Genomic DNA, 144,179 nt, shown 5'->3' with positions numbered 1-144,179 from the left:
AATGTTTCATTCCTAATCATATTTGTCCCAAATATTCCATAGGGCAAATTAGCACTAAAAATTACCTATTCTGTTATTTCCATTGAAATTATTCTTTTGTGCTATTATTTGCTGAATCTGGCAACTCCAGCCCATTTCACAATCAACTTTTCGGCAGAGAAGTTTTTTTTTTTCTTTTTTAATTTTTAAGATTTATTGTTAATTATGTGTCTGTGTATGTATCTTCATGTGGGTATGTATATGTAAGTGCAGATGCTCTTGGAGACAAGAAGAGAACATCGGATCCCTGGAGCTGGAGTTATGTATTTGCTTATGAACTGTTAAATGTGGGTGCTAAGAACTGAACCTGGGTCTTCTGGAAAAGCAGCAAGTGCTCTTAACCCGTTCTCCCATGAGCCATCTCTCCAGACCCTATGGTGTGTGTGTGTGTGTGTGTGTGTGTGTGTGTGTGTGTGTGTGTGTGTGTGTGACAGGATGCATGTGGAGGTTGGGAAACAACTCTTTGGAGTGTCTCACCTTTGATTGGTTTTCAAGGGTTGAACTCAGGTCACTAGCCTCGATTGGCAAGTGCCAATCTTGTCAGCCCCCCAAAAACTTTTTTAACATTTACTTTCATTTGCAAAGTTCAGAATTTAAAATCAAATGTGCTTTAGTGTTTTTTTTTAATAAACTGAATTGTATTATATGTTGGAATCTTAACCTTTATGGGTTCATAATGTGACTGCAGTTGAAGGCACCACCTTTGAGGAGGTGGTTGGGCTAAAATGAGGTCATAGGGCGGCCTCAAATCCAGTCCGGTTGGTATCCCTATAACATGAAATTTAGGATATGAAGAGACACATGCATACACAGGAAAAGATTACATGAAGACACTTCAGGAAAAGAAGGCAACGTTAAATAAGGAGACAGAGGGAAAGTGACATCTGTCTGCTAAGTTGGCCTCCGAAGACACAGGACATAACGACACTTTGACTCACAGACTCCAGAACCCTTAGAAACATGTTTCATTTTAAAGTTGCCTCATCTGTGGTATTTAAGCCTGGCTAAACAATGCAGCTTTCAAGACTGATAAGACACTATTGTTGTTTTCTGAATGGTACAAAGAACTCACTGAATTCTTTAATATTATATGCTATGGGAGCAAACTATAAACAAAATAGAATGGCAACACACCAGGCCTTCTTGTGTAAGATTGGCATTCCATAAGACTTGTGGGAGATTTGTGAGATGGTCTTGGAGTCTGATGAGTCTTTTGGTGGTAACAGTAGCAAATAAAATGTGAGAGACTGAGATGGTTCTTAGATCATGGCTCTACATTCCTCTTCTTCCACTCACATCTGGATTTAAAAAATTTAAGTGTTTAAGTGAGTTGAAGTTTAGAGTCTTCAAGAGTAACCAAAAATAAACATATTTTAAAAATCTGTTCTAACCTGGTTTCTTGTGACTCAGTCTTGAGTCTGTAGCTTCTCATCTCCCAACCTTCTGAGCAGGAAGTTCAGTCTCATAACTTAAGTGACTGAATGCATGATAGGAGAATGAGCCACAATAACGCATCAAGCTTTCATGTATAATGAAATGTTTGTTTTTACCAACATTTTCAAGCATTACCCCTGTCTTTGCCTACTCTGAGCACATGAATGGATCCCACCTACCATGTTAGCTAGAGTTGAGAAGTGAGTTCCTCTCAGAGCTGCCACATCTAAGAGGAAAACTGAATGACTGTCTTGAGGACGTGACTGAACACACCGGTTCTAAAATGCCATAAGCCATGTCGAATGCTTATGGCTCACAATCAGCATGCATGGTCTCCTGAAACAAAACAGAAATGCTGTGTGATGCTCTGTAACGTTCATTTCCAAGTCCCTCCTCCCTCAGAAACTGCTGGGGAGTTTAGTTATGTGAAGAGGAGGTTCTTAGGTACAATGTTCTCTTCTGCAAGATTTAGTGGATTTTAAGGGTTTTTGCCCCATCACTGTGAAATTCTCACTTCTCAAATAACTTCTGATTTATGAAGATTTGCATAAAATTCACATTGAACTAGGATTTGCATCATTTTTCACAGGTGGGCTTCCCTTACCAAGTGTTTTGAAAAAAGACATGGCTGTGGGTGGTATATTTGAAAGTGATCCCACAAATCAGCAAGAAATCAAGGGAGAGGGGAAAATGACAGTGAATACAATATAATCTAATTATATATTAATATAAGGTTAACATCAAGGCCACTGAAGCTAGCAATGGTTCAATACTTCTAGGATGCACCATGAAACACAGAAGGGCCTCAGAACCAGCACTAGGAAGAGGAAAGGCTGAATATTTATCTACTAGCTTCTTTTCTGTCTTGTCTGAGAGCTACCTACACACCAGCTTCTTAGGCTGTAAATGACCTTGGGTTCCTTTGGCTTCAGAGTTAGCTCCTGGGTACCAGGAATAAGGGACCTCTCAGAGATCTATTGAAGTAGGCTATTGCCAGTGTGCTGCGAATCTGAACTTACATGTCAGAACTATGCCTTAAATCAGAACTGGTCTGAAAAGTTGAGGATAGGGTACCAGCACCATCTGGTATAACAGCCATTTTTGTAAACCTTAATCACCTCAACATCGTTTGCAAAAATTTATTTCACTAAAAATTTATCTGGGATTGGTGTCTCCATCTGTTGGTCAGTCTGTTTGCAACCCACTTTTCAACCCATCTTCTCTTTCTGTCCATCTGTGATCTGCTGTGTGTTCTCTTTCCAAATAAAAAGTAATAAAACTTAATGGGAGATACCACAAATGCTTTAGCCCACTGCTTTCCAAATGTGTTTGCATTGTGGGTACATAGAAACTGGTAGTGTTTATTTAGTATGGTGGGGCAAATAGATAACCTGGCCCAGCTAGGTGGGGCAACCAAGGCTCATGAACTTCTGGTCATCCTGTTTAGACCCAGGAAAAGGTCGATAAGTATCTTATCATAAATATAATTGAGTATTGACAGGACACACTGTTTGAAAACTCGACAGAACCCATTGTTTATTTTTCTTTCCTTTTTAATTGCTATTGAATTCTTGAGTTCTAACTTCTGAGTTCAAATAAGCAAATGTTTACTGCATCTCTACTATGTCCAGGACATGTAAGAGTTACTAGAATATAATGGCAGACAACATGGCAGCTTCCCTAGAAGAGCCTGTAGTTCGAGGATGAAATGCTGCCTGATTTGACAAACCCAATAAAACCCTGCACGTGAAATACAGAGAAAAAGAGGCCGTGAAGCTGCCTCGGTGGATGAAATCCCAGCCAGTCAAGCATGAGGACCCATGTTCAGATCTCCAGCCCTCACATAAAAAGCCAAGCATGGTGCCTGTAACCCCAACACCAGGGAGACAGAGACAGATGGGTCCCTCACTAGCTAGCTAGTCTAGCCAGTCAGTGAACTCCCAAGTGCAGTGAAAGATGGAGAGAGGAAGATGTTGTGGGATATTTGTTTAACCAGGCAAAGCTGTGTTACATTTGTTCATGCTGCATTTGTTAACAGTGTAAAGATGTGTTGCATTTGCGTTAATTTTAAATAAAATTAACCTGGGCTCAGAGAGGCAGGGTTAGCATCTGGTTGACAGGAAATAGCAGGGAGGAGCTTCTTGTGGATTTTTTTTTTTTTAAGTTGGGGCAGTGTGGAAGAGAGTGGTTTCCAGACTCCAACAAAGAGAGAAAGTTAACCAGTTGCTACTGTAACTCCCTAAGCTTGTAGGTTTCCACCCTAGCACTTGAATCTCCAGTTTTATTAAAACTATAGAGATTTAGTTGGAACTACCTTCAGTGGCAGCAACAGAGGCATTGTCTGGGGGAACAGAATTCCCCCAGGCTATGGCCTTAGTCCTGGGCCACTAGTAGATTAAAGCACAACCACTGTAATGAAGTTAAAACAACAGGAAGACACTGGACACTAACCTCTGGCCTCTGCATTCATGTTCATGCATGTGCATGTACACACACACACATACACACACTCATATGAATAAACTAGAAGAAGCAACTAGGCTGGCCAATCTTCTATGCTTAATGGTATGTGGTCATTCCAACATATTCTGACCAGTTTTGATTCCTTTGTTTCTAGTCCTCATGTTCCTCTTAGAAAGAAAGGCAGGTCTTGCTGTGGGAAACCTGAAGATGTCTCTACATTTAAGTTGTTGCATTAGCATCTGTTTTTATGACAGCCTTCCCTACTGGCTGTAAGTTACTTGGGACTAGATACTTTGCCCCATTCATCTTTGTACTTCAGTGACTAGCCGTATAACCTGGCTCACAATGCCCATTGTGTGAAATAATGGCCATTTCTTCATTTCTGTTTTATCCACTGTGAGTCTAGAATGGCTGCAAAAAGCCATTACTTAGGGGAAGAGGTGCCATATTTTACAGAAGCTCACAACCTATGTTTCCAGCAATCAATTGGAGTTTACATGTCACAGGCAACAAGGATGTTAATTGCGTAGAGCCACAAAACAGACAGTGTTTTGACAACCATTAATTTTTCATTCCATTAAGTACTGGTATAAAGGCATCAGCTTCTAACTTTTCACTTAACTGTTAGTAGATTTCATTGCCCACACCAAGAACTCACATACAGGTAATATTAAGATGGCTGGAGCTAACCTAGTTGGAACACAATAATTCACTTACTTTTAAAGAATAATACTTGCCATAGGAACAATGAATATTTTATGAACTTAGGCTTATATATTTTATTATGTCTCATAGGGTTCCCTTGCTTTCTCTGAATGCATTTTGCCCCTGTGGGGGTGATATGGATGATACTGCCTGGTTAAACTATCTTCATTGCATATAGAGACTCTTTCTAACAGTCCTTTTGAAACTTCTGTAAAGAGAATGGTGGAAAAAAAAACTGCTTATAGCGGGTATTGATACATGCAGAATTTCTAGTCACATTCTGGAAAATTAGACAGGTAGTATAAACACAAATATGTTCATTTTCTCCCTTTTTCCACCAAATAGGAGAGCACGTGAAGGAAAACATTTAAGAGCTACAGAATCCCTGTGCTCAGTTTTCCTTCTCTGCTCATCTCTGTGACACACACATTCATTCAGACACACTGTGTTGTGTGGAGGTGGAGCTTGTCAATGAGTAGAGTAATAATAAAGATTATTTCACTCCTTCCATATAGAAGAAATCATATAAAGAATATTAGAAGGGCCTGGAGAGATGGCTCAGCAGTTAGGAGCACTGGCTGCTCTCCCAAAGAACCTAGGTTCTATTCCCAGCACACACATGGGGGCTCACAACCATTTCTAACTACAGTCCAGGGGGTCCAATGATCTCTCCTGGCTGCCTAGGCACTGCACATGCCTGGTGCAGAGGCATGCATGCAGGCAAAACACTCGTGCACATAAATGCAATTACTTACTTAATGAAGAACATTAGATAATGACTTCATTACTACACTATGTAACTATACAGGACACACAGATGATTGGAATTTTACTCTGTCAAAATGTCTGACACTTTCTTAAAAGCTTTTTCACTTTTTAACTTGAGCTTTCTTCTTAAAATGATTTATACATATATAAGCATTTCATGAGACACAAAAAGAGCAAAGAAAATGAATGTGTAAATCCCCTTTCACTATTTTACACATTTATTATTCTTGTTTTCAGTAGTAACTGTTACTGACAATTGGATGAATGCTCTATAGACCTTTGCCAATACATAAAATGCAGATATATGTTCAAGCATATATATGCATATTTTTAAAATTTGAACATGCAAATACTTCTTTTTCTTTTGGTGTGTGTGTGTGTGTGTGTGTGTGTGTGTGTGTGTGTTGCATATACCTCAACTTACCCCAGTCTTCCTCCAGTGTTCACATTTTCCATTCTCTGAAGATTTTAGCTTTTCATTATAATTTTTCCATCTGTTCTAACTTCATTTCTGTTATGGTGACAAAACACCCCAACCAAAAATAACAGACTGTAAAGTAGATTTGGCCAATAATTCCAGGTTTTGATCCACCATCCAGTGGAAGTCAAGGCACAGACTGATCACTTCAGATCCACATTCAGGAGCAGAGGGAGATGAAATGCACCCCTGCTGCCCGGTTGCCACTTGTTTCTAGCAATCATCTAGCTTTTCCCTGTCTTATACAAGCTCTCCTGCCTAGGGAGTGGCGCTTCCCACCATGGATCTTTCTACACCAACTTACACTGAAGACAATTTAACACAGACGTACCCCACTGACCCATGATCTAGACAAATCCTTAATTGAGGCATCTTTTCAGGTGATTATAAGTTGTATCAAGTAGACAATTAAGACTAACCGTCCCCCACTCCACATAGCTCTTGATTTTCAATGATTCCAATGTCTTTACTTCTCAGTTCCTTTAATCCTCCCTCTCTGATGATCTTGCTGTCCACACTACCTTAGTTGCCCATTGGAAACTATCCAGATAAACAATGTAAATTCCAATGTTCCTATTTCTACTTCTTCCATAGTATCAAAAGCAGTTTATCGGGGGCTGGAGAGATGGCTCAGAGGTTAAGAGCACCGACTGCTCTTCCAGAGGCCCTGAGTTCAATTCCCAGCAACCACATGGTGGCTCACAACCATCTGTAATGAGATCTGGCACCCTCTTCTATATACATAATAAATAAATAAATCTTAAAAAAAAGCAATTTATCTTAATACTGCTTTGTTTTTCCATATTTTCAGGTACTCAACAATTCTTTGAAGCCAGAGGTGTCTGTAATATTAATTCTTAACTTTTAAAAACCATCTTTTACTGCTTTTCAAATATTCGTGGCAATCATAATCACTTCACTGACACATCCTTTATATATATATATATTATATATATTCTCATCTCTTTATAGAAAACTACAGTCCTGGTAGTGGTCGATTTTTAAAAACTAGTCATTCTTTCTTCCTGTTTCCATGTACGCTATAGCTCTGCAGCCTTTCTCATTGAGAGATACCTTGTTTCTCCATTTTTTAAAAAAATATTGATCTAGCCCTGTGATTTACTGCAGCTGACAGTATGCTGCAAAAATTTGACATTTTACCAATTCTGAGAAAAAGTCACAAGACATCTGGGGTTCTACACTTTTCTGTGGGCACTCTCCACTATTATGTAAACGAGGCTGGGCTCTGTTTCTTCTAGAAGCAAGAGAATATACTATACGTATGGATAAAAGGATCAAGAAAGAGGTTAGAGGGTAATTCCATATAAATAAATCAAAAGAGTGCTTCCTAGCATCAGAGGTCATAATTTAGAGAAAAACCATCCCACATCAGCTTTAAGATGAGTGACTTGGGAGGCAAGCTTTGGTGCTGAACTGTCATGTTCCCTGTTGGGTGAAGTAAGGGGTAGTCTTCATACAGGGCACAAGAGAGCTCCATGAGAAACAGTTGCACCAACAGTAACATAGACTTAAAACCTTCCTGCTTTGGGTGCCTTGGGAATGTCCCTTCCCTAGGATCCTGGGGGAAGTTAGTCAAGGCTGTGTTTTATGATAAGGTGAGTCACAGTGCTTCACGTGAAAACACATAAAATGGAATGTTTAATTTGCTTCTACTTTTAAATGAATTGCCTTATTAATTTAAATGTGGAAATCACCTGAAACTTTTGTTTTCATCCCCTTTGTGTTAGAAAATATGAATATATAAATGATTCGGAATTATCCTTGAGTGACTGAAATGTATATTAATTGGGAGATAAATTTTTTAAAAGTGTGGATGTAACATACTAAAAATAATTCACATTACCATGATTCTCCTTTTCTTGATCTTCTCAATGTCTTTTTATGAGAAGTTCAGCTTAAAACTGCCAGGTAAATAGAAGGCATTAATGGTCCTTGTTTTATTATTATTATTATTATTATTATTATTATTATTGTTGTTATTTTATTTTAGAGACAACTCATAGGACAACAGAAGTACAAACACTGCCTTTTCTGCAGAGCCAGTTGTGCAGCCAGATCACAGTACCACAGCCGGCAGAGAAAAGCACATGAGAGTTGATTTAAAATCTGGAGAGATTTAGTTGTTAGAGCTTGCAGGGAAACCTTGAGGATCTGATGTTGGATTCTAGCACCCATGTAAGAAGCTGGGCATAGTCCCCTAGGCCTGTAACCCCGAAAGAAAAAGAAGTACTTGCATGTTCAAATAAAAAATGCATGTATATGCTTGTACATATGTCTATATGTATTGGAAAAGGTCAGTAAAGCGTTCATCCAATTGATTTGGGAAAGTAGAGACAAGAGAATCTCTGGGCCTCATTGGCCATCTAGTCTTGCTTGACTCAAGGAGCTCTGAGTTCAGTGAGAGACCCTGCTCCAAAGCAAACAAACAAACAAGATGAGTAGAGAGTGATAAAGACACTGTGGTGGTCTAAATGTCTCCCGTAGTCTTTGGAGATTCAAATGCTTAGTCCCCAGTTGGTGATGTTTGAGGAGGCTTAAGAGCAACAAGGTGTGGCCTTGTTGGAGGCATCACGTCACAGGCTTTGAAACTTTAGAGACTGCTGTGTTCTCTTTCTGCTCTGTGCTCGTGGTTGAAGAGGTGAGTTCCCCGCCTGCTGTTCCTGACACGATGCCTGTTTCCTGCTTCCGTGCTACCCATGGCATCATCACCGTGAACTGTCTGCAATGGCTAAGGTAACCGCATCTTGTTCTGACTCCATTTTATGTTGGCTCAGACAGTGCTCACCGCCCCCACCACCGTGGTCATGTTTGTCTTGGCAACACATTTGAAATTTCCATGGCCTTGACCCTGATCCAGATCTATTGACCAAAATAATTAAAGTCATCTAAAATAAATAGAAAAGCTGTAACTTAAAAATAATTGGCGTGTAATGTTATGTCTAAAATAATCACTATACTCTGCCAGGAATGAACATTTCAAGGTTACTTTGGCCTCGTCTAACTTGGATGTAAATTATGGTCTTTGTGATTTTTGCCTTTAAAAACTCTGTACCCCTGAGCTTTTGCCCTTACCAAGGGACTTTTCAGAAGCATAAGCCTATTCTTCATCTGGCCATCAATAAAAAGGACTTAAAACTTTTAATTGGCTCAATCATCATGGTTGTCAATAACTATTTTGTGTGGATCATTTCAGTCCCCCTCTTCCACTGTAAACCTATATAAACTCTTATTTCCAGAGGTTACCTTGGTCACAGTGTTTTGTCATAGCAATAGAAAAATAACTAATACATTGTATGTTACTCAACCTAAAATAATTGGTATTATTAGGATTGGAAAGATGATTAAGTGATTAAGTGCACTTGCTGTTCTTGTAGAAGACCTGGGCTCAGTTCCTAGTACCTGGGTCCAGTTCTTTTTTTTTTTTTCCCATCACAGGCAATTTATTTTGTTCTATTCATTCACAGTTAATACAGAAAATACTTGGAAACATTTCCATATAATGTTTGACACAGAAATCATCAAATAGAAGTATACAATGTTGACAGGAGGCAGTACATTTATAATTTATAACCCCAAATGTATTTATAAATTAGAAATGGAAAGATCTACAAATGAAATTATGAAGGTTCACCAAAGTCATTTAATCTGTCAGTTTCTCATTTATTTTTTTTGTCTTAATAATATTCTATTGTATGAATAAGCCACATTTTATTTCTTTCCAGTATTTGATAGCTATTTGAGTTGTTTTAACTTTTTTACTATTAGCAACACACTGCTGTAAACCTTCATGTACATGTTTCATAGGTGCACATTTTCAGTAGTTTGAGGATATATTCCTAAGGGTAGAATTGTTGAGTAACAGAGTAACAATGTTTTGCATTTTGACCAACCACCAAACTGTTTTGCCAAAGTGGCACACCATTTTACAATCTCACCAAATCCTTGTTTTTAAGGCTCTGATTTTTGTACAAAAGTATTCAATCATTCTGGGTCCAGTTCTTAGTACTCACATGACAGCTTGCTCCAGTTCCAGGGGCTCTGATACCCTCTTCTGGCCTCTGCAGTCACCAAGCACACCCATCACACATATATGCAGGCAAAACACTCACATGTACAAAGATAAATATTTTAAAATATTTGGGATTATTACTCCTATTTCATAAATGAGGATTCCCAAGGTTCAGAAGTGAAGCTACTTGCTAATGTTAGAGAACTAGCAAAGAATACTGTATCACTAATTTCCCTTTCTCTTTAGCTGAAGGTGGGGTCATCACTCTAATTGTTAAAGGGGGAGCAAAAGATTAGCATCTAAGTCCCCAGGAAAAGAAGGTACAAAAGAACCCCATGGCTGGGCGGTGGTGGCTCACGCCTTTAATCCCAGCACTCGGGAGGCAGAGGCAGGCGGATCTCTGTGAGTTCGAGGCCAGCCTGGGCTACCAAGTAAGTTCCAGGAAAGGTGCAAAGCTACACAGAGAAACCCTGTCTCGAAAAACCGAAAAAAAAAAAAAAAAAAAAAAAGAACCCCATGATGTTCAAAGTAGATCAAAGAAAAAAAAAAAACATTAACTAATTTTGTGCCATCCTTTCAAATCATTTTATAACTACTACCTCGTTTAATCATAACAATGATCTTTATGGTGGAGATTCTTTTGTTTTCCTTATTTTGGCAGAAGAGAAATTGAGCATAATAGGATCAAAAGAAAACACCTCAAACACTTCGCTGACAGGAAGTAGATATAGGAAAGGTAACATCTGGAGGACCCATCACAGACTTGACTTCTGGCTTCATGGTGGAGAAACACATGGCTGCGGGCGTGTAAGACTCAGTCTCTTGCTGTGAAGGAGAAAAGACTTCAATAAACAGGAAGAATAGAATCAGATGACCTTGGTACTTGGTTGGATTCACCTACGAAGAACTCATGGGTATGAAGGGATGACTGACTGAGCCATATCTCATGGAAGTTTTAATATCATAACAGGAAGTTTTTATATATGAAATCCACTAAAATATATTAAAAAAATAAACACTTCAAATGTTTAGCTCAAATTTAATTTTAATTTTTGTGTATCTGAATTCTTGAGCAAACACAATTGACTGAATTCATTTCTCATTTTTCAGAGGTAGGTACAGTAGCCCACCATTTGAATCTGCCTGGGACTTACCCAGTATTAACACTGAGAAAAGAAGAAGAAGAAAAAAAAAAATGGGCAGCCTGGGGAGAACAAGGGAATCCGTGGCTGATATGTAGAACTGAATGATATTGTAAAATAAAATAAAAGGAAAAAAAAAACACTGAAAGCCCCTTCTCTGGTAATGTTTACCATGTTTACCGTGTCACATACACATCATAAGCCTGCTAGCATAAAAAGCATGTAAATTAATTAATGTACCTGTCTTTAAGATGTACCGGTCTTCTGGACTTTGCTTTTACAGAATGTGACAATATTCTTTAACTCTGAGTTGGTTTGTCTTAGGTGAATCTAGAGAAGACCTTGTACATTAGATCTCTGAATTGTTGGTTTGAAATGTTGCTAATCTTTCTCCTAAGAAGAAGTCAGATGTCTCACTTGTACAAATCCTCTGCAGTATAGCCCGGCTGACCAGGCATGTCTAATGTCCAGCAAATGCTCTGCTCTTGGCTCCTTGTGTGTTGGTGTGGAGGACAGAGACAAGCAGACTCTCAGACATCTCCCTTCACCCCTGTGGCAGGCAGGAACGCAGACTTTGAACTCTACTGTTAGCCTTCTTGAGAATTTCCTCATGTCCTTGACATCTTAGCCAAATGTAATTTTAAGCTCTCAGTCTGTCAACTCTGGATAATTTTTAGCTATGTCATAGTGTTGTGGTGGGAATTGATTAATATTTATGAACACATTTAAGTGGAAAAGTGCAGTATAAATATTACTACATGCACTGAAAAATTGTTTCCTACATAGTATTATGCACAAAGAAAATAAGCCATGGACTATAGTATTCTTGGAACAATTTTTAAGTGGTGATCAGTTATCTGTGTTCCCCCTTTCATCTTTTATACATTTAGAGCTTTTGTGATTTAATGCGTTCAACAATGATTTCTGCTAAATTTATTTTTTATTGTTGTCATGCATTGATGTATTTTGTTTCCTGTTAAGTTCAATACATCTTTCTATTTCCAGTTACAATTTGTAAATCATTGACTGTGATTTTCCTGCTCTGAAATGTGTCCAGCATACTCAGGATATTTGTCATTACTTAAGAATGGGCATGGAAACAATTTACTGAGGAGAACAGATACTTCTCTACTTAGCTTTATTGTATATAAAAATCCTGTGATGTAAATTCTTGCTGCATTCTTGAATTTGTAAGCATAAAATTAGAAGTAGATTTGATTAAAAAACGGAATTTTGAGTATAATAAAATTACACTTAAGTATTTGGTTAAGTTTCCAATTCATATAAGACAGAAATAATACATTTCTTATAAAACATCAGTAATAAACCTCAATATGTTTACAGTAGCATTTTTTTAATGATGTTAAATGTTAAACTAGCACAGATCAAGACCATTTTTGTTTTGTTTTGAGGCACATTCTCATGAAGACCATATTAACTTGAACTTACTATGTCCTCAAAAGATGACCTTGAATTACTGCTTCATCTGTCTTCACCTATTCAGGATTGTGATTACAGGCATTCACTGCCATGCCTAGCTAGAAATATTTATTAAAAATTCCTTCTTCATGCTGTTAGAGTGGTGAGATAATTGTCATTTTTAATATTTTAATATTTAATAACTTCTATACTATCTAAAGATTTCTACAGGTATGAAGAGACACTATGACCACAGCAACTCTTATAAAGGAAAATATTTAATTGGGGGGCAGCTTACAGTTCAGGGGTTCAGTTCATTATCATCATGGTGGCACATGGTGACATGCAGGTAGACATGGTGCTGGAGAGGTAGTGGAGGGTCATACATCTTGCAGGCAACAGAAAGTGATCTGAGGGTCACACTGAGCAAAGAGACCTCTTTGCTTGAGCAAAAGAGACCTCAAAGCCTGCCCTCACAGTGACACACTTCCTCCAACAAGGCCATACCTGCTAATAGTGCCAATCTCTGGGGGCCATTTATATATCATGTTTATTGCACAAGTTTTCCCAAAACTGAACTGTTTCTGCACTTTGGCTACATTAGTAGAGACAGTTACATGGTCTTGTATGCTGTGTTTCCCCACAGAATGTTGTGCCACACAAGGTTAACAGCTATTTAAGACCTAGTGTCCTACAGATAGTTTAAGCACTTCAGTAGAATCAGCCCTAATGCAGGGCCTGATCCTCAGTCATGAACATTTAAAATCTTTGCCCAGAAATTACCATATTTATAAAATGTACTCTAGATAATGAAGTTCATAAGCTGATAATTAAACAGAATTTTAAAGTATTAATTGCTAATAACAAGTATATACTGGGAAGAGCTAGTAGATGTATTAAAAAAGCTAACCCAGAAAACAAAGATGGCTCAATGAAGAGAAACTCTGATAGGGAAAACAGATATTACCAAGTTGTGGTGGCATTGTGTTCCCCAAAATATTGTGCACTCTAATAAACTTATCTGGGGTCCGAGACAGAACAGCCACAATATTAAACATAGAGGTTAGGCAGTGGTAGCACACACCTTTAATCCTAGCATTCCAGAGGCAGAAATTCCTCTGGATGTCTGTGAGTTCAAGGCCACATTGGAAACAGCCAGGCATGGTGACTCACGCCTTTAATCCCAGGGAGTGATGGCAGAAAGCAGAAAGATATATAAGGCGTGAGGACCAGAAACTAGAAGCTTTTAGCTGGTTAAGCTTTCAGGCTTTGGAGCAGCAGTTCAGCTGAGATTCATTCTGGATGAGGACTCAGAGGTTTCCAGTCTGAGGAAACAGGATCAACTGAGAAACTGGTGAGATGAGGTAGCTGTGGCTTGTTCTGCTTCTCTGATCTTCCATGTTCTGCTTCTCTGATCTTCCAGCATTCACCACAATAACTGGCCTTAGGTTTTATTTTCATTAATAAGAACTTTTAACATTCATGCTACATCAAGTGGCTGATAATCTCATCCTAATACACACTTGAATATGACCCTTTCTCATTCTTACTGAAATTCCACAGAAATATCTGGTAATTAAAATCAGAATGCACTAGAGACACATTGGTATGCTATTTTGATGTACCTCTTCTTTTTTCATTATTTGTTCATCACTCACACAAAATCCTTCTTTAGTTCCCAATGAACTTCCTTATAACAAAAAGATTCCACTTTAGACCCAACTTCATAGGGGTATTTCTTTTTCAGGGATGCCCTATGCTTTTTGCAGAGATCTAGGAAACACTAGCCTTACCAGTGTTATCCGTTTATTTAAAATCCTAAAATATTTTTTTCCTCCTGTTTACCACAGGTATCTAGCCTTATCTATGTCATCAGCAGTGTTAGATTCAACTTTTTCAAAAAGAACTCATAAATCTATGAGGCTGAAAACATCGGGTTATTCCTTGATTAAGTCTTTGATCTACCAGCGGGGCCTCTCAGGGTCTGTTTAATCACGGATGCAGGTGAATGCATCACTCTTCCCGAGAATGCTGCCGTCATGGAAGGGAAAGGAAATGCATTCAAGCGCTCATTTCCTTCCTCTGGAAGGCTTTTACCTGGAACTGAGAGACATCTATTCTAATTACATTTCATTGGCCAAAGCAAATCACATGGGCATACTCCTTTTCACAAACAGAAAAGGATAATTTTGCCTTGAAAGGGGAAAACTGGAGATACTCTAAACAGCGATAATACATATTATACCTAGTAAGTTAGATGAATCTCTTTATTTATTTATCTATTTTGGGTTTTTTTTTTTTTTTGAGACAGGGTTTCTCTGTGTAGTTTTGGTGCCTGCTCAGGCTGGCCTCGAACTCACAGAGACCTGCCTGGCTCTGCCTCCCGAGTGCTGGGATTAAAGGTGTGCGCCACCACTGCCCAGCGAATCTCTTTATTTAAAAAAAAATAATTTTCACTTATACAATACTCACACATCTGAATGAGGCATAATGTGACAACCCAACACACACACACACACACACACACACACACACACACACACACACACACACGCAATCACACCAGAGTCAACACCTGAACCTCACTACCCATTCACCTCCTCTGTGTGGCAAGAACCTCTGAGTTCCTTCCTCCAGCTCTCTCAGAAAATGTCTAATGGTAAATTGCTGTGTATTGTGGTCACCCCTCTGTGCTGTGCATTAACATTTACTCTTCCTCCTTCTCCATAGCTACAGTGGGTATCCAGTTTTCAACCACCCTTTTCCCCTACTCTAATTTTCTCTGGCTATCAATCTTGCACTATTTGTATAAAATCTACTTTTTAAGCTTCTGCATATGAACAAAAAGATGTGGTATTTACCTTTCAGTGAACTACTTATTTTTATTTTATTTAGCATAAAGTTTTCTGGTTACACTGACATTCATCTCATTTTTTTTTTTTTTTTTGTCTGAAGAATAGTCCACTTTTGTGTACATGTGGTTTCTTGATCCTTGAACACTGTGGTGGTTCCAAACCATGGCTATCGTGAGTAGTGCTGGAAATAAGCTTGGAATGTGTGGATCTCCTTGATTTCCTTATTGTGTATCTTTAAGCAAGGAGAATAGACAGCTAGCTCTATATTTAGTCTTCTGAGGTGGTGCCATACTGCTGTCTACACTGACTCTTCCGATGTAGATCCCACCACATCACTTTTGACACAATATATACCCAGCATATCCTACTTAATACAGTGTATACCCCCCCACATCCTTTTGGCACATCTGCTACATTGTTTTTTGGGGGGGCCTGATTCATCTCTCTAACTGCAGTGAGATGATGTTGTATTGGGATTTCAATTTATGTTTTTCTGATGCTTACTGGTGTTAAACATTTTTCATACTTCTTGGCCTTGTTCCTCAAATGTCTTTTTTTGAGAACTATCTATTCATATTATTTACTTAATTTTTTTAGAAATGGTTTTTAAAAAATTCAGTATGCTCATTTTTAAAGTGGATTACTCAGTGTTCATTGTTGACTTATTCATGTTGTTGTTGCTGGTATATTCTGTTAATCCCCTATCAGATGAACAGCTTGCAATGTTTTCTTCCATTTTGTAGGCTTTCTCTCTAATCTGTTGGACATTTTCTTTGCTTTACAGATGTTTCTTGAACCATTATAAACTATAAAGCCACAAGAAATAAAAGCAGAGAGGACAGAGAGGAAAGCTTTCATGACATCACTACAGGCAATGACGTCTTTGAGCAAGATCCCTAAATCATAGACAATAAGATCAAAACTAGACATATGCAATTGTATTAAACATCCTCTCTGTTTTTATTTCTCATGGCTTTATAATGGTTTTCCTCTAGCAGTTTTAGGACTTTGATCTATTAGTACTTTTTTTTTTTAATAGTGAGAGGCAGAAATCTCACACATATAGCTCTCTAGTTTTCCCAGGATCATTTATTGAAATGGCTGTTTGTATGGGTTGTTTTATTTTTTCTTATGCTTTGACATTCTCAAAGATGAGTTGACTGCTAATGGATGCATTTATTCCTGGGCTCTGTCTTCTACTTCATTGTTTTATGCCAAGGCCATGCTGCTAGGCTTTTCTTTTTCCTTTTTTTAAAAATGTATTTTGAGTTTAGATAGGATATTTCTAGTTTTGCTCTTCATGATTAAGACTGTTTTGGCTATTTGCAGTATTTTATTTTTCCATGTAACTTTTCTGATTGTTTCCCTACTTCTGAGGAGAATTCCATTGTCAATTTATAATAACCAAATGACAATTTGTTAAATTGGCAAATTGACCATATTTCTCTTAGGTAATGTGAAAATTTAAATAATATTGATTATTTCAATCTGTGAATCTTGTATTGTTTCCAGTTATTTTCCCTCAACATTTTCATCAGTGGTTTATAATTCTTTTTTTTTTGATTTATTTATTTATTTATTTATTTATTTATTTATTTATTTATTTATTTATTTATTATGTATACAGTGTTCTGCCTGCATGTATGCCTGCAGGCCAGAAGAGGGCACCAGATCTCATTGTAGATGGTTGTGAGCCACCATGTGGTTGCTGGGAATTGAACTCAGGACCTCTGGAAGAGCAGCCAGTGCTCTTAACCTCTGAGCCATTTCTCCAGCCCCTATAATTCTTATTGTACAGATCCTTTACTATTTTGGTAAATGTATTCCTAGACACAGACTTATTTATTTATTTATTTATTTTGTAGCTCTTTTGAATTAGATTGCTCTCTTGCTTTCCTTTTCAGCAAGCTCACGACTGGTGTAAAATGGTATTAAATACTACTAATGTATTTTGATTTTGTTATCTTGCAGTATTACTGAATGCTGAATTTATTCATAATTTCTGCAGAGCATTTAGGGTTTTCAATTTACAAAAATAGTGTAGTATTATAATTTTACTTCCTTTACCATGTATATGCTTTTTATCTATTTTTTTCTCTTGGCTATGACTTCTAATACCTTCTTAAGTAAGAGTGGTGAGTGTGGTCACCATTTTCTTGTTTCTGTTACTTTTAGGAACTACTTCAGCTCTTCCTTGTTCACTATTCACTGTAACTATGGAGTTTGTCCTATATTATTTGTTCCTTGTATATTTTATTGAATGCTTTTTGTATCTCTTGAGATGATGAAGAGGACTTTGTCTTTTTATTTTGTTCATAGTTATTGGTCGGTGTGTTACATCCCTGAGGTAAATCCCACTGGGCCGTCTTGTGTATCCTCTTTGATGTACAACATGTTAGGTTTTGTATGCCAGTATTCTAGCTAAGAGTTTTGCATCAATGTAGGTCAGGGACTGATCTCAGTCTCCTCTTTTTCTGTGACTATGAACTGACCCCAGGGTCTTGTTTGTGCTAGGCAAGTGCTCTACCACCAAGCTATAAACCCAGACTTATATGTTCCTTGTTTTTCTCTGTTCTTGACTGGTTTTGGTAGTAGATTAATGCTAGCCTCATAATGAATTTGGGAGGGTTAACTTCCTTTAAAGGTTTTTTTTTTTTAAATGTATTTTGAGATAAATTGGTTTGCTCCTTAGGCTTTTCTTCAGTTTTCTCTTGCTAGTCATTGAACCCATGGCCTCTTACACAGCAGACAAGTGCTGTGTTAACTGGAGAATGCTTCTAACCTGGCGTTAAGTTCTTTAAGTGTATTCTAGATTTCAATAGGGAAGCCATCTGGACCTAGTACCTTCTTGTTGAAAGACTTTTTCTTATCAGTTTAATTCCATTTTTCCTTATTGCTCTATTCAGGTTTTCTGTGACTTCATGGTTCAGTTTTGGTAGATTGCATTTGTTCACAGATGTATTTCTTCTAAATTTTCCAATTTATTGGTGTGATATTTTAATTTTAAGTATTTACTCCTTGGTCTTATTCTCATGTTCAGAGTTCAATAACTCAACAAATATCCACTTGAGAGTCATTTTTTTAGTGCTCTATTCCAAGTTCTGGAGACAATAAAGGTTGAATCAGGTCCAAATTTGAAGATTTTTGTGTAAAACTGTGATTTATAGCTTTCTAATAGTAATTGATAATTTTTTTCATAGCTATTATAAAGATGGTATTGTTTCTGAAAAAAAATTGTTTAATCCCATCTCTTCCACTGGTCTATAACTTTTGTATAGAGTACAAATCCAATCCTTCTATGTCTCCATAATGAACAATAAGTACTATTGTTATTTTTATGTCTACATAATGAATAAGTACAAGCGTGTTGTATCTAGTAGGTGATATTTGATAACCATGCATTAAATAAATAGTAAAAAAAATGGAAGTCAAAATGGGAAAAATGGAAGCCAAAGAGGAAGATATTATTCCTAAACAGATTAATGCCTTATTTAAGTTGATATAACCCTTTATATTTATTCAGTTACACTTTTGGTTTGTGATGGTGCCCTTTGTATAGAAGATATTTTGGTTATTTTGTTTAATTTTGTGTTCCCAACACCAACCAGTGTCTAATACATTGCAGAACCCCAGTAAGTATTTGTTGAGCAAGTGAAGCAAAGGAAGTAAGCTTCAAGGATGACGGAAACAGATGCAGGTAAAAAGGCCAGCACTTTATAGTGGTCACTAGAGTGCATTTCCTTCCACTGGGCCATTTTATAACTTAACCTTCGACGGTAGATGTATTATACACAACTGCTTTTGATAGACCACAGGATAAGTGTTTCTATCATTGGGAAAATTCTAATTGCCTCTGACACTAATTAGGCAAAAAAGTTTCAGCAAATGACCTCCAGCAGCTGACCATGGACCCTCTGCTGGGGGAAAAGCGGAGAATGAAAAAAGAGGGAGACATTCATCCATTTAGGTCTAGAATAGTGGGATGAATTTATTGTATGACTCACACTCATTCCTAAGGCTTTATATTCTGAAATATCTCTTAACCACATAGATAGACATGCACAGCCAACCTGGTCATGTTCTTACAAAGAAGTGCATGTGACACAGGTTACAGGCTCTTTTTGCACTTACGTTGAACCAAACACACATGTCACTGTGTTCACAGAGACAAAGCAGGCTGTGGCTTAACCCTAACCCAGGAAAAGCAAACCACCTTTAGCAAGCTTTTGTTACATATGAACACATTTACTCTGGTTACTCTCCAAGGCACATAAAGCCTTGGAGACTTTGTTCCTTTTCCAAAAACGAGCGGCTCCAACTTCGAAGGCCCCAAACACCAACTGCCAATTTCCATATCTCTGCTCCATACGGAGCAACCCGAATAAAGCAGCTTAACAGATATTTTTCATTATAAACCTTGTAAAAAATATTATGAACTCAGCTAATAAAGTCCTAGACACTGTATAACAAACACCTACTCATTCTAGAGAGCCTTTCGTTAGGTTTGAAGTATTAGAAATATCTACTGTATCTAACTAAGCACAATATTTCTTTGACCTTGGCTTTCAATGATAGGAATGAATAAGAAAAGTAGAACTGTTTTAAAAATCAAGGAACAAATGAAAAGAAGTGCTTAAAGGCATGCAAACATGTAAACAATATTGCAAGCAGTAGAGATCTCAATGTGGCTACTTAGAGATAGTCCATTATCAAAAGAAAAAAAAATGCTCAGCATATTGCTATTTCATCAAGAGTCTAAGGGAAGGCCTTAGCCAGGGAGCTCTTGGAGCCCTGCCCAATGGCTTGGCATGGACACTGGAAAATTCTAAATCTGGGAAGTTAAGTAGAGGGATTTTTTTTCTTTGTTTCCATATAAAACCATGTATGTAAAAATAAAGAACCTGTGTTTGTTGCTGATGTTGCTAATGACCAGACACTTGGAAGTTTGTGTATTAGAGAAAACCCTATTATATATCTTTTAAAGTAAGAAATATTAACTAGGCTTATAGCAATAGTCTTTTATCCTTTAGGCGAAGATTATTTTCATTTTATAGGGATTTTGCCAAAGGCACACGACAGGAAAAGAAAGCCTGTGCTTCAGATTACGTGACTGATGGCAATCCTGATTAGAAGGAGGTTAAGTAAATTGCTATTACCACGATAAAAGCATAGACCAGGAAAGAGAAATGAGGGGTTCTAGTCGTGGCCTCTATATAACCATTTCTACCTCAACTCCCTCCTCCCCTTAACCGTATTATTTTTTTTCCTCTATCCCAAGTACTTGTGTGCTGAAATTACAGACCCCCAGACCTCACTCAAGATCTCTTGAATCAGAATTTGTTTTACAAGATGTTCAGGTGGTTCATACATTCATTAAAGTTTGAGAAAAACCTAGGCTAGAGCAAGTTTGTAGATGTTGATACGCACCTAGGATACATTCAAAGGGGAGGAAGCTCAGATTCCCAGTACAATTCCCATGACTGTCTGTAAGTCTCACCAGACTGAATCCTTTCTTATCCATCTACGAAACTGTGCAGAGTTGAGCTAGTTTTATATCTGATAAGACACCTTGGGAGTACCCAGTGATATTGACCCTTAATCATTGAATCAAACCAGTTGTTTGGTTGCTATTTGTCTTATTCTTGTTTCAGTTTTCTCCAGTACATGTTGTATCTTACATTGTTTGTTTGCTTTAACTTGGGTAGCTCAAGATTTTTCTTTAGACATTACTCATCCCACCTGCAGGCTACTTTCTTGTTGCCCCATGACTGTCTTGGGAAACTTTCCTTCTATATGTTCCAAAGTATATCAATAAGAGGGCTCCCTTTGCATTAATAGAGAAATTATGGATTGCATACGAACTTATCCATAATCTATTTGCTAAATTATGCCACCAACCCATGTGGCTCATACAGACATGTTTCCAGAGTTCCCAGAGTTCCTGATGTGTAGAAACCAGAGCAGAAAAGATGTCCCCCTACCCCTTGGGGCTAGTGCATATCTACTACTTCATTGCCAGAGAGTTCTGGGAAAAGGGAAACTTGCCAAGTATTTTCCTTATTGGAGTTTCTAAACATTCTTAAAAGGCAAGGACACTGTTTTAAAAGCACTTTCCTGCCATTAGAGCTTTTGGTTGCTTTGGCTTAGAATGGTAGAGTACTTGGCCCTCCAGGGAACAACAGGCAACCAACATCTGTTGTGGTTGGTATGCCGACTTGCTATTCATTAGGCACTGTCAGACATGAACAGATACATCTTAGTGCTAAAGAAAACCATTCTGGTCTTTACATTCTTGTAATGCATTTCAGAATCTTTACACTAAATTACATTACCAAATAAAATAGGATCTTTTTTTTTTTTACTTAGTTCACATGAGCATATGTATTGGTGTTTTGCTGAGAGGAATATACAAACGAAGAGGTGAGAAGAAATGGAGAGAGGAATATAGCTGGAGAGGTTGAGAATTAGCAAGTGATGGAAGAACTATTAGTAATGTATAAATAAATTCTAGGGAAAAGTAGAATGGTTTACAGATGTCTGTCAGGGATGTTTTCCTCTACAGACTACAGTGTGACAGTGTAACAATGTAACATGACCACAGAACTATAGGTTAGCAAACTTGACAATGTTTTAGGAACTGGATGCATGGTATAGATGTTCCTTTAATGTGCAGACGGGGAGATAATATGATATTATGTGACAGACATTTCTTGCGGAGAAACACACACACGCACATGTACACACACCTTTTCACCCCAGATAGGGAACATGCAACAGATCAAAGTAATGACTGCACCAAGTCTGTGGGGTCCAGCTGGGAGACCGGCTCCCACATTTTATTACAGGGTACTCTTGAGGAGAGAGGAATAAGAGATATTAGATAAAAGGATAGAGGGGAAGAGAAACAGATAGAAACACAGGATAAGCTTGGGAGGGCCTGGATCAATATCCATCAGCCCCTCCTATCTCTTCTAAAGGGCTATTTATAGGAATGCCAAGGGGTGGAGCAAAAGACCTCCCCCTAGCTCAGCCAAGTGCAAACCGTTTCCAATCACCTAGTAACCATGCACATGGTCAAGCAATCCTCTAATGCAGCCCTGCTGGGTAAAGCAAGCTCAGATCTCACTAGGAAACCTTCATGGGCCTCCACACAAGTCAAAGTTGGTGAACCATGAGTTGATATTCTGGGAACTAATGGAAATATGTGTGAAAGGTTACTACAGAGGCAGACAAAGATGACTCAAAAGCCACCAACTCCATAACTGAAAAGCCCACTCCAACAAAGGTGATGACTCATGATCATGCCAGCTCTGGAGCTCTCTGAAGGTGGCTCAGCAGCCAGAAAAATCTCTCCTCTGCACCCAGATGCTCAGTCTCGTCCCCCAACAACTATATATGCCTCGTAAAGGATGTGTGTGTGTGTGTGTGTGTGTGTGTGTATAAGGGGCACTGAGGAAGTTTCTACTCTCCTAGATAACTGACATTTTGTTTATTCCTAGGTCTCAGGAGCTTCTCTCCCCTCTTAGAGGAAATGTTTTGATTTGGAGGAAAATTCTATACAATGTATATTAATAAAATCATTTTATATAACTAGTTTTAGTGGTACATGGGGTACCCCATGCCTCCTACTTGCCTGTTTTAATTTTTTCTATAAATGTTTTGATGGGTAATATATATCTGGCACTAGCTATGTCCTTGAAAGGGATCTTTCTATCTATCTATCTATCTATCTATCTATCTATCTATCTATCTATCTATTTATCTTTCTATCTATCTCTGCACACACACACACACATATTCTTTAAGGGAATACATATCTTTTAAAAGTTTTGTCAAACTTTTTCATACAATATACCTTAATCATATTCTTTTTCTTCTCCCATCTCTTTCCATATCCTCCCCACTTCCCTACCCACACAACTCTATCCTCTGTCGTCGTCTTCTTCTTCTTCTTCTTCTTCTTCTTCTTCTTCTTCTTCTTCTTCTTCTTCTTCTTCTTCTTCTTCTTCTTCTCTCTCTCTCTCTCTCTCTCTCTCTCTCTCACACACACACACACACACACACACAGAGAGAGAGAGAGAGAGAGAGAGAGAGAGAGAGAGAGAGAGAGAGAGAGAGAACAAACAAAATCCCAGTAAGACAGAAATACCAAAACAGAACACAAGGAAACAAAAGTCCCCAAAGAGTCCATGCTCTGTATGCATCTAGTGCTATGGACTTGGCTACTAGAACTGCTTTCATTGTGTCTCATAGGTTTGGATATTTTGTATTTGCACATTAGTTCAACTCTAAAGAAGTTTTTCATTCCCTTCTTGATTTCTGTCTTGATCCAGTTTTCATTCAGTAGTGAGATGCTCAGCTTCTATGAGTTTGTAGACTTTCTGCTGTTTCTATTGTTGATATCTCACTTTAATCCATGATGGTCAGATAGGATGCAGGGTGTTATTTCAAGTTCTTTTTTTTTTTTTTTTTTTTTTTTAACTTATCAATGAGACATCCTTTGTGTGCAAATATGTGCCCAATTTTGGAGAAACTTCCATTGGCTGCCGAAAGTATGTATATTCTTTAGTCTTTGGGTGGAATGTTCTGCCAATATCTGGTAGGTCTGCTGGACTTAGGACATTATTTAACTCCAGTGTTTCCTCCTTTAGTTTTTGTCTGAATGGCCTGTCTATTGGTGAGAATGGGATAATGAAGTAACCTGTTATTAGAGTGTAAGGGTCAATATGCAATTTTAGCTGTACTAGTATTTCTTTTTTGACCTTGGATGCCTTTGTGTTTGGAGCATCAATGTTTAAAATTGTGGTAACTTCTTGGTGGATTTTTCCTTAAATGAGTAGGAGGTGTCCTTTTCCCATTTCTTCTGATTTTGGTTTGAAATCCGTTTTGTCAGATATTAAAACAATTGTACTTCCTTGTTTCTTGGTTTCATTTGCTTAGAATACCATTTTTTCTCCTTTACCCTCAGGTGATGTCTGTCTTTTATGGTGAGGCGTGTTTCTTGGATGCAGCAGAAAGATGAGTCTTATTTTCTAATCTAATACATTAGGCTTTTTATTATGAAGTCGAGACCATTAATATTCAGAGTTATTAATGAGCAGTTTTTATTAATTCCTGTTATTTTGCTATTGTACTGTGGAGTCTCCATCTCTGTTTAGACTAACAGTTCTGGAATTATTTATTCCTTGTGTCCTCTTGGGTGTAGCTAACCTTCAGACTGAAGTTTACTTCTAGTGACTCCTGGAGAGCTGGATTTATGAAAAGAAATTGCTTAAATTTGCTTTTTATCACAAAGTACTTTTCTTTCTCTGGGCAATTGAGATTGGTAGTTTTTCTGGGTGTAGTAGTTGAATAGAGATGGGCTAGAAGAAAAAGCTGGAAAAAGAACTAGAGGGATCATGGGGTCTGCACCAAGAGCTGAGTCCCAAAGGAATGATTTTTGTGCTGGGAGTGGAAATTTATATCTTAATGTAGTTTTCCCATTAATTCTCACAAGGTAATGAAGTATACGCTATTGCAAAGAAATTGACAACACTTTATAGATAACATAATTGAGGCCAAGGAGCCATCAACCTTACCCAAGACCACATAAGAAAATGGGAAGAGGGCCTTGTATTCACTAGTCATTCTGCCTCCTTATGGCAGTATACTGCCATCCCCCATTCCATTCAGGGACACCAAATAATAGGCAGGTCCTTTTCTCAGCTAGTTGTGATTCCATCTTATTTTACTAGCATCAATACCTGTTTTAAAATATTTTCTATAGTAGATGGTTAAAACTTTATCTTCTGCTGGGGAATATTATTTTAAGGTGTGTTGCTTTTGTTTATGTTGTATTTGTTTAACTCTGTGAAGCTGTGTTACTGTGCCTGTCTAGAACACCTGATGGTCTAATAAAGAGGGGAAAGGCCAATAGTGAGGCAGAAGAAAGGATGGGTGGGGCTAGTAGGTAGATAGAATAAATAGAAAGAGAAATCTGGGTGATGTAAGATCTCGGGGCCAGAGAAGGAGGAGGACATCAGGGGCCAGTCACTCAGCTAGTCAACCAGCAATGGAGTAAGAAAGAAAGGTATATAAAAAGAGAGAAAGGTAAAAGCCCAGAGACAAAAGACAGATGGGATAATTTAAACCTAAGAAAAGTTGACAAGAAACAAGCCAAACTAACGCCAGGTATTCATAATTAACAAGCTTCCATGTATGATTTATTTGGGAGCTGGGTGGCAGGCCCCCAAAGAGACAAAGAGTAAAAAAAACAACCAGCAACATCTTCTGTCAGGAGTTCAACTACAAAAGTCAAGGCTCTGTAGATCTTACTTTGCACAGAGTTTAGAATACCCAGGAAACTTAGTGCTTAATGGTAAGCGGCTTACTCTAGTTCTGTATATGCTCATGTGAAGTCTTCCCAGTCACCCATTTTCTATGTCAAAACATGAGAGAAAACCAGAGAGAGTAAGAACAATAGAGAGGAGGAGAGAGGGAGAGGAAGAGGGAGAGGGAGAAGGAGAGAGAGAGGGAGAGGGAGAGAGCAGTATTCTCCAGGTGATCTAGTCTTACATCATTTGGGGAAACTGTGGTGGTGCCTAACACAGTAGTTGGTTAGTATTATTAAGTAACTTTGCTGCTAGAGAAATGTGAACCTCGATAGAGGAAGAGTCTATATGATGGTCAAGAACAAATCACACTTGGTTGGACCATAGATACCCATCTCAATTCAGTTTATCATATACCACAGGCTGGTCTGCATCTGAGAATGACCTTGAAATTCTGATCATCCTGCCTCCATCTCCTAAATGCTGGCATGATAGACACATGCTACACTGGCTGGCTCTTCTTTTTAAAATTTTGGCATGCTAGGTATAGCGTCTAGTCAGGACCTCACATGTGTTCAGTATGTGTTCTACACCTAAGATAAATGGCAGGCCAGTCTCCATTTTAGAAAGACAATCCGCTGTCTCTGGAAGATTCTATATAGAAGATTTTTTTTAATTAATTCTATTGGAAATAAGTTATTCATTATCTTATATAAATAGCTATAGAATATTGTTTTCAAAATCTTATACAAGACGCAATACTCTATGACTATTCCATGACTTTTACAGTGTCAGAGAACATAACAAAGACTTCAATAAAGTATTGTTTTCCTTTTTTTTCTCTTTTTTTATTTTTATTTTTTTATTTATTTTTTAAATTACACTCATGATATTCATTATTTACACTCATGATATTAATCACATTTGTGGTATTCATAGATTACATTCGCAGTATTCATTCAAATATATATATATATGTTTTAATTTTAAATGTCGAATGTCATTTCTTGAAGGGGGTAGGAGGTTAAATACAGGCTTACAGCACAATGGGAGAACCCCGGAGGGCAGAAGTTCTCTACTGATGTTTTACAATCTTGCATCTAAGTTGTTAACGCCCATTATTCAGGATACACAGACAAGGAACTTCCCTTAAGCATTCAGGAGGGTGGAACCTGGCAGGGAATTAGCATTGGGAGGATATCAAGGTCAAGGTCTGCAAGCAAGGCAACAGTTACCCAAAACGGGGGCCAGGGCCCTGCAGGTCCCCCTTTTATTAAAAAATGTGCTTCTGACTTGGGTTGTATGGGATGTCAGCAGGTCACCTTACCTGTCATGGAGATGCCTGCCTTGTTTTTCTTTATTTATTCTTTTTTAATGAAAGCTAAATTTATTTACTGGCATCAAGGAAATTCCTATCAGTACAGAAATTCACTGATTAGTCAGTGTGGGAATAATTCATGAGCTTTCAAGTGTTAAAAATGAAGTTTCATTGTTAGTCTCTGTGTTGGTTTGAATAAAAAAAAGCGCCCCCCCATGTCCACAGGGAATGCCCTATTAGGAAATGTGGCCTTGTTGGAGTAGGTGTGGCCTTGTTAGGAGAAGTGGGTCACTGTCTCTTCCTGCTCCCTGTGGATCAAGATGTATAACTCTCAGCTCCTTCTCCAGCACCATGTCTGCCTGCTCTTTGCCACACTTCCCACCATGATGATAATGGACTAAACCTCTGAAACTGTAAGCCAGCTCCAATTAAGTGTTTTCCATTATAAGAGTTACTATGGTTCATGGTGTCTCTTCACAGCAATAGAAACTTTATCTAAGTATCAAAGCACAAGACTACATCCATACCAAGTGCTTCCTGAATATTGATTGTCCAGTGTCACCATGGCCAGGAAAGATACCGTTATTATGGATAGGAGAGCTTTGGCTTGCTAAGCTGCCTCAAAATTCATGTCCTTCACCATTTAGCTGGGTAGATAGAAGCAGTTATGGTAAAAACAGCATTTGATTTTCATATCTCCTGAGTGCTCTTGTCATTTAAACATTTCCTTTATAATAGAGCTTCTGCATGGAAAATAAATTAAGTTTAATTTGGCATCCTTCTTTACCTTTTCAGCCCATGTTGGTTCCTAGTAATTACTGCTTTTCCTTAATTCCAAATGTCACTCAGATATGTCTGATCTTTTTCTAGTCTGGGCATTATATCCTATGACCAAGAAAACCAGAACAAACTTAGAAATAAGTTCTCATGTGCTTCATATACTAAGGCTCTTCTTCTCATCACCACCACCATCCTTTTCCTTTGAATATAATTTGACCTTTCTGTTACGTATTTCACACTCTGCAGCTCATTCTAAGGATTCTAGTGTCAGGCTGATATCTAGACCCATAGAGGACAATTAAACAAGGAGCTGGCGAAAGATAAGAAGGAACAGATGGAGCACTCCCAGGTACCCTGTCAGGCTTCAGCCAAAGGCATTATCATGAGTATTGTCTAGAAGCAAATAGGAAGATTAAACTGCTGAGTGATGCCACTTCTCAAGACTTCTGCCTTCATCCAGGATGCTTCTTAAGGTTGAAGGTGAGGGTGCTTTTCCTCAAGGCAGAGTACATGACAACAGAGTACATGAAAGTTTTGAAAGAATGATAACCAGTGGTGCTTTGAATCTGCTGAACTTGCATATATCTAGAAGGTTATGTCCAATCACCAAGGCCATGGCTCAGTGGGTTGGAACCTCAGCAGGTCAGTGCATATGGAAATGTAGCTGTGGGAAGTATCAGAAGTGAAAGTGGAAATGCAAACCGCATGTTTGTCCGGTGTGTGCCAGAGGAAGAAAAGCCCCAGCAAAGCATTTCTGCATAGAGACTTGGGGAGGGAACACACACCTATGTGACAGGTAATACAGTAAACAAAGACAGCTTTAAGTCTTCCATGAGGCTTAGAGTATCTGCCTTTATCAACTAGTGAGGGTCGGCTACAGGAAGGAGGCTGGGAACAGATGTTGGCCATTGGCATGCTACTTGCGATATTATGTGGGTTTACCTCAATGCATGAGGTGAAACCAAATTTCATTCAAAGAGCTTCAAAGAAGTCTGGGAGGCAACACTCAGTATTTCCCAGAGATGAAAGGCAGAGAGCTGGGGTGATAACTTCAGTTGGAAAAAGGGATTTAAACATTTCCCCTCCACTCCTCATTTTGCTTTATTCTTCCTTTGTATATTCTATTCTTTTATTTTTATTGATCAATAGACTTGAACTTGACTACAGTGTTTTAAGATGATGAGCGCTAATTGATGGAATCAAGTTTTCAAGGGAATTAAGAACATAGGTACAGGATCTAGGCATCTTTTCTGTCATCAAAAACAGGTAAGATGAGTCTTACTGCATACAAAAAAATTAAAATAATTATTCTTTATGTAGACAGAAGATAATTTAGCTTTTATATTGCAAAAAAGTTTGAATATAGATGTTCCTAGACACTTTTAGTAGCACAGATTTATTTTATATTTTACTATTTCCTCTCTCTCTCTCTCTCTCTCTCTCTCTCTCTTTCTCTCTGTGTATGTGTGTATGTGTGTATGTGTTTTGAGATAAGGTTTCTTGTAGTCTTGAACTCACTGGGTAGACTTGAACTCCATACTCCCCTGCTTCTACCTCCTGAATGCTGCAATTACACGTGTACACCACCACCACTGCATTGCTGTTTCAATTTTTTTAAGGCCATTATATGCTTTGAGATGTCTGATTGTAGTTAGCACAATTGATCCAAGGAAAATTAGTGTCCATTTTTATGGTTCTTAGTTTTAGTAATGAGAGAATTTAAGAATAGAGTAAGTTTCATGTAAGTTCAATGAAAATTTTTATTAGCGCTTAAAAGAAAGAACTCAGGTCAGACAGGATGCTTGAATGAGGGAGTTGAAGAAAGGACAAACCGTGCTATTTAAGATGATATCAAGGTCGGTCACATGGTCGTGGTGGTGGTGGTGGTAGGGCTTTAGAGGAGTAAAAACACCCAAAATGTCAGGGAGTGGGGAGCCTAAAGTGTTAAGAAAAGTATCCTTGGAAAAGAGATAAAAGAAAAGGAAGTTATACAATTATGAGTTGGTTGGAAAAATGGGCAGATTTACAACCATGCAAGCCTATGGGCCATAAGCTTCTGCACTCATGCTACCACTTATGGGTCTTGATTGGGTTCCTTTTCTCAGCCAGTTAAAGAATTAAAAGGCAGGAAAAGGTTGGGAAAATTCTCTAACATAGCAGACAGGTGCAGACAGAACCAGCTGGTGAAGAAAGAATTTCATTAGGAATGAGGAAATGTGCCAACACACGACAAGCACACAGAGACCAAGAGAGACAGCTTTTCAGAGGGGTGTAGCATGAATCTTAAAAGGTCTTATTAATAAAATCAAACCTGAAGCCAGTATTGGGGTGAAGGCTGGAAGATCAGAGAAGCAGAACAAGCCACAGCTTCCTCACCTCACTACTTCCTCAGCTGATCCTGTTTCCTCAGACTGGAAGCCTCTGAGTCCTCATCCAAATGGATCTCAGCTGAACTGCTGCTCAAAAGTCTAAAAGCTTAACCAGGCTCTAGTTTCTGGTCCTCATCCCTTATATACCTTTCTGCTTCTTGCTATCACTTCCGGGGATTAAAGCGTGTGTCACCATGCCTGGCTGTTTCCAGTGTGGCTTTGAACTCACAGAGATCCGGATGGATCTCTACCTCCAGAATGCTAGGATTAAAGGTGTGTGTGCCACCATTTTCTGGCCTCTATGTTTTGTCCTCTGACCCCAGATAAGTTTATTAGGATGCACAATATATTGGGGAACACAATATCACCACAGAGGGGTTTTTCAGGAAGCCCCGAGTGATGGGTTTTTCTTCCTCAGGTAAGGGCTGGTTAATTTGAACAAAGACAGGATGGCTGACTGGCCCACCACTGTTGTGTAAACATGTCTTGACGGGCAGTGAATCAGTCAGGCAGGCCCATCAGTAGGAGAGCCATCCTAGTAGAAGAAAAAAAGTCGCCCATGCCTTTGTTTTTAGGCTGCAAGGCTTTTGCTTTAGGTCTGGAGGCTGACGAAGAAGCAGTCTTGGAAAAGAGGATGGCAGCCATTTTGGAAGTCGACCATCTTCATGACTAGTCATGGCATCTCTCCCTGTTTGTCTGCCTATCAGGGACTCTGTCTAACTCCCAGTCCCTCACTAGGGGCAGGGATTCTGTGGGGAAACACAGTGTCTCATTAAAGAACTAGTTATTCTTTAGTTATTTAACTATCACTTTAGCATTGCTTAAAGTGAGCCTGTCTTCTCAAGGGTGGTCCCTTAGTCAAAGCGATTGACTCAGCAGTCCACCTGCAATATCAAGTCTTCACCCAGGCCAGAGATCCTATTCCTTTGGCCAGGAGTTGTTGTTGTTGTTGTTTTTTCCTAACCCATCTCGACTGAGTTCTACACAAGAGGAAAGAGATTGGAGAGGAAGAAAAGAATAGGTTGTCCAGCTGAGTCCACTCCCTTAAGGGACTTTCTCACCTAAGGAGTTCTACTTAGTTTTCTTTTGGTCACTTATGACTGGGAAGTTTTAAAGACAATGCATTCATTAGCCTTTGTTTTTTTAAAGTTGTCATTGTCAGTAAAGAAAGGGAAGAAGGAAAATGGGCTTTGGGTAAGCAGTAGAAATACCTGTCCCCGGAGGAAAGACCGTGTGTTAGCCAGGTGATATTTCACCGTTGTTTTTAATGCGAGCAAAGGAAATGACATCAGCCAGTTTGGGAATTTCAGTGCCTTTCTGTGACAAGGTCAGCAGAGAAGGTGGAACCCACTGAGTCTAGCAGACCAGTGAGTGACTTAACAGTGCTGTGAGAGATGGAAGGAGCTGACATGCTGACCACCTAGCACAAAAAGGAGCGATGAGAACCAAGGCCAGCATAACCCGGAACAGCCGTGGGATTTGATGTCACAACACTCTGAAAACCAGATACAGGAGGGGGGTTGAATTCACTCAAGGCTGTGGGTATTGGGAGCAGCGAGTACAGAGCTAGAAAAATCTCAGAGGAAGGGAAATGGTTTTTTGGCAGGGATGCACAGAGGAAGGCCTAGAGGAGGTAATAGAAATTTTATTCAGACTTTGAAATGCAGGCCAGAATCTTCCGGGAGGAGAAGGAATGCTGAGCAATGGAATGTCAACGGAGACAGAACCAGATGTGGGAACAGATAAGGCGCCCCGGGAGCCTCCACAAACCACTTTGATTGAGCCAGAAGGCTAATACAGGGCCGTAATGGAATGGGATGTTGAAAGGCCCTGTCTGATAATGCCTGGATAATGCCTGCATTCCTCAGCTCTGATTCTAAGCCATAGTTTCAGGTGCTGGGGATCTGCTGGAGGTTATTGTGCAAGAGGGTGATCTAATTAAAGTATTCTGGATGTTTGGTGTAGGGATGGGAAGGGACAGTGACCAGAGGAAGGAATACTGGTGTCTTCTGGGCAGCTGGTTCAATAAAGCCTGAAATCAGGGCCCCGGAGAAGCATTTTCCAAAGCCTGTTGGTACATTGTGCTTGAGGCTGCTAAACCCTCCAGACTTTCACTCCGTGTGGGTATTTCCTAAGTGTTGTCTCACCTCCAGCCCATTAAACCCATTTCCCTTCCTCTCTCTCCCTCACTTCCTCCTCCTTTTTTTTTCTTTCCTCCCCCTCCCCTCCCTTCCTCCTCCTCCGTCCATCTCTGTTTCTCACTTTCTGTCTTTGTTAACTAGGTCGTTCACGGATACTTATTATCTACTACTTACATTCTGGATACTGTCCGAGGCACCAAACGTTCAGAGAACCCGGTTCTGTTCTCCTGAGAAAAGTAAACAATAAAGGAAGCAAGAGACTCAGAGAGCACCCAAGTAGAAGTTTTCGGCAGGCTTCAGGGGTGCGCAAAGCACTACTCTATTATACCAGAGAAGCTGATGCTGAGGCCAGCGTGGAGAAATGACAAGGAAGCCATCAGAGGAGGGAGGCTGTGCCATAGGGGGAAGATGGACTCTGTCCTCAGGAGCGGCTGCTGCCAGGTAGTTTTGGAGTGATAGGTCTTACATTCAGGAGTGAGAGACCAGGAAGTTGGAGGAGTTTCCAGGACTTCGGGTGCCCTGCTTAAGAGTTTAGGCGGCATTCCAAGCATGCTGGAGGCTGTTGGAGAATTTAGCCTTGAACGGTGGCGTCAGATTTATTTATTTATTTATTTATTTATTTATTTATTTATTTATTTATTTATTTATTTTTGAGTTTGCAAAGCTGAGTGAGGGTTTTCATTTTTGGAGTCTGCGACGATTGAGTCAGGGTGCTACTCATGGTTCAACCACTTGGTGGCTCTGCGCCCTTGGGCAAGCTACCTAACCTCTCTAAGCCTCAGTTTCTTCTCAAAACAAAACAAAACGACTTACCTTCTTCATAGACATTGTCCTTGAAATGCCAAATCCTTTGCAACGTTCCTCGTCTGGTTCTCAGTACACAGAAGCCCTTTACACTGATCTAGCTATCTGTGTTCCTCTTGTTACAGTCATCACCCCTATGAGGAACACCCACCTATTGTAAACACCATTCACCTCACGGTGGAAGGCAAGCTGGAGAGAAGACTAAACCGGAGGAAGAGAGGCCAGCTAAGACACCTCTGGAGTAATGGACGGGAAAGATTCTATTTTCTGGTCAGTGACCAGCTGTCATTGGATGGAGTTAAAAAAATAAAAAGTTTGTGGGATAAATGAAAAGGAAGAGTGAGTAGACGCGGGTGACCGAGCAGATGAAAGAAGCCAGGGAGTGAGTAAAAACCGCCTGCCAGGCTTCAAGCTTGGGTGCCTGGGAGAGCTCCAGTGTCGTGGACATGAGAAAAGCCTTTCACACTGGGCTCAGTGTCTCAGGCTACCGTTCTCCTGACATCCTTAGACGATGGGTGCCATTTCAGTTTCATTCAGAGGCTCAGTGGCTGCTCTGTGGTGCTTGTCATTTGTCTTTTCCCACCATGTTTTGACCTAGTCATGGCCAAGCCATGTTTAAATTCAGAACAGCAGAAGGTTTGGCGTCTTGCATCCACTTACGGCTGGGTTTCGCCACCTCTGCTTGGTGGACACCCCTAACCCTTCTCGGTTTCTAGATCACATAGATGTCCCAGGATAGACTTTAGATTCTGTGGCCTTGTTTAAAGGCCCTAAGAGAACACCACACCTTCACTGTTTGTGCTGTTTGGCACAGAATATTTGTTATGATTGATTGCTATCACATGATAATTATTTTTACTTCTGTATAAAATATGGAATCACATGTGCATTCTACTTTAGGTCTCATGCTATTAGAACAAAAAAATATGGCTCAGGATTGGGCTTTTTCTTTGTGTGTGTATGTGTATGACATGTATGGCGCATATGTGCCTACGTATGGGGGTACACGTATGTGGAGGGCGGAGGAGGACATTGGGTGTCTTGGTCTGTCATTCTTCACTTTATGGCCTTTGGACATGGTCTCTCATTGTCCTTGGAGCAAGGCTGGCAGCTGCCTCCTGCCTCTGTCTCCCTCTCCTGGGGCTACAGGGCTGTAATCATGCTTGCTTTTTTTTTTTTTTTTCCTTCACTTGGGCGCTAGGATCTAAATTCAGATTCTCATGCTCATGTAGCTAGGTCTCACTCATCAGGTCATCTCTACAACCCTACCTGTGGTTTTTCTGCTCCTGGAAAATGTTACCTCTACTCTGATTCTGGGGACAGCTGAAGAATCTCAAAGCATGACTCAAGATGTTCTGTCCACTAGAGCCTGGCTTTGGAACAAGTAACAGTATATGGGACTCATGACACATTTCTCTGTTTTTTTTTTTTTTTCTCTGTTGGTTTGTTTATTTTTTGTTTTCTCTTTTCTTCGTTCTATTTGAGTTGGATATTTTATTTACTTACTTATTTAGACAAGATCTCTCTACATAGCTCTGGCTGTCTTGGAACTCACTATGTAGATCAGGATAGCCTCAAAAACTCACAGAGATCTGCCTGCTTTTGCCACCTGAGTGCAAGTTGATGAGAAAGGAGCTTTGAAATTGTCTTAGGATGAGGTTAGCCAGGTTGAAGGCTCTGTCAATATATTGAATGATTGTTTCAGGAGAGACATTTTTAGGGTATATTGGTGGGTTGAAGCAAAGACTTATCAACTACTAAGTGCATCCCAAATCACAAAAAAGAATTAAAAACATTTTTTATTAAATTTTTCTTTCATTTATTTTACATACCAACCACAGTTTCCCCTCCCGCCTCTCTTCCGGTTCCCTCCCCCCACCTCCCTTCTACCCATCCTCCCCATCTATTCCTTCTCCATCTCCATTCAGAAAGGGGCAGACCTCCTCAACACAGCATGGCACATCAAGTTGAAACAGGACCAAGCTCTGCCCCACACTGCATCAAGGCTGGGTGAGGCATCCCAGCATGGGAAATAGGTCCCCAAAAGCCAGCTCAAGAGCCAGGGACAGGTCCTGATCCCACTGCCAGGGGCCTTACAAACAGACCAAGCTACACGACTGTCACACACATGCAGAGGGTCTAGGTCAGTCCCATGCAGGCTCCGTAGCTGTTAGTCCAGAGTTCATGAGTTCCCACAAGCTCAGGTCAGCTGTGTCTGTGGGTTCCCCTGTCAAGACTTTTAGCCCCCTGGCTTGTACAACCCTTCCTTTCTTTCTTCAACAGGTCTCCCAGAGCTCAGCCCAGTGCTTGGCTGTGGATCTTTGCATCTGCTTCCATCAGTTATTGGAGGGGAAACTCTCTGGTGACAATTAGGGTAGTCACGAATCTGATTACAGTAGATGGCCAGTTCAGGCACCCCTCTCCACTGTTGCGAGGAGTCTTAGCTGGGGTCATCCTTGTGGATTCCTGGGAGTTTCCCTGGCACCAGGTTTCTCCCTATCCCCAAATGATACCCACCCCGATCAAGCTATCTCTTTCATTATTCTCCCCGTCTGTCCTGCCCCCAACCAGATCCTTAATGTTCTCATACCTGCATATCTCCTCCCTCCCTCCCACCGCCCCCAGTTTGTCCAGAAGATCTCTTCTATTTCCCCCTCCCAGGGACATTCATTCATCTCTCTTTGGGCCCTCTTTATCACCTAGCTTTTCTAGGGCTGTAGATTGTAGCTTGGTAACCTTTTCTTTACAGCTAATATCCACTTATGAGTGAGTCCATACCATGTTTGTCTTTCTGGGTCTAGGTTGCCTCACTCAGGATGATTTTTTCTAGTTCCATCCGTTTGCCTGCAAATTTCATGATTTGTTTTTTCATCTGAGTAATACTCCATTGTGCGAATGTACTACATTTTCTTTATCCATTCTTCAGTTGATAGGCATCTAGGTTGTTTCCAGGTCCAAGAAAGAATTAAAAAAAAAATCTTATACAAAACAAAGAAAACCTTTTTATTTTCAACCAAATGGTACACCATGAGAAATTTTGCGATGCTCCCCATCAGCACAGGGCCTGTGTAGATAGTTTGCACAGTTGCTCTTGACCTCTAGGGAGCCAGTGGCCCTGAACCAGAGGACGCAGGGCAGAGCCTGCTGGTGGCCCCGCGATGGCTATCCCAATCCCAGCCTCAGTTGTTCTGAAGTCCTGTCACAGCTACCACCAACCGAGTCTAAATTAGTATGGACCTGAGGTCCAGCTTCAACAGACAGAAGCTTCACAAATGCCTGTAGCAGACAGTTTTCTAATCTGCGTGTGTGCTCGGGAGCGCACGCCACAGACATAGCGACGTAAGGGATGGGGCATGGGATGTTTCTGTGGGAAAAAGCAGCCTTGCGGGTTCTCAGCATTTTACCCGGCTGCTTTTCTACTTTTTCAGAAACGATTGAGGCTATTAAAAATCTATTCCCAGTGATTAAAAAAAATATGCTAGGGACTCAAGGGCTCTTTCCCACTTACTCCCTGTCTGGCAGCAAATACCTAAATGCCCAGTTTTCTCTCTTTTTAATTTTCTCTACCAGTATCAAAACAATCCCGCACATATTTGTGGGGAAATAAATCTCTGCCCTTCATTCCGTGTAGGGGATATAGTAAGACAGGGAGCTCTCTGGGCTAGCATGTTTTCTCTAGAGTTTGGCTTTCGGCTGCTTTAAGAGTCTGGCTCCCTCTTAAGGGGGCTGGTCTCTCCTAGGTGTGGGAGGAGGGAGGGGTAAAAGCTGGCCTGGGAGTTCCTTTTAGATCAGACAAAAAAGAAACCAGGAAGTAAGGAGGAATTATTACAGTCTGTCCAGCTCAGGATGTTAAAGGCGATAACCTCCACGGCCTGGTTATTCATTAGCAAAAAGGAAAGCTCGGGGGAGAGCAGGGCCAGCGCAGCTGTTGGCTTGAAGCAGGGTGAGAGCCGCTGGAGCAGGCCGGATCGGGAGCTTTTGCCCGGAGTTAGTATCAGTCTTTTACTAACTTTTTCTTGGGACAGAGGGACAGAGGGCTGTTCTTTGTTCTCAGAAGTCTGCTTAAATAGACCCCGCCATTTATTTTATTTACCTTTGGTGCCTAAGCAGTCAGGAAGAAGTACCTTCCCACTGGACCTCCTGTCCAGTCCCTGCTTGATTTTGCCCCAGGGCAGCAGCTACAAACAGAAAGCCAGCTGTGAGTCGGTCTTGGCCAAGCCCAGATTTGCCGGAGAGATTCGAAGCGGGACTCTATCCCCTCTGCACAGTATGGTGAGTTGGAGCTGATCTGGAAGCTGCTTGGTGGAGGAAGACAGTGGATCTGTACAGCCTTGTGGGGAGAGGGACATCCTCTCCCCTACTCCCAGCCAGGGCACCATGGGCAGCGTTTGTGTGAGACTCTGGGCATACATGCAGCCTCTTCTCCCTTGCTGGTCCCAAGAGCCAGACAAGTCAGTGGTGATTGAGAATCCGGGGGCCTGCTGTCCCCCAGAGGCTCCGAGCTCACAGGAGCTGGAGAGAAGCCCTGGCCACTACTTTGTGGCTCTGTTTGATTACCAAGCGCGTACTGCAGAGGACCTGAGCTTCCGTGCGGGCGACAAACTCCAAGTCTTGGATACTTCGCATGAGGGCTGGTGGTTGGCCAGACATTTGGAGAAGAAGGGAGCCGGCTTGGGTCAGCAGCTGCAGGGCTACATTCCTTCCAATTACGTGGCAGAGGACCGGAGTCTCCAGGCAGAGCCGTGAGTAGCACAGACCACATTTTGTTTCTCGAATCACTGGGGGCTGGATACTGAGCACACTACCTTCTACTTATCTACTGCCCTTCACCCGTAGATCGGCTCAATGTGTGGAAGTACTGGTCAGAAGCCACTAATTGAAACATGCTTTTTTTCTAGAAAAGTGAGAGAGAACCAGGCAGGTGATCACTGTTCAAATGACTTTGATTACAGTGTGCATACCTCTGGTCCACTTAATACTCTCCCTCTTCCTCACTTTACATAGAACTGTATTTTCATTTGTGGGGAACCATAGTCTCCCCTAAACCTGCTGTTAAATCTAAAATTTGAGGCTTTTTGTTTGGTGTTAACTTTCCAAGCATTCCTGACTCATGCTACAGACCTTCTAGCTAACCACAGCCATTTCCAATCTGGAACGCTCCTACGTGGGCTGATTTACACAGTCAAGGACACACCTACACAGTATTAGTTCTTCTGGTGAAATCATAACAGGGAGAACTCTCTTGGAATTCCTGGATCCTGAGGTGTACTATTGATATTATGATAGCTCTTGGTTGTTAGGATTAAAAACTGGCCAGGTATATATAAACAGCAAATTTTAAAGAGAAAAGCCATGGAAATATTTCTTCAGAACTATTTCATCCTGGAGAAACGACTCACTTAGGGGGCCTGATGATGAGCAGACCTAGTTCCAGTTACCTGTCTCTGATTGTGGTGGTTAAACAATTATCTACCCTTGTAAAGATGGATTGCAACAGGTTGCTGAATAAATCTGATTACCACCACTTGTGGCCAGAATCTGAAATGTCCCTCTCAGGCTCTGGTTTTGAATATTTTTGTCCAGCAGGGGTGCTGCTATTGAAGTCTGTGGGAGCTTTCAGAGGTTGTGCCTAGGCAATGGAAGTCCATACTTAGGGACATGCCTTTGAAGGGTGTACCCAGCTTTTACTGTCCATCTTACTCTCTGTTTACTGCTCCACCATAATATGACCCATCAGTCACATGTTCTTTCCACACTGAGCTTAGCCACTGTACCTGCTTTCCCATGATAGATGAAAACCTTCAGGAGCCATGAGCCAAAATAAATATTGAGAGAGAGAGAGAGAGAGAGAGAGAGAGAGAGAGAGAGAGAAGAGGAGAGGAGAGGAGAGGAGAGGAGAGGAGAGGAGAGGAGAGGAGAGGAGAGGAGAGGAGAGGAGAGGAGAGGAGGAGAGGAGAGGAGAGGAGAGGAGAGGAGAGGAGAGGAGAGGAGAGGAGAGGAGAGGAGAGGAGAGGAGAGAGAGAATTCATCCTAGTATTTGAATAATCCCTACAGTTTGTAATGTCATGAAAGAGGAAAAATTTATGAGTTTATTCATCCATTCAAACAGCAGACATAGTTGTGGGTGTGCTAGTGCCGTTCGATTAGGAAGTGGATGAAGTGTAATCTTGACAATGGATTTATAGGACCTGGGGGATTAGGAAGCAATTTGAGGAGATTCAATGTTGGCGATGAGTTCCAATGAAATCTAATTCAGGGAACAGGCTCATTGCAAAGAAGGGTTCCTTCCAGGGGAGATCACTAGGAATTCTCTCATATTCTTATCTAGGGATTTTTCTTTCTGATTGCTTGCTTTTATTATTATTTTAATGTGATATTTTTGTTAATTCTTTAGAATTACATATTGTTTAATTTGATCATTTTCGCTCCCTTTCCTCTGTAGTTTTTGCTTCTTTGTGAGCTGCACATCTATTACTGTCTCAGGAAACAGTATGACAAGGACAGCCATGGGCCACTGCCACTGATTTCCAAACAGTATTTCCAAAGGAAGGACAGTTTGGTGATTTTTGAGATTTTTCCCCCCCAATATCAAGAACCTTTAAAATTAAGAAGGCTCTAATTTATGCCTAAATAGATATTAACTAACTTAGACTTTTGGTGGGCAGAACTGATAAGTTATCAGTGAGAAGATTCCTTAGCTGGTGCAACTCAGGAGCCTGAGGCAGGAGGATTGCTACATGTTTGAGGCCAGTCTGAGCTACACAGTCAATACAAGGCCAGCCTCAGAACCTTGCTTCAAGAAAAAGAAAGAAAAGAAAGACCTGAATAAACCTTTATTTTCTGTGATCTAGATCTTCCTAGATTTTCTCTCACCTAATTTATCATGAAAGTGAGTAATATCTGAGGCACTCCTAAACAGAAAAAAAAAAAAAAATAGGATCTTTTTCTCATCCACCAAATGCTTGGTTACATGTGTTTCTTACTATTTGCTTTCTGCATCAAGCATTATTCATATTTTATATTCAGTGTAACATTACCAGAACAAACACTTCAATGTTAATATTTAGTGCCTTGAATTTGTGGTATACTAGTGTTTAAATATATCTGACTCATTGCAGTTTAGGGACTCTGATTTCTCCTTAAGATCTCTGGGGTTGCCTAGACTCTTTCATTTCATGACTATGTGTGAATGAAAACTCTTAACCTTTTTTTTCATGTGTTACATTAACTATATTTATCCTTATACAAATGCTGCCAGCTAGCATACTGAAAGAAGATGAGCTATCCCAAGGTGAAAATATCCTGGTTAAAAGGCTGGACAGGGTCTGGACTAATTTAGAGTGTCTGCCTATGAATACAAAACAAAGCAGCTAAAGTATTGTGGTCATATTTCAATTCACAGGGATGGGCTGTAGTCAAGAACACTCTTTTTTACTTTCCACCCAACTCTAGCCCATTCCTCTTGGAGTTGGTGGTCACCTGTGCTACCATCACTGCCAACTGTGGTCTCCATAGTGTGCTTCTCTACACCCTCTTCAGGAGAAACAGGATGTCTGCCTTGCCAGGGCAGGATACTTGTTTCTTTCTAGGCACTCATAAAAGAGTCACCTAGATCCCTGGTTTCTTGCCACCACTTGGCCAAATTCCACAGGATGCCAAAAGTACTTCCATTCCACCAACAGAAAGTGATTTTAACTTACCAGTTTTTAGAGTGAGGATGTTCTAGAGGCTCATACAGTGCTTTAGTATCAAATGAATCATAGAAAAAAATTTAAATATTTTCATTGAGATTTTCAGCCCATATTCCAGTTTTCCTTTTGAATGCTGTAAAAATTAACGTGGTTAATTGAGTTAAGTAAGTAGAACTGAAGAGAGACTGTTGCCTGCATTCACTGAAGGGATAGGAGTAGGCAATGGGAAGCCAATGAAAGAGGATTCATCTAATTTCTAATTATTTAGTTCTACATATAGTAATGCTTATCTGTTTCTGTCTTTATCTTGACTTTCATTAGTAGGAAAACAATGTAAGTACTTCTACAGTTATTACTACCAGGGCAAATCCATAGAAGGGTTTAGTTTGTTGAAATCTACCCTCAACTTCCTTGATACCTGGGAGTAGAGATCTTACAAGAACCACACTATTGTTAAAATGAACCACTGTCCTAATAGATTATTATTGCACTTTGACATACTTTAAGTTCCCTAAGTATCTTACATTGACAATGACCCAGTTCTTAAAGAATTCTGTTTCGGTGAAGAACCTTTATGTTCATATTATCTTCAATTTGAATTCATTCCTAGATCCTCTTATAGATGAGTGCTTTTCTTCAACACTTTCAATCCAGAATCCATCAAAAACTTTATGCTTAAGGTCTTGTGATACAAAGCTCCTTTAGAAAAAATATTATTTGGTGTTTTTTTTGTTCCTTTTTAAAAATTTTATTTTATTTTACAATACCACTCAGCTCTACATAACAGCCACAGACCCCCTTGTTCTCCCCTTCCTGCCCCCTCCCCTTCCCCCCAGCCCATCCCCCATTCCCACCTCCTCCAGAGCAAGGCCTCCCCCGAGGACTGAGATTGACCTGATAGACTCAGTCCAGGCAGGTCCAGTCCCCTCCTCCCAGACTGAGCCAAGCGTCCCTGCATAAGTCCCAGGTTTCAAACAGCTAACTCATGCAACGAGCCCAGGACCTGGTACCACTGCCTAGATGCCTCCCAAACAGATCAAGCCAATCAGCTGTCTCACCTATTTAGAGGGCCTGATCCAGGTGGGGGCCCCTCAGCTTTTGGTTCATAGTTCATGTGTTTCCATTTGTTTGGCTATTTGTCCCTGTGCTTTATCCAACCTTGGTTTCAACAATTGTCGCTCATATGAACCCTCCTCTTTCTCGCCAATCAGACTCCCAGGGCCTAGCCGTGGATCTCTGCATCCAGATTCCTCAGTCCTTGGATGGGGTTTCTGGCACAACTATTAGGGTGTTTGGCCATCCCATCATCAGAGTAGGTCAGTCCCAGCTGTCTCTCGGCCATTGCCAGCAGTCTTTTGTGGGGGTATCTTTGTGGATTTCTGTGGGCCTCTTTAGCACTTTGTTTCTTCCTTTTCTCGTGTGGTCTTCATTTACCATGGTCTCCTATTCCTTGTTCTCCCTCTCTGTTCTTGATCCAGCTGGGATCTCCTGCTCTCTTTCTCTCGACCCTCGCCCTTCATTGCTCCCACTCATGTCCAGGTTGTTTATGTAGATCTCAGCCATTTCTCCATCACTGGGCGATCCTCGCGTCTTTCTTGGGGTCCTGTCTTCCAGGTAGCCTCACTGGTGATGTGAGTAGCAGTCCAGTCATCCTTGTTCCACATCTAGTATCCTCCTATGAGTGAGTACATACCACATTTGTCTTTCTGAGTCTGGGTTACCCCACTCAGGATGATTTTTTCTAGATCCATCCATTTGCCTGTAAACCTCATGATGTCATTGTTTTTCTCTGCTGAGTAGTATTCCATTGTGTATTTATTTGGTGTTTTTAAAGACAGCTAATATACTGGTTACAATGTATTAAAGGCTTGGTCCCCAGGTGGGGACAACTGGAAGGTTGTTAGGTCACTGGGACTGTGTCCTCCAAGACTGTGGGACCTCAGTCTCTCCCCCCTCTCTTTGCTGTCACCAGGGGAGCGTTTTTTTTCTACGATGCCCCATTTGTACTCTTTTGTTATATCTGAGGTCCACAGTGCTGGGGTCAACTTGGTCTTGGTCTGGAGTCTACAAAACTATGACCTGAATGACATGTTTCCTTTTCTGGTCTGCATGTTGTATACATGTATACATTTGCATGTGGAGGCCAGAGGACAACTTCCCTGTTCCTCAACTACTATACACTTTGTAAGACAGATCCTTCACTGATCTGAATTTCAGCAAATAGTCTAGGCTACCTGTCCACTAAGTGCCAGGGAGCTGCCTGCCCTGCCTCCCAAGAGCTCAGGATACAGTGCATGCTACCATTTTTTCACAAAGGTTCTGGGGATGCAACTCAGATCTTCATGCTTACAAGGCTCCGGGTCCCATGGGCACTGCCAACAATAAAGTCAACAGTAACAACACAGAAACATCAAATCCTCACAGTAACTTCTGAGTGTCATTTATTTTTAAAATTAAAACCCATCCTTTTGTCTCATATTTGTGAGTGTGTTCTTACTTAAGAATCAACTGCTATGTTCTGTGATCATCCACTGCATTAGGAGAAGGACTCAGCAAAGTTAGGGGAATGGGTATTTGCTTTGTTAGGTATATAACTTGGCTTTATGTTCTTAAATGTCTCAGCACTTATGAGGCAAACTATAAAGGGCATGAAGTTTCTCTCTGCCCCCTAAGCTTGATGATGGCTTACTTTAGTGCATAGGACTGCTAGGGAAGCACCAGTACAGGAGAGTCCTGTATCTCTTGTGATCACGTGGACAAAAAACAAAACATTGTGTGGGAAGCTTTGCCCTCTCCTCTGCTTCCCTCTTTCTTAAAGGTAGAGTCCTCCCTCCCTCCCTCCCTCCCTCCCTCCCTCCCTCCCTCCCTCCCTCCATCTTCTTCCTCCTTGACTTTCTTTTGTTGTCTAAATACTATTTTAGAGTCTACCTTGAAAAAGACAGGAAGAATCAGTATCTGTAGCTTTCTAATATTTATTAATTCATTTTTAATGTGTATGAGTGTTTTGCCTGCATTGTGTGCAAGTGTACCATGAGCATGCCTGGTGTCTTTGTAGGTCAGAAGAGGGCATTGGATCCTCTGGAGCTGAAGTTGCAGGGGGTTGTGAGCTGCTATGTGGGTGCTGGGGATGGAACACTGGTCCTCTGGAAGAGCAGTGAGTGCTCTTAACTCAGAGTCATCTCCCAGCCCCAGGACTTGTAATTTGCGATTATTGGTAATCGATGCTTACAGGATAAAAATATCAGAATGTTTTGAAGTATGAAAACAATAGAACTTTTTTCTTCTCCTTTTAGAATATACATTTCTACTTATAATCTTTTTAATGTGGTAAATGAGAGTTCTTTTAAAATATATAATCTAAGGTCATTGCCACTATCTGGCTTGAAGATAGTAGCCTGGGGAAATAAAATGGATATTTTCAGAAATGTCTCATGCTGTCATTTTAGAACAGAGTGAAGCTTTATTGTTTGATGAATCAAATATTATTGAATTTAATAATTATCAATAGAAAATGCACTCAGTGATGTCAGTCATTTCCACCCTAGTGTCAGTCAGTTTTTCAGTTGGGATATGAAGCCAACTTTTGAAAATTACATTAGTTGAAGATAAGCAATGTAGTTTCAAAATAAAAAGTTCATTAATAAATGAATGAAGAAAGAGACTTCAAAATGTTTGTAAACCATGCTGGCATAATAGACTTCACCTCTATTGAGTAGTCAAGTCATTAGAAAATCCCCATGGGCAGCCAGCCAATCATACAATTGTTCTTCGTGTGGGCTATTTCTTTCCCTTTGTGCTTACTCCCAAGGATTATTGAACGTATGTGTGTTGAGATGAAAATAATTGATGTGTAGTTCTTTCCCAAGATAAAGCATATTTAAATATTATAATTCTAGAATTCAACTAAAAAGGGGTTTATAGCCACAAAATTTAAATACATCTTAAATATACATATAGTTGTTTATGAAATAAAGTGTATTTGATCAGTCAAAGATAAGAATGTGTGTAGGACTAACAGTTCAAATCAGACAAATGAGCAGTTAGACATCATGAAGTCAATTGGGAATAGTTATCACTAGATGACTGTGTTACCTGTAGATTCACACTCTCCCTCCTCTTTGAATGGTTTGTTATTATCTGTTTCTTGCTGTGGTTTGAATCAAGAGTATGGCAAATGTGTTGGTGAAGGAATGAACTCACCAAAATTTTATCTCAGTTTTAATGTCATTTTTCATGTTAACACTGTACTATGTTTGCATTCATGAAACAGTTTATATTCAGTATATTATTTCATAGGATATAAATGTATCTATATTATTTTATAGAATACGTGTTTATATAATTGCCAACACTTTACAGAAAATGATAATCAACTACTAGTTTCAACTGTATTGGAAGGATGGCTAAGTATCCAAAACTATGAGAAATACTCTTGTTTAGGAACCTTCAGATTAAAAAAAAAAAAAAGGAAAAACCACAAAGATATAATGAAATAAGTAGGAGTGGTACCAGTTAAACTACATTGAAATCACAGTTAAAAACTGAGTTAATAGGGTCTTAAATAATTAATAGGGGAAAGACTTGATCCCATACATCTCATTATACTTTTGAGGAGCATTGATGAATCATGGTTTGGAGTCACTAAGATGAGTTGAGAGTTATCTTTTCTACAAAAAATAATGAAGTTGATGATACTTTGGAAAAGTCACTTACAGTATTTCATTCAGGACGATTTTCTATATAAAGAAAGTATTGGTTTTTTTCAGATTTTTTTTTTCTTTTTTTTCTGGAGCTGAGGACTGAACCCAAGGCCTTGTGCTTGCTAGGCAAGCATTCTACCACTGAGCTAAATCCCCAACCCCAAGTTTTTTTTTTTCAGACTTTTAACAAATTACAGACAATGGAAGATTCTATGTGAATGAGATAAATCATAAACTACTAATACTAAAGATGACAGTTAAAGAGCAGAACCTAAATTTCAATTTGACTGAATTTGCTTTTTGATAGCAATAGTTTAGTGGACCCCCAGGTAGCTTGTTTTTGTCAAGATGAGTTCATTTCAGAGTTTAGATTGGTTTTGTTGATGTATCTTGGGATCTTGACCTTTCTTTCTTTCTTTCTTTCTTTCTTTCTTTCTTTCTTTCTTTCTTTCTTTCTTTCTTTCTTTCTTCCTTCCTTCTTCCTTTCTTTCTTTTTTGTTTTTTGTTTACAAATAAAAGGTAAACATGTCACTCATACACAACTTTGTGCACAGTAAGGTAAGAGCTAACTTTTCCCATGTTTTTTGATTTGTCATGTGACTGCCAAGAAAAAAAAAGAAAACAATAATTTGCCTTAACTGACGAAAAACATTTCTTTTGGGTCATCCAACTTCCAATATTACAGTAATAATCTCTATTATACATTAATTTTAGAGCCAGACTCGGTTCTTTTGGCAAATATCTGAGTGAGGCTCGAGCACCGATGGAATAGATTTTTCATGGAAATATGATACTGGTTGTTCTTTTTCACCTACACTCTTATATGCTTCATGACACAGCATCTGGGTTTCAATATGGCTGCCACCACTCACCTGTGTAATCTTGAGCAAACTATTATGACACCTGTTCTTCAAGATTCATTCTCTGAAAGATTCAGTGTAAAGAACCTCTCCAACTGCAAGGGTTTAATAAATGTTACGTATTATTTACTTGGCAACTTCTTTTCCGCTTCTATAGTATAGGATAGCACTATTTTAATCTAGGTTCATAGTATACTTTCTCTGTAGCTGGAGTCCTACACTGGAGACCTTTCTGTCTTAGACAGTTCAGTACTGTCCCTCACCTGTAGGTTTGCTCTTCAGACAGACTATTCCATTTTGCCTTTCCATAATGCCCCTTCCTCTTTGTTACCCGATGTGGTGGAACTTAGTTTGCCTCTTCCTCTTCAGTCCCACCCTAGCTTCTAGACTACATTAAGAATTTCTGCTTATTGGTTTTTAGCATCCTTTGTCATTGTGGAAACTTTGTTTTCTGCAGAACAGGGGACATGGGTGGTCAAAAGGAAAGCCATTATTATGCCTCTGCTCTGAGCTTAGTGTATGTGTAATAAGACTACCTGGGTAAATGAATAATTCAGTGCATCACTATTGCAATCCTCAGATGTTTTTAAAGAGCAGCTAACAGAACGAACTAAGTTACCTTCTTTTTAATCTATTAGGGGATCTATATTAAGGATATTAACCATTATGCATCATCTCTGTGAGCTGTTCATATCTTAATGTTTTGTTAGATTTACACTCATAGTACCGTAATCTCAAACCTCCAAAACGATAAACTGCTGTACTCTACCCACAGGACTGACAGAATATTTTTCATAACATAGAATGAATATGAAGCCAGAAAAAATGATAATTCTCATGGAGGTAGTATCTAAAAGTCACATACATATACTCTAAACTATACCCTCGTTATTTTATTCAAAGTAAAGTAATTACTGGGCAGACCTTAAAAATGGGAAGCAAACCCAAACCCAATTTACAAAATTAATGTTGTGGGCCAGACTTGTAATTTCAGTTTTTATGGTCAACATATATAATTTCAAATTAGTATGTTTATGAAATATTTTCAGCTTATACATGCTGAAAGTTGACTGGAGTGGATATTAATAGAGTTTCACTGTTACATTCTAAACATTACCAAACAAAATAATTCTATCTTCTTTTTGCTAATTTCCTTGCTAATTAACTGCTACATTCTCTACAGCATTCTCTCTGATTTCCATTTTTAATGGGGTCCTTAGCACTTCTTAGCACTGAAAACATTGAGCTGCTTTCTCAGGGGAAGGTAGTTATGCAGATTAATAGCAGCTTTAATGGCGTTTCAGGCCTCCTTAAAGCTATTTTCCCAAAGCCTGCAACTTTAGTATTAGTTTATGTGGCTGTTTCTTTGAAGATTAATGGAACATCAGAATTTTGCTAAAATGCATAGATGCAAATATAGATCATGTGATCTCTATTAGCCACCTTATTGCTTATTTAGCTCAATTCAGATACTACCCTTGCATATGATTTTCTGTTATGTCATGCTTTTTCTACTGATACTTTTCAGTTAGATGCTTTTCTATTTAAAAATTGAGTTAATTAGCATGTCAAAGTCTTTAATGTTTATATGTATTTTTATAATTCATAGAATAGTTTTTAAAGCCTTCAAGTTTTGGAAAAATTTAATGAGAATTTTTCATAAGTTCTCTGCCTTTTTGAGGGTAAAATGAAAAGAATAATTCAAGAAATGCAGTTACTAGGAACTTCTGAACATCACATGCATAGTAATTTGAAAGGAATTTAGAATCTTATTGAAAAATATTTCCACTAGCACAAATGTTGCATAGGTCATTGGCAGCTTGATTTGAATTGTTTATAGGAGTATCATATGGTTCTTCTGACAGAGGAGTGTTATTGACAGATACCAGATCATTATAATGATATTCTGATCTCACATATCTGAGTATTAATTATAATATACTGACATGCTATGCCATGAGACCAACACTACTTTTTTCCTCCACTGCTGCCCAGGAAGCATTTCAGTGGGTGGGTAGCTTTGGTAATTCTGAATGGTGTGATTAGAATTCTTTCTCCTCAGTCTCTCCACCACTTCTGATCATCGAAGGAAACAATTTCTAGGGAACTCAACAAACTTTTCGCTTGTGTGCTTACTGTGTTAAAAGTTTCAATCATGGGTACTGTCAATATTATTGAGACAGTGCTTCTTCTTCTTCAGAGAATTTTCCAGTCTTAGGAAGTCAGAAGAATATGTAGAGAATGTTATGCCAATGTTCTTTAGCAAAAGCCCTCCAGCAGCACAGTTATAGTAGTTTGTAGAGAATGAACATAGCACAGAGAACATAGGAACATCTCAGAAATAGAGCATTAGAAAAGTCTACTTTGTTTGAAAGCGTAGCTCTGGGTGTAAGGAAGAGAGACTTTGCTCTGGTTTGAATTCTACCAGAAAGTAGAGATGCACATGGATTTGAGTATCAGTAAATCTTGAGGAGGCAAGACTAGTTAGAGAGAGAAGACACAATTGGCAAAGAAGCAGGAGTCATCCAAGTGAGCCACGATAGATGGGTCTTTGGTTGTTTTGTCATTAAACAATGTATATGCTTTTGTGAATAGGGTAATATAGTAATTTAATCTTGGTTTTTTTTTTTTTTTTTTTTTTTTTTTTTTTTTTTTTTTTTTGTCATCTATCATGACCACAAAGTGCTCTTGTCTGATGCTGTTGGCCTATGAGACTGTCCTGCTGGGTTAGCTTCTGAATGTAGGAACTTCTTTTAAGTTTCTTGGGATAGATAGATGATGGCTTATGCCATAGGAAAAGCACAAACTGTCATGTTATGCACATTTGAAAAAATAATTGTTTAATATGTGAGTGAAGAGAGCAATACATGGGTGGATGGGTACAGTCTTGATTTGGAAGAAATCAGACTTTCTTTCAAGGCTCAACTTACACGATCTTCTTTCTAGAAGGAATTCTTTTTTGAAAGGATTGGTAATCTGTTTTCCCTATAATTTTGTATTTATTGTTAGTAGAGCAAGAAGTTATAGTAACTGTCATTTAAGAAGGGTTATCATTGTCCTTCCCCAAATACATATAGCTTAGCTTGTATTTTCATTTATCTTAGAACATCCTCATGAGGTGGGTGTTTCATTGTAACCATTTGTAAATGTGGAGGATAAAGCTAAGTAAACTGTTCAGCAGGATGTTATTAGGACTTAATTTTGATTTCTAGGTCTGATTAAAACAGAAGAGTAGAGAGGTGAGCAGGCTCGTGGCTTAATATAGGACTTGAGGGCAATATGATGTTTTCTTTTGTGTATCTTCAAAGTACTAAACACATATGAAACCAATTTAATTCTTACATGATAGCTCTGTCTGGCAAGTTTTCATATCACTGTTTTTAGGGCTGGAAAATTGAAACTAAAATTAAATACATTCTAGAGTTGTCTTATCTGGTGAGTAGTGGAGGTGGAACTAAATTAGATGATGAAAAAGAGAGAGGGACTGGAATAAAACTGTCATTTAAAAACAGGTGAAACATTAAATGAAATATTCATTTCATACATCAATTTTGGGTACAACATTTTTTTTCTTTTTAAAAAAACACATTTTTGATTGAGACATAACTTTATCATGCCCTCCTTCTCTGACACATCAACTTTTAAGGCAAAGTATGATAGCTCAATGGAAATATCTAGAAGAAATATAGGAACAGAAAGGTCCAGACAGAGGGACAAGTTAGTTCTGTGAAAATGGATCTTGAAGATGTTCACATGGAGAAGTTACAATGCAACAGAAATTTAAAAATCATGGAGTGCTGTAGCCTTTGTAAGTATTATAAGGACCATAGAGTAAAAGCCCAAGAAACAGAAGGGAGGAAAAGACCAAATCGTTAGAAACATCTGTAGTCAGCTGAGGAAGAGTGATGTATAAATTTTGGTAAAAATGCCCTTTTAGGTTGTGCATTATACGTCCACACTCTTAAGCAACCTCCTGCCTCTCTGGCAACTACCTCAAACAGGATGAGTTGACTTGTTTTGCTCAATGGGATAGTAGCAAATGTGGCAGGGTAGAGACTTAAGAGTTTGTAAGTTGGCATTTGCTTTCTCTTCTTAGAATTCTACAGGTATCAACTTAGAAACCAATCTGCAGGAGGGTGAGAAACTTTCAAGAGCTCCCTCTGGTCAACCTGTCTTGTTAGCTGACTGAAGACCCATGATTAAGCCCATTTAAGATGAGTAGAGCCCATCCTAAGTAACTAACCTTTAGTTTAGGAGCTAACTAAATAGTTGTTATGAACCAAATGTGATTAATACAGGAAGAAGAGCTACCAAAGTAAACAATGAACTCTCAGAAGTAGACAAAAACCAAAGACATCTTTCTCAAACAAGTTAATAGAATGCAAACAGAAGGTTTTGGCTAAAGAAAGGCCAAAGGAACAAGAGAGAAAGAGGCAATGGCCACTGGCTGGTGACAGCATGCAATAAAGATACAGACTTACAAAGGAGCACTGCTTTTTTCTGTCCGGGACTCTGTGCTGGTGGCTTAGGCCTGTTGACTCATAGTAAAGGTATTGGTATGAGACTTGGGTCAATCAGAGAGTCAGCATTAGGAAACACAAAAGGCTCTGTGGAGTCCAGCTGCATCCACTCTAAGCAGAGTCTGCAGTGTCTTACAGGACTGTTTGGTTAGGATTTATAGCCTGTGACCTGTCTCTAGGGTGTCAGTTTGGAGCTATTCATTATTGTCTAGTGGACTGAGTATTTGGCAGTTGAGAAAGAATGAGAACAGACTGAGAATGTATTTCACTTCAGTCATATTGGCTATCCTCAAACACTTCGAAAATGCAGTAGAATGTTCTGATGGTATAACCCCCATTTAGGGGCCATACTGTGTGAAGAGTGCATTTAGTACTGGATCTTGAAGAGAAGCAGGACACAGATGTTACTTTGAAAGAAGTTTGATTGGCACTAGATTAAGGTGATGTCAGGATTGGAGCTTGTTGGGAAACACTGAGTCAGGTTAATAACTTTGAAAACGCCCCAATGTGTAGTAATATACCTTGCCTGTACATTGGAAGAATTCCTTTTCTGTGGTATATTAGTTATCACTATGAAATAAAAAAGAATGTACTCAGAGCCACTTATTCTAGGAAACTTCTATAGATAAGAGCAATACATGAGCCTTTGTGCTTTCTGGAAATCCCTGGGGACTGAGACAGGCCCTCCCTGGTTTCTGCTCTGGCATGTAGTCATTGCCTCTACAGTTATGATACGGTGGATGCAGTGATGTTTCAGATAAAAACAATATAAAAGTGACTCAGTAGCTTCTATCCTTGCATTATACAATAGCTGATAACCAAACAGGCCAAACTGGTTTTGAGGTTGAATCACTGGGCTCTGGGCTCCATGCTCTGTCTTAGCAGAGGGCTGACTGCCTTAGGGAAGTTATAGTTTTTGAAAAGGAGAAGCCAGGTTCTAGAAAGTAATAGGAAGTAAAAGATGTAGGTTCTAGTTAGTGGAGGCTAAAGAGTCACACTAAGTGATTTTTCACTTTTGAAAGAAAATTTGGGGGCTTAAAGAAACTCCTGATCCTTTTTAAAGCCCCAAAGTCCATTTCAAAGTTAGGCAGTATTGTACAATATTCTGGTTTATCAATAACTTATTTTTTATCTTTTAAGATAAATCTGATAAATATAAAAGCATATGTGTAACTTTTAGGGAAGTTTTGACATTATGATTGATAAACATCATTCCCAGCTTGTCCAACAGGCAATTTATAACAGTGGCCGGTCCTTGAGGGTTCTCCTCCCAGACTCAGAACAAAACCTGTTTTCCCTTGAAAATGCTGACGGAAACTCAGTTTTTGAAAGGAAATGACCAGGTCAATCCAAATGCCTACTGAGGAAAAAAGGATGCGTTTTGGTTTATTTGTTCAGTGACACGTTACACGATGGTGAAAATAATGACTTGAATAACATGCAGCAACAAGGACAAAGTTTGAAAGCATAACACTGAGCTAAAACATGCTTCAGAAGATGGGGAAGTGAATCAAGGGCTTGCCGCACAAGCACACAAGTGTGGGGGCCCACTTGTAATTCTGGGGTGAGGAAGGCAGCGAAGGGGATCTCCAGGGCTATATGGCTAGCTCATGAGCTCTGGTTTTGACTGAGAGACCCTGCTTCAGTGAATTGCATGGACAGTAGGTGAGGAAGATTCTTAGTGTTAATACTGGACTCTCTATACACACTCATACATGTGCATATGCGCCCACACATGTGTGCCCACATATATGCAAACACACATATGTGAATATATACATATACTTATACGCACACACACACGTGCACTCATATCACACACATATACATGTGAGGACATTTTTTCAAGATACTGTATATATGTATTTAAAATGAAAAAAGGGTCTATTTTGAATGTCTCCAAGTAAGTTAAATAATATATTGTTTAGGTATGTGTATTTTGGAAAGCTACAAATAAAAATAAAGGGGCAATGAGTAGATTTCTGTTTGATTTATTCATTTGAGTATTGTAGATTTAGACAAATGATAAGACAGTGGAGTCAGGTGCACTCGTTTTGCAAGCCTGTGGTCCCGAGTTCAATCCATAGTACTGAAAAAAAAAAAAAGGTAACAACAACAACAACAAAACTAAAAGTTCCTTAAGCATAACATCAAAGGATGGCACGTTTGATGGCCATAAAACCAAACACAGACATTGTAACTGCACCGGTGGCACATGAAGCTTCCTTTGTCACGATATTGTTTTGCCAAATTATTCTTTAATGTCACATTCCTAACATGAGTAGGGAAGATCTAAAATGGATGACTTTGCAGTTTCTAATGTTGTTATCACACAGTTTGTGATGTCATTACACACTACGACTTCTAAGATTCCTCTGTTTGCATCCTGATACCAAGGGTCCTCGTGCTATAGACCGTGCCTGCTCTAGGTTCTGAAGGCATGTTAAACTCATATCTCAGTGATATACCTTGAGATAGTTCACGAGCCTCTGAAATTATGCATACAATTAGTGTGGTGTGTTTAGGACGAGAGACTCAAGAAACGGTGTTTTAAATGTACAAGATATGGCATTCTGAAATTAGTGTGGCTAAAGTTGAAAGCTTGTTTCCTTTGAAAACTTGATTTGCTTCTTTATGTCAGGCACTAGAATTTTATTACATCCCATGGTCTTCTAAGTTGCCAAGAAGCTCAGAGTCCAATTATATGCCTATTAGTCGTAACTTTATTTGACCTTAATATGGTTTATTCTCAGTCCCATTTATTTCCTTTTAAAATATGTTTACAATTCCTCATCAATATATGCTGAGGGTTTCTTTTCGGAATGGAGGTCTGTATCATAATCTACTTTAATGAATAAATAACAATTATCAGTACAGATATAATTTATACCTTAAAACAAAACATAAACCCAAACAAATTTTGTATGCTAATCTATACACTAATCAATGTGTACAATTAAAAAATAGGCATTCTCAGTTTATTTGAGAGACTACTACTGAAACAACCAGGGCAGGTTGTTTGACTGTGGGCTGGAACTCCAGCCTCCTCTCCCTATCACCCGGCTTTCCTGGACTGTGAGCTGCTTGGTTCTGCCTTTTCTGCCTCTTTCTTTGTTCCTTTCATCCCTTTTCAGCATCAGTTGGAAATGCCATTGTCTGTTGGAGAATTTGACACAAACGTCTCACCATTCTCTTTGTTTCCAAGTTTGTGCATGTGTGTATTGCACTCTCTTGGCTTGGCTCCTATCAGCAGAATCAGGTAGGGAAGTTTGACATGCTTGCTAAGGGATGTCAGGCCTCACTGAGGGCCAGGTCCATTACACGAGGAACACAAGGCATGAAGAGAACAGGAGGCTGAGACAAGAAGGGTGCACAATGGATTAAAATGCAAGTGAAGAGAAGGGCTGATGGAAAGAAGATGTAAGAGTAAAGAGAGGACTCTGCTCGATAGCCGTGTAAGCGAATTAAAGGAAGATAAGTTAACGTTTAAGCTAAACAAATAAAGCTGGAGTGTATGAGGAAGTGGAGAGATTAGAAGAAGGACTGATAAGAAGATAAAAGCATTAACTAGTTTGTGGTTGAGAATACCTGCCCAGGAATCTGTGCCAAGGATGGAACTGAGTCTGACAAATGGTGGCTTCAAAGAAGATGTGGACATCTATGGAGGCCGAGGATTTGATGATTATGTTATTTTAACTGCAATTAAAAATATCTCTGGAGCTTGTATTCATTTTATGTAGCATATACACCAAGGAGATGAGCAAATTTTAACCCATGCTTGGTTACTACAGGCGAAGTGAAGTAAAAATGACACTGGCTATAGTCACCTACACAGCTAAGCTCACTTCCCCTTTATTCTGCCTCCTTTGTACCATTCAATTTGTCTGTTAGTCTGGGTATTGGCGAGCTTTCACAAAGTAGAAAGAAAACCTCCAGCAATGTACAACCCTACTGTGTAGACAATGATAACAAATGACGTGACGCACTAAAGAGTGCATTGGCTGATACAGTGTGCATACTGGTTAAAGCAAGTTGGTATTGATGTGAGAACTCTTTTATATTGGCTAATGGAAAATTGACGGTAGAGCCACACTATTACAAACAAAAGACTTCTGTTGGGAATGAAAGTAAGTTAATAGTCTTACTTTGGTACCCAAAGATACAAAGAATCAAAAAAGGAAACTACCAATACATTAGGATGGATCTGATCATCTCCACCTGGGCAGACATGAAATATATGCCAGTCAATGACTGAATGCTCAAAGAAATGCCATGCAAACAGTAAGAAAAACACATTTATAAGTAGGATAGGAAATTGCTTTTTGAGAAGTTAAACACAGAGATGGTTTACACAAAATTCTGCACAATTGCACCATGCAACATGTCCACTCATTTGTATACAATTAAGTAGAGGGATATTTGTTTCATAAAGCTCTTGTACTTATTTAATGGACAAAATACAAATTTCTCCTTTCTCAAAGAAACGTTTTCAGCTGACTGGACTTACAAACCCACAGAAGCTGATCTTCCTCAGATACGAAGGGACAGTATCTCCAAGGAGATTCTGTGCTCAACAGCCCTGCGAAGATAAAATCCTCCTCAATGCATGTTGTTTTTTCCCATTTCTGACTGCATCACTGCATCCTAGCAGGCCACTGAGCAGGCACAGTGGGCATTATGAAAAGAACTAATTTTTTTTTTCAAACCTATGTTTTGTTAGCCATTTGATGTATTTTAGTAAATTTGGGTTGCCATGTTTGTGTGCCACCAGAAAGCAAGGGTAGCGTGCGTCAGTGACGGATGGTTTAATTTGATCCAGCAGATGGCCAGTGTGTTTATGAAGGCAGCAGGAGTGGGCAGCTCCTGCTTTGCAGACTCTAGAACTTTCTGTAGCCTGTCCTGAGAGAGAAGGGCCGAGTTCCTCATTACTGGTCATCTGTCCTGGAAAGGGGTTTTGTCTAGTCAGGGGAGCAAACAGATCCAATTTTCAGAAACAAAGCCTATGTTCAAACTTCCTCTAAAAAAAAATCAGACTGGCCCCCACTGTGCGGTTTCTTTCCTATCCGGATGCTTTTCCTGGGACTGAAAAACAAAATTAAATCACAGGTAATGGCAGTAGAGAAAGGCGATTGCTTGTGTAACTGCTCTCTCAAATAATCAGAGTCCTCTGAAAAAATTTTCTCCCTCCAGAGGGAGGGAGAAAGTAGATGGTATGAGACATGAATCTGGGAATTTTAAGAAACCAGGAAGGATTAAGGGAGAAAAAGACAGTGCTCAGATTTCTATTACAAAGTGGCAAATGTCCATAACCCATGAATGTGTTCTACTATAAATAGAAACCATAGAAACCGATGTTCACCTGCTCACTCCTTATTCACAGGTAGTTGTTACAACACAGAAATTCTGGATGGGTTAGCTCAGTCAACAATGTTGAAAAAAAAAATCAGTCCAGTAGGGATTAAAGAAAACATTTAACAGTTACTCTGTTAAGAGCTAAGTGGGTCGAGCATTCAATTCTATAGAGTAGCTCCTGAGTAGTAGGGCATTTCTCATGTCTCTTCCCCCCTGGATTCAGGTACCTGTGACATTTAGTCTAAGTACTCACTACCGGGCACCAAAAATTTGGTAGTCAAATATAATAGTGTATTATTCCTTTGGAAAAGAAGCTTCAATCAGTTATTAGAGGGTTCTGAAAATGTGTTGTAAGTAGATGGGTAGGTTGAATTGGAGAAGAATAAGGTTGTTAGTACATTTAGAATGTACATGATTCTGAAGCGTTCTTGGGCTCAATTGAAGTGTGATATGTGGGTATTGATTTCTTATAAAAAATTCTTGACTGCTCTCGAGTTCACCACTATAATTTAAATTCTGGTGGGAAGGCCACACAGAGGCAGACAAATAAAATCAATATTCTTACCTCTTACAAAACAATTCTTGACTCTATTTCCCCTCCGGCTATTGCTTGTGCTCCAAATAATTGGAGTTCTTTGAAGAAATTGTCTGAACAAGGAGTCCTATTTCTTTCTTTTTAGTTTTAACTTAAAAAATGAGAGAGAGAGAGAGAGAGAGAGAGAGAGAGAGAGAGAGAGAGAGAGAGAGACCACAGGGTGCCTCTGTGGAGGTCATAGGACAACTTATAGAGTCAGTTTTCTCTTTCCTTCACATGGGTTATAGGTTTTGAACTCAGACTGTCAGTCTTGGTTAACTACCTTTACCCACAAAGACATCTCCATGATGCCACCTTTATTTATTTTTTTTATAATGAAAATATAAAACACTTGCAAAATTATAGAAAACAGTGCCTCCAATCCATCATTTCACTTCAAAAACAAGCACACATGGAAATCTTTAAAAATATAGCACTTGTATTAATTCTTCAAAAATTGTCTCAGGGTTTTTGTTGCTGTGTGAAACACCACGACCAAAGCAACTTGGAGGAGGAAAGGGTTTGTTTAACTTATACAGCCTCAGTCACAGTCTGCTTAGGGAAGTCAGGGCAGGAACTCAGGCCCGCCAGGAACCTGGAGGCAGGAGCAGATGGAGAGGCCATGGAGGAGTGCTGCTTATTGGCTTGTTCCTCATGGCTTGCTCATCTTGCTTTCTTATACAACCCAGGACCACCAGCTTAGGGGTGGACCACCTACAGTGGGCTGTGCCCTCCCCCATCAATCACCAATTAAGAAAAAGCTGTATAGACTTGCCTACAGGCCAGTCTTACAGAGGCATTTTCTCAATTAAGGTTCTTTCTTCTCTGATGGCTATAGCTTGTGTCAAGTTGACACGAAACTAGCCAGCATATTCCATGAATGTATATTGTGTATTTTGATCATATTCACCCCCACTCTCCTCCATCTGCCTCTTCCCATCTGCTCCCTATCTCACCACCTTCATGGCTTCCTTTTGATTTTTTTTTTTTTTTGTGTGTGTAACCTACTCACTAGTCCAATTTGTGCTGTGTATAGATGCATGGTGTGTGGCCATCTACTGGGGCATAGTCCACCTACCAGGGACCAACCAACATTAACTCAAACTGACTCTTCCCATTCCTGCAGCCATCAATGGTAAATAGCTTCCTAGCTACGGGTAGGGACGTGTGACTCTTTTTTTTTCCCTCTGTGCTGAAATAGTGACTGGCTTGATCTTTGGCAGGTTTTGTGTGGGTAACTTCAACTGCTGGGGGTTCATGAGTGCAGCAGTCCTGTTGTATGTGGGAGACATTACTTTGCCCCAATCCTGCCTGGCTTCTGTTTCTTCTCTTTCCACACCTCTCCTGTACCCTAAACCTTGAGGAAGAGGGTGTGAAATAGATATCCCATTTATGACTAACCACCTGCTTCTTCATGCCGTGGACTATGGTTAGGACAGAAACTCACAATACCAGGGAAATCTTGTCTTATCTTTTTACTTCTTCTCACCTTTGTCCCTGAAGTATTTTGAACCAAATCCTAGATGTATGTAAATATAATTCTACCCATTAATTTCTTGTGCCTCTAAGAGATATGAAAGGCTAATAAGCAAATAAACATAACTACAATATAGCAAATACTTCTGAAACTTAAAATATTCTTCTACCTTTTATTAACCTCTAAAGAGACAGTTCCACAAGCCTGTTAAGGTCTGTGCATAGCATGTGGAGGGACACTTGCTAAGTAAGGGTGGGTATCACAGAATCATTCTGACTCCCATTTACTTTACCTATGTCACTTCCAATCAATCAGTACGTCATCTTGCTTTTTCCTTTATTTATGTACTTGTAACCTATCTTCTCTCACTATATATTTAAGAACCCCTTTGATCTTTCAGTCTGTTTTGGTACGCCAGTTTTTCACCAATTTCCTTGATTTAGCTCATCCTCTCCAAAAACCTAGAGCAAACTTGAGTTGAGCTGTCAGAAAATTAAAAATTCTTTCCCATTCCAAATTCTCCAGCAGCTCCCTATTCAGGTAAACCCTGAATTTCTCTGTGGTGACTTACCAGACCCTGAAGACCCTCTGTTTCCATTTACCTCTTTGAGTTCCATCTTACAGGTCAGGTTTGACTTCTAATTCTTCCACAGAACCAGTGGCCACAGAGACCTAAAAATTCATTTGTATATATTTGTTTGGAGCCTCATGTTTGATTCCTACTGTTCAGTAAATGATAAAGAAATAGAGATTAAGTGGCTCAAATGCAAGTTGGCAGTTGGAGACCTTTGTGAATGGTCTTAGAGACAAAGGGACCTTGCTTGTCTTAGGCTACTGACATACCATGGCAGGCCCCCAAATGATCCCAAATGTTTGATCATAAAAGGCAGTTTCTTTCTTTGTCTTTGTATGCATACAATCATCCTAAAATACTGGGAAACAGTTTCAAGTTTTATAGATATTGCGGGGAAACCTCTAACTAAAATTTTTAATTAGCTTGTGTTGAGGGTTCATCTATGTTTGACATTTCAAACAGATTGTTACTAAAAGCTGGCTGCCCGTGTTTCCCCGCTTAGTCTCATGAAAACAGTCTTTTTCACTCATTGATTTTTGAGTCAAAAAGGGGAAATTTTGAGTGTCTAACAATGGCCTTTACTGTTTCTAACAAGATAAAATTCTAGGTTATCAATAAACAGGCATGTATATTTTATACCAGGCATTTAACAATATTTATATGTTTAAAGAAGGATTTGATTTTCTAGTGAATTCAATGCTATATGCATATTCCTAAAATAGGTTTGAAAAATGACCCCAGTACTTCCACAGTGCCACCACAAAAATCATTGCTTGAAAGATGTGTCTTCCTCCCCTAGGAAACTAAAGACAGTCATGAAATAGAAATGGATATGAGTTTGATGTAATTCCACTTGACATTTTAGTTGTAATTAACAGGACCTCTGGTATTAACCAACATTAATTAACATTGTAAAGTGTTTAAACACAGAGTGTAATAGCAATGCTCAGTGGGTCATGGACATTTATCAGTTTACCTCATGTTTATTGAAGGTTTTTCTTTGAATGCTGAACCATTGAGTTTATTAAGCCCAACACATAGGATGTGACTGTTCTATTATGCTCATTTGTTCTGTAGTTATCATTGCTTCCTTAGGATGTTCTGGCACCAGAGACAGGCTCTGTCCTGTGAGTTCAGTCTACACGGTTCACAGAAAGCCCTTCTCAGGGTGAGGGGACGGCTGGAGGGGTGGCGTTTATCGACACAAAGCGCCTTTCCTGTGTTGATGTCACTTATGTTAATATTGTGTGTTTCAAAAATAGGTATAAATATTGTTAAAAACTAGAAAATGCCCACTAGAGAGAGTTTCAGGAAACACTGAGAAATGTGACCACTGCAGGAATTCAGAATAGCTGAATACCTGGTATAATTTCCTTTAAAAACTCATTTCATTTCCTAAAATGAATTTCCTCCTTGATCCATTACATCATATTTTAGAGCTAAAGTCACCTAAGATATGAACAAGTTCATAACAGTTTCATCCAAAAAAGAATAGGTTGTATCTGCTTATAGCTGACTTCAAGGTGTTTTGATATTGTGGGGGCAGGTTTCAGGACTGAAGGACCTTCCCTGGACCCTATTTGTAATTGGCTTAGATGTATTCAAAACCACTGGTGTGAGTTCTTATTACCCACACTGAAATGGCAGCTGGAAGGAGACAGTATAGTTAGATATAGATAGATAGTATGGATAGGTAGCTAGCTAGATAGTATAGTTCTGAGCATGCTTGCTCTGGTTTCTCTGATATTTAAATTTTTAAAAGTTCAAGTTTAAATTCAAGTTGTCTTCCTTCAGCCACTGCCTCTACACATGATTTTCCCCTTCTCAGAAATTGACTGAGGTAGTTGTAATTTTTTATTCCACATTGTCTTACAGTAATATTTAAAATGGTTATTAAGACATCTTCAAGTGTTTTGCATCAAGAATACTACACAGACAGGGACGCTTTCTTGATGTTTGTATGCAGGTGTCCTCCACATCAAAGTGGCTTGCAGACATAGTCTACGTTTTGACTCTTCTTATTCTAAGCTGCTACTTTGTCTTCCTTTAGCTTTTATAATTTTCATTATGATCCTGTCAAGTCAATGTACCACAGCTTATTGGAGCTTGTTTCAACAATCAGCATTTAAGCTCTGGGGCATTATTTATTATTTACAATGTTTTGAATAGTATAACAGTAACTATCTTCCTACATAAAGATTTCCCTCATATTTTGTAGGATTTTGTTAGCATGTATTCCCAGAATCAGAATGAATGAACAAATTGGATACACAGCTTGTTTTCAGTCTCTTCTGCTTTTGCCAAATTTGCTTGTTTTTTAAACAGTCCAATCAGGGTGGTTTTATGTTCATAAAAATCCTTATCCCTAAGCTGGGTGGTGGTGGTGGTGGTGGTGGTGGTGGTGGTGGTGGTGGTGGTGGAGCACACCTTTAATCCCAGCACTTGGGAGGCAGAGGCAGGTGGATCTTTGTGAGTTCAAGGCCAGCCTGGTCTACAGAGCAAGATCCAGGAAAGGAGCAAAGCTACACAGAGAAACCCTGTCTTGAAAAACCAAAAAAAAAAAAAAAAATAATAATAATAATAAAATAAAATAAAATAAAAAATCCTTATCTCTATTTGGATTTATTATAATATTTTTTTCTAACAGAAGTAAACATTTTTTATATTAATGAATTTGAATTCCCCCATGTGTTCTTGTGTATTTATGTATATCTGTGTATACATATGTGTGCATGCTCATGTATGTGATGGTGTATATGCCCATGTGTGTACTTGTGTGTGTGGAGGCCAGAGGCAAGCTTAGGTATTGTTTTTTTTTATTTGCAATTTATTTATTTAATTTGCCAACTGGTCACATTTTCTATGAACATTTTCATTAAGGAAAAACATAACTTTTCACAGCTGTCATGGAAAATTTAATTGATTATGGCACAAAGTAGTAAGGAATAGATTCCCACTGAGTATCCCTCCACAATTAGTGCCTTTGTGAAAATGTCCCATGTCTGAGTCCCAGATTCATACTGCCTGCTGATAAATGTCTGTTGATGTAGTTTGGAGAAGTTGAGATTTGATATCATTCCAGGGTTTAAATTTTTTTCCTCTTTTTTGTAAATACTATAGTTCCAGTTAAGAAGCTCCTGAACACAACCAATGATTGCTAAGGGAGGAAGAATTAGCCTCTTCCAAGGTAAAGCTCAGGTATGACTCTTCAGGGTCTGTCCACCATGGTTTTTGAGACTGTCTTCTGTACCTCACCCATAGGTGAGGCTGGCTGGGCAGTAAGCCCCCACCTCTGCCTCCTTACCTTTGGGATTACCAAGGGATGCTGCACATCAGGCCTTTTTATGTGATCACATGGGATAGAGCACACATCTTCATGCTTGCCTGGCAAGTACTTCGCTGACTTAGTCATATCTCGAGCTCTGTACGTGCTTCTTATAACTGCAGTTTTTCCTAATTACATTTAGACTTTGACTATTTATAAATGGGGAATTTCCCTCACTCCAGACTCTGCTAAAGAGAATAACAAGTACAGCAAATTGCTAGGATACTGTAACAAGGTAATCTACTATCTTGTATCAGGTCAGGGACCCATTATACTCTGAGATAACTTTATCTAATTAAATTTGTAATGACTTCATTGCAAATGGGGTCACATTCTGAGGTGGGAGGGGTGTGGGGGGCCATCCCACCCCCTTTTTCCCCCAGAGTACTCTTGAGTAGGAGCAGCAGGAAATATTAGATAGAAGGATAAAGGGGAGAGAAACAGATAGAAAATACAGGATAGCCTCAGGAGGGCCTGGATCCTAATCCATCGGTCCCTGACTGTCTCTGCCCTAGGGTTTTTAAAGGAATGCTAAGGGGTGGTGCAAAAAGACCCCCCCCCCCAGCACAGCCAATTGCAGACCATCTCAGACACCTGGTACTCAGGCCCATGATCCAATCATCCTTTCTATGCAGACCTGCTGGGTAAAGCCACTAGGAAACCTAAATGGCCTCCAGCAGAGGGGCTAGAAATTTAACCTATGAACTTTTCCGGGAGGGGCGAGCACACTTCCACTCAAAACACGCGTTGTTTGGACACTGCTCAACGATAGAACCGTGTTCTCTCATCTGTCTTTGAAATCACTGAGTGACATAGTTAGCAATTATTGCCTTCACTCCACATAAGTCTCCAACACATCTAACACATCTTTACTGATGTATTTGAGAGCTTAGAATGCTCCACACTCAACTCTTTAAGACTCGACTCTACTTGGACCTAAAGCAGATGTTACGGTCAGGATACATTATTTTGGGGATACACTGTGAGCTCCTCATCATCTCTTCCTTGCTTCATGCTCATGTTTTGTGTCCTCTTTCACTCATCTTTCTCTGCTGTTAAATCCTTACAGTTTTGAGAGTCAATTGAACATCATCATTCCCTTGTTAGACTGTATTTTTCCCTTCTGGAAAGTTACTTGTAGAATAGTTACTCTGTTCATTATTTTTCTCCTTAAAACTTCTCCTTTATGGATTATTCTGATGGACATAGAAACCAGCTCTCTCTAAAGAACTTGGCTATTTGGAATACAGCTTATTTATATTTCTGATACTTCACCAATAAGAACAAACCCAATGGTCTGGCTATGTAGTTAGGTAGGCATCTACTAATGTGCCTTAGCTACTTTTTGTGTCTCTGTGACTAAATATCTGAGAACCAGGTACAGGAGGAAGGGTTTGTTTGTCTTACAGTTTTAGGGGATACAGTCAGCCTCAAAGGGGAAGGCACTGTTGTGGTAGTGTAAGGTGACTGATTACATTGCATTTGCAGTCAGGAAACACATATCAGCCAGGAAGCAGGGCTGGGCTATAAATTCCCAAGATCTGCCCACAATGACACACTTCCTCCAGTGATGCTCAAAGCCCTGAACTTTTTGATCTATGTTGACTCTTTAATTGTCCTTATTGTATTTTTACCATGTGTGCAGACTCTTGAAGACACGTAGTTTCTGGGCACTATACGTCAAGTATCGCTCTTGACCTCAGCACTGAATTTCCTCTACTTAGCCTGCTGTTTACCATCTCCCCGGCTTTAAGCTGGGGCGTACGTGGTAGCGCTCTGGGACTTTGACCTTTGACATTTTCTTGAGAGCAAATTTGTGTCACTTCTCCCAAGCCTTACAAATGTAAGTTATTTTTTTTTCTTTACATTTTCTTCCTTGTGGATAGTGGTATCAATTTTGAATAACGATGTGAACACTTTTTCATGTCTTTATTAGCCTCTGGTCATTGGATAAAATAATGAGTTCCATTGTGACATTTTTATGCATGTATATAACAAACTTTGATCAAATTCACCCCTTAATTTGAATATTTTGCATACAAATCACATACATATTTTGGAATCTTGCATAACAGTAATTTGTAATACTATAAACATTTATACATATATGTGTATATATAGTACAAGGAGATTCAATTTTTTTATTTCTAGCACTTTTAGTTATACTGAATTTTTTAGTAGAGGAGTTATTTGTAAATATCCATGTCTTTTTTGTGGTACTGGCTGGTGATGGAGCCTAGGGCTTCGCACATGCTAGCAAGCTTCCACCACTGAGCCCAAGATCTTGTGAGTTTTAAAATTTTTAATCAGTTTATTTTTATTTTTAAAATTTAAAATTGCATTTCATATTTATTTATTTAATTTTTTCTCTCTCTCTGTCTCGTGTATGTGTGTATGTGTGTGTGTGTGTGTGTGTGTGTGTGTGTTTGTACACACGCGCATGTGTGCACACGTGCTGTGGTGCACATAAAGATATGAGAGGGCAGCTTTCAGCAGGAGTGACTTCTCTCCTACCCCCTGGGACCTAAGAATTAAAAAGTCAGGGCCTCAGGCTTAGAACAGGTGTCTTTACCTGGTGGGCCTTCTAGCTGACCCTTAATCTTTCTCAATGATGATTATAGATTTAGCTGCAGGTCATAGAAATTATCCCATTTTGCTAATGGCGAACAACTTTCAAAGTTACACTACATTCCATCCACACTACACAGGGCTGCCTTCTGCTCAGATACAGCAGCCCTTCCCCACTTCTGCTTCTTACCTCACCTCCCTGTCTTGCTTATAGCCTCCAACCTTGGGTACCAGCAAGGGCCAGTGTTTACTTTATTCAATTGCAAGAATATCATATAATATATTTGAGGCTGTTTTTTTTCCCCATCAAATAAAAGTTCCTTTTAATTGTTTCATAATATTCGATGGCTTGAATGTACATAGAATGAATAACCATTTATCTACTGAACAAGATCTGAGTTGTTGCCAGTCTCTGGTTTTTATGAATGAAAACACTGCATACATTTTTTTCCTACAGATTTTGGTGTGAACATAAATTTTAATTTCACTGGGATAAATGCCCAAGTGTGTAATTGCTAGGCCATATGGTACTGCGTGTTTCATTTTAATAAAAATCTGCCATACAATTATTACACATGACTCTGTCATTTTATTCCTACCAACAATGTGTAAATGACCCAGTTTCTCCACATCTATATAAGCATTTAATAGTTACTAGTTTTTATATTAGTCATTTATGTAGTAATGGTATTGTCTAATTTTAAGTTGTTTCCCAACTGCTAATTCTGTTGAACATCTTTTTATGTTTATGCTTCCATATTTTAACTTCTAAGAAATCTCTCTGAATGTTTTTGCCCAACCATTTAGGATGAATTTTTTATACTATTATCTTTGAAGAATTTCTTATAATTCTAGATAGCAATCGTCTCTCAGATATGTAATCTGTAAACACATTATCCAATTTTTACCAATCTGTACGCTGTCTCCTTTAACAGAAGTGTTTAGACAACAAAAGTTTTTCTCTGTTTAATTCCTCATTTTCTCTATGATAGTTTTCTGTTAGGGCGGCAATATCTTGAGATGAACAATCCACAATGAACTGTGTTATTTCAGCTTATGTAGCCAGAGATGAAAGAGATGGGTGTCTTTAGCCAGAGACTAGAGTCGATGGGTGCCTGGCTCTGCTGACTTGACTCTGTGACACAGAATACGAGGTGGGAGTATACAGTGAGTGAGACCTATTCACACAGTGTTCAGGACGTAAAGAGAGATGTGCCCGTTACTCTTGAAGGGCACCCCTCCAATGGCCCATTTCCTCCAGGAGTGCCAACTTTTTAAAGGTTCCATCATTCCCCACAGACTGGAGTCTAAATCTTTAAAACAGAAGCCCTTGGGTAATACCCCAGATGTAAATTAGAGAAAATTATTTGCCTAGTCCTGGATTCTGAAGATTTTATTCTAGCTCTTTGACTTGGAATTTTAATAAATGAATTATTTCCTCTATAGTTTTACCCTCCTCCCGTTTCTATATGTAGGCCAGAGGTCAATGCTGGGTGCCTTCCTCAAGCTCTTCTTCACATTATTTTTTGATAGGATCTCTAACTGAACCCGGAGCTCATCAAATTGGTGAGGCCAGCTGGCCAATGATCTCTAGGAATCTACCACTCTCAGCTTCCCCAATGCAGGAATTACACACATAACTTGACATGCTTAGCTTCTTCCGTGAGTGCTGGGTGTCAAACAGGTCCTTCCTGCTCTGTGACAAGCACTTGACAGACTGAGTCATCTCCCCAGCCCACTAAATACTTGTCAATAGGAACCAATATTCTTGGTCCTAGAGTTGAAACCTGTGCCAACGAGTTGATGGAGGAAAGACTATGAAAAACATAGTCTACACAGTTAGAGTCTTTCCTTTCAAAATATTTTGGATGGTCCTAAGCATTGTAAAGAATGACAAAGTGCCTCTTCTGTAGGTGTGGTCAGTAAAGAAAGGAAGGGCCAGTAAAGAAGGCAGGACCACTGTTCTCTGAGCATTGTATGGTCATTGGTGGGTTACTGGAATGAAGGGCCTTCAATAGAAATGTCAAGATGAGATTAAGATGCTGTATAATTCCCTATTGAGTTCAACTTTGGTCTTTTCCATAGTCAGTGTAAGAAGCATACACTGGGAATATAGTGATTGTCTCACCTGGACAAGGCTCTGCATTCAATAGGCAGCACAGTACGAAATGAAAAATAAACATAGAATTATTACCCGTATTTTTACAGGTGAGGAAACTAGGGTCAGAGGTCATGTAACATCACAAACATTCTAGTCAACAGTGAGTCAAGTAGCTAAGTTTGGTTAAAGCATGAACAGAACAGCAGCTCATTCCTTCTTACTTTGTTTAGGAACTAACTTGGTCGGGTTGGCCTTCTTGCCAGATCATTACAGTGTACACAGATTAGTGGTAGAAAAAACATTATTGAGAGATAGAGTAGCATAAAGAAGGAAATAACCATGCCCAGTGAACACCGGGGTCTTGGACTAGGATGGGTCATTTGAAAGGTCAAATGGACAAGCATGAATTTACAAGCTTGATCATTTCCAGAGAGAACCTGGTTATGTGGAAAGTATGCCTATGGATCAGACATAGGCCTATGATGACTTCAGCATCCTGCAGGAGTTTTAGTGAAATACTGCAGCTGATTAGAGGTAGCCACACAGATTTTAAAGATGAGGTTTCATTCAATTTTCTAATAACAATGAGAAAATGCATTTTTGTTTAGTTCCTGGTCTTAGTATGTACGTTCCCACTCCCCAGCCGGTTAGAAACATATTTTACTGCAGCTGTCATAGGTGAGCTGCTGACCTGACCCCAGGCCTGAGCTCCAGCTAGACTTCTAGCACTGTGAAAGTTCCAGAAGGAAGCAGCAGCAGCAGCAGCAGCAGCAGCAGCAGCAGCAGCAGCAGCAGCTGTGATGAGATCATTGACACAGGTTTTCAGGCCTCGCTGGTTCCAATTCCTTCCTTTCCTCGAGTCTAGAATTCTTGCAATTCTTTGATTTAATGTCCTCCTTCCAGAAGCCTTTTTGTTTTATTTTAAAGGTAACTGTTCTAATGGGAAGTAGATATTATCCCCAAGCAACTCACGTTTCCATATCTAGTCCTTTGATGAGAATAAGATCTTAATTCAGGCAACCTGAGAAATGTAGTTCAAAAGGCAGTCTGGGAAACATAGTACCAAATGGAACAGCATGGTGATATAGAGAAAGGCACTATGGGAAATGTAGTTTTATCAGATCAAAATGGTGATTCTGCTCAGAAACTGTTTTTTCAGCTCCGAATGCAGGTTTTTTTTTTTTTTTTTTTTTTTTTTTTTTTTTTTTTTTTTTTTTTTTTTTTTTTTCCCCAAAGCAATGTTAGAAAGCTTAATCTTACCTCATGAGAATGAAGAACAGGTGAACAGCTTGTCTCTAAGGAGATTATTAAAGTGCTAATACTGTTTATCAACAAGCCACTTTGAAACCCTTTAGAAAAGATCTTAATTCAGCAGAAGACAGAACAGTTAAGGGTCTGATGGTGTGTGTGGTGGTGTGGGTGAGACTGTGATTCTCAGTATGTGATGGTGTGTGTGTGTGTGTGTGTGTACTAGCTTTTTTTTTTTTTTTTTTTTTTTTTTTTGCCAACTTGACACAAGCTATAGCTAGAGTTATTTAGGAAGAAGGAACCTCAGTTGAGAAAAATGTTCCCACAAGATTGGCTTGTGGGGCATTTTCTTGATGAGCAAGGCTGGCCAAGCCATGATGAGCAAGCCAGTAAAAAGTGCTCCCCCATAGCTTCTCCTTCAGTTCCTGCTTCCAGGTTCCTGCCCCAAATCCTCTGACGGACTGTGATGTGGAAGTGAAAGCAAGATAACCCTTTTCTTACCCAAGTTGCCTTTGGCCACAATGTTTCACCACAACAATAGAAACCTAAAGTAAGACAACGTATGTGTGGTGTTTTTCTGGTGGTATGAGTATATAGGTTTCAGATGCTTATGGGTGCAGGGACACAACTACAGGAAGAAGCTTCCTGAGGTCATACTCTGATTGGATACACTTCAAACAAAGTCAGTGTTGTTATTTTTAAGTCTAAATTAAGGAAGCATAAGGGTAACAAGAAATCTACCATAGCAGAGTATTGTTGCTTTAAAATTTTTGTTAGTATATATTGAATGTACAAAAATAATGGGTTTCAATATGACATCTTATCTATGATTAAAACATATATAGCATGGCATACTTGAAACATGTTCCCCCATGACCTTCTGTTCAAATGAACAAAGGACAGAAGAGATATACTTGTCATTACGGACTTTGACGGAGGCAAAAATTTATATTTCAAGTCCAGGCTATTTCATTGTCCAATTTTTAAAAAGCACAATACTTTTCAAGAGAATGTGACTAAACCTACAGTTATTACAACATTCTATGTTCAACCAGAGAGCAGCTGCATATAAAAAAAAATGACCCCTCACAAATTAGTTTTTCAAAAGAAAATTTAAAAAAGATTGAATTTTTGGGTCTGGAGAGATGGCTCAGCAGTTAAGAGCACTGACTGCTCTTCCAAGGGACCTGGGTTCAATTTCCAACACCCGCATGGTAGCTCACAACTGTCTGTAACTCCAGATCCAGGGGATCCAACATTCTAACATAGACGTAAATGCAGGTAAAACACCAATTCACATAAAATAAAAATAAATAAATCATTAAGAAAATTAACTTGCACTTTATGTGTTTGTGTGAGGGTTTCCATGTATGTATGCACAACACATGTATTCCTGGTACCCATGAAGGTTAGATGAGGTCACCATATCCCCTTAAAGTTAAAAAGCAGTTGTGAGCCACCGGATGTTGGTGCTGGGAGCAGAACCCAAGTTGAGCACTCTTAACTACTGAGACATCTGTCCATCCTCCTAACTTTTATAAAGCACAGTTTACTACAGTGAAGGACACAGGTCTTAGCTTGCTGTTCAGTGAAGTTTGGTAGATGTGTGTACTGTGCACACAGTTACATGTAGAACTTTCCCATGACCTTAGGATCTCTCTATGCTTCCCCTTCTAGCCCTCTGCTTGCTTCTATGACAGCATCACTCTCTAACTCTGGCTGTTCATCTCTCCAACTTCCAGCCTCGATTTTCCCCTATGACCATTCTTCATTATTATCTTAGTTTTCCTTTATCTTTAACTTTGTTTTTTTTTTCTTCTTTAATTCATTCAAAGGGATATATCTGTTACGGCTTTTAAAAAGCAACAGAGATGTTTGTGTTAGGATAGTCTTAGGCCATTTATGCTGCACAAATTTCGCAGCCTTCTTATCATTGCTTTCACAACTTTAAGCAATGTGACCATGGATATAAACTGAATTTTGACTGATTTTGTACAATGCAGTGGAGATGGCAAGGGACACAGAGAGACCACAAGGCAGAAAACCCTTATTCTTTTCTTGCCAAACTAGATCACTAAAACCAGTGCTTTGAGTAGGAGCTGGAGGCACAGTTATACTTCTTGGCCTGTTGCCCTGCACAGGGCTTTTCTCACAGCTCCTGCCTTTCCAGTTGCTGTGTGAGGTTTTGGCCACACCATTGGCATATTGATCACGCACGTCAATTATGAAGCATTTCCTCGTGACACATTCCTCTGGAAGTGTGCTTCTCCAATGATCTGACCAAATGATGAGTGGCCCAGTTCAGTAGCTTCTTTTGTCCTTTTTTTTTTTTTAAGGAGTGTTTTCCCAATACTAGAGTGGATATGTGAGCACAGTGCTATCATTATTGCTCAAGCTTACAGTAAACCTCAGTGAATATTTATGTATGAAATATGTGTTCTGTGGAGTCTGTGCATGGCTTGCAGGGGTTTGTGGCTGTCTTAGGGTGGTGAGGGGTAGTTGGAGTTTTCTCCAGTCCCTCCTGGGCCCGCAGCTGCTCAGACCCAAATAAACACAGACAGACCTATATTACTTACAAACTGTATGGCTGTGGCAGGCTTCTTGTTATCTAGTTCCTACATCCCAAACCAACCCATTTCTATAAATCTATACCTTGCCATGTGGCTCGTGGCTTACCGGTATCCTTATATCTTACTTCTTATGGCAGTGCTGGCTGGCAGCGTCTCCTGACTCAGCCTTCCACTTCCCAGAATTCTCCTCTCCCTTTGTCCTGCCTATACTTCCTGCCTGGCCACTGGCCAACTAGAATTTTATTTATTAACCAACCAGAGCAACACATTTACAGCATACAGATATCCACAGCAGTGAGGAGAAAGATTGGCATATAGATAGAAGCTGGGACTGAGTGGTCTGGCTTCTCTGAGGAGGAAGTCACAGCACTCTGGAAGCTCAGTGTGTGTGTGTGTGTTTTTTTTTATAGAGTTGAAAAAGGAGGTATGGCTATTGGATACAGTTAATCAAGGAGGCGGGTTATTACAGATAGATAAACAAGGAGACGGGTTTATGGTGTGCAGCTGGATCAAGGAGACAATTTAGCTAATCTGGGTAGATGCAGTATTTGTGGGGGAGCACTCTTCTTCAGGCTGTCAATGAGAAGGGACAGTAAAGAAAGCTACCATGGATATTTCCTGCCCACACTGTCAATATCCACACTTGGACCAGAGCAAGGCTTGCCATGCCTTGAAGCCTCACCCTGGGACAAAGCTTTGCCATTCTTCCATAGGTCTGAGGCTCTAAGGATCCTTGCCACGGACCAGCTCATTTCAACAATACACATTCACTCAGGGCTTTCTCCATACTCTACAATTTTTTGGGGGGGAGAAAACTTATAAGACATTTATGAGAAAAAAGATTAGAAAGATATCATTGTTGAATCTGGGTGCTGGGGAAAAGCCTATTTAAAACAGAATTATTTATTCTCATTTATGTGTCTATGTGAGTGTCTGTCTGAGTGAATGTCTCATTTATGTGCAAGTGCCCCCATGTTAGTGTCTGTGTGAATGAATGCCATGTGTGTGCAAGCACCCCAATTTGAGTGTCTGTGTGAGTGGATGCCACATGTGTCCAGGTGCCCCTAGAGACCAAATGGGGATATTGGATCTCTCGGAACTGGAGTTACAGGCAGTTGTGAGCTATCTGATGTGGGCACTGGGAAATGAATCCTGGTCCAACTGCTGAGCCATGTTTCCAGCCCCAAACATGTATATATTACTTTTAACTTTAAAATATATTCAAAGATTCTTGTAATACAAATCTTATAAATGTTTGTGGTAAGCACATACATGGAAACTCAGGAAGCTGGGGAAACCATGTCTTATCACTGATTTTTTTTTTTTTTGTCTATCAAAGTATTTCTCCACAGCAGAAGATCTTTTGGGTCTCCAGCATTGACAAAATGGCAGGGACAGTCTCTTTATGAAAAACAATAGAAATTTATATATTGAAAATTTGATAAGAAAGCTATATTATTTTTGTATTACTAAGATGGAAATACCCCACCAAAGTAAATGGGAAAGGTTCATTCAGGCTCCTAGTTTCAGAGAGATTTCAGGTCATCGGGTGACTGTGAATTGCCGTGGTGTGAGCACCTCTGTGGCAGTGGGAGAATGTAGGGGTGGATTGGTGACATGGCGGTGTCTAGAGTTAGGAGTTGGTATTGCTGTGAAAGCCCAGTACTTAGTGAGTGGCCCCTGGCAGTGGACAACACTTCTGAAGACTCCATGGCCTCCAACACAGAAGCACAAGAGGGGTATCCAACATTCAAAACGTGAATGTGGGGGCATTTCATACTCAAACCATATCAGAAGAGAATAATTCAAGTAGACTCATGGAAGAAATCATTCCATATCATCTAGAGAAGATGACTAGTAATATCTATTACAATAATTAGAAAGTTTTGGTTAACTTCACTTTATACAGTTTTCCGTAGTCATGACAATGGTTTTGCAATACTCTTTTTTAAAAATTTAACATTTATTTATTTTGTGTGTGTGCTTGTGTATGCATGTGAGTGTGCCATGCCATGGTACATATGTCGAGGTCAGAGGACAACTTGTAGGAATGAGACTTTTTTTTCTTCCACCATGGAGGTCCTGGGGAATTGAACTCAGGTCAATCAGCTTGGTGGCAAGTCCACTGAGACATCTCACTGGCCCAACGATATCATTTTTTTGTAATCAAAAGAATTGAAGAACGGTTTGGTTTTACCTTAGAAATGTTTGATTAATATTTTTATTGTTGTTAGGACTTTAGAAAAGCTTCTTGAGTTGTTGGCACTGATTCTATGCAGCATAATTTATAACTATCAGATTGCTTAAATGTTTATTCAATGTCATTTTGCTTTCTACTTTCACATTTAGATTCTTATGCACCCAAACCAACATCTAAACAACAGATAGAAGTTAGTGTTTAGCATCATAAAATCCTGCTGTGCTGTTTTCCAGAAACATGTTCAGAACCTAAAGGATTGCACTTCACAGCTCAAAACTGTTTATTATTTCAGACCTACCCTGGGAAACTTGAGGACAAACCCCCGTTTCTCAGTCCCCAGTCTGCACAGTTTCAATAGGTCACATGGAACGCTTTGTGCATGTGCCAGCATGGGCTCTGTTTACTATTTGCATGACAAACAATTCGGATCCTTTTCACTCACTCCCCCTTTCCATAACATCTGAGATTGAGGCCCCTGCTCCGACTGCCCTGTTTGCACCATGAGAATGAGGCCGCCGTGTCTGTAGATGATGGTGTTGTGAAGTCTAAAGTAGAATTGAAGTGGAACTCTACTTGTGCCTGTTTTAGTCACCGTGCTTGTGTGACTGTCATCACATGACTGACGAGGGATAACTCATGACTGGCAGGTCTGATTTGTTTTGTTCTGTATGAATACTTCGAAGCTTCTCTCTGTGTTCAGCTTCTCCTATCTTAAGTTATTTAGTCAACTTTACGTTTTGATTGCAAGATCCATACCCCCAAACACTCATTTGCTCATCATTCATATATTCATTTTAGAGTATTGAGAATGTATTTAATAGCTGGTGTTGTCCTGGGCCTGGGGATTTGTAGTGGGTAGCCATTCCAGCTTTGATCTGGAAATTCCAACCCCCATTGAGGCTTCAGCAACTGTCACGCCTACAAGGCGGGGCCAAGGGAGGCTCGGGGAGACCAGAGATCTGGATGGGCCAGCGTGCTCTCTCTGTTCCTTGACCCTAGACGGTGGAGGTTGACCAAGCAGAGCTCCAGAGAACACTGCTGGACTGCGATACACCTTTGCCAGACCCCGCGACCTGCCTTTCCCTTTTTTGTAAGTTGCCCACTAAATAAATCTTCCTTTTAACTATGTGGAGTGGCCTTAATAATTTCACCAATATCTGGGTTGGAATTTCCAGATCAAAGCTGGAATGGCTACCCACTACAGGGATTAGAGTGATAGGCTAAAGCCATAGTTGATTAGAGCTTGCAAATGCAGTAGGAGAGAGTAGGACTTAATTAAACATATCCAAACTGAAGTAAACCAAGGAAAAGCATAAGAAAGGAAGAGAAGGCTCACAGTGCTCAGGTGTGCTTGATCTGAAGGGCATGGCTTCCTTTCTACACATTGTAGCCCTGTAGTCAGTGGATGTCAGTGGAAAGAAAATGCTCTTTTATAATTAATCTGCCATCACCAACCTTGCAGAAATCTCTTCCTCTGGCCTGTTTGATTCCCATGTCCAAAACTCTCCGATCTTTGGTTTCTGCATGCCCATGTTCCAACAGCAGGTGACTCGAAACTGCAAGATGTAGACCCATCTGTTTCATGGGTCATGAAGAACAGTTGGTCAAAGTCTACTATGTAGGCTGCTGAGGGCCCCACCTCTTGCCCTTCAGTCTTAGATAAAGAGGTTAGCATGGCTTTTTAGTACCCAGGGAAGTTATTCTACCAATGACCAAAATTGTGGAATTAAATCTCACTTTATTGTGGTTTGCTGACTAATAGCAGATGAAAAGAGACACTTTCCATTTCCTGAAATTATTCCCGTGGCCCTCCTTTCCATAAACAGGGCTGTGCTTTTCAGAATACAGTCCCTGGGTGACCTGGTTTAGAATTCCCCACTGCTCTTGGGACCTGGAGCATACCCTGAGCGCCACCTCAGGCCAGTTGGCCATGTTTGCCTTGTCCACACTCTTCCTGAGATGAAGTTCAGAAACTGGAGTCTGAGGACTGAGACCTAGGGAAGTTAGTCCCCCTGACAGCTAGCCCTGACTGAGGGGCACTGGGGACCGGAGTGGGTTACGTTTCAGAGTGCTTTTCCCATGGCAGCTCTCAGGAGTGGGGCGTATTATTTTTGTGAAGCCGTCTTTTCAATCAATTCTATGTAAAAATTAATCAGGAAACTAATTTCAGAAAAAAACAAAACAAAAGAAAACACCAACCCAGCAGCGTTTGGGAGCTGTCCTTTGTGTCCTGACAAACAGCGTGTGGACACCGAAAACAGAGGGTGCACTTTCTGGCCCTGGCGCTCTCTGTGGTCTGACAGGGACAAGTGAGTTTGTGGACCTGCTCAGTGTTTGGATTTTTACTGTCCCAGGAGCTGCACTTTCATGGGAAATCAACAACCTTGAGTTACTGATGGGAGGGTTAGAATGGGTAGTTACTAATTAAGAGGTGTTTAGTGAGTATCTGGCTGCACAGAACCAAATTATTTTTTAAAAAGAGAGAACGGGTAAACCTCTTCTGCCCTCTAATAAACTCTGTGTCTGCCTTCTTGGCTGCCTGGGAAACATAATTTAATGTACTCTTAAAGAGCAGTGAAAAAATACATATCTGTGCATTTATGCTGGGACCTACACACACACACACACACACACACCATGCACCACATAAACACATACACATATACATACACCATACATGCAAACATAAAAACATACACACACATACACACACCACACATACATGCACACACACATATATAGGCCACACATATATACACACAACATATACATGTACATGTATACACACATCACATCACACATACACACCTGCATATACATAAACACATACATGCTTATACATACACACACACCACACATAAACATGTATATATCCAGTGCACATATACACATAAACACATACATGCACAATCATACACACACTACACATAAAGAAATACACACATATATACAGACACCACACATACAGAGATACACATACACACATATAAACACATACAAGCACACTCGTACACACACACACACCACACATATACATGCATATATATGCCATACATATACATACATAAACACATACATGAACACACATATAGACACTACACATACACACATACACATATGCCACACACATAGAAACATATAAACACACCACATATATGTATACACACCCCACACACATACACTCACATACATAATTTAATTATTTTGACTTTCATATCTTTAAGGCAAATGTATGAAAAAAAAATCTTACTTCAAATATTCCACTATAATTCCAGATGCTTTTTACATCCTGTGTACAGTTAGTTTTCATAAAATGTTCCTCTCCCTTTTAAACACCTCTTCCTTCCCCTGGTTAAAGAATCACAGAGCCCAAGGAACTCCTCCGAGAAGTCCACGGCTTCTGTTGTCTTGTGATTCTACACACACATCAGTGGTAGAAACATGTGAGGGGCGTGGCCATGGTTTATTTCTCAATCAGAGACAAACACTGACAAAGGTCCACACTGAGGCTGAGGCATCTGGATCTGGCTTCAGCCCTAGAGTCTGCATTCATCTGAGATTCTCCGACATCAGGAGCGCGTGAGAAGACCCTCCAAATGCCCCATCTTAAAACCTCATCTCCTTTCTTGGTTGTTCTCTCTCTGTCTCTCTCTGTCTCTGTCTCTCTGTCTCTGTCTCTGTCTCTCTCTGTCTCTGTCTCTCTGTCTCTCTGTCTCTGTCTCTCTGTCTCTCTGTCTCTGTCTCTGTCTCTCTCTGTCTCTCTGTCTCTGTCTCTGTCTCTCTCTCTCTCTCTCTCTCTCCTACCCACCGCCTTCACACATGCTGTGCGGTTCATCAGGGCTTTTGTTAGATCTCTCTGGCTTCTCTTAGTCACCTACATCACCTCAATCTTCCCCTTCATTTATCCCACAAACTTTTTTTTTTTTTAAACTCCAATTGAATGGCAGGTAGTTACTGAATAGAAAATAGAATATTCTACCCTATATTATTCCAGAGGGTCTTAACAGGTCTCTTTTTCCAGCGTATTCTATCTCGCCCTGCACACTAACTGTGAATTTCTCGGACTATGCACCCTTATAATTACATGCCCCACCTTTGACTTACTACTTAAGTCAAAACTTAAATTGTTATCGCTTCCTTGATGCTGTCAGAGTCTCAAAGACATGGTTAACAGGCCCTTTGCGTTTTCATCTTTTCCCAATATAGTTAGTATGAAATTGATGTTAATGAATCCCCGCGTATTCAATACACAGACAATGATCAAATTACTAGTTATGTAGTTCACAAGGTATATCAGGTTAAAAAAAAACGGTTACAGCGCCTTCAAGTTGTTTACAGTGTTTTGCTTGGGATCAGAAATTTCATGTCGTCCTTTAGCTTTGACACGGTAGGCACCACTGCAGACTTCAAGGCCTCGGGTTTGTCTGCACTCATGGTGCTTGCCAACTGGCTCGTCCAGCTCAACCCGTAGACCAGTGCAATGAATGCTAATTCCCAAAGAAGAGACTATTTTGTGTATCGTGTCAGCATATTCAATGCTTTAACTAAAGTTGAATGATAACATTTATACCACTGGGAATTCTTTGAAATTAAATAAATTAAAACCTTCTCTTGAGAGCCAGGGGAAGTGGCCCAGTGGTTGAAGTGGCACTTGTGTAAGAGCGAGGATCAGAGTTTGGATTTCCACCACCCACATAAAAAGTCAGGTGGCTTGCCTGTAATTACAGAATTCTGAAGAGTCAAGTGCACATCTATAACGATACCACCAATCATCAATCCCAAAATAAAAATGTAAATTTTAATGTATCTGCTTAGTTTTTGTATATGTGTGGTCCCATTTATCCCAGAAACTAGAAGAATAGATAAAAGCCTTAGTCATTAGTTTCTTCCTCATGCTTCATGAAGGGCAAAGGCAACTGACCTTACGATGTTCCAACAGTGTATGATTTCACAAAGTATCTCAAATGTTTATTCTCACTGTCTCTGTTAGACTTTTCAGAGCAGTGTATTTCTTTGTGGATGTGTGGAATATTACTTTCTGAAAGTGTCGTACCACTTAGTTTCCAAGTTCCCCTCCAAAATGTGTATCTGAGTGTTGTTGTATTCCCTGTACTTTCTCCCCAGATGAATTGTGTGAGGAGTCATGCGCTCTTGTAACCACTGAGGAAGTGGGTTCAGGTTATAACCAGGTTCTTTAACGAGCACTCACCTCCTCCGATGAGGAAACAGTTCAGTTCCTCCAAAATTCCCCTGTGGTGGGGACTGTCAGGGTGTGCAACAGCAACAAAAAATGCTTTATTAAGTGACCCAAGAATGAACTTCCTAGTTTCTAATGTGATTACAAGGGCTACCTCAGATACTGACCCTGAATGATGTCATCTGATCGACATTCTTACGTGTGGGCAGCCAATAGGCTCCTTTCAAAGGATGGAGAAGTCAGCCTTATTTTTCTATCTTCGTGTTCCTGTACAAAAGCCCTATTTTTTTTTCTGTTTAAGAAAAACGAGTTCAAATAGGAATCCATGGTCTAAGGCTAATTAACATCAGACCTGCACTGCCGATTGGATGCTAGCACGTAGGCATTTTATACTGCAGGCTATTTGACAAGCACAGAAGATTACATGAAAACACATTATCTAAAGTTCAGTGTTCAGAATCAACATGACTATAAATCCCATGTCAAAGTTCAATGCATCGATAGTTTTATCAAGTATTTAGTTAACAGCTTCAAAGGACATATGGCCAGTATTTGCCACCAGAGGTCTTTGAGGGTATTATATGTGGTCATTGGCCTAGGTAGGTCTTCAGTGACAAGTGACTTACCTAAAATAGACACGTAAATTAAAAATTGGCACACTAATGCGACTGACCTGGACCCTCTGCTTATATCTGACAGTTGTATAGCTTGGTCTTCTTTTGAGCGTCCTTACATTGGAAGCGGGGGCTGTCTCTGACTCTTTTGCTGGCTTTTGGGACCCCATTCCTCATACTGGGTCACCTTGCTCGGCTTTAATCCAAGGGGAGGTGCTTAGTCTGACTGCCACTTGATATGCCATGTTTTGTTGACATCCACGGGAGACCTGCTCTTTTCTGAACAGAAACAGAGAAGAAGTGGATTGGAGGGGGCAGAAGGGAGGTGGGGGGAACTGGGAGGCTGGGAGGGAGGGGAAACTGTGGTTGGGATGTAAAACAAATAAATAAAAACTTAAAAATCGGTGCCCAAATTTGTCATGCTTTGTGTCCAACCCGAGGCCCAGTTGCTGAATACTGTAGGGAAGTAAGTTGACGTGTAAATTTAGGTACAGCAGATGTAGGTGAGACAAGTTGGATGATGGCTGATAGCCATGTGCTGGAAGGCCTGAAATTCCATGTCAGTAGGCTGCTTTATTTCATAAACATCCTGAACAAGACAGCCAGCCGAATCAAAACAAAACCACCAACTTACCAACCAACAACTACAATAAACAACCTGGTCCATGTGGTGAGATGTCCCTGGTCCCATTTTCCGAGGCTGAATCCAGCGGTGTGAGCATGAGGAAGGGGCAGACAGGGGTTACCTATGATATTTTTGACAGTTGTGCTTGGCTCCTGCCTATGAGGAAGAAACAGAAATGATTAAGATTAAAGAGAAGAGATGGTGACCTACTGCCATGATCTGTGTGGGTCCAATTAGAGAAAGGTGTTGGTGGGGGCGGGGGCGGAGGGAGGAAAGGAAGGAATGAGCAACATAATCCCTTTGGGAATTACTTTCTTCCCTTGGCCGTGATCGTAACATGCGAGGGGGAGGAGAAGCAGGGGGAGCCGCCGCGCCCCCCCCGCCCCCCCGCGCCCCCTCCCCCCCCCGCGCCCCCCCCCCAGCCAAGGGGACATCGTATCCAGGAAGAGTTCATAGAAGGGGCAGGCCTAATTACCTGGAACAGGAACTTGACAGAGGCCTTCCCGGCAGTGTTGTTGAAACACAGATGCAGGTGAGTGATACAGAGATATAGAACCACAATAGCTCCAGGGTGCTCTAGGTCGAAGGCTTCTGTTTAGATATGATAAGTGACTAGATGTGGATGAGTGTGCCCTGCAAACTGTAGGTGTTCTCTAACAGTGCCATGAAGCCTCCTGAGCCACATGGGTACGGGACAGTAGTTGACTTTATTCATTATGTTATGTGTAATGATAGATGATGACAGCCGAGACATTCTAACCCCAACCAACTCCATTGGCATGTTGCTCTAACCTACTTTCCACGTAGGCAGTTTGCCAAGTCGACCTGGACTTTCCTTTTCTTGTTTGCGCATGACACATAGTTCCTCCTTCACCTCCAGGATCTGTCTGTGGTGTTTGGAGACCAGCTGCCTTAGCTTTTAGGGAGACAGAATAAGACAGTAGAGGTCAATGCTTTTCCACTTCACTCAGCATTTACCGAGTGGTGCTGCTCTTTAAACTGTAGGAGGAAATTATATGCATCTGTTTAGAATTATGAGTGACCTAGGTGCCTACTTTTTTTTTTACCAGTTTGGTTGCAGTGAAGACTCATAGAGGTCCACCTGCCTCTGCCTCTCGAGTGGTGGGATTAAAGGTTTAGGCCACCACCACCTGGTTATGTCTATCAGTTTTGATTGTCAACATTTTGAATCTTGTAGTGTACTCTTAAGTGACTTCTTTCAATTGTCTATATTTAAGTAGATGCTACATAGTTCTATAATTACATCTTATTAGAGACCTCCCCATTGTAGAGAGTACAGAGTGAAAACGGAGGGTCCTCTCTCATCATCTCTCATTAATCTCAGAGATGTCTACATATCTCCCTGGTTTTTACAATACAAACAAATATAACATTCCTATTGCTCTGAAGTTTCCCCTTTTCATCCAACAGTGGTCTCCAGATGTTCCGATGTCAGTGTGATAGACACCTGACAATTATTTGCAAAACACAGTTCAGGCTTTGGTCATATATGTCTTACTTCTACAACAGGGATTTATTTTCTCTGTTTTTCAAGGAAGCACTTATTTCTCCCAGTATCCAAATTATTATTGTTCTGTTCTTTTGGTTACTGTCAGTCAGTATCTCCTCTATGCCATGGTAATAAAAACAGTATTTTCATTAAGTGTCAATAAAGCATATGTGTTTGGATGCATGTGGTGTCATTTGCGCGATAACCCTTTCCACAGCTAATTGCCAGACTCTTGACTTATTTTCAGGTATCATGTACAGTTTTCTAATTTCTCCACTATTTCTACATATTCACAGTTATCAGATTTTGGGGTACATCAAATTCACCCAGAAGGTTTCTTATGTTCCTGATGGTTGGACCACATCCCTAGCATCTCTATTTGAGCAGGTCTGGAGTGAGGCCTGAGAGTTCCCATGCAAAGCTGATATACCTGCACTAGAGACCATGTTTTGGGGTCTGTAGACCTGCATGACTCTCTCTAGCACTTCACATGTCCTGTGATGTCTGGATCCTTTCTTGGTCCCCACTGTTCACTACCCAGAAGAACAGCAGCCTTGGAGAGGGTGCAAAAGGCTTTGATGTTTGTGTCCTTCCAGAAATGATGCCAGCAAGGTCTCTAAAAATCAGAGCCGATGACAGGAACAGTCCTGCCAGGAGCTTCAACCTCAAATGAAGGAAGAGTTTCTGCAGGTGCAAAGGGTGGGATGAGCTGTTGTCCCTGTGTTAGGCTGCTCGACAGCATCACATGCTCTGCAGGTCACAATCCACAGCAGGTGCGTCATCTTTGAGGATGAAGGATGCCATTGTAATGCCACTGCAAGCAGCAAATGGCTTTTTATTTATATTCTTCCCTTCCTGATGGGAGTGAAGCCAAGCAAAATTCTAAGTGTGACACAAACAGATAGATTCAGTCAAACAGTTAAATTGTATCTATGTAGGAAACAGAAGTCCAGAAATGCTGAGACGGAAGTTCTGAAAATTAGTGAATACGTTTCTCTACAAATGAAGATTGCCTTATCTTTAATCATTGGATTTACACAAGCTTCTTGCTTGTATGTATCTTGGGCAGAAGAAACACATCATTCATAGACAGACAAGTATCCCAAATACAAATGTAATGTATGCACATAAAACTTATATAATGGAGTATTTATGCATGAAAATAAAATATAGGAGATACCATAATTTTAAAAAATGTAACTTGTTACACAAATTGATGCATGATCAATGCTCTTTGAATCAGGAAAATGCACCAAGCTGATCAGTATATTTCATTTGTGTTGTTTCTTTGCTGGGAATGTATGGAAAATTTTCACCATTTCTGGAAATGCTTGGCTATTTAGCTATTCATTCTCAATAATCTCGTCCATATTTATAGATATGTGTACAGTTTTTGAAAATGTGCTTGCTTAAGTTTTATACAAATGATATCACAATGGTATAAATTGTTCTTCAGCTTCCTTTTGTGCCCTTATGATTTACTTAGTTTAACCTCTGTGTAAAATTCCACTTAATTCCTATAACCTGTAACTGTTCATTTTCTGTGATGGATATTCAGGTTCTTCCTCCCTCCCTCCCTCCTCCCTCCCTCCCTCCCTCCCTCCCTCCCTCCTCCCTCCCTCCCTCCCTCTCTTCCTCCCTTCCTTTCTTTCTTTCTTTCTTGTTTGGTGCTAGTGATCCATCCCAGGCTCTAGAGCATGCTAACCACGTGTTCTATCACTGAGCAACACTCCCTATACTTGTTTTCTGTGCCAATGCTAAAATTCTTCAGTGGATTTTCTTGTTGCATATTTTTTTGAACACATTAAACACAGAGTCAGGAAGTGAATCTGAGCTGCCTACAAATACCCAGCACCACCAGCTGGTGCCAGAATGGTCTCTGAATAGGTTCTATCAAATTATATTGCCACTATAATTGCGTAAACATTGTCTGACATTTTCCCCAACACTCAACAACATGAGGACCGTAAGTTTCCAGTTCTAAAATATGAATTTATACCTCATTGTGATTTTATATACAACACCTAGTTGTGGCACAGGCCCTGGCCATGATGCTTATTTTGATTAGTTTCTTGGGCTTCCTGTTTCTGTAAATTGTCCACATATAGCCTTTGCCAATTTTCTCCTGTTTTGTCTTTTATTGGTTAATGACCATCCCCCAGTACAATATGAATCCCACTCACATTTTGGTTATATATTTTGTAAATACTTTGTCAAAGGTTTGTGGGGTGTGTTTTTACTTTTACTTTATAGAAATTTTTGGAACTGAAGTTTAAGGTGTGTTGTAATAAATATTCAAAATATTATCAGGTTTCTCAATTAGTATTGCTTATTCATTCTTATAGATTTTTTTTGGGAGAGTGGTGGTGTTGTTCTGGCCCAGTATCCTCAAAAGGTTTTAAAATTCACCTTTTGTATTAGATATTTTTGCGTGAAATTATTGTATATTCTGGAGGCATATATACAATATTATACAATTCATATATATATATATATATAATATATATATATATATATATATGAATTCTTAATGGTTTCAATATCATTCACTGAATCATTCATCCTTAGCACTAACTTGTGTGTTTCAGTTTGAATTTTTACAATTGTATTTAGAATTACACTGACTGAGACACTGAAGATCTGTAATCTTGATTTGATCACACTCACAAGTTTGTGTGTTCAGTATCTGTCTCACAGTATCTATCTGTGAGTGTGTGTGTGTGTGTGTGTGTGTGTGTGTGTGTGTGCAAAGGCAGAGATGGGTGTAGTATAGAGAACATATTACCAAGCAATATGCTTACTGGTTAAAGTTTTCCTTATGATAATAAGTTTCTCAGAAGCATATGGAATAATTCCATATTGCCATGGGCTTTCGTAGTGATGGAGGTGGGGAAAAAGAATTAATGAATGGAGAAAGCATTTTTAATTGTTCTGACCTTAATGGTGGTAGAAATTTGATGGTGGTGGTGAGTGTAACACACAGCTCTTTGGCACCATGCTTATACAAGCATAAGATCTCAAAAAGACTTAAGGGTGAGGAAGAGTATGGAGCAGACATCAATCAGATTTCTGCATTGTACTTTCATTTTAGGAGTCCTGGAGTGGGTTATTGATGCCTGAAAAGTCATCTCAAGTATCAAAAGTTACCCTCTACATGTATGACGATTTTACTGTAGCAATATCAAATTTTTCTGGTGTTGCAATGTTCTCTTCTTGTTCTTTTTAACATGACTCTGATTGGTTAATTGGGGCTAACGTCTCTTTCCTTTTCAGGTGGTTCTTTGGAGCAATCAAAAGAGCAGATGCAGAAAAGCAGCTACTGTATGCGGAAAACCAGACGGGCGCCTTTCTAATCAGAGAGAGTGAAAGCCAGAAGGGGGACTTTTCCCTCTCAGGTAAGGCATTGCTCTGTGGGGGTGGAGAGGGAGTTTGAAAGTTTGCAGTCAGGAGCTTGCTGTGTGTACCTGAGTATGCTAATGATAAAGTTTCCCCAATTTCTTTTATTCACAATTTCACCAAAATTAAACCTTCTGAACTGCTCAGGAGTAACAAAAAATACATAAAACCCCTACAGCTGGAAATTTCTACAAACAATTCCCCGTATATGAACTATAGATAAGAAATGAAAAGCCCAGATATCACGTGGTTGGGGTTTGCATTACCTAGTATCTTTTTGGAGAAATGTTTAAAAAGAAGCAAAATTCGTACTATTATCAAAACCAGTCTTGTGAAAATTCAATTTCTCTTTCCCTTTCCTCCTCTTTCTATGTTTTCACTTTCTTTATCTAAGAAGGGAAAATAAAAATAAAAAACATTGAATGAAAATTCATTTAGTCAACCTACTAGATGCATAGTTTTGTCAAACACAGGTTTTTCAGTTCAATACAAAATGCATTGCTGGGCTGTCCTAAGAGAACGGAAGCCTGGGGGACTTGAGAGGCATCTACAGAGCTGTAGACTTGAATGTCTGCTTTCACAAGGCTATGGTCCAGGCCAGATGCAACAATGCAGAATATCTCTGCTTAGAGTTCCCATACCAACCTACCTCTAAGTGTGAAACTTTCTCTCTCTTGTCTTGTCTAGATCTCTATATGTTAAACACACACACACACACACACACACACACACACACACACACACACACAGTTATTATCCTTTTAAGCATGTATTCTGTTTTTTTTTTTTTTTACTAGATAAAACATGTTTTTTTTGGGGGGTTAGATTTTGCTTCTCTTCATTTCTTTTTCTTGGTTTATGTTAATCAAGATCTTGGGTATTTCATGATGTCTTCTTGGCTCATTAGAAGTTGTGTTGACCTTCACCACACCACCTTTTAAGAATTCAGGCAGGAACTCTGGCCAGGTTGCGCAAATGTGACACCCTTGATCCTTCCACAAACTCATGGGAAGTTTGGGAAGATGGGTTGGTACTAGGAGGAATCAAGGGCAATGATGCAAGTGATGCAGACACAGGTTTATGGTGGGTCTGTACTCCTGACTATTGTGGTACCGAGTTTACATGGTATTTGAGAATTAAATGAACACGACCTCATCCCTGCTCAGCTCCATGGATAAGAGGATGAAAATGCTGTTCTGATTTTCATTCTTGAGTTGTGTCTAAGTATAATGATCCTAGATTTTTAAGATGTTGCTGACACTCATGGTGGTAATAAGATTATTGGATATTGGGGTTGATCATTTGGAAGAGATCCCCTGCTTCTAAATGATTGAAGTAAACACCAATATTTTATACAAGAGCTTTACTCCTGGTTATGAAACAAATATATATAAACAGAAATATTTCTAAAAGAATGATCTTGAACATTACTTACTAGAGATATATTTTCAATGCTGAAATTTCTTCCTACTAGCTTCTTTCTATAATGGCCTACATTTATTTATGTATATATATTTATACACATACACTTCCATACACAGGAAATAAAACAGAGATGATCTGGTAATCATGAAATATATACCTATATGTATCTATATTTGTAACACTAACATGTATGTGTATAATAAACATATGGACATGCATAATCACATATGTATGATTGTGAAGCCAGTCTCCATTTCTCTTATCTATTATTTGCAGTATCCTGTGAATGTTCCTACATGCCCTTAGTGTTTATTCTGCACTACCATTTCAGAAGGTACATAACTTTACATTTGTATGAGGGAATCATCACTTTATTTGACTTGTTTCATATTCCATACATTGTTGTTTTCAATTATTTTTCTATTATAAAAATGATGCACTGGGAGTCTCTGTAGATAAATATTTGAATATTTCCATGAGAATACTATTTTCACAAGAGGAAAATCAAATCCTTTTGAAATCTAGATACTTAATAAAAAGAGCTATAAAAGCATTCCTTGTTTAATGTATCTATATTTGTTTATTTGCCTTTATCATTATTTATATATCCAGTTTGGCTGCAGTGGTTTATTAAAAGCTAGATGAAATGTTTCAGATTAGCATACAATCTAGAAGAATATTACCACGGGGAAAGCAAAGTGTAAGTAGAGTCACCTGACTCACACATATTTTGGAGGCTACAGTGACTATTCAGAACATTCTATATGAGTATTATGGAACAAAAAACAGCTTGACAGGCTTAGGAGACAATTACAAGGATATTGGCTGCCGTGAGCTGTGAATACTCCTGAGCTTGCTTATGGACTTGGGAAGCACTGTAGAACTGTTTTGGAGACCAGCAAATCATTATAGCTTCTTTTTTTTCAATGAAGTCAAACAATTTAGAGTCTTTCAAACAAATTATCTGATTGCTGGGTATTCACAGGGGATAAAGTAAATGCATCTGATTATGTTTTGCTGAAAGGGAAATTCTCTTATTAGTCAGAGGGAAGACTATGCAATGGGAAATGGCAAGGAAAAAGGCTCCAGTCGATCCACATAAGACAAACAAACAATCCGATTGCTGACAGTTGATTATCACTAAGGAGTGTCAGATGTACCACTCATAGATTTATTTCCTAGTGCACTTGTCTTCTTAATCAGTCAGAATTGATGGTCTTCAGTTTTGCTGACTGCTGTGCCATTAAAGGAAGGCAAACGATATCCCTTTTCTATCTTTGTCTCTCCCATATGACTTTTCTTTACAAGCATTGTCTTTATTCCTCGGGCAGCAATGGCTTGCAGCTGTCAGAGAAGAGCTTCATGACAGAGCATGATTTATGGAGGCTGGGGCAGCTCTGGGAAGCAGTGGTCCAAGGTTGGGATGGGTGCTAATTGGGTTGTTGTGATCTACGCGTGGTTGTCGGATCTTGTGAGGTCTGAGGAGATCAGAAAAGAGACTTAGGGCATGACACCTCTCATAAAGTTGAGACACTAATTAGCTATGAATTACAGCAGCGCTTTTGGATATTACATATTATATGTGGTAGCCAGAGAATCTGTCTTCATTAGACACATGACAGGTAGTTTTAGTGGCTCTATTGTTATTTGTCATTGGTGGTGAATTGTTTTTCTGAAGAAAAATATAGAATTTGGACTGCATGTCAACTGGTTTGGCTATTTCTCCACATCAATCAATTACTTAAAAGGAAATTGTTATTGCTATTACCATTAATATTAATTTGATGTTTGGTGTCTTATAAAGCATTTGTAGTCTTGTTTGATGTGCTCTTTAAAGGATGTGTGCTTCGAGGGCTAACACTCACTGCAGATAGGTTTTTTTAGAAGAGATTCTGCACTGCACATTGTAGTTTTGCTTTTGGAATCTGTGTATAATAACCTACAGGGTAGCAGCAGACTATCAGACTCATGGTTTTTAAAATTCTTTCAAGAGTAAATAGTAATAGATTGAAGGCATAAGGCAAACAAGGTAATCGGAGGCTGTTATTTATTTTTTCCTTCTTTATTATTTATGATGTTACCAATTATGCTTTTGCTTCTTTCTTTGAAGGGCACATTGATAGTGCACACTAAGTTCCAGATTCTCTGCTAGGTAGATGACAGCAGAGCTCAGCAAGGAGTCATCCTTGAATTCAATCTAGAGGAGGACTGTAATATAGTTGTCCCATGAGAAAAGAGGGTGCAGAGGCTGAGTCACCCAGAGAAAGTCAGGGAAAACAGAGGCTGCCCTGGTGCTCTGTATCAGTTTGTGTTACAAGATGATGGTGTCCAAAAGACTATTCCTACCAGACGCCAGAGCTGTATTTTTAGATTGTAGGAAGGGTGAATAGTACAGGTGTGTGTGTGTGTGTGTGTGTGTGTGTGTGTGTGTGTGTGTGTGTGTGTGTTGTAGAGATGGCCTTATGTTGTTCAGGGTCATGTATCCATGCTGAGAGCTTTTGGACTTTATAGAGAGATGTTTTAGGTAGAATTTGGTGAGATGCGTGAGTGATGTTTATAATAGACAGCAGTCTGGGGAGAGGAAAGAGAGATGAACACAGGGGCACCATTTGCTGCTATCCGAAGTCACAGGTGGAAGGCCAGCCATGCCCATTAGCAATCTACAGATGTGGGTCACATGCCCTAGACTCAGTGGACTGCACGGACCTAACAACAAACTCCCCATTTTCTTCTTCTTTTTTGTAGGGTGAGTAGAGGAGTAGACATAGAAGTAGGGATTAAAAAAATCCTTTGGTATTAAGTAGTCTGATTTAGTGTCAATTATTTCCAGGGTTGTTTAAAAAAAAATTCCAGAACTTATGAGCTTCACACGCTATTGAATATCAGTTCTTCTTGGCTTAGAGGAGGTAACCATGGGACCATAGGAAGCTGAGTTAAAGGGTATCCCATTTTGATCTTGAGTCTTGCCCAGTGGGATCTTTATGATGTAATCTAGAAAGGACTCTTAAGTAGTCCTTTCTCTCCACAAATACCAACCTGAACCAGGACAGCTTGGAAAACTAGAAAGAAGGTTATGGGTTTATCTGAAGATGAGCTGGTGGTTGATCAGACATGGAATGAAAGAGGATAAAGAGTGCCTGTCTGATTTCTGGTATGCTAAGTGAACTCTGTAGTCGTATTGGTGGTCTCCATCTGCGCTTAGTGTTTGTAGGTTCTTGGTATTCTGTTCGAAGGATTGAAGAAGCACACACAGAAAGCAGAATAGCCAAGGATTTCATTCAGAAGCAAAGAGAATTTACAGAGTTGATGTTCTGCAAGGGAGCTGCAGGTCCCGAGCAAAAAGTCTGGTCACTGCCTGGAGCTTCCTTTTGTAGGTCTGGGAAGAGGAGTTGGTTGCTAGGGGCAGAGTGTAGGTATTTGTATTTTGATTGGTAGGTTTGGTTTATGTAAGCCTTTGTTTATCAAGTATCTTTTTTCCCCACCATGCATCTGACCATAAGGATATGTGTGTTCATGTATGCCCAGTCATGCTTAGGGTTTAAGCAAATCATGGATTTTCACTGAGTTCACTCCGAGGACACAGCTTGCCTTCCTGCTCATATATCTCAAACACAGGCTATGCTTCAGGATTGGCCATGAAAGGAGAATTACTAAAGATTTATAGGCGGCTATAGATTGGAGTGATCAGTTGCTCTGTTTGAAAAGCAGTGTGCTTGAAGCTTGGTGCAGGTGTCAGCCCCAAGTTTCTAAGTAATGTGTTGGGAAAAGGGCTGTGTGAGCAGCAGAGTTCTGGTTTGCCAAACTAACCCTATGCTTCCTGATCTAGGAAGGCTGATTTGTAGGAAGAAAGTGGAGAGAAGGAGGATTACCTCAGAGGTGTTAGGGACAATTTTGGGTGAACTTAGTAAAAACCATTGTCTTTTTAAAATTTTGCATTTTTATTTTATGTGTAGGTGTGTTTTTTTTTTCTGAATGTTTGCTTGTGAACCACTTGTGTGTCTGATGACTGAGGTCAGAAGAGGGCATTGGATCCTTTGGGACTGGAGTTGCAAACAGCTGAGAGCTGTCTTGTGTATGCTGGGTCTTCTGGAAGAGCAGACAGTGCTCTTACCCAGTGAGCCATCTCTCCAGCTCACAGGATCTCTTTTTTTGAGTTGCTTATTTAAAACACTAAGCCATTTTAATTGAGTAAAGAATAACTGAGAAGTTTTCAAAACCAGAAGTATTTCAGACCTTTTTTAAAAACCAACTTTGAGTAGCACATTTTTCTTTCTTTTTTTTCTTTTTCTTTTTTTTTTTTTTTTTCAACAGGTTTTTTGTGTAGCTTTATTTTGAACTCATTGTAAGCTGCTCGACTCAGAGATCCCTGCCTTGCTCTGTCTGATTAAAGCGTTGCAAGCCAGCAAGTAGCACATTTTTCTATGATAAAATGTCATTCTTCTGCCCATGTAGATTCCATGGAGTATGCAGGCATTACTTATGGTTATTTATGGTTGCTGTGAAGCCTTTTCATGAGACTATAAGATATAGTTCTCTAGTAAAAATACATACCTATTTAAATACATACATACACATATCTACACACACAGACATCTACACACACACACACACACACACACACACACACACACACACACACACACACGAATTCTTAGAACCAAATAGTTTTATCCTTCAAAATATTTGTTACCATTACTAGAAGTATCTCATAAATGCAAAACTGCCTTTGCAAGAAGAATATCACCTCATGTATGTTTGTTGAGAGCAATGTCCACATGTGGAAGAGGCCAGCATGATGTGAAGTGACTTCCTGAATACTATAAGGGAGGATTAATCTGAGTGATGCTATAGAAATCTAATATACTAAGTATTTACACATGCCTTATAAATTAATGTTAAAGACAATCGAAAGAGAATTAGGACAATAGCAGTCCCCTTGAAAATGATGTGTATCCTTTCATGTTGACCTTGTATGTGTCATTCATGTTGACCTTGTGTGTATCATTCACATTGACCTTGTGTGTATCCTTCATGTTGACCTTGTGTGTATCATTCACATTGATCTTGTGTGCATCCTTCATGTTGACCTTGTGTGTATCATTCACATTGGCCTTGTGTGTGCATCCTTCATGTTGACCTTGTGTGTATCATTCACATTATTGTGTATCTTCATTGTGTGTATCCTTCATGTTGACCTTGTGTGTATTATTCACATTGACTGCATGTGTATCATTTACATTTACCTTGTCTTTATCTTTCCTGATGACCTTGTGTGTGTCCTTCATGTTGACCCTGTGTGTGTCCTTCATGGTGAATTTATGTAGGTAAAGGCATACTTATTTATGAGCAGCCTTCTTATTAGGTGTAAAAATGTGCTTTTCCCAGTGCATTGCAAAGGGCAGAGGAACTTTGTTGTTGCTTCTGTTTCATGATTCTTCTGTCCCTCCACGTTTTCCCAATAGTTTGTGTCAGTAGACACTCGAGCACTCTCTTTTTCATGCCGTAGTCTCTTGAACAAAGAGAAACAAGGCCAGCAACACTTCCTTAAACCAGCAAGCCTGGGCCTTGTAAGATTACAGATAATCTTCTTGTCTTTTATGTTTTAGATTACTTTTGAAGCATGGTTTCATACCTGAACAGGTCAGATTTTTCAAGTAATACAGCTATGGTAGAAGAGAAAAATGGAAGACGTCATTCCTTCGTGTGACCCCTGCCTTGCATCCCACCCTGCCAGGTCCAGAGTCTAGACTCAAACACACTTCACACATCCTGCTCAGCCACTGTTATTACTCCCAAACTCTTCAGATATGCTGAGTCATTCGAGGCTGACTCTTGCCCCATGGCAAAGGGCTCTGTGTTTCATTAGCAGTTTCCTGAGTCATCTATTCATTCTTTATTTAAAATTAATGTGGACCTTGTGGCCACTAGAGTTTGTCATTAATTCTGTTACTGTTAACCATGAATGTAAATACAATTGTATATCCCAAGCATGAACAAGTATTAAACGACTTGGAAAAAAAATTGTTCCTTGAATTTATTAAGCAATGAAACTTCTATGGATTCTGGTAGCATTTGATACTGGTTAAAGATGTTTTGCTTTTTAAAAAGTGCACACACTGCAGAAAGAGAATCTTCTGTTAATAACTCCACTATCTCATATAGAATGTATTAAATTTTAAACATGTTGGTGCCATCTCAGAAAATGCCTTTTAATTAAAGTCGTAATTTAGTTGTGTTCAGCTTAATTGCAAATATCATTGACTGTAATAGCTAGTGACTTTTCTGTGAGTTATGGTTTATGCTGCCTTTTCCTAATGTTACTACTGATAAGTTGTGTTTCCAATGTTTTAAATACTCTATAAAGTTAAGTTAACATTTTATTATGCAGCTCATGGATCTGTGCTTGTGTGGGTGTGCACACACATGCAGATGCACAGGCAAAGCACCCTCCTTCTCTCTCGAGTGCTGACCCCTGGAGGAAGCTCTTACGGAAACTCATTCTAGTGTTTCAGGATGCTACAGTATTCATTACAGGACTTTTTATTTTTTTCTTTTTCTGCTTTTCCGTGAAGCCATGAGGTGGATTCCTTGAAGTCTTCTTGTTTTGAATAACCTGACATGTTTATTTAAAAGACTCTCCATGTTGTCATTTTGAGCTACTTGAAGGAAAGCATAAGAAGTGATCCACATTATTGCTCTTTGAGTGGAACACTACAAGAATCAACTTCCATTATTAAATAAGTAGAAACTGATGTTTTATGGAGGCCAGTGAATTTGATGTTTTTGTAGTTCATGATACAATGAACTCCTTTGCTTTAAAATTTTTATTTCTGGAAAGTTATATTGTTCCTTTATTATATTTTGTCTCATGTTGCCTTCACAAGTTGGTAGTGGCTAGCTAATAGTTTCTGTAGGAAGCACCGTCCTACTTTCTATTCATCTACTCTGGAACACATTAAGAGTGACAGAATCTTAGCAGCCCTGTAAACGCTGTCCATTCATAGTGACTTGTTAGAGTCACTATGTTAGAGACATCCCACCCACCGCTTCTTATGGGAGTGTAGATGAGTTGATATGTAAGTGGCTGTCGATGAGGGCAAGGCAGAGGGAAGATGGAAGGATTCCTTGACCTGTGCTCAGCGTGTACCCTTGCCTTAGAGAGGAAAGACATTGGATTGCAAAGACCAGGCAGCTGCTGCTCTCCCGTGTGGCAGCAGCTCCATGACCCTGGAGTTGCCATTTCCTCATTTCCCATGTCTGAGTAGGACAGCACCTTCCTTCCCAGAAAACATGACTCCAGTTCAAGACAGGTAAATGACAATAGCGTAGTGCACGTCTGGTTCAATGTTAACCACTGGTCATCACCATCATAGTCGGTTTAAGTGGTTTTAAACCATAAAACATTTATTTCTCACTGTTCTTGTGGCTGGGGAATGTGATATAAAGGTGCTGGGATATTTAGTGTCTAGGAAAGGCGATTTTCCTGCTTTACAGATGGCTGCCTTATGTGACAGAGATAAGGCCCTTAGTTCTTACCACAGCACTTAAAGGACTCCATATTCACGAGTTCCTGTAATTATCTCCCAAAGGCCTCACCTTCAAATCCATCATTTGGGGAATTAGAGCCTCAAGGTATAATTTTTTTTTTTTTTTTGATTTGGAACAGGCAAACCTTCTGGTCATATCTGTAGCAATGTATTGAATTACATTTCTTTTTAATTTAACTTTTCATTAGTTTTTGAGAGTTTCATACATGTTTTGATCCTATTCACCCATCCCCCAGCTCCTCTTATTGCTAGTGTTCATGCCAGTGAGGTAGAGACTCACCTACCTAGTCAAGTGAGGGTTGAAGTCTTCTCCTTTGGCATGCATTTAGAGGCTGGGTGCTCTGCTGCATATGGAGGAATTGTGCACTCATCTAATGGAAAGAGGAGGGCAGATGGTGTCTCTGTTGTTTTTGCCTGGATTTCAGATTGTTTTATTCACTCAGTACCAACAGTTGCTTAAGATTCTGGCTACTTAGGAAAGAATTTCCCAACTTATGTTCTAAAATGTGATTAGCCAACATTCTTATATTGAGCACAGTCAGCATTTAGGTGTATTTAAATCGCCCCGTATTATTTCCCTCTGTACTGGATAGACAAATTGTATTTAAAAACTTCATAGAACACCAAACCAGGATAATGCCAAACTGTACTCTAAATATTTGTTCCTAGGCCCACAGATAAGTAGTGGCCCTTGTCAAGGAAACTTCTCTTTGCAACAGATGGAGACCATTACAGAAAACCATAACCAATCAAAATGTGGAGTTGTATAGCCCGGTCCCAATGGAGACATCTATAAAACAACGCCAGCACCCAAGGCATCAGGAGCATTCACTGCATAAGATGGGGTGGAGTGCCTGGAAGAGCCAGAGGCTCAGGGAGTTTGATGTGAGATGGTGTCTCCTAGGAATGTCAGGAGCTGCACCCATAAAGCTTCACCAAGATGACTGCCTAGACAGGGGCTGAGGAAGGACAGTAGCAATAGACATGCCCAAGTGGAGGGGGGAAGACCACGAGGTCTCAACCCTATACAAAGTACTATTGACAGGTAAGGAATTGGACAACATAGTCTTCCTCAGGGAAGAGCACACTAACTGGTTGTCCAGTTCCAAAAGGTACTGAAATTGTACATACAATAGCTTTATACAGACCAAGCAGGTTGTATTTAGGAACACATATGGATATATGTAAGCATATATGTGTATAACAACTATTAATGAAAAAAGAGGCCATGAATTCAAAATTGAGCAGGAAAGAATATATGGGAGGGTTTGGATAGAGGAAAGGGAAGGGAAAAATGATATAATAATACTGTAATCTCAAAATAAAAGAAAAAATTCAAAAAAAGAGAAAGATAATAAGTATGCAGTAAAATGATTTCAAATAAAAATGAGTGCCCTTGGGGAAGGGGATCTCTGGCAACAAAAATTAAACTTTTTCAGTGTAAAGATTTTCAAATTTCTTAGTCACAGAATAATTTCTTTTTATGTAAAACAGAGTTCAAGAAGAAAAGTAGTAGCTTGTGAGATGGTGAGCAAGGGTATAAAGATATCGAGGCAATACTTACTAAAAGGAATGGATGAAAAATCTGAACACATTGGATTTGAACTACTAGGATACAAGAAAGCAAAAGTTCTGTGCAACCAGGCACAGGAAGCACCAGGAAAGGATGACAGACGATGCTAGGCAGAAAATTGTCCCCCGTGGATAGCATTTGGTGGCTTAAATCGTCTCCTTGAAGGGCTCAGTGGACAGAGAAGGAAGCAGATGGAGGGTGTGAGGACGCACATCCCATGAAAGCAGGCGCATCCCCGAAAGTCGTTAGATTAAATGGAAGTGTTAGGTTAAATGAAACAACAGTAAGTGGGTAACAGAAGAAAAAGTTCCCTAGCATTTAACACCCCACCTCACCCCCAACCCCCAAAAAATAACAGCCTTGCCCTTCAGGAAGAAATGACTCAGCATTACATGTAAAATAAGTGAAAACATCTCTCTCTCTCTCTCTATGAATATCTTTTCCAAAGTACTTTGATATTAAAAATAAACGGTAAGAAATTTTCACATGAACCCAGGAAAAAAGTCATTTCAAAAGATTAAAAAAATCAGAATTCCCTTTTATACCATTAAATATGGAAAAGATCACTATAAAGGTAAAAATTCTGATTTTTTCAAAGCATGCCCTTTTTAGCCCAATTTTATCAATAAAGTTGATAAATTGCATAGTTTTGCCTCTTGTTCTCCAGCTGTTGACATTGAAGCAGTCACCTCCTCTTCCCCGATGTCTGTCCATCTGTCTGTGTGCATCTGTTCCTTCTTCCTTTAGCTATAGGACTCCTTCACATATTACCATATTACCCTTTTCTGCAGGCTTAAGGTTAAACTCTGGGGTTTTCAGTGATGGAAGGACATCGGTGATGGAGTGCACACTCAAGTATCTTCAAATGTTTCCTTAAGTTTTTTGTTTCCTGTTCATACAACAGAGCATTAAGCATTTTACTGCATTATTGAATCTTTTCTAGAACCCGGAAGAGACATTCAATAGCGCCCCCCAGAATCACACACAATCTAGTTTTATCTTGCCATTTTAGTCTTTCATGGCTTCACCTGAAAAATAATCTCCCACTTGATTTTTTTCAATATTACTATTTTTTATTTTTACTTTTAAATGGGCATACACAATATCAGCTTTCATCCTATCATTTTCATTTTTATTTATGTACATTGGTGTTTCGCCAGCATGTGTGTCTCTGTGAGGGAGTTGGCTCCCTGGGAACTGGAGTTGCAGACAGTTGTGAGTGGCCATGTGGGTGCTGGGAATTAAACCCAGGTCCTCTGGGACAACAGCCAGTGCTCTTAAATATTGAGCCATCTCTCCAGCCCTATTCTAGCATTTTAAAACCAAGTTTGGTTTTGTCGAGTCTCACCCCCTGTTCCTCATCTCACCAATTCATAGTGCTTTTCCAGCTCTTCCTCTTCATCTCTCTGTCTTCACGTGTGTCTCGGCTTTGCCATCTCCTCCTTTTCCTTCCACCTCTCCCCGCCTCTGTAGCGTCCCCTCCCATGTCACAGCCTGTGTTCACACCCCACTATGCACAATGAATGTGGGCACTCCATGTCAGAGTCTGCCTGTGAGCAAGAACGTGTGATTTTTGTGCTTCTGAGGTGACTCACCTTGCCAAATAGAATGCTTTACAGATCCGTCCACGTTTCTCCAAATTTCATTTTTTCTTTACAGCTGAACAAAATTCCATTGCTATACACTGCGGTTTCATTCTCCACTCGTCGGTTTAGGGATGTCTGGGCTGGTTCTGTTTCCTTGCTAGTGTGAATAATGCTGCAATAAGCATGGAGGTACAGAGTATCTCTGTGGCAGAACTGAGTCCTTTGAGTGGCCTGGAGTGGTATAGCTGTGTCATAGAGGAGTTCTACTTTTCATTTTTCGACAGACCTCCACGCCGATTCCCATCATAGCTGTACTAGGTCAGACTCCCAGCAGCAGTGAATAAGGGTTTAAGTCCTCACCAGCGTAGGCTGCTGTCTCTTTTCTGGATCATACCCATTCTGACAAGGCTGGGGTGGAATCTCACGGTAGTTTGGGTTTGCACTTCTCTGATGGATAAGGATGCCGTGAACTTTTGAAAGTCCTTATAGTTCTAGGGCAACCTGTCATATGACCTTAAAATTATCCTGTGCTTCCTGTTAGAGTTACACCATCTGCTGCAATTAAACTTTCTAGTCTGGTCTTCACAATGTTTGTTTTTACTTTCTTTGAACAAAGCACATAGGACTAGGTAGATAGATCTCTGTGAGTTTGAGCCACAGTGAGTCCTAGGACAGCCAGGGTTATGTAGAGAGTCTCTGTCTTAAAAGAAAAAAACAAACAAAACAAAATAAAAAACAAACAAAAACAACAAAAAACCTAAAACAAAAGTTATTTTTCTGTTCAGGTACTATCCATTCCTAAGGACTTACTTACTTTTAAAATACATATCATTCTCCTTAAACCAAGAATGGAAAAACGATTTCTTCAATCTACTTTTGAACCCTCAAAAAAGAAAATACAGTTCTGTATATTTTTTATCCATTACCACTTGAATAACTAACAAAGATATTTCATCGTGCGTATTATAAATGTGGCCGTGCTGAGTTCAGTATGGCCTGTACTTGTGAATAGCAAGAGCAAATTAAAACTAACAGTCTCCTTAGTTTGGAGGCCCACATCTCATTGTAAACTTAAAGATCTCATGTTGGTGAAAAGTTGGAGGGTTAAAGTTTTGAGCAGTGAAGGGAAGGATGAGGTGAGGGAAGAGAGGTGAAGGGAAGGATGAGGTGAGGGAAGAGAGGTGAGGGAAGAGAGGTGAGGGAAGGATGAGCAGCCAGAGCTGAGATGACAGCCACAGGCTGGACAGTTACTCCTTCATCCTGTATGCAGCCTGTGAATGAGAACCCCTCGTTAGAAAGAAAAAAGAAAGAAAAGAAAAAGGGAAAGAAAGAAATGAAACTCCCAAACTCTGAAAGCTTCCTCAGCTCCCCTCTGAAACGCTGCCATTGGCCGACTTTTGACCACATACTCCCTCTTGTGGTATATCAGGAAATAACATGCTATGAAGCTAGAAAATGAATATTTTTATTTTTCTCTCTGCTTCCCCCCACCCCGTAATGCTATCTTTATTCTTAGAATGAGAAAGCATACCCACATAGATGGTTGACAAATAATATAAACCATAATGGAGAATTGTCAAAATTACAAAGTTGCTAATACTTCTATTGTAATAAAACTCCCAGATGACATTGAAATTAATTTTTCATTTAGTTTTCACAAATATGTATACCATTTCCAGCTCCACCACTCAATCCCATCTTCCCCTCTTCCTTTGGATCTCTTCCTTTCTCTCACAAATCCATTATCATTTTTATCTTTTTGTGTGTGCATGACCCACCAAATTTAGTGTTTTCTTCCACAGTATAGCAACTGAAAAGCTACTCTGCCACCATGCTAGTACATGCGTTTTTTATTACGTGTTTTATTTATATTTTCAGTCTTCATGACCCAGTAGGTTTAGGAAGGTTAAAATTATGTGGCTTTTTTTTGAAAAAACATTTCTACAAACTAATGCTGTAAATGAAAACACACCCAGTTGTGCTATTTTTATTCATCTCAAAAGACTGACCAAAGTTTAAATTTTCTTATGCATCTAGTATCTAGATCATGATTGTTATGCAAAATATGTTCATTATATAAAAAGGGAACAAAATAAACACAATCCAATTTAATAATATAGTAGTTCTAATTTTAAACTGCACCTTTAAAGTGATACATGCATATCAGATAATTTATAGCTCTTTATTAATGTCCCATCAATCAGGAAGTAATTTCTAATGCATTTTAAGAACATGCTTTGCATTCATCTATCAGAAACTTTGGCACAGGAACTAGACTCTTAGAAATCCTTTTGCTGCCTTAAAAGCCTATTCCTGACAGAGACTGTTTACTCTCCTAGTTGTTTAGCAGAGTAGGGACTTCCTTTCTATCCTTTCTCCTCGCAGACCTATCTTCTTCCCACCTGCAGGTGTTCATAAAAAATAGTTTTATGAAAACTAAGACACGGAGAAGGCAAAAGCAGTACAGAAGAATAAATAGGCAAAAATTATGCTTCCATTCTTATGTAATTATGGTGAGAAGCATTTTCTGTATCTGTACTCTAAGTCCATCCTGAGTGAAGAGATGATTTAGGCCTTAAAGAACTCATGGTTCATTCATCAAATAGTGGTTTAATATCTTTCATGTCCGGTAAGTATTAAGGGGGGGGGGAGCGACAATGGGAAATAAGACAGTCCCTGACTCATGAACCTATATCCTAGTTGGCAATAGAGGTGAGATGCAAAATAAATAAAAGATGTATGCTCATGTAGGAGAGACACCTACTTAATTTGTTGAGCTCCTCTGACTTCTAGCTCAGTAAGCAAATCATCACAGTCAAAGATATTTTTCTCTGCATAACAATACTGAGCTAGAGTAGAAATGGAGATTGCTTCTTTACACTGGGAATTTGGAAGAAATTGGAAGTCAGAACTGTCTGATAAAAATCCTCTTGGTTTGGAAGGGTAAGGCCATTAGAGCCTCAGCTGGATCCCACCCCCACTAGCTGGGTTGCCATTCATGATAGTGAGCTATATGGTGGTCACCATGCGGCAGACACATCTTGAATATTTTATGTGCTAACACAGTTAGCCTTCACCGCTCTGTGAAGTGCACTCCGTTACCAATTCACAGATGGAGAAACCGGGGGATAGAGAGATGGAAGTAGCCTGTCCAGAGTCATATAGACCAAAAGGAAAGAATCTGAGAGCCAGGCAATTGGATTCAGAGCTTTCTATGGCATATAGTTCATGTTAAAAAAAAAAAAAAGGATGCAAAAATGCATTGTTAGAGTTAATGTAAGGTAGAAATTCCATCTGTTATTCTTTAAATACAAACAAGGCACCATTACCTATTTTTATCATTGTTTGACTTCTATCCCTCCCCCTTTCCTGGAGGAGTCTTGAAGAGAAATGACTTGAGTGCCCACTTAAGGGGCAGCCTGAGAGGTGTCGGCTGCCTGGGGTTTTGGAAGTAGTACAGTGGCTATTATGCACAGAAATATGGTCAAATTTAAGTGTCTTTATTATAATGGTCACAATGGTCCTGCAGAGAATCTTCTCTGCTTTACAGAGGAGGAAACGGAAGTTAGAGGACATGAGTAAAATCCTTCACAAGCTTATAGAGAAGGTGGTTTCCACCCCAACTCTCTTGAGACCAAGCCCAAGATTGGCCTTACCCCAAATTGCCTTATAAGGAAGAGGCTTGTAAGGCTCAGGTGAGTTCCTTACCATCACCAAGTAGTCTCCATCCACAAGTCCCAATAAATGAGTTTACCAAATATCAAAATGTTCTCTGTGAGGATCTCTAAATTACTATTGAGTCAGAGTCAACACATTAAAACAATTTTTTCTTCAAAAAGTAGACTAAAGCATTTATTGGCCTTCAGCATGCTCACAAGTAGGACTGGGCATTGGCCATGTGATTTGAACTCTGACTTGGCAGCTCTTGGAGATGTTAGCCACTTAGGTTTTGTCTGAGTTGGAGCAAGGTAATAGATGTAGGGTTTTCCATCGGCACTACAGGAAATAAAGAATAATAAATATAAGAACACACTTGGGTCTTCTATAGACTCATCATTTCTGTACCTACTTCTTCCTCAACTGTGCTGAGAACGTGTTTGTTTACCCACACTGTCAAATGTATAAAGTTACTTAAATCACATCCATTTTCAGTTTAATTTGATTGATTTATAAATGCTATTTAGATATCTTGGAAGGTTTGTTGTATTAGACAATTGCAGTGATTTTGAAAAAAAATTGAAAAAGTGTAACTGAAGTTCACGGCTTGACTTAAGTTCCCAGGTGTGGTGTGCTGCCCTATAATTCTGATCTTTATTGAGTCTGGGCCAGAAAAATCCTTCCAAGAGCTCCGATTGGTCTAAGAAGATGAAAGGCTTAAGACATCAACCAATCTGAACCTATCTGGAGTCCAGTTTCACCTCTGGCACATAATTGCTGAGTGACCTTGAATACATCATTAAAGCCAATTTAGCTTTGTTTATCTGCATCAGGGCTGATTCATTGCGATCATGTATATAAAGTCCTTAGCACTAAGTTTGATATATAATAAAAGCTCAATAAACAATGATTGTTATGATGATGAGACAGACAGTTTTGTGCTTGTTACTAGGCTAATAAAGCAATGAAGACATGATCTTTGCAATCAAATGGCTCAAAGCCTTTTAAGACAGGTGCAGTGAAAATACATAATAGCAACACCATGGAATGCCTAGGCCCTAGAGGCTGATATGCAGTGGGAGACTCAGAGTCAAGGGAGCCACTTGGTTTACTTAGGCTAGCTAGGAATCTTAAGGAAGGAAGCGATACCTGGGCCTTGCCTTGAAAAATTAGTTAATATATAATATATAAATAGAAGGCATTCTAATTGTAGTGAATAGTTTATGCAAATGAATGGAGATAGGAAACAGAATATTGTCATCTTGGAATTGTAAGTAAGCATTTAAACCTTGAAGAGAATATAGGAGAGGATACTGTTAGGCGGTCTGCACTTCAGGCAATGGGAAGCACTTGAGCATTATGGAGGAGAGTAATAAGTTAATATTTGCATTTTGGTGTTGATGATGGTGTTGAAAGACATGTACAATGAGGCTGAACACAACTTGAATTTGACCTTACTGGTAAAGCTAGGAACAAAGCACCGATGAGCCCTCAGCAAGAGAGTGATAGTGGGAAGGACAGACTGAGGGAACATAGTGCCCGCAGAGTTAGAAGATCAGGAAAAGACAGGAGTCAGAGATGATCCCATGCCTCTAGCTTGAGCATTCATCCTGATGTCTGTAGCTTGAATGTCTTCTTTTTAGAAGGATTGTGGGGAATTCCAGCTAAGAGGAAACTTGAGGAATAAGAAAATATGACTTGCCAGGTGGTGGTGGCGCACATCTTTGATTCCAGCACTCAGGAGGCAGAAGCACGAAGATCTCTGAGTTCAAGGCCAGCTTAATCTGCAAAGTGAGTTGCAGGACAGCCAGGGATACACAGAGAAACCCTGTCTCAAAAAGTCAAAAAAAAAAAAAAAAGAAAGAAAAGAAAAGATGAATATGAATTAATTTTTCTACAGGGTCACTGTCCACAGAGTGGATTTCAAAGGATGTTTTCATACAAATCTCTAAAGTACTTTGACCCTGATACTGTCCTGCTCTGATCTCCCCTTACTCTTACTGGTTGCCTCCATTCCTTTAGACACTTTGATTTCTGCTTTCATGCCATGTTCTATATCTAAATAAAATCTGGAGCCACCAATGAGAAAGACATGTGACATTGGTCTTCCTAAGTTTGACTTCATTCGCTCACCATGACAAGCTATAGATGCTTCTATTTTTCCTGAATCCAACACAGCCTTGTTCTTCCTTTAGGCTCAGTATAATTCTGTTGTGGCACATCCCACATTTTCTTGACCCTTTTCTCTATTGATATAGGTTGATTGTGTAACCTAAATAGCATTGTAGTAAACATCTATGTGCAAGTATTTCTGTGATATGTTGACTCACGGTTGTGAGGTAAATTACCCAGGAGTGTTAGTTTTGGTTATGTATTGGTCCCGTCTTCATACCCTCTCCCCACAGTGACTGGTCTAGTTTACATTATTACCAGCATTGCATGTGTCCTTTTATCTCTGTGTTTACTAGCATGTGTTCTTACTTATTTTCTTAATGATAGCCACTCTGAGTGGGTGAAATGGAATCTCAGTGAATTTTCATTTCTATTTTCCTGATGGCTGCTGAGGTTGACTATTTTTTTTCATGCTTATTTTCATGAAAATACTGTGTCTCATCTTTTGAGAACTATTTTGACGTTTCACTAGTCCGTGTATCGGCTGGGTTATGTGCTTACTTTGTGTTTAGTTTTTTATAGACTCTCAATATTAATTCCCCGTCAGATGTGCAGCTGGCAGGGATTTCTCCCATTATGTAGACTGTTTGTAGTTGATGGTTTCCTTTGAATTAAATATTTACCTGTTTTATTTGAGGTCTCTAAGGGATATAGAAGATAAATGAAGACAGCTATTCATCAGCCCAAGATGTTAAGCGAAGAGTAGAATCCTGGTACTAAATGGCTACAATGTTTCAAAGAGTGCTCTGGTTGACACCCCTTCATTTCCTCAAGGGGGTATCAGCGGTAGAAATGGACCTTATGACCATCTCATTCTTGTGCTTCTTCTTGTGCTTCTTGTGCTTCTTCTTGTGCTTCTTGTGCTTCTTCTTCTTCTTCTTCTTCTTCTTCTTCTTCTTCTTCTTCTTCTTCTTCTTCTTCTTCTTCTTCTTCTTCTTCTTCTTCTTCTCCTTCTTCTTCTTCACTGAGTAGCCCCAGCTGTCCTGGAATTTTATTGTGTAGACCAGACTGGCCTCGAACTCACAGAGATCTCCCTGCCTCTGCCTCCTGAGTGCTGGGATTAAAGGTGTGCACCATCACGCCTGTCCACCATCTCATTCTTAAGCAGCACTCATAGCTGTAAAGTTACTTGTTTTGGGATTGGAGTAGTGCTGGGTGATGCAACCTAAAATCCTTACCCATTCCCAAGAGGGCTAGATGGTGTGGATTAAGGTTGTGGGTGTCAGCATCTTACTGTCTGGTTTTAAACAAAACCATTAAAATCAAAATTTACCTGCCCTGGATACAGAAGCAAGTTATTTACTGTCTGCATGAATTACTTTTCTGTCTTTGCAGTAAAACACTAGAGAAATATAACTTAAAAGAGGCAAGGTTATTTTGGTTCATGGTTTCATGCCTTTCAATGCATGGATGTTTGGTCCCCATTGTTTTGGGGACCTTTCCAAGCTAGGACATCGCTATGGGGAACATGGGGTGGAGGAAAGCTGCCCCCCTTATAGCATCTGGGAAGCAAAGAAAGCCCAGAAGAGGTCACGACCCAGTACTTCTTCCAAGAGCCCCAGAGCCTTAGCTTCCTTTGGTTTGCCTCTATGTCCCAAAGGCTCCACTATAAGTAAAATTTTACATATATGATTTTATAAATAAGAATGTATAACTAGGAAATTACCTGGCAAGACACTTAGTCATTTTGAGGGCCTTACATGCGCGGAGTGGTCATGTAATTTGCCCTCAGTGTGATCACGTAATCTCTGCACATGCTTGGTTTAGCTACATAAGCCCCTATGCGCATGCATGGGGGAATTCATATAAAGCAGGTCACAGACACCTCTCCTCTCTCATTGCATGACCATTTCCATAGGCCTAAGCATTCCCTTCTGTTCCCCTTCCCCTAATAAGCTCTTGTAGTGGCTTTTCTTGCATGGTAAACAGCGTCACTTAATGAATAACACTGCACCGCATAATAACTAACAACTATAGAGAAATCAAGGTTGAAAACAGAATGGGACAGCATTCTAGTGCAAAAGCAAATGAGCTAATATGCAAAAATGAATCTTTTGAAAGGAGATTTCATTAGCTCTTCTGCTATGATAAAACACACGAGAGAAACAACATAATGGGGGATGGGCTTGACTTGGCTCCTGGTCTCAGAGTTTTCAGTTCAGAGGTGGTCAGGCAGCACTGGACGTACAAGGGCGAAAGGGAAGAACGCTGCCCACCCCATGGCACTCAGGAATCCGGGAGAAAGGAGAGCGAGGGGCCTGGGACAGAACACAGCCTTCAAAGGCTTACCTTCGGTGACTTCCATCCAACTAGTCATCCCCTCAGAATAGCTCATCAAGGATGAATCCACTGATGATATCTGGATCCTCATGATCAGCTGCTACTCAGTGTCTCCACCTCTGTACACTGCGCTCCTTGGAACCGATCATTTAATTCATGAGCCTCCGGGGGACATTTCCATATCTAAACCCCAACGGATAGAAACATTGACTAATAAGATCAAAACTGATTTCAAGTAGTTTTCTTGCTATTCATTGATTGCATTTTCTTCACCATTTTTATGTTCATCCTGTTTAACTGAAATACAGTGGGGAAAGAGGGAATAAGTAACAGTAAAATATGAGTTCTAAGGGTGAGTAAGAATTAGCCTGAGTTTCTCACCGTGGGGAAGGTTTTCTGAGAGTTGTGGGGGAGATCTGAAATCCCACAGAGAGCTTTGGAAGATGTGACATGCTGCCTGGAAGTTACTAAATTATCACATTTTCTTCTACTACTATTACATTCTACTACTCAGGAAATGGGTAGTAGATGATTGGTGGGTTTTGTTGCCTGTGCTGGCCTTTGCAGACCATGCTGCAGGGTAGACTTGGATCCCAGCACTGCAAGCAACTAACACATTACACGACATGTAGGCATTACTTTAGACACATCCAGGCATTTTCACCATTATTAAAGATTTAAAAATCCACTAACTCGACAGAATTTTATTTCACATATTATGTTTGGTTTCTCCATTGTCTCATCTCTAATAGAATATTTGAATTCCAAAGCATGTCTAGTTAAAGTCATCCTTTTAAGGGTCTCTCATACCTTGGAGTGTCAAAACTTTCATGAGTAGAAATTCTAAAAAACAAACAAACAAACAAACAAAAAAAACCAAGTTATTAATTCACCAGGCAGTTCTTCATTAAAAAACTATTTGTTGAGCATGTCGAAACACGCTGTGGCACAGAAGAAATTCTTCCTGACATGAGTAAGTGGACTGCGCCATTTCATTGTTTATCATTTAACTTGTGCAAGGACTTACAAAGGAGTGTACATTTAAGTTACAGTGCTGAAACAGTTTAAAATACAGATAAATATAAAGAAATAAATGGAGAAGAAACAAGAACAGGCCCTTGTTGAGTCTGCAATGGGAGATAATTATAAGAATTTAGAAATCGTTTCAGCCGAGGTTTTTCTTGAGAGATGAGGCAAAACCGGTATGCTGTTTTTTAAAGAGAAAATGGGTTATGACTTTAAGTGTCAAAGAGAAATGGATTTCATTGTTTCTTTGTGTAAAGAACATTATGTGTCACACCAGACAATGTTTGGAGCCAAAGGTATAGATAATTAGCTTTAGGTGGCTAATTTTTACATTGTTTCTCTAAAAAAAGAAAAAAAAAACCCTGCCCGGAAGCATGATGTGTATGCTCTTATTTTAAAGGCTGTGTACTGTTATTATAGCTGACATGGAAAACAGATGGATTAAAACACCCACAAATTTGCCAATCCAAGGGTAATCTTCATGTTGGCAAATTTAATCATCTTTGTCCATATGCAATTATGATTTCCGCGAGGAACCCCAGCTGGATTCCTTCAGCGGTAAAGAGGTTCTGGAACATGTGAGCTGCCAGCTGTACCCTTAGGCTTGTGATTATGATCTTCTCTTAATTGTATATGGCATTTATTTCACTTATTACAGTGAATACATATCTTTCCCCCTGCTATATACCTTTTACAATTATTCAGTTTCTACAATGAAGTCTCAATTCCCAGATTCACTACAATTTAACAATCATTTAGTCCTATAAAATGATGCAGTGAACATTCTTGCTCATATTGCTTTTCCTCTTTGGGGTGATTAACTGTTGTTTAAGTTTCCCATTCACATGCTTTTATTGGATTTCAGGTTTCAAATTAGTCCGCAGTAATAGACTTTGTAAGAACTTCCTCTTTGCAGTGTGTTGCTGTGCTTACCATTGAGGATGTCCTTGATGCTATCGACTGTCATGTTTTTCATGTTTGCTGTATGTGATCTGTGCTAGCAATTTATTTCTCATTTTAATATCATAAATATTTAGCTCATTCTCTCTCTCCCTCCCTCTTTCTGTCTTTTGGACAAATAGTTTGTTAAACGCTTCATGGAATCACATAGCTGAATGCATTTCTGTCTTTACTACAAGTTTTTGAAAGGAGCAAAGTCAGATCCCAGACCCAGCTTTTACCAATGTGGATGGGCCACTGAAGGTACCACTATTGCCAGAGTCATCTTGGCATTTCCTTTCTGCTTGTCCCATTTCCTTCACCTCCATATTCTTTTTACAACTGGAACATTATGTTCTTTATTTCTTTATCCTGGGTGCAGTAATGGAGCTTGAACCCAGGGCTTATGCTTGCTGGGCAAGCATGCCACCAACTTTAGATATTATGCCAGCCCCTATGCATTTATTTTAAATTTTACTTTATTTTGAGATGTAAAATGTTGACCCGTTCTGAAGCAAGGCAGAGACATAACTAGATAAAAGCATATCAATATTTGAATCATTTCCTTAGGGTAAGTTTTGGAAAGGAGAAGCATTGGCTATTCGGACCTGTCATATCTTAACCTAGTGAAAGAGTTTCTGCAGGAAACTGAGCTGATTGAATGCCAGAATGCTAATATCTGGTGATTTATTGCAGATATAATACCAAGTGAAGAGTCAGAGTCCCAAGAGGAATAAAGAGTCACGTTGCTTTGTGGAGGGTTTCATCACAATACCAAACGCGGCAAGGGCGATTGTCATGTGAAATTTTATGCAATAGACAATTTTCATTAAAATTAGCTTAAATAGTGAATATAAAAATTATACATTGGTAATGAAAAACATACTCATTTATTTTAGATATTGGATTACAAACAATAAAACTAGCATTCTCTTCTTAAAATAGAGTTGGTTAAATCAAGGAGCCAGAAAATCTAGGGGGAGAATTGGGCTATTTCTGTTATATGGGTTTTGTCTACAGGGGTCTTCAGAATAAGTCTCAACATGTGATAAGCATTTGAGCAGCTGCATGCCTCAGGATCATGATTTCTGTGCTACACAGCATGGGGAAGGTAGCTGAGTTTGATTGCACTGGCTATTGGCTATGCTGCCTCTGAAGATCAGTCGCACGCAACCTAGGCACAGCCGTAGACCAGAATAATCAGAATAATCCTGGAGTTTCCGGAGGCGTCTGAGTGTCCACCTGTTTCCTTAAAGCGTTCTCAGCAAACTTTTTTCTCTTTTCTTTTCTTTTCTTTTTTCTTTTTTTTTTTTTTTTTTTTCTGGTTCTCTGTACGCTCTCCTCACAGAGATCACCTGCTCTTCTCCGTCTAAAGTGCCCACGCCACTCAGCAAACTTTTCTGAGTCAACTAACACAGAATCTTCACCTAATTCAAGCTACCAGTTTAAGAATAAAACTGAGTGATCAATGTCCACAGCATACTGAAAATTCCTAGCACAGGGTGTTTTGGGGACCTAGTAAGTAAGTTATATGTATAATATAAGCTAGCTGTCACTATTCTTTTCTGTTTTGGTCAATATTTTTTTTTTTCCAAAAGAGAGGACAGTAATTTTACGTGATCCCTCTTAATATTTTAAGACAGATACAATTTCCCATTCCCAAGTCCTAGTCCTTTTCTGTAAAGTAAGATTTCACTATATAATGAGTGTGATTTTTATTTTTAGATTTTATTTTGATCTATGTGTCTATATGTGTGTGTCTGCTGGGTATTGGTGGAGGCCAGAAGTGGGTGTCAGATCGCCTGGAGCTGGAGTTCCAGGCAGCTGTGAGCCACCAAATGCAGGTGCTGGGAACTAAACTCAGGTCCTCTAGAAAAGCAATGACTGTGTATTTTGAATTCTGTTTTGATGGGACATACCTCATCATATTCAGTTATATGCTCTTTACTTATTGGTGTAGTGCTAATTTAGCCTAAGCTCTGAGGCATTGTTACAGGAAGAGTCATCAAGATTGCCTTTGGCATAGGTTTGAAAATTTATAAACAGTTCTTCTGTAGTCAAACCAAATAAGCAGTTTCTAAGTGCGGGGTTCTCTCACCTTGAATCAATAGCATTTTTCTTTATACCAAATCTGTTTGGTGTTTTGCAGCTATCATTGTGCAAAGAGTAGAAAATGTTACTCCAGAAGCGTCTCTTAGCTGTTGACAAGGCTATCTGATATTACTGATACTGTAATACAGTACCCATACATTGCACATGGCAAATATCTATCATTCCTTGTGAACAATGACGCTAGAACTCGCCCTGTGGGGCTATATAGATAAGATCATCATTCTCATTTTGTAGATAAGGAAGCTGAAATGAAATTCTTTGCCTAAGGTCAGAGAACAAATCATTGGCAGAGTAAGATTAGGGCAGAGAGTTCTTGATTTTCCAATCCTTTGCTCAATCAAGGAGGTCATATTGTTTTACTCAGTGTGGGAACTGATTACTATCATCAGAAGGGATAAGGCTGCACCCACATGATGCCAGAAGACATGCTGAAAAATAAGAATTGGCTCAATCATCCATTGGTTTATCCATAAAACAACAAACTGCTTTCTATGCTGGTATTTTTCATTGAAATGACTAGACGTCTTTGTGCCTCTAGTTCTATTTAAGTTCTGTTCCAAAGCTAGTTTCTGGAGCCTCTGTCTTTCAAAAATCTAATTTTGGAATATCTTGGCTTTCATGCATATCTGATATGTTTGAATGCCATGTTACCTGTGTGATGGAGTTGGGGCAGATTTTTCTTTGTAGGTTTTAAATTATACAGTCTTACAACATTTCTTTCGAACCAGACCACCCTTTTCTGTTTGTGACTGGGTAAAACTAGACCTCACTGCTAGGACAGAGCTGAGCTGGGTCTGTCAGCAACTACACATAAATGCACCAGGCTGTGGCAAACAATTTAAATCACATTGATATCCTGCACTCCCTAGTCAGTTATTCTGCTGGTAAAGGGGGCAGTCGGCTGGTCTGTGGTGTGGCCCCTACAGCAGTTAGGCGCAGAAATGTAACTTTTTGAACAGTCACCAACCTTTACTGTACTTCTCATACATGCTGACTTACATCTTTCAGGAGATCCAGATTCCTAGACATGTTCTGGTAGATTAATCAGTTGGCAGGTGAACATTTCCCCAGGTCTAATAGCACAAATGAGAGCAAAGAGGCAAACACAGGATCTGTAATCACTTAATTCCGTCATGCTGCTGCTGACTTTTTGATGGATGGTTCCATTATGCTTTATCGTTGACCTTCATAATATATATATATATATATATATATATATATATATATATGCAGTCCAACTACTAAAGTGTTTAATTTTCTGAATCCATGGCAACTCACACTGAGAATGGCCCAGTCATGAGTCTCCATTTATTGGCAGCAGAATTTAGAGTGCAGTTGATTCTGTAAGACAAATCATAGGAAACAAAAGGAATATAAAACTCATTTCCCCCTATTTCTAAGACCCCTGATTCATTGTCGTTTGGAATGACAATTAGTAAGTTTTAGAACTCTAGTAAATTGAAATTACTTTTAGAAATCAGTTACATATTTTTAATTTAATCTTACTACTCAAGAATACATATAATATCAAAAGTGCCCTCATTCTGACTACAATGTATTGAATTTCCCTACTGTAACTTCAGTGGCCCATTTTTAAATAATATATATCTTTCAGTTTTGTTCAGATTGAAGGTGAATGGTTCACATTTGAGTTGTCATGTGGCCTATGCTACCAGAAAATATGGGATAATGATATATCTTCACTGCTTTTCAAAAGTCAAGAAATTAGATGCTGTCTTGAATATAGCTTTCTTTTAATAGTATTTTATTAGTCTGTTTTCTTTCCTTCTAAAAAATAAGATTTCAGGGCCAGAAAGATGGTTCAGTGTAGTGTATAAAGTGGTCCTTGCACTTTGGGTTTTCGATTCTTAGCACCCATGTAAAAGTCAGGATGGCAGTGCACATCTCTACCCCTCCAAGTGTGTGTGTGTGTGTGTGTGTGTGTGTGTGTGTGTGTGTGTGTGTCTGGGTGGAGGAGGAAAGATTCAGGGAGATCCCTGGTACTCTTTGGTCAGTGTAACAAAAACAGTGAACTCCAGGCTCAGTGACATGAGAGACATCGTCTCAAAAATAAGACAGAGAGGGAAAGAGGAAGAGACGCCATTGACTTTGCCCCTCCACCTGTACACACACTGGCAAAGCATCTGCACACACACACACACACACACACACACACACACACACACACACAGACACACAGACAACACACACTCACAGACACAGAGGAAGACTCTGGGGAAGTTTTCTTATGTTCTGAAAGTATTTGTTACTTTCCCATTTAAAGTTTGAATCAGACCCCTCAGTTACTTACATTTTGCTTTAAATTCACAGGTTGATGACATTGTTCATTTCAGAAACGTTTATGGGAGTTGCCACCCCATCCCAAGCTCTGCTAGGTGCTGGATGTGCACAGCACAGGCTCTGCCCTGCAGGGGACACCTTTACTGGGATACACACCACTGCGTTTAAGCAGGTGATCTGATCTAAGCCAGGAGCTTGAGTGGGCAGGACAGGCTTGCTGATAGGTTTAAATGGAGATCTCAGTTAGGCCACTCATAGGAAGGCTCATTCAAGTGACATTCAAAAAGTTTAAGATATGAATTACGTTTCATGAAAAGACTGTTGAAAACCAGAAAAGGTACTGGATCCAGGGAGAGAAAGCAACAGGCATCAGGAAGATTTCAACATGAATGCAGAAACATTTGAGAACCTGGAGGTTTCTAAAGTCTCCATTTAATTCAGTGTTGATGACATCAAGGCCCAGTGGACTGACACACACTTTGTTGTGTGCTAATTTTAGTCTGGATCTCCCATCTTCTGCAGTGATGCTTTATACCATGAGATACAATTATTCTTACTGAGCTTGAAAACTTCTCCTGTATTACCAAACATTAGCATTTGGTTAAGTAAGTTAAGAGTTCAAACCTCTATTAACAAAAATCTGGCAAACATTTACTCAGGCGTTCTTTATAATCAATAGAAATTGCCACTGCTGTATTAATCATGCTGATTTTCATCCCTGATTGAGAAAATAACATAGAGTATTTTAACTCTTTATTCATCAATTGATTTAAATCGCTTGCTTAGCATCTTTTCGATCTTTTGTGGCCCATTAAAGAGAAATCCATAAATTTGCGTTTAGTGTACACATAGTCCACTTCCATTTGGAGCCATGAGATGGTCCATCTTGTTTAAAAGTGGGAATTAGAAGAATTGCTTTTCATCATTTCCAATTACAGATCTGTTGTCTTGCTAGACATCACAGCTATAATTGATGCACTTTTCTTTTTTGATAAATGGCAAAGCTTAAATTTTCAGGCCAATAAGTTATATAAATTGCAGCCATACTTTATATTTTGCTTCCACGGCTGATATTTTTTATTACATTGTGGAGAAATGAATTGGGACTGACGTGGTATTGTTTACAGCTCTCTTCGATTTTTTTTTTGTTAGCCTTTTAATCCAGATACAGGAATCTATTATGAGCTAAGTTCTCCGTGGTATTAAAAGCCTTCTACTTGGAGATGATGATACAGGGCAATTAACCTTGACCCAAGATTCAGTGAGCAGCTTTGGTAATTTGACAGATCAGGGCATAAGGATGTATGCTATACACTTTATAATTTAAGATACTGATATTCTTTTTAAGAGAGCTAATTGTACATTTGCCTTTTGCATTTTAATAAAAAGAAATGAAAGCAAGTTTCCCCAAATTCAGATGATGCCCTTTCATTATCATGAACTTAGATAATTGAATCTTCTATTTGAAACATATTAGAATAGAGCAGTGGTTCTCAACACAGGGGTCGTGACCCCTCTGGGGGTCACATAGCAAATATGCTGCAATCAGATATTTACATTATAATTCGTAACAGTAGCAAAGTTACAGTTATGAAGTAGCAATGAAATAATTTCATGGCTGGGGCTCATCACAAAATGAGGAACCGTATTAAAGAGCCACAGCATTAGGAAGGTTGAGAAACACTGGTATAGAGAATCTTTGAAGCAAGACCCCAAATCTGATCTTGGCTGTGCCTCTCTTTATGACTAATAAGTTATTCATACCTGATAGGCCTGTGAGGAAGATACCCCATCATGTAAAATGGAGCTTATTCTAATGGTTGACTCAATAAATGTGCTTATAGCAGAATGTTTAAATGGAATTTTTGACAGGATGTCAGATAAAATAGAAGTAAAATTCAAAAGTCAGATACTCATAGTCAGACAGGCATTGCTGCTCTGGGGCCCTTTGGCTTGTTAAAGACTTTAAAAGGGTACACAGCGTGGAAGAGGGGAAATTTGTCATGTTGGTTGTGGGGATAGCCATGGGCACATTATACATTTTCCCTTTTTTTCCAAGGCACATGGTGGGTCCCAAACCTAGTTGTGCATCTTCAGGAAGGTGACTCTGGAACTTCTCCATGCTCTGCACAGTTGACAGTTCCTAACACAGGTTCCTAACATAGGCTGAGAAATGAACACAGGCTGTGCCCAGGGGTTAGAGGTGCCTTGTGGCATTACTGCCAACTCCCAATAATCAGTTGTGAAGAAAAGCACCACTTCATCCATTGAGAATACTCTCTTAGAAACACAAACTATCCTCTTCCTTGAACAAATGTACCAGGGATCCATAGGTCTGGAGGAAATTTGGAATTTGGGGTTCCATCTCAATAGGATTCTACTGGAAGATGAGTGGTCACATTCAGAAGAGAACATCGTCTAAGAAAGAAGCTGACAAAGGAAGAAGCCGAGAGCCTATGGATTCTAGCAAGCCTAGGGAATGCCTACCCTTCCATTGCAGTGAGATAGTGTGCAGGGATGTGACGTTCAGAGGACACAGGAGAGTGTCCAAGGAATGAGCCAGTGGGATCAACTGTGAAACCACTTAGCCTTGATGAGGTTTCCATCAACCTTTCCTACCTCATTCTCTCCTTTCTCTGCTTCATAAAACCTGACAGTTCAGAGCTCATTAGGAAGAAGGTAGAGGAAAGAGAAACTCTGGGTAGAAAAAGAGAGATGGAATCACTTACACCATACTTGCCTTTCAGCCTGAAGCAGACCCTTGAGCTGGGAAGGTGGGGGGAGACAGACAGACATCAAGGAATGGGTCTTGCGGTACTCTCTTGGAAAGGGCATTTTAAGTTGGTATGAAAAGGGTACTTTAGTTGAAAGTAGGACTTTGTGATGGATAAAAGTGAGCAGAGGAACTGTACAGGGTTTTCTATAGGGACTCAGCTGTGCCGTCCTTGCTGAGTACAAATTCAAGTGTGCCAGGAAGAAAATTAAAGCTATACAAGCAATTATCAGTTGTGCTGGTCTGCTGCGTTGGGTACAAGACTGCGGGTGATGCTGTTGTAGAAGGCTATCTTCAGTTTCAGCTTCAGCATTGCATTCAGATGGTTCTCAGCTTTGTGTGATCTTTCCTCTGCTGCTTTTGGCTCGTAACAAGTGCCCTATCTCCCAAGCCAGTTCCTTTAGTGACGAAGGAGGATGTCTTGTAACCAGGTTTCTCACAGTCATCACCAGAGCGTTCATTTGCATAGCATTAATGTTCTCTGAGCATCTTACTGAGAAGTTGTACATCCAAGGTTAAAGTTAGGTCACTGTATATGTGAATTTTCCAGACTTTGATATTTCAGCAAGCCCAGAACACAGCAGTTTTGAGCATTTGAATATGAACAGGAGCAGATAATCATTCCTTGGCTTCATTTAAATTGTTGTGTGATACATATAATAAAAGTGTATCATTAACGGTTAAGTCAGTTGGGCAGAGAGAATGAATCCATGTTTCCAACACCAAGTCATAGGATGGAACTTTGCTGACACTCATTTCCCACTCTGACTCTCAGATCAGGGGTTTTCCTTGCTTTGAGACTTTTTCAGGATGGAACCCTACTTTTTATGTTTGTGAGATTTGCTTATATTGAATATATAGTTGTTTATTTAATTATAAATTTGTATGCATTCCATTGGGAAAATAAGCAATAATTTATTAGTTAATTCTATTATTGGTTGATAGCTGCTTGGGTTATTTTGAGATATAGGCTGTTTTAAAAAATGTTTGTTTTTATTCTTTTTAATTCTGTGTATGTATGTGCATATGGGTGTAGGTTGAGGCATTGAATCCCTTTGGAGCTGTTGTTAGAAGCATTTGTGAGCTGCCCAAGTTGGGTTGCTGGGATCTGAAGACTGGTCCTCTGCAAAAGCAGTCCATGCTCTTCACTGTTGACTCATTTCTCCAGCTCTGAAGTACAGGCTCTTTCTTGATGCGCCAGGAACATTCTTACACATGTGCTTGGGTGAGAACATTCCACATTTTTATCAACATGATGCTTAGAAGTAATTATAACTATGGTTGCTTTTACTAGATAGCAGCAGTTTCCAAAATGGCTGTAAAAGTGATCCTTTCATCAATGTTTCTGAGAAACTGTATCACCTCATTTTCAACATTTGATATTTGTTTGAAATGAAAGGGTTTTTCTTTAATTTAGGTGACCTGGTGTGTACCAGTTGTTCTCTGAACAAATCTTTTAGCCGCTGCATGCCTTCAGCTCCCCTCCATACTGCTTCGGCTCTGTCCTCTCATGAGAACGTTGCTGCTGCTTGATTACTTATTCCAAGCCTAGCTTCTGTATTTAGAAAAAGCTCCAAAAAGCGACGCACTTCTTTCTCAAGGGCTGCCAATGCCTTTGCTAAGTGAAAGGAAGATAGCAGTTATATTGGTATATGTTTTGAACACAATTGCAGAAAACCTGAGTCAAATTAATTTCAGACCTACTTTTGAGGTTGAAAAGCCACGTGTGGCTGACTCCAAGGACAAAGATTTACTTTCTCAATCAGCACTGTTTTCCACTGGGTTGGGTCTTTTCTCAGGTCAGTTTCCTCCCTGCTGGACACACAAATTATATCAATAGTTCAAAATCTCCATAGCAAAAATCAAACCAAAACAAGTCCAGAAAAAAATGGTAACTGCAAAACTCTTCTTGCCTTTCTGGGCTCCTTTATATGCCTCAGAATCAGAGCTTCTTGATAGCTCTTGCTTCCCAAGCTCAGGGTGGGCTTGGGGTCCTTCTGCATCTCATGATAGTAGAGCAGCAAGGACTTTCTGGGGAACACAGGAATGCTGTTAGCAAGAGATAATGGTTGGTGGCAGACGAGAGAATGTCGTCGTTTTTCCTTGCAACTCAGATTATTGGAAAGTAAGGCAGTTCATTGTTCTGCAAATGCCATAGGATTTGCCTGTGGATTCAACAATACTGCTGCAGAGTTGCTCACATAACCCACGTCTTAGCCACTCTTGTTGCATTGTTCTGGGACTTTCTCTTATCAGTCCTCACAGAAGGGACACGATACAGCGAGCGGCTCTGTGGAATTCCTTATCGTATTGTAAGATATGCCATAGGCCCATTTTACTCTCGTTCAGTCTTCCCGTTATGAGATTTCCTGGGGCAAAAGACCAGCATGAGTTGAGCTTTTCTCAACAGCTTGTGCTGTTATCTTCTGGCTGCTGTGATTTCCAAGCCGCATCAGGATTTTCTTCCTTCTGTTGCTGGAACGACAGACTCAATGTTACAGCTTTCCTCCATGATGTGTGTAGGCCTTACAAGCTTGGAATGTTTGAGTTTTAACCTCACTCCTTAGTGTTCATTCTCTCTCTCCTTCAGTGTGATCGCTGAGTGTCCCTGTGTCCCCACCACAAACTTTTGGGTGCGTATGCTTTGTAAATTTCATATTTTCTGGAACAAAGTTGAAAGATACTGTTTTGTGAAAATTTCATTCCATACGGTGACAAACGGCCACAAAAAGGTTTGGGTTTGGTGATGCCATTTATTGACAGGGTTCCCTTTGTGTTCTAGTTTTAGATGAAGGTGTCGTCAAGCACTACAGGATCCGAAGGCTGGATGGGGGCGGTTTTTTCCTTACCAGGAGGAAAGCCTTTTCAACCTTGAATGAGTTTGTGAGTTACTACACCACAACAAGCGACGGCCTGTGTGTCAAGTTGGAAAAGCCATGCTTAAAGGTGAAATGATTTCGGCTAAGTTCATTCATTTTTAAAGTTAACATCTTCCTCTCAGACATTCCAGCATTTGCCATTTGCTGTCAGTTCATAGAAAAAATAGTCACTTGGTTGCTTAGAGCAGGAATAGGGAAATTATGGCCTGCAAGTCAGTATTAACCCATCCTCATTTTTAAAGAAAGCTTGTTTGTTTGTTATTTTACAGGAGATATGCCAATTCATTTACTATCTTTAATTTTTTTGTTCCCTTATATTAGGTAGAGTTTGGTAGTTGTAACAGAGACATACTTAATGCACGCAGTAAGGCTGACCGTGAGTTTTACTATCCACAGTGTTCCTATAACCAAATGGACAAAGACAACCAAGGATGCAGATTTTAGAGGATTCAGGCCGTGGGCTCTTGGCTCTGCACACCTGGGCAGAGCATCATGGTGGCAGGAGCTTGTGGTTGAGGAAATTCTTCCCTTCATGGTGATCAGAAAGTATATAAAAGGGGAGAACACAGGAGAGGACCAGGATGAGATACACAGATCCGAGGAGATGCCTCCACTGAACACCCAATAGACTCTAGTCCTTGTGTTATGCCCTGCTAGGAATGCCATCATTTTATAGGAACACCAAGGATCAAGCCTTTGATTAGACTCAAGCTCTTGTAACTTCATCGACCTTGGAAATGCCACCACAGATGTACCTAGAGGTTTGGTTAACTAATCTCTCAGGTGTTTCTTAATCCAATCAAGTTGACCACCCAGATAACCCTAACAGTGCTCTGAGGCCTTGTCAGTTTTATTTACTGAATGGTGCGCAGTTTGCACCTAAAAGTTAGTTATTGAATGAAGTAAGTGAGTGAATGGGAAAAAAAATGAAATTGAAAAAATGGATTTGAAAAGTGACGGTTTCGTTTTGCAAAACGATATGATGCATATGATAAAGACTGCAGGCCAAGAGTTCAGGAAAGGCAAGCGAGGGAGGCAGAATTTCTAGTTCAGCTTCACACTGAGAGGACCCATCGAGACAGGAGGCAGAGAGAAGCTACTGCAGACTCCTGTGAGGATGACAGTGGGTGCTGTGGGCAGGGGTGGATGGACATAGGACTGAAGGATATGGGAGATGGTTGGTTTAAAGAGTCAATAGTACAGATTTTAATTTACCATGTTTGATTTTTAGAATCGGTATTTTCCTATTAAAGTCCAAAACTATCATGTTCAATTAAAATGTTATATATATTTTTCAGTGTGTGTGTGTGTGTGTGTGTGTGTGTGTGTGTGTGTGCACACTTAAGTGCCACAGTGTGCCTATAGCAGTCAGAGGACAGTTGTGTGTAGCCATTTCTCTCCTTCCGCCTCTATATGGATTCCAGGAATCGAACACATGTCATCACACTTGCATGAGAAGTATCTTTATCCTCTAAGCCAGTCCTGTATCTTTAGTTTTGAGTGTTCTCATTATTCTCTGACACAGATACAGGTCCCAACTCCTTTCGATTTGTCTTATAAAACTGTGGACCAGTGGGAGATAGACCGCAACTCCATACAGCTTCTGAAGCGACTGGGATCTGGCCAGTTTGGAGAAGTTTGGGAAGGCCTGTGGAATAATACCACTCCTGTGGCTGTAAAAACATTAAAACCAGGTAGGAAACCATCAAAGATTAAATGGCATACACTGATGTGTGTGTGTGTGTGTGTGTGTGTGTGTGACAGATTCCTATGGGTAAATGGCATAGACTTCATAGGACAGCCAGCGCTCAAGTGAGCAGATGTTCCATCATTCTGTCCTAGGTGAGTATAAAGTACATAAAGGTGACTTTAAAATAGGAAGGCAAGGGCATGCTCTCATGTCACTGAAGCTTAAAACACTCCCAGCGTAAGACCCTGCAGTACGTGTCTTTTCAAAAGTTAGGATTCCATCTTCCTTTTTTTTTTTTTTTTTTTAAGTCGCCGACTAAACACACAAATCAGATGTGGCGGCTGGAGCTATTGCTCAGGTGATGAAGTACATGCCACACAAGCTTGAGGACCTGAGTTTGACCCTTAGCACCCATGTGAAAAGCCAGGTATGGCAGCACACTGGGTAGGGGCCCTATTAGGACCCTTGGGGGTTGCTGGCCAGCTAATTCTAGCTGAATCTGTGAACTCAAGGTTCAGTGAGAGATCTTGTTTCAAAAAATGAGATGGAGTGACAGAAGAAGCTCCTTGATGTTGGCCTCTGACTTCCACACACATCTGTGCATATGTGCAAACACACCCACATGCATTCAGGAACACACACACACACACACACACACACACACACACACACACAGTCAGATGTAAAACTACCGTTATTCAAAGAATAACATTTTTTTTTTATTAAAGAGGAACTGTACATGATTAAGGATAAAATAAAAATAGTTCATCTAAAAGACCTCTTTTTTATTTTTTTGAGACAGGAATTCTCTGTGTAGCTCTGGCCTCCTGGAACTCGCTCTGTAGAGCAGGCTGGCCTCAAACTCAGAAATATGCCTGCCTCTGCCTCCTGAGTGCTGGATTAAAGGCATTTGCTACTACTATGCATGGCTTAGAAGGCTTCATATTTGAAAAGAAAATAATTTTCTCTTCAATCTCCATTTTCCCTGTAGTGGAATGAGAGTATCCTAAGATGTGGGAGTCCGTTTTCAGGTTCCTTGTGGCTTTAGATCTTCTCATCAGCATAGAGAGGATGATTGGACCATAGGCCTAAGTGCAGGTGTCTGAGATGGTCTGCACTTGGCTGTACTGGGAGGAGGTCTTTTGCTCCACCCCTTGGCGTCTTTATAAATACCCTGGGGCAGCAACAGTCATGGCCCGTTGGAATACGTTCCAGGCCCTCTCAAGTCTACCCTGTATTTTCTGTCTGTTTATCTTCACAATCTAAATCCTTCTATCTAATATTTCCTGCTGCTCACATTCAAGAAAACTCTGGGAGAACTGTGGAGTTGGTAGGTAAACTGCCCCACACTGAGATCAATATTTAGTCATGCAGGTGTTATTTTCTCTATTTTAAAGTGAGGTTAGGTACTTTAGAGAGACTAAGTAACTTTCCTAGCGTGACTATTCTTATATAACCCAAGCAATTGTCAAAAACACTGCATTCCTCAGTTACATTGCTTGAGAATGGAGATAATGCTGAGGCCACTCTAGCAGAGTTATTACAAAGATTAAATTAGGTTATTAACAGAGACATAGTGTATAGTGTCTGGTTCAAAATCAATAATGAAAACAATATATTGTTATTGTTATTATATCGTGAGTAAGCAGCAAAGCTTCTGACCCACATTTGTCACGGTTGTATCATACTCCATAGAAATGACATTCTGTGAAAGAACAATCTGAAGCTCTGGCCATTTTGTATCTACCTCTAAATACACTGTGAAGATCATAGACTACCGTGCTCTGCAGACCTTCGTTGTTAGTCCATGATGCTTAAAAGTTTCAGAAGCCTCCTAGTGAGTGGCCTTGAGCATTTGGCATTTCTCAGATGCTGGTTTCTGTAGTACCATGCTTCCCAAACTGTGTGCCAAGACCTTTGCAGAACCCCAAGGAATTGACCAGCTGAGGGACATCAGAAGTAAGATCTTGAATATAACCCTAGGTTGTTGCGTTTAAGAAATTCAGTTTCAGCTTTTGATAATGTTATGTTCTTTTTGTTGACACCACATTTTTGTGAAACGACATATTTTGATGTATTCTTTGATATATAATTTCATACATGTATATAATGTATTTTTTTATCATCTTTACATAGCCCATTAAGCTCTCAATTCCCCCTTTTCTCCCATTGAATTGTTTCTTCTTCCCACAACTACCTCTCCTATTTTCATGTCTTGTTTTTTTTTTTTGTGTGTGTATGATGATCAACTAAGTTTAATCAGGATTGCTTGAAAAAATATGGGTGGGAGTGATATTCCCACTAGAGCATGGGAAACTCACCAGTGGCCATACCACTGCAGAAAAAGATTCTCTCTCCCCCAGAAGCCAGTATCTGTCAGTAGCTCCCCAGGAAGGAGTAAAGATGAGCCCCTGCCCTATCCATAATAGAATATAGACAGGCCCAATTGTGAGCAGGTCCTGTACAGGCAACCATAGTTTCTGTGAGTCCGTGAGGGCAGCAACAGCCATGCCATGTTCAGAAGAGAGTGTTTCCCAGGATTCCTGCCTACCCTGCACTCTTTCTCTCTTCTAGAAGGTTCCCCAAGCCTTGGTGTGGAGGGTGATATGAATGTCCTGTTCAGGTGTGAGCTCTTCGCAGTCACTTACCTTGGTACTTTGACATTCTATGAGTCTCTGCATTAACCATAACCCACCATAGAAAAAAGCTTCCCTACAGCTGAGAGCAGCACAAATCTAGGGGTACAGACATAAATGTTTGGGAGGCAACTTGACAACATGTCCTTTTGGTAAAACAAGAGTAGTAAGTTTCTTCCTAGGGCCTATGAACCTACTAGCTATAGTTTTTTTTTTGTTGTTGTTGTTTCTTTCTTTCTTTCTTTCTTTCTTTCTTTCTTTCTTTCTTTCTTTCTTTCTTTCTTTCTTCCTTCCTTCCTTCCTTCCTTCCTTCCTTCCTTCCTTCTTTCTTTCTTTCTTTCTTTTTTTAATACCATTCCTAGTACATGCATGGATTTTTTTTTATCATGGAGAGGACCTCAAATCTAATAAAAAAAATCTGGCTATCCCCATAACAGTCCTGCCACTATTGCATGAGTGGGCACATCTTACCGGGCAGGTCAGCATTGTAGCACTGAGTCTATAGCCGAGCAAGACCGATGATGACTTTTCTCCCCCAGCATCCTGCACCGTGTCTTCTCCCATCCCCCACACTGTGATAGCCAGCAAGTGGAGGAAGAGCTTCCAACTTAGTTCCAGTTTGATTTCTCTCTGCTGGGTTTTGATGACTGCCATCCTCAAATGCAAAATCCACACAAAAATCAACATGGACTAGGCACAAAGGGTAACAGCACTCAATCTGATTGCAAGATTTGAGAAGTTATGCAATGTCCTATGCTGATTGTATCACTTTAGAAGTAATTGTAGTTAAGAATGGAATATAGATTGCCCTTTTTCCTTTCAACTCCCCTGCATCACCTTCTCTGATAGCTTCCTAAGAAGACAACTTGCAGTTGTTTGGATCTAACTTGACAATCAAATTAAGTGTTAAATATTGTTCGTGACTTGGAGCATTGTGACTAAAGCCAACTGAGACATTAAGGGTGTTATGAACTGACAATGTTGGGGTATGGTGGTGTAATATGTAAGAGCTAGATGTTTGGGGTCAGATAACCCTGAGTTCAAACTTGGCTCTGTCCTTCTCTGCCTCTGGACAGTTCACTAAGCTTCCTATATTTCCTCATTGGGATGTGGGAATCAACACAGGTCCAACTTGGTAGAGTTTTATGAGGACAGATTAGGTCAGTGGGCACAAAGGTTGTGCTACAAGTTCTTAATGAAGTGTTGTCTTCCAGCTGCAGGCAGATGCAGCTTCCAAGCTCAGGCTTGATCATACAGGGATTCAGTTCCATCGATCACTTCTGCCAGGTGAAACATCAGAGAGACACTTGTTTATGGCTAGAAGCCACCTAATGGCTGTCAGTGAGGACAATCTATTCCAGCATTGATATTTTCAGAGTTACCACACACATGCACTTCTAAATGCTAATCTTGTTTTCAATAGAGATGAAACTTTATTGTCCAATCAAATTATTCTTTTCCAAAGATAAACAGTAAGCAATCCTTTCTAACATTACTCTCTATGGAAGGCTCTCTGGAGGTCAAAAGAGAACAACAAAACAACAACAAAAAGTCATATTTCTTATGCCAAAAAAAAGCCATGATAGTTTGCTCCCCAACAGGAATAATTATTATTGATTTACAGTGTAATAGCAGCAAACAGCTTTGGTGATTGGTTAAATGTCTTCACTTTACTGGGGCCATTAATCAATCTTAGCAGGTATTTATTGCCTAGCAGACTACCACGCAATAAAGATGAGCCTGAAATCAACTCCCACACTGGCTTTGACAGGCAAAAATTAATATTTAATGCTGCATTCCTAGCTGACTGGAGATTGAGACTGTCTGACTCCATTTCTGGTCAGCTGTAGCGGGCCTGGTCATGAAGGAGTGATCTGAGGAGCCCTCAGCTGCAGGGCCTCCCAGAGTGCTGCAACGTCAGCACAGTACGTAGTTTGACTTGGGGATGGGTTAAGTGTCCTGCAGAAATTGTCTGAATGATGATTGTAACTGTTGCTGCCACTTGCACCTTTATGAGTTAGATACATCTTTCTTAACTTTTTTTGAAGAGAGGTTCATACTGTATCTGTAATTGCTATATGTTATTTTTAACCACCAAGAATCAAGTGATTTGTTAGGATTTATGTGTCTCTTTTATTCCCAATTACATTTTTCTACTATGATTCCACATTTTAATCTTTCTGACCAGTGGTAATGTTGACATTGAGGGAGCTAAAAAATGTGATGAAAAGAGAAATGATTCATTTCTTTTCCTCTTTAAGATCTTTTCTCTTCTCCTTAGCTAACAAAAAAACACAATGTGTTTGGTTTTCCCAAGAGTATGTAAAATCATCGCCATCATCATCATCATCATCATCATCCATCATCATCAGTTATTGGGTTCAAGTGTGCTGGGCACTGCTATTATCCCGAAGTTTACAGAGATCAGACAACCTGCTTAAGACTACAAAGCAAGCTAGTAGTAGAGCTGAAATTGTTTCAAATTCAAGTTTGAGCCTGGAGGCTGAACTTCTAGACTTTGCAAGGGTGAACTGTTTCACTGCGTAGTATAACATAACATCACATTGACAAGTCACAGTGCAACCCTTACAGCACACACATTACCAAATGTATCTCTGCCTGGGTTCACTTGTCCATTGTGAAGTCTTTGTCTGGTCCAAATGATGAATGGAATGGTGTTCCGAGCAAATATCAAGATGTGATCAATCACAGTAATACTTCTGGAATGGTATATATTAAAAACAAGAGATTTAAAAATGACTGTTGAGCCGGGCAGTGGTGGCGCACGCCTTTAATCCCAGCACTTGGGAGGCAGAGCCAGGCGGATCTCTGTGAGTTCAAGGCAGCCTGGGCTACCAAGTGAGCTCCAGGAAAGGCGCAAAGCTACGCAGAGAAACCTTGTCTCGAAAAAACCAAAAAAAAAAAAAAAAAGACTGTTGAAATGCAAACTCCAGGTATCGTTCCTTCTCCATTTTATTTGACATTAACTCTTTAATGCATTGCCTATGAGTTAGAGTTAGGTCATTCAAAATCAATTTAACTGTTAATGCATTTTCAAAGGAGGCTTCAGAGCCTCAAACCTTTAGGGTTCAGATGGAGGAACTGGATAATGCAGGAGAAAATGTTGAGTATCAGTTTCACACTAAACATATAAGATGATGAAAAATAACTGTTAGCTTGTAGAAATGTCCCAGAACATTTATTTGGCCTACACCCTATATTTCCACAAAGGCATACTCCACAATGGAATATGGCAAAGTCATTGTATTAAGGTGTTTTCCAGCTGTTCCCAGAGTGGACAGTGAGCACCAAGGACAGGACAGCAGTCAGTCCTTTCTGGATCTGAAACCAAGCACTCTGCCTGGAGTAATTAAACATTCCATGTCTGCCTGTGTTTGTGTTAAGAGGCACTCTTTCCTTGTGTGAAGATGCCCGCCTCATGTCATCAATTACACTGTCAGTATCTCTCTGTCTTTTCATTTTTCATACGGACCTGAATCCACTTGCTCTCTACCGACACATTGTGGGACATAAACTGCATACCCCTGACATAACGGTGCATGTAGTAATTAGGTTGCCCCGGCTGAACTGATTCCATTCTTTGATAACTCTGAAGATTTGCGATGTTGATGCTCTTACATTACTGAGAAGCAGGAGGCAATCTCGGTGATTCCCACCAGGCTGCTGTGGGGATAGAAATGCCTCAGTGACATGAAGTGATTTCTCCTTCTTGTTTCAGGTTCGATGGATCCAAATGACTTCCTGAGGGAGGCACAGATAATGAAGAGCCTGAGACATCCAAAGCTTATCCAGCTGTATGCTGTTTGCACTTTAGAAGATCCAATTTATATTATTACAGAGTTGATGAGACATGGAAGTCTGCAAGAATATCTCCAAAGTAAGCTGAAGACTTAATAAAAGGAAGAAAAGGAGGAATTTCATTTAGCTAGTCCCATAAATGTCAATTTAGCAAGCCTTCTATAACCCCAAAAGATGTTTACAATGTGTGTATGTGTAGGAATGAATGTTGTAACATTGACCAGCTCAACTACTATTTAATGGAATATGTTCTGTGTACTCAAAAGGGGGAAAATATTTATGTAGTGAAAGATGAAATTGTTAACAATAGACATACCAAGTAATTAAGTATAGTGTGGGAAATTGGTGGATGGGTATTTTGTGTGTTTCCTTCACCAACTAATTGAACATTATTAGTCATAGACCAATATTTTCTATGGAGTAGAGTTTGTGGACGTGGAATACTTTGGAGAAAGACAGAGAAAGGTATCCTAGGCTCTTTGCTCTTAAGTTTGTACTTGTGTGTGTCTGTGTGTCTGTGTGTCTGTGTGTCTGGGGGGTGGTTATGTGAAGCTACCACTGGGGCTAGGCAACATTACAATTTTCAGACTAAACGGCAGAAACATAGTATTGCTCTATTGCTCCATTTGATCCCTGTAGTCACAGTAAGGGCACTGCAATGTTTATCACGAATGAATAATTCAACAATAATAAAACAATAAGCATTGAAACAAGATGTTCAAAATTGAGATAAAGTACTGAGAGAATAATTTATGCTTGGAAAACAGAGACTTCCTCTGATTTTTTTTTGCAATATCAGAGTAAAACTGAGAGGTTTATGAGTAGGTGAGAAGAGGGGAAGGAAGGGTTCAGGAAGATAGAGCACTGTGCTTTCAAGGGGGAACTTGCGAAAAAACCAAAACAAAAGAACAGAGATCATGATGTGTCGTCCTACATAGTGCTATGAAATACTGAAATATACTCAGTTCCCTTGCATGAGTTCATCAAAATTAGCAGCCTCAGAACATGGGCCTACCACAGAAGAATTAGCTTCAGTCACTGACGCTTCTTGTCTTATTCCTAGAACGATGCCGAAGAGCGAGTCTCTGTCATATCCAGTAAAGTGCTTTGCAAATGTCACCTATACCAGCCACATTAGGTGGAATTGTGAGTTCCCAATATTTAGGCCTGTTTGACTATTTAACTAATTTATTTTGTCTAGCCTATCTTTCCTTCTTGGTTCTACTCATTCTGCGATGTCCATCCTCAGACTTCCCAGCAAATGAGAGTTCTTCTAACATGCATTCCTACTGTAATTTATATTCCAGTTACTGTCACCTGCTTTTGGTGTTTGAATGCTTGTGTTCATCCATATCCTCTTGAGCTCCTTGAACATATCTATGATTGTTATTTCTAAATCCTTGTTGTGTGTATCGTTTGAGTTATTTCCACAGGGAACATTACTATGGCAGTACTAATTTTTGGGGGAGATATATTGTGTTGGTTTTTCACGTTCTATTTTGTGGTAGGACCTAGGCATCTGGAGTTAGGTTGTTGGTCGTGTTTTTGGTATGTGTATTTGTGTTTTGTTGAGTGGCTGTTTAGATCCCTGTTTGCTGTTACCCATACTTGTCAGGTTATGGGCCAGCTGAATGGTGCTTGAGAGTCAACCCCAGGACCACTCAGGTATTGATGTGCAAGTAAGGTATCAGAAGTAGTCTTAGCCCACCTAGTGCTGGCTGCAGCTTCTGAGCATAGCAACAGGCCTTCCAGAGAATTCGCAGGTGCTTGCTGCAGATACTCAGACAGCCATGGAAGGCTTGCGCCATTATGTAGCTGGTCCTTAGGTGGCAGGACCTGGGGTCACAGAGGGAGTGGGTGGTGCTATTTGTAGGAGGTATGCAAGTCTGTGGTGGCTCTCAGGTGGTAGTGGCTGGTGCTGTGACAGGGATGAGTGTTGCTAACCAGGGGAGGCTCAGCAGGATCTCTGTGATCCTTAAGTGGCCAGGGCTGAAGTCTGGGTTCCAGTGTGGGTGGACATTGCAGCCTGAGAAAGGGGCACGAGACTCTTCATGTTCCTCTGGTGGATGGGACTAAGCTGTGCTTACTTCTCCGTTCCTGGAAGTCTGCACAGACATTTCCATCTAAGCAAAGCCTTGGCTGGCCAACTGTCAGATCCTGGAATTTCATCTCTCTCTTGGTTCCTCATGTTCCTCTTCCCTGCTTTTGTTTTTAACCCTTAGTTGTTAATCATCTGAGAGCAGTACTGATTTGTTTATCTAGCTTATGTGTAGCATCTCCTAAACTTAGCCCCACAAGGACGGGAAGGTGTTTCTGTTTCAGTGTTTGAGCAATGTCTGATGCACAGGGGTGTGTTTACTCTTACATGGTGACTGACTGAATAGTTAAGTTGAGGTCACCCATAAACTAATAAGATTGGGATTTGGTGTCAGCAAGTTTTGAGACTGAGGCACCAACTGGAAGAGCTCTGGTTGGTCCATTGAAAATTCAGACTTTGAGGATTTCTTAGGCCTGTTGATGTGATTTACTCAGGATTACCTTGTCTTTGGATGAGGCCACTAGGGGCAAATTTACTAAGGCCTTTGTGTTCAAAGATATTTTGCAGATAGGAGGAGTAATGAGTGCCTATTTATTACATCTAAGTCTTTACCAATAAGGAGGTAAAAACTCAATAAAATAACCTTGAAAGGATTCTGTTACTCTTGCTGAGCCAAAAGACTCTTTAGTGATAGCATGTAATAGATTTAACAGAATAGATTTGATGTAATAGAAGGTATAAATTGCTGCAGGTTTGTGAACTTGGCTCTAGTTTTGATGCATGGTGGTCATGGAAGTCCCGTGACCTTAGGTGATTCTTAGGCCAGTTCTTCAGAACAGCAAAGCCTGTGATCCAGTCTTCCAGTATTGGGTGTGTTGGTGAAAAACTTCCACGCCCTCTGTAATAGGATTCCAGTGTAATGCATGCTTGAAAGAATGTACACTTTTTTTCCCCTATATAACAGTCTTTGCAGTCTCTAGCTGATTTGTTTTGGTAATAACTTTCTTCAAAATGGGAGAAGTCCCTTAAAATACTTTAGCATTGAGAATATTTGGTGACATCTGTCTATCTATCTATCTATCTATCTATCTATCTATCTATCTATCTATCTATCTATCTACCTTCTATCTCTCTATATATTTCTGTATCTTACTGATATTTATTTTTTACATATACACCATTTTTATTAAATATACTCTGTGAGAAAAAGACTACCTTAAAGTACCAAATTTCATGTCAATCACACATCTCAGTAAGTATGGAGATGAAAGAAATCAGAGAGGGAAGCTTGGTCTAAATGCTTTTATGGAAGAGTGTAAAGGCACCCTTGCATCTTCATATAAGAAAGCAGTCACCAACATGGAAAGGAGGAAGTCACCGTTGTAGAAGAGTAGATTTCAGAACTCCATTTTTTTACTTGGTTCTGTTTTTTTTTTTTAAAAAAATCTCTAAACACATGGACACTCTCACTCTTAACTGTGTGTTTAATCAAAGGAAGGGGAGGACGTAGAATACACTCGATGCACTCTGTGATCAAGTGATAGCATTTCTCTGCATGGCAGTGTCGCTCGGCACTGTACTGGGAGATGGGGGAGGCAGATAGATGCTTGGTTTCAAGAATGAGCAGCTGCATTGCTCTGCTGATGAGAACTCGGGGAAAAAGAGGTCTCTCGCTTTCACTCCATCCAAGTAACACAAACTTAAACAAAATGGGCGTTCATACAGGCTGTGAAAAGAAGAAGCTATGACAGACAATAGCTTTATATTGCTTTCTACTGAAGTTGTGTTTTGAGTATATTCTAAGTTACTCAGGTTTCTTTATAGACTAAAATCAGACAGTTTAATGTGACAAACAGGATGATGTCAGCGTGAGCTGAGATGTCCTTTCCAGTGTTGGGCCACAAGAATTTAGGAGGAGTCATATGAAAAACAGCTATGTGCACGTTCATAATTAATATTTGTAAAAGAAATCTTCACACATCAGATACCCACAAACTGAATAAAGTTATATTTGGGTGCAAAATAAATACTTAATGACTGATTTATTGGCCCTTTAATAAACACCATTGAAGAAAACCTGGGTATTTCAGGTAATCCGGGCAATATAGCAAAATGTGTTTACCTACATATATATTTTACTAATAACATCTTACTGAAACTTAAAGAAAGTAAATATCTGTTTTTGATTTAGCTTATTGAGCTTCCTTTTTTTCTCAATAAATACAAAAAAAAATCTAACACATATCAGGCATCTACGTACCCCTTAAGGAGTAACAAACATTTTCTGTTTTTGTAAGTCGGGTGGGTTCCCATACATGGTTCATGATTTTCACGCACAGCTTGTGAAGTGGACTGAAGTAGGCAAGCGTATTATTTTCATCAGTGTCGCCTTCAGTCAAGCAGGAGTGCATAACTGTTGTCCTTCAGAAGCCTGAAGGTGTCTCCATACTCCTCTAGTGTTGTGTGTTTAGAGTCACAGGCAAGGCATGTGTAGGCAGGCAGCACAGAATAGCTTCTGTGATCATAACATTTCAGCCGCAAACAGTTCTGGATTAGAATGTCTATTCTGCAGCCTGTTCCCATGGGTAGTCAGAAGCCCTGTGAATCAGAAATAATAGTAAACAGCAGTTTGTATAATGGTCTGTGCATTTAATTAGATTATTTACTGGAAATCAGATACATGAGGTGATAACGGGGAGGACATGTATATTATTTCTTTAAAAAAAATACTGTAGTACTTTCCATGTGTCAGATGTTGATCCAGATTACTTACAAGCATGAACTTAACTCATTTTTCTAAGATCTTATGAGGCAAATATTCTTAGTTTACAATTAAAGAAACAAGCATGGGAAGGTTAACAACCCATTTCAAGTGAATGTCTGGGACCGTGGTTTCTGCTTTAATACCATGGATAGCATTGACTTTGTTTCCCTAGCCTGAATTAGTTGTCTGTTGTTATCTTGCAAACATTTATTATGCCACTTGCTGTAGTCAGTGTGCTGGCTGGTTTTATGTCAACTTGACACAAGCTAAAGTCATCTGAGAGGAGGGACCCTCAATGAAGACAATGCCTCCATAGGATCAGGTTGTAGGTCAGCCTATAGGGCATTTTCTTAATGAGTGATTGATGGGGGAGGGCCCGGTCCATTGCGGGAGGTGCCATCCCTGGGTTGGTGGGCCTGGGCCCTGTAAGAAAGCAGGCTGAAGAAGCCATGAGGAGCAGGTCAGTAAGCAGCACCCCTCCACAGTCTCTGCATCAGCTCCTGCCTCCAAGTTCCTGCCCTGTGTGATTTCCTGCCCTCACTGCTTTTGATGATGAGCTGTTGTTATATGGGACAGTGAGTGAAATAAATCCTTTCCTCTTTCAAGTTGCTTTTGGTCATGGTGTTTTGTCACGACAATAGTGACCTCAATGAAGACAACCAAGAATGTGGTTGTGGCTTACTGGGTTTCATAGCTTAGGGATGGCTCAGGTGCCAGAATTTGACAAAATCATTTCAAAATTCTAATAGGGCTGCATCTATTCCCAAACCAACTCATATTGTTGGCAAGAGCTGGCTCATCCTGGGCTGTTATACTGAAGAAGTCAGTTCCTTGTTGGGTTTTGGTGAGAGGCTGTTTGGCCCTCTTTGTCACACAGGACAGCTCCTAACTCGGCAGCTTGTCACACTAGTGTGAGCAAGTGAGAAAGCAAGAGAGTAGTGAGCATCAGTATGACAAAGCCCCAGCCTTTTGTGACTTAATCTTGGAAATTCTGTTCCCTTGGTTTTTCCATATCGCATCAGTTCAATGTGTAACTGGGTTCAACCCAGCCCAAGGGAAGGGGATGATGACTAGGAAGCAAGGATCAGTGGGAGCCATTCTAGGATCAACACCACCTATGGCTAGCCACCAGCTTCTACAATTGCCTATACCTCTCTCATTATTGAATGGATTTGATACTAAAAGGCAGGCTGTTGTGGCCATCTGAGCAGTCGTTATGCTCCATGCTGAGCTTTCTTTCATCTTCAGGATACTATTTGGTTTTCAACCAAGTAACTGATGTTAGAGACCATAACATACAATTTAAAGCTTTTGTGACTTCACACACAAAATTAACCATTTTTTTATATGGATAAATGACTCTCTAGGTGTCTTTCTCTGAGAAGTGACACAAGGATTTGGATGACTTTATGAAATTCATTAGGAAATTCATCCCTGTAGCTTCAGAATTGAGGGGGTTTTAAGGGTCAGAACTGAAGATTCTGTTGATTTCTGCACATGTCCTATTGTTCCAAATTAGCAAAGGGGCCCAACTTAAATGTGATTTTTCTGTGTGTGTCCTGGATGAAAAGAAATCAGGACTCAAATGATTAGTGAATCATCAGTCACATAATAATGGTTCTTGCCTCATGAAATGTGTGTGCGTGTGTTTCTCTGTGTGTGTGCATATATATATATATGTATATATATAATATACAAATGCTCATGATATTTAACTCTCAAATTTATTTATTTCTTAATTCTATTTATTCTCCTTTTTATTGGAAAAGTCGCTACAAATGTAGAAAGTATATATATCTTATACAGTAACTTAGCATGTAATTAATGTAATAACATGAACAGTTAAGTAAGAAAATATGCATCGCTCTCCCAAAGAATTTGAACACAGCAAGCATCCCAGAAATGTCTGAATATTCTAGCTCCCATAACCTCTTACTGTCCTGCATTTTACACTGTTATTTTCTCTTGTCCTAGCATTTACTGGACCCTTTTTGCCTCCTTATTTTCTCCCTGGTTGAAGACTGAACTCTGTGTCCTGCTAGACAGGAGCTTTGCCACTGAGCTGAACTGCGGGCCAGTTTTCAGACAAGCATTTTGGGATTTGCTGTTTCATCTGGCTATCTCCACACCCTCCCCAGCCCTATGCATCATCACTAGGAATACTGTTATTTCTGCGACCATGCTCATCAAGGGCTCCTCTTTACTTGCCTTTTTCCTTTATCTTACTGAGTCTCTTTATCTAATTTGACTATGATGGTAGTTTTCTCTTAACACCTGTGACTTGCTACAGCATCTTTGTTTTTCATGATTCTGGTTGATTCTTCCCAGTTTTCTTGCAGGTTTACTTTTCTCTGCCGACTCTAAACGTTGATGTTCTCATGAAATGTGTTTCTTCCTAGGAATCTAACACACTTGTTCCCATTCATTAACACAACCATTACATTTGTACCTTTAGCTGCAACCCTGAGCTCCAGACCCACAGGCTTATCTTCTTTCAGCCAATTCCACATGGGTAATTCACATATATCACTGGGGAATTAAAATTGCTCCACTTTTGCATAGGTGCAATGATAATATTAACATCTAGGATCTATTGGGCTCTTCTTAGGTACCTGATATCATGTTAAGTACTTTACATGTATTAATTCATTTGAAATTCCACTTTAACAATGGATACTTTGAGATAATTACTGCTATCACTATGTAAATGAAGACATGAGGCTCAGGATGTTAACCATATTGTTCAAAGTTACAAAGCAATATGAAGAGTAGCCCTGACATCAAATCTGATACCCTGGTGTCAGTCTCCCTACCTCTTATGTACAGCTATTTCTGAAGTCAGGGCGTATGTCTAAGCCTAATGTCCGCAAGTCCAGTTAGCTATATGAAATAATGTTTGATTTAGGAAGGCAAGGAGAGCAGGAGTTGGCCCTTTTGTGAAATAACACCAATTTTCTAGATGCCTGAGAATACTAGCCCACAGTATGGTAGTTTAACCTGAGGGTGACTTATGAAATTTTAGAGTTTCCAAAGATAACACTGGCCTTCTACTAATTACCAAGCCTATTCTACTATGTAAATTTTTGTACTTATTTATATAGAGTGAGTGGTAGGTGAATTTCTGTCCGTTTAAGGCATCTTTATACTGGAGATATGTACAACCTGTTCTGAGAATAGCAAACCTAGAAGAGAAATTAAAAATGCATTGTGCATGTGGGTATAAATGGGATGTATATATTTTATAAGTGGTATACTCTTAAAATTTATTAGTGATCTAATTTTTAAGAAATATGATAGAAGGATGAAAACTTTTCTTTGGCTTAGCCAGCTTGTCGCCACTTCATCAGCTCAATGACTAAAGCCAACATTGCTGTTTGTTTTCCTGTTAAAAAATCGAGTGTTTATGTATCGTGTGTGTGTGTGTGTGTGTGTGTGTGTGTGTGTGTGTGTGTGTGTGTGTATGTGTGTGTGTGTAGGTCAGAGGTCAATATTGAGTACTTTCCTCAATAACTCTCCACTTTATTATTTGAGACGGAGTCACTGAGTCTGGGGCTCATTCATTGATGAGACTGGCTAGCCAACAAGCTCTGGGTTCTTCCTGTCTCTGCCTCTCCAACACTGGGATTACAGGCATGTTCAACCATGACCAGATCTTTTTATATCTGTACTGAAAATCTACTATTCAGGCTCTCATCCACTGAGCCACCTCTCTATCCTGGACATGCGTTTTAAAAAGGCAGAAACTCCCAAATGACATTTCCCATGAAGGGGCAAATCAATGATGTGTGCTTTTGAAAACACACAGACTGGTACCTGTTTTGTGATGGTGTTTTTTTTTTTTTTTTTTTTTTTTTTTCTGGTAGATTGGTGTCATATCACATATGATTGATTTATCAGAATTCTGAGAATTCACTTTGGTAGTTCAGTATTTTCCAAAATAATCTCCCATTTTCTCTTTTTTGTTTAGATGATGGTGGGTCAAAAATCCAGCTGACTCAGCAGGTAGACATGGCGGCACAGGTGGCTTCAGGAATGGCCTATCTGGAGTCCCAGAACTATATCCACAGGGATCTGGCTGCAAGAAATGTTCTTGTTGGTGAACATAATATCTACAAAGTAGCAGATTTTGGACTTGCAAGAGTCTTTAAGGTAGATTTACCTTTGCTTTAATTAGTTCTTAGAGTGGGTTCAACACCAAACAGGTTAATAGAGCCTTATGTTCATGTTTATTATTTAAAACTATGTTTCTCAGCTTGGTGTGGTACCCAAGCTAGAATCCCAACACTCAAGATGGCGAGGCAAGAGGATTTTGGGTTCAAGGTCAGACTTTGAATTTCAGTGAGACCCTGGTCTCCAAACAATAACTGCAAGAAAAGTAACAAAGCCACATACACAAAACAAGCAAGTAAAAGCAGCTGTGCTGTTTATCTGTCTTCATTGATAAAGGCAAGTAGTCAAGGATCTTAGGGACAGAGTACCTTTCTATTTCTATTTCTTCATCAAAGGGTGGGGCAATGAAGCAAAACAATGCTCAGGTAGATTAATAGATATGTAATTAAGTTTCTGGTTGAATTTATGGCCTATTTTTCAAATACTACCAGCCACATCTATTTACTTTCGCATATCTTTTACAGAAAGTAGTAGACTGTATCTGCCCTTGCTCACTTGACAATACATGCTGCTATCATGATTCTGGAGCAATCATAAACTCTCCATACATTTATATGTATGTGGGCATTGTGTGTTTTATAAATGTGTGTGTACAAGTGGTCTTATCTGTATGAGTAAATGTAGAGGCCAGAAGTTGACATTGAGGTCTCTTCTTCAATTATTTCTCTAACTTAGTAAAATGTTTTTATTAGTTCTTTGAGGATTTCATACAATGTATCTTGATCATATTCATCCTCTCCCCCAAATTGTCCTAGGTCTATCTCCCATCTCTCTACCCATCCAACTCCATGTTGTCATGTTCATGTTCCATGGTCTCTCTCTCTCTCTTTCTCTCTCTCAAACCTATTGAGACAAGCTAGGCTTTACTTTGGTTTTGGTGTAGGGTTTCTCATAGAACCTGTGGTTATCATATTGGCTAGACTGACTGGCAAGCAGGTTTCCAGGACCCACCTGTTACCTCAACTTAGCGTAGGGGCTACAAGCATGCATCACATCACCTATTTTTTTTTTTTTTCAATGTGGGCGCTGGGAATCATGCTTGTCCAGAAAGTAGTTTCTCCCCTGATCCATCTTTCCAAAACGGAACCACTGGGGTTTCATTTCCCTATACTCACCCTGTTTTGTGCCATCAATAAGAATGCGCAATAGATTTCCACATCATTTACTAATAATAGGACTGTAGAAATGGAACACAACAAGTAAAGATTTTTTTCATATCACTTTTTCTTTTTTAGAAATTAGTTAGAAACACACTCTGTTGATACATTTTTAAATTATTTAGATACTGCTTTTTTTTTGGTATTAGCAAGTGGTTTAAATCATAATCAGTGCTAGCCTTTTAAAAAGTTTTATTTATTTTTATTTAATGTATATGCACATTTTTGCCTGTGTGTACGTCCATGCATCATATGCATGGGCACAGTGCCTGCAGAAGCCAGAAAGCCCCAGATCCTCGGGAGCTGGAGTTACAGATGTTTATGAGCCGCCATATAGGTCCTGGGAACCAAACCTGGGTTCTCTTCAAGAGCAGCAAATGCCCTTAACTGCTGAGCCGTCTCTCTAGCCTTAATATCAGAAGCTCTTCAATACCAAGAACAAATAAAAAGAGGCATCCTTTTCTTCTTCCTCCTCTCCTTTTCCTCTTTTTCTTCTTCTCCTCCTTCTCCTTCCTTCTTTCTCCTCCTTTTTTTCAATTTGTAAAGGATTGATGTAAATGCAAGTTATCGGAAATTCTCCTGCATGCAATAGATTGATGCTCCTTCCAAGGCTATTATTAGCACACAGTACGTTCTCAAGAAACATCTTGTTAATGACTTCTCACTAATTCTCCTAATTTTATACATCTGGGTCATAATATCTGCTATTGTAATAGAAATTTATCTAAGCTCATATGGAATATTTCCCTGTAAATTTTCACGTGAAACAGGTCACAACTAAACAAGGGCAGCACAACCAATTACTAACTTGGCTTGAATCCTTGATGCGTTAACAGGTAGAGAATGAAGACATCTATGAATCTAAACATGAAATAAAGCTGCCAGTGAAGTGGACTGCGCCTGAGGCCATTCGTACTAATAAATTCAGCATTAAGTCTGATGTGTGGTCTTTTGGAATCCTTCTCTATGAAATCATTACTTACGGCAAAATGCCGTACAGTGGTGAGTGATTAATTCAGAAGTGGGCCCTTCCGCTGCAGGTCACCGGCTTAGATGGGACTTTAACTGCTTTGCCCAGACTTAGAGGGCAGAGTTATGAGGCTGACCACACTATGTGCCTGTAGGAGCTCGATAGATAAAATTTGATGACGATAATTTGCATTAATGAGGTGGTTTATTGCTTTCTTCTCCTTTGCTCTTGAATTGCAGTCTTATAGACATGACTTCCTGCAGGTTTTAGTTTAATGTCTCCATCCTGGGAAGTGGATGGTGGATCTCACAGCTCTATCAAGGGGAAGAATTTGCATTGTAACCTAGAGTTCAGTGTCTATAAACTGAAGACTCTGATTGTCCATTTTTTTTTGTTCTATTCTGTTTTGTAGGTATGACAGGTGCTCAAGTAATTCAGATGCTGAGTCAAAACTACAGACTACCACAGCCATCGAACTGTCCACAGCAGTTCTACAGCATCATGCTGGAGTGCTGGAATGCGGAACCTAAGCAGCGGCCCACATTTGAGACCCTGCACTGGAAACTTGAAGACTACTTTGAAACAGACACTTCATATTCAGATACAAATAATTTCATAAAGTGAACACCAAAAAGAAGAAATATAACAAAGACGTGAAGAAAATCAGAATCATCAGTCCATAAATACAATGTTATAAACCAACTGTGAAATCAGTTTCTTTTGACATATTCAGGTGGTAGGGTGAACTCAGCCATGTGTTATATATTAAAAAAGATTATCTGTGTATTTTATTGACTGGGGAGCACTGCAGGACAGTCTAAGATGTATGTCATTTTCTCACTGCCTGGTACAATCAAACACGCTAAATGAAGTTATTTTTTTTCCTTTTAAGAACTACTCACATTTCTATTTATTGTTGGAAATGCCGATCAAGAGAATCAACAGATGATAGTTTTTACTCAGTAACTGTTGTAGCATTTTCCTGTTTACTGATTAGAATGGTTATTCATTATTCCTCAAATCGCTGAATCCCATCAGGCTGTTATTATGAAGGAATTTGATTGCTCTGTAGCACAGCAGGACCTGTGCTTGGAGATTTTTTTCCCTCTCTTTTAAAATATCCTGTAACTACAATGATGGCAAAGCCATGTTAAATGACTTGATTGTACTTGAAGTAATTGCACATATTTTTCCTATGCATAAGAAAATGAAGCAGCTGTTGAGAAAAAGAATTAAAATCTTTCTCATTTTGTAGAAGGAAATGATGGTGTTTTTCTATACCTCAGTATGTGCCATCAGAGAATCGTCTGCATTAGTTTTAATCTCTTAATGTCAGGAATCAGGTTGCAAAGCTGATGAATTATTATGTTTGGGAATACAAGAGAACCACCATATTGCCCACCCAGTCTGAAAAATAGATATTAACGCGGTTTAGGGGAGTTAGAGGAGAGCTGGAGAATTGCTGCCGCTTTCTAAGTAACAATAAAAAGTCCCTTTGACACACAGGCCAGTTTTAAATTGGCTACAAAACAGGCCAAGCCCTGCTTCAGCTCTTGAGTCTTGGGATAATGTCTGAACTTGGTTATGAACTGTAGCATTTGTCTGTTAAGACAGGAAGTTTTTTAGTATTTTAATTTTTTTCTAACTTTGGTAAGAACTTCTTTGTTTGCTTAGGCAATGAGTGTATCAAATATTCTGTCTCATGAATGGCTAACAAGACTTCTCCAAAGTGATGTCAAAGTCAAGATTTACATATTTCAAGACCTTCTAATGCACAGCACTGAATGAACATACCAAAAGGAAACAGGGCATATCATGTTTACCTTTCATCCTTCTTTAAGAGAGAATAGATTACCTAGATGGTCACAAAAATCTACTGGCAATTAAAAAAATGTCAATTCTTTTAACTTGAAACTAGGGGGCAAGGCTCCAGGGACTAACCACTAGTGGTTTGGTGATGTCATTGTCCTAGGTCCTTTTCTGTTGCCCATGGTAAAAATCTTTACAAAAAGCAACTTAGAGGAGAAAGGGTTTATTTTATTTTTCAATTCCAGGTCAGTCCATCACTGCAGGAAGTCACAATGTCAAGAGCTGAAGCAACTGGTTACATCATATCCACAGTCTAAGAGGAGAGAGAAATAAGTACCCGCCTGTGTGGCTTGCTTGCTTGCTGGCTCGGTCTTTTTTTTTTTTTTTTTTTTGTTTCGAACAGGTTTCTCTGTGTAGCTTGCGTTCAATATTACCACTGTAATACAAGATTCTGTCAGTGCTGATAAATCAAACGCTTGCTGGTCATTTTATCCTTTGTGGAATCCTTTGCCTAGGGAATAGTCACACAATGGGCTGGATCTTCCCAGATCAATTAACTTAATTAAGACAATTCTCTGCAGACATGCCCACAGGCCAATCCAATATAGGCAACCCATCATTGGGTCTCTCTTTCCAGGTGATTCTGGGTTGTGTCAAGCTGTCAGGTGCAGCTAGCCATCACACCACTTAAGAGTCAAAGCCTATCAAACTTTCCGATCTACCACAGGCATTGTCTGTGTCCCTGTGGTCACAGATGGCCATCAGTAGTAACTGAGGCTCCTTCTTCTCCTTTAGCCAACAAGAGAAAAATGGCTTCACACTTAGGCATTATCCTAAGCTTCCTAAAAAACAAACAAACAAACAAACAAACAAAAACCTTATCTTTTGAGGGGAAGCGGGTGGCAAACACAAGTCCTGTGCCCAAGTCTGGACAACAAACAGTACAGTGAATGTGAGTGCTGTGTGTTGATTGGCTTAGAAGAAAGTCTGCACTGAAGCTGGGGATATGAATTTCTCCAAGACAAGCTGTTTATTCAAATAAAATTAGAGATTAGTTGATGGATAGGTGTCCATTAACAAAACCATTTAAGATGAATTAACTGTTGGAATTAATCTATGTACATGAATGCATCCATTTATCATCTCAAGCATTTCTGAAGACTGCAGTCTGGATCATCTAGAGATAAAAGCTATAGAAGCACTCAGAGATGTAAAAGTATTAATATTTTAATCAGATAACAGAGCATGGAGTTACTTCAATTATTTAAGTTATCTAGTCGAATCTAACCCAGGAAATGATTTTCAACGACTAGTTGGTTAAAATAATATAATAAAAGGACTCCCTTTTCTGAGTTAATTCCTCCAGGGCAGATTCTGCTTGGGGCATATGTATAAATGAATGGAAATATTCCCATTTCATTGTGTAAATTCAAATGCTATGTACTTTTTTGTGGTAGCTGATAATAAATTTGTAGTGAGATCTGGTTTTGAAACATAGAGTGGTTATCCTTTCCTGTTTTAATACCGTGTGAAACTTGTTTAACTCATTATGTTTGATTCTTGGGGACATTTATGTTCAAGTTCTGTCAAAGCAATCTATTATTTCTGTTTTTACCCTGATGGATCATGGAGAAAAAGAATGGATTCAGTTATGAGAAGCAGTAATAGATTTTTTTTAAAGCTGACATAAATTTCTCTCCTTGTATAGAATAAAAGGGTCAGGAAAAAGATAGGCTGAGTTTTCCACAATAAGCCAGCTCTTGTTCAAGTTACCTCCCATAAATTGTAGTCAAGCATTTTTCATGGAATGTTTTATTTATGTAACCCAGTTATTTGGAAGTGGTAATGAGGGATGTGAGTACAACATTTTATGTGGTATTTCAAATCGTTTTTGACAAAAACCTTAAGAAGTTTTGTGATAGGAAAATTCAAAATTCCATTAAGCCTCCTCTTAGGAGCATAAGGAAGGAAATGGGTTTAAATTACTAAGGGTCGAAGAGGCACAGAGTGGTGTCCTAGCAGTTGTACAGAGCTGAATATTTTGTCATCCAACATAAAGTCAAATCCACAGTGATCGAGAATGTACAACCATGCTGTATGAATGGGTAGCCTGAAAGGACACCAATGAACAAGCTTGTAGATACCACCACACTCACAACTACTACATACATATTTCTTTATGATAGTCACGTGGATCTAGGGTACCATGAGAGACACTAACTCTTTTGACTCTAGTTGTCTAAAGGAAATAATTCCATGGAAACCTTACTGTAACCCAGTTACAATTTCAGAGAGAAAGCAGAACCGAGGTGGTGCTCCACATCGAGCATGTGCTATATCTGAAATCAAGTTTTTCTTGAAATAGTTGGACATACAATATTTGGGCCAAATCACCTTGCAGGTAGCTTGTTATTGGTGACTTTTTAGGATTCTTTACAGAGATGCATTAGATATGAACTGGAATGGCGATGAGTTAATCTCTTACTCAAATTGCATCACCATCTCTTGTCACTGTTAAAGTAAAGGGGTTTGTATCCCTGACAATAGATACCGAGAATGCTACCAGTGGACTGACTGGAAATGCTTGGTTCTTGGACTTCCTGGCACAACTGGAAGCTTTGGCTATGATCATCAGCAAGTGCAAAAACTCAGGATTATAGGAAAACAAAGCTAGAAATTTTGGTGGAGAATACCCATAAGTATTTTAAGCCCTTGACATCAGCAATTTTTTTTTTTCCTTTCCGAGACAGGGTTTCTCTGTGTAGCTTTGCACCTTTCCTGGAACTCACTTGGTAGCCCAGGCTGGCCTTGAACTCACAGAGACCCGCCTGGCTCTGCCTCCCGAATGCTGGGATTAAAGGCATGCACCACCACCGCCCGGCCAGCAATGTTTTAATGTCTATAGTATCATCCTTCACTACCCAAGTTGCCTATTAAACTCTTTCTGAGTTTTATCTGTCATTTTATCTATCTATCTATCTATCTATCTATCTATCTATCTATCTATCTATCTATCTATCTATCTATCTATCTATCTAGTCTGTCTGTTGGTCCATCCATCCATCCAACCATCCATCCATCCATCCATCCATCCATCCATCCATCCATCCATCCATTTATCTATTGTTTCAGGGTTTCTCACGTAGCTCAGGTTATATTTATGTTTATCTTTTTATTATAGTTTGTTTGTTAGTTTGTTTTTTTTTTTTTTTTTGACTTTCCACATAGCCCTAGCTGTCTGGGAAAGCTTGAACTCAGAGTGATCTATCTGTATATCTCCCTTCTTTCCTATTTCTAACAGTCTTTCTTCTATGGTCAGGTCATTTTGTTAAACTTCTTCATATGAAAGAAAACATGACATTATTGTCTTTCTGCATCTGGCTTGTGTTATCTTAACATGGTATCAACCAATTCTATCCATTTTCCTGCAAATGATGTAATTTCATTCTTCTTTATGGCTAAATAATATATTCTATTTTCACTCTCTGGTTTATTTCTAAATGGAATAAGTAATTTTAGATATTAAGCAGGACTCTTAAAAGAGAAACAAAAGAGAGAGTCTAGGTTTGGTGACACTTGACTTGGAAATATTTTTTATCCTACCTGTTCTTGGTTTACAGTGGATTTGTTTAATAAGGGAGTCACATCAAATTGCTAATTTTGAACTCGGCTTTTAGAAGATGACTCAAGTGCTTCAGAATCAACTTAGTTGTGGATCTACCACCTAAGCTTCTCATGTTTCATGGCAAGTAAGATGAGTCCTCAGTTGACTACATTAAAAGAGTTTGTAGGATGGAAAGCAAGCCCCAAATCCCAGATATGTGATGTTGTCTTTGCCAAATATACGCTGCAGGGCATGGAGTCTGGCTGTTGGGGAAACCACCACCCAGGTGGCCAGCTGCGCTTGTGGTAGGAATGAGGGCTTTGATGTACCACACACCAGCAGTTATACCCCTGGGGTCAGAAGATATATACCCCACCTTTGCTCAATTCATTGGTTACACTTACATGGCTTTACCCACATGCAAGAAAAGCTTGTTTTGCAGTCCCACTGTGTGTCCAGAAATAGACTTCAGCAACACTATAGTGAGCAAGACAAGAGACTGTCACAATACACTAAAGCATTTAGTAAACTTCAAGTGATACCAGTTGGTGCACTACCATATATATTCATCCGTGTGTGTGTGTGTGTGTGTGTGTGTGTGTGTGTGTGTGTGTGTGTGTTTACATGGGTGCTGGAGACTGAGCTTGGTTCTTTACACTTGTGCTGCAAACTCTCTGTTCATTGAGCATCTCTCTGACCCCATCATTGTTTTTCATTAATAATTTTATTATTCATTTAATAAGTATTTACTGATTACCTGTGAATAGCAGACAATTGGCTAGATGCTTGGATCAAACTGAATAGCAGTGACATTGCCCCTGTTTTCTTTTAGTTTTTAAATCTGCCACAGAATCAGATATGTGAGTCTCAGCTCACAAATTTATACATACAACTTGTCTCTGGTTTTTACTTTGAGAATGTAATCGGCTGTGTGGTACCCATTTCCCTGCCTACTTCATTTAATCAAAAATTAGCTATAGAAACATTACATCTTAAGCCTCTTTTATAGGTAGGTATTGATAAAGAGAACATTTGGATGCCTGTTTGAAAGACTTAGAGAGGGACAGAAAGAGAGCTTTGCTCTTCCTTTCTTTTGTACCCTTGAAGCATGAAACTGGGTAGCCATCTTAAACCATGAAGAGAACTTGGACATGGAAGCTACTCATGGGGGTTTGATGACAGGAAACTCTGCTGTGGCCCTGGAGCCTGGAAAGTAGAAATGTGTTGCGCCAGCTGTTATTTCTAATCTTTGCTGTGTAGGATCTGCAGGGCCCATTTCTGCATAACGTCCTGTCTGCTTCAAACCTGTGTTCCAACATTACTTTTAAAGAAATATTAGTTGATTCTGTATTTTCTCCCGTAATCCCTGAGTGTTGTAGTGTGTTAAAGCTTTTTTAAAAAAATAAACTGCTGTTTATTTTTCTGACCATGTAGCCATCTGCTTAGATATCTACTTCCCAGTGGAGGAAATCTTGCCTTGGGTCTTCCTCATCTAATGATGCATCTTTCTAAGGATGATGGCATGGAACTGATCCCTCTCCTCTAAATGTTACACAGCCCAGAGTGGTTCTCTTCCATAATATTTCTGTTGTGAGGAAGCCTTCTTGAAAATTCCTCCTCTGCTGGTCCTTCTTGGTGATAATGGTGTCCCTGTAGAGGCACTCAAATGTCCCCTCAGAGGAGAATGGACCCAAGTTAGGAACTAAGCAGGAAATCCCTGTCCCAGTCATGGAGAGCTTCACATTTGCCCTTCTTCTTTCTCAGAACAGGACCCTGACAACCTGTGAGTTTTTTCAACTCACTTTTTCCTTGTATCCTTGGAATCTCCAGTCTTTTGTGTTGGGAATGGGTTGGGTGGATTCAAAGACTGAAGGCTGCATTTCAGGAGCCTTAGTTTTAAAACTCCTAGAACAAGATTTTGACTTCTGTTTTCCTATTTTTCAACTATAATGACCTTACTTTGGATAATAGTTCCTCATGCTCTATTAGCTTGTGGAGGGAGACCCTAAGCATGCCACATAATGCCTAGGAGGTGTGTCAAATGATGTCTTAAAGTAGTAACCTGCTGTGTAGGGAAAAGAAGAAAAAGGTATGCAAAAAGTAACTAAGTGTGTGCTGGGTGTGACAAAGAAGTTATGTGGCATACTGTGGGGGTCAATAACAAGGTCCTAGAACCAGACCTGTGGCTTGGGAAGAAAGGAAGGAAATCATGCTTCTCTGTGGTCTAAAGGAAGAAAAAATTCCAATGTCTGTCAGGAGACAGTAGACATGGCAAAGACATATGGACTCTTCACCGAAAGAAGATGGTAAAGAACTGAAAGAAATCCAGTTTCTCACTGGAGTGTGGAGTGTGGGGGTGGAAGAATGGGCCAGAGTTAGGCATAAGCAGGGGCAGAGGGAGGAAGGGGTAAGGCCTGGCAATGGAGAGCAGTCAATGAAAACTAAAGGGGATAGGGATTTCAGATTCAGTGGAAACGCTGGAGACGTGGATTCCAAATTAGAATGCTCTTATAGGAGCCAAGAATTAAGGAGGTGGCCAATTACGTTGAAATTAAAGAGAGGAAGAGCATGGAACTTTCTCATTAGCAACCTGTGGGTCCTGAGGAAGAACTCGTTCATCTGGGAAGGAAGTTCGAAGTCGAGCAGCGAGGGGCTGAGGCCAAGTGAGAGGGAAGAGGTTTGAGACCACACACATCACACAGACAGCTTTTCCTGATGCGTGGGTGTGAAAGCGAGAAGAGACATAGATAGCAACTGGCTGTGACTGTAGAATTCACAGGGATGCACGTGCTTCTAAACATAGGCGACACTAGATTTGTCTGGTAGCTTAAAGCAGGGTTACCAGAGGGCACTTCAGCAGGAACATGCTAAGAAGTACAGTCTGTGCCTCTGATGACTCTGAAAGAATTACCCATTGCTATCTTGGCCGATAAATTTGTGTACATTCTACAACCCGGTTCTTTGTTCTTTTAGGGTAATTTAAACCTGGAATTCAGTAAAGACACATATTGAACTGGTATACCTCTTATTCCAGAATGACCATTTAATTTGTTTTAATGAAAGGCTCTTGCTGCCAATATTCTTCCTGATTTTCC

At 39.7% G+C, this 144,179-nt stretch overlaps 1 protein-coding gene across 1 annotated transcript; it reads left to right on the top strand.

Annotated features, from left to right (window-relative positions):
- The first annotated feature begins 36,782 nt into the window (after positions 1–36,782).
- Frk (fyn related Src family tyrosine kinase) lies at positions 36,783–136,933 on the top strand. Its single transcript, XM_028874821.2, has 8 exons — positions 36,783–37,797; positions 84,035–84,156; positions 116,331–116,494; positions 117,953–118,121; positions 124,493–124,651; positions 133,342–133,523; positions 135,538–135,703; positions 136,084–136,933. The coding sequence occupies exons 1-8, from the start codon at positions 37,433–37,435 to the stop codon at positions 136,293–136,295; spliced, it is 1,539 nt and encodes a 512-aa protein (XP_028730654.1). The 5' UTR covers positions 36,783–37,432; the 3' UTR covers positions 136,296–136,933.
- Positions 136,934–144,179: the final 7,246 nt, after the last annotated feature.

This window comes from Peromyscus leucopus, chromosome 8a, assembly GCF_004664715.2.
Source record: "Peromyscus leucopus breed LL Stock chromosome 8a, UCI_PerLeu_2.1, whole genome shotgun sequence".
NCBI lineage: Eukaryota > Metazoa > Chordata > Mammalia > Rodentia > Cricetidae > Peromyscus > Peromyscus leucopus.
This window is presented reverse-complemented; position numbering and strand designations above follow the sequence as displayed.

Coding starts and splice junctions, on each gene's coding strand:
- Frk (XM_028874821.2), top strand. CDS start 37,433: ATGGGCAGCGTTTGTGTGAGACTCTGGGCATACATGCAGCCTCTTCTC. Junction 118,122..124,492: donor TGTAAAAACATTAAAACCAG/GTAGGAAACCAT, acceptor TTCTTGTTTCAG/GTTCGATGGATCCAAATGAC. Junction 124,652..133,341: donor TCTGCAAGAATATCTCCAAA/GTAAGCTGAAGA, acceptor TTTTTTGTTTAG/ATGATGGTGGGTCAAAAATC.